The 130,963-nt window shown below is 36.1% G+C and overlaps 1 protein-coding gene across 1 annotated transcript; it reads right to left on the bottom strand.

Annotated features, from left to right (window-relative positions):
* Positions 1-9,645: 9,645 nt before the first annotated feature.
* LOC145672500 (pyrimidodiazepine synthase-like) lies at positions 9,646-109,610 on the bottom strand. The gene is made up of 6 exons (XM_081741665.1): positions 109,443-109,610; positions 54,107-54,212; positions 32,408-32,630; positions 29,926-30,058; positions 26,262-26,377; positions 9,646-12,111 (listed from the first exon to the last, which is right to left on the bottom strand). The coding sequence occupies exons 1-6, from the start codon at positions 109,465-109,467 to the stop codon at positions 11,989-11,991; spliced, it is 726 nt and encodes a 241-aa protein (XP_081597791.1). The 5' UTR covers positions 109,468-109,610; the 3' UTR covers positions 9,646-11,988.
* Positions 109,611-130,963: the final 21,353 nt, after the last annotated feature.

The following is a 130,963-nucleotide window of genomic DNA, read 5'->3' as shown; positions in this document are numbered from 1 at the left end:
TATTAGGAGTTCGTCACCACACTTTAAGTATATGATAAGTTTCGTCTCCTTCGTGTCTAAGCGGTTAGCGTACGCGCCTTTGGCGTGGGAGACCCGGGTTCGATTCCCGGCGGGGGCTCACGTGGTTCTGATTCCACGTTAATCAGTAAGTCCACGTCTCATATAGCCTCGCTGCTGAACGGGACGGTAACCTCAAAATCAACTTAACTCATGATAAGTTTCCCTGGTGATTTCAGTAGTTTAAATCTTATTCAAATATCTCCAAAACTGTATGGTCGTTTGTACCTATATTGTGCATTGTATTGTTTTATAAGTTTGTAACTTAGGTAATAGTGGTCCTATTGAACTTGTATCTTGCAGATATCAAATGAATAGTTCGTTTCAACAAATACGCTGTTTCTTTTTACCTTTCCAATAGTATAAAAGAAACAACAATGAAAATAAAGTCATTGTTTCTATTCACCCCTACCCATGGAGTGAATGGAAACATTAAGAAAAATCAAGGTGAAGAAGAGTGGAGTTGATAAATTAATATGACGTTTACTAAAGTTCATTAGCATATTAAGACCTTTTTTTGGAATAATCTGATACGCGAAATCTTTAACATCACCAGACTTATATACTCATATAGCCAAAAATGTGTTTCTATTCACCCCATTTGACGGTACATAAAATACACATTGACATAATACATTACATAACAAACAAATACTTCCACGATTTAGCAACGAAAACACACAACTACGGAAGAAAACATTGACTGAATTCTCAGACGTAAATGAATTTCACTAACGAGGAAGGTCCCTAAACCGTGAGAGTTGAATTTTGATGAAAATTTGTGACAAGATTCAGTTCGAGTTGCTAAGTAACGTAGTAATAGTCACTCGATGCGCAAATGCTTCGTTCAACTGCTACACCGACGCCATCTTGAAATCCTTTAGGCAATGTCCAAGAATATCCTTTTAGCACAAGAATGAAAAAGCTTTTGATTGATCTGACTTCAGTATTGTAAACCACGGTAGATCATCTATATGTGAGAGTACTTCCAGTGCATGATCGCCATCTTCAAAGGCGCCATATTGAATCGCCGTCAAATATAATAAATAGCAAGGGGGTCATATGGGGTATCAAATAGCACTGGAATTTACTCCTGAATCCATTTCCGTAACCAAAGTTTACATATCTGTTTTCACTTCAGAGTTAAGAGCTCTCTTACCCACAGGAACATATAAAAACTGTGCGAGTTAAACTTGTGTCATGAAACACGGTCGTGCGAACACTTGCATGATTTTAACTAATGCAGTAGTTAATGCAGTACAATAGAAACTATACCAATCAGATCTTGAGACTAGTAAGAGAAATCGTTAATTAAATTGAAATGCCTGTAATGAAAAATGGAATAGCAGCATGCTACAATTATACCTATTTCAAAGTGCAATGGAATAGGCTGAAACACATGCCTAATAGTACTGACAAGCAGAAAATACCAAAAGGGATTGTTCGGATATATATTAGAAAAATGATATAAACTGGTGAATATTCGTTGAACGACCAAAATGGTTCGGATTCCACTATAATCAGTAGGTCCACGTCTCCTTTAGCGTAGCAGGCGTGTGGGACGTTGAATTGTATCAAACCAAAAATCTATTTTAGGCAATTTTACGTGGTCCATTATAGTGTGTTTTCTTCTCCAATCTAAAAACCTTACGCAAAGACCATCATTGTTGCAGAATATTGCATTCTTTTCCAATACTCATACTTGACAACCTATAATTTACCGTGTATATTACGAAGTTAAAATACTTTAATGTATTTATTGACAGTTTCTCTAAATACAATCGATTTATTGCTGCCGCATTGAACAATGAAGGAGTTTTAAATTATCAGTTCACAGCCAATTCTTAGAAGATATACCTGGAAACTTAGAATTAACTTTTCTTTTGTCTGTTCTGCTATTAGTGATAAGAGAATGCATGCACACCTGCTAAGAATATGTGGCAGTAAAGATTATTACAAGATACAATTCCAAGTTGCAATCCATAAAACAAGCCTCTTTCTTGCTTTTCCCTTCGATATTAAATAATTAAATATCTGCATCTTTCCACCTTTAACGATAAAACACTTGCTTATAATAAGGGCAAGACTAGTTTTCATACCAAAACTGTGATGAATAACTTATTGTAGCAGGTGTTCACTTGTTCGGTGTACATGTTATATGGCAGAATATTCATAAAGAAAATGCATTCTGTTGTGTATCATCAATTTTGTGCGTCAGTCCTAAAGGACATGCTTGCATATGCATGGCAGAAATGTGAGTACGTAACAGGAGCAATAGTTGGTTCATTTACAAATGTTCTGAAGACTAGTAGAAAATAGTGTCTGTAGTCATGAAGATTGTGACGAAAGTGCATTTGTCAAGTGTTTGCACTGCTCCATGATGCTGTGCTAATCACTACGTTTTGGATCTCCATCATCACAACTAAAGAGCAAAAGGTTAGTAGGTTAATATTTGCTTATGTGCAATAGTTTATATTATTTTTCTAATATTTTTTCTTTTATTATTTCTATTAATTTTCTAATAACCTCAACACAGATTCTTGTAAAATCATATATGCCGTTGCACCTAACTTATGTTACAGCATTTAAATGCTATGCATAATCGCAACATACACAGACTCATATATGTAGCGCACTTTGAAATAGGTATAATTTGTTACAGTGCTGCTATTCCATTTTTCACTACAGGCATTTCAATTTAATTAACGATATCTCTCACTAGTCTCAAGATCTGATTGGTATAGTGGTTATTGTAGATCAAGTGACTACTACTGCATTAGTTAAAATCATGCAAGTGTTCGCACGACCGCATTTCATAACACAAATTTTACTTGCTCAGTTTTTATATGTTCCTGTGAGCGAGAGAGCTCTTAACTCTGAAGTGAAAACAGATATGTAAACTTTGGTTACGGAAATGGATTCAGGAGTAAATTCCAGTGCTATTTGATGCCCCACATAACCCCCTTGCCGTTTATTATATTTGACGGCGATTCAATATGGCGATTATGCGCTGGAAGTACTCTCACATATAGATGATCTACCGTGGTTTACAATACTGAAGTCAGATCTATCGAAAGCTTTTTCATTTTTGTGCTAAAAGGGTATTCTTGGACATTGCCTACAGGATTTCAAGATGGCGTCGGTGTAGCAGTTGAACGAAGCATTTGCGCATCGAGTGACTATTACTACGTTACTTAGCAACTTGAACTGAATCTTGTCACAAATTTTCATCAAAATTCAACTCTCACGGTTTATGGACCTTCCTCGTAAGTCTTCCGAATGACTAGCGTTCTTGACACATACAAAAAAGTTTTATGTAACAGGGAAAAAAAGGAAATAACCTCACAACACTGATGATGAGTCTTAATGAAAATTATCTCTCTCAGGTAGTCAATAAATGAATATGTGGGAGATCAACGTAAATCAATAAATAAATACTGGTCTCTTCACAATAGTATTCAGGAATTCCATAAACCTACAAGTCGAGTGATAAAATTCCTAACCGTGGCTTTAAATTGTCTAATTTCTTTGACCTGCGACACTACAAACTCTATAATTTATGGTTAGGTTTAGAAAAATATACATTTTTTAATCGGCTTACATTATCCTCATAAGTATCCAACGCTCTCCTTTTTCTTTTTGGATCAAAAGATCCAATATATTTCAGGCAAAAATTTTCTTGTAGACCTTATATCTGGAGAACTACATATAGTGTAGCGAAACCCAATCTATCACGTAACTTAATATGATGTGATTATTCCGTAAAAAATGCGAAAACTCGATTTAGGGGCAGTTCAAAAATTTTGTGGGCCCTGACCCAAAAATGCATCAAAAGATCCAATATATTTCCATTAAAATTTTTTTGTACGCCTTATACCTGGAGACCTACATACAGTGTAGCCAAATCCAAACTATCACTTAACTCAATATGATGTGCTTATTCCGTAAAAAAAATACGAAAACTTGATTTAGAATCCGTTCAAAAATTTTGTGGCCTCTGATCCAAAAAAACTAGTTATTGGCCAAGATCGCAATCTTTTGATTCGATTTTTTTTTAATCATTCCTAGAACTTGTTTAAATGCACTATAAACTTACTTTCTTACTGTAAATATTTATTGTAAGTCAAAGGTCTGTACTTGAAATACAATAAAAGACTAGTAACAACAATAATTGAGGCGTATAGTTTCTAAATCCGCCATCTCCAATTTTCAAAAAAAATGAGCTAAGTAGATTTACTGGTATTCCTTTCCATGCCCTACATGATGGTGAAAAGAGTTGTTTGAAATGTCGCCACCTCCACCCTCAATTACTGCTTTAAAGTTCAGGGTATTCTTCAAAAGCCGCCATCTACACTCAGCAGTGTGTTTCTAAACCCCATCATCTCGATTCTATTCTATTCTATGCTATGAATTGAAGACCGATGTTAATGAAAAAATGTTGCAAGATGTTGTTCAACTCCTAACGAAACACTTCGGGGAGAATTGGCGTGCTAATTCAAACTTAGCCATTTATGTTGATGCTGAAAAGAGACTGACTGCTTCAACAGAATAAAGTGTAGATGAGGATTAGGCTGAATGCCAGTGTTCCGAACATGATTCTGATGAGAACTATATCTGAAAACAGTGTAAAGATCACTTTCAATCCTTTTCTTGTTGGTAAAGGTGGCATTTATTCCGAAGTTCCCATCTTGTTATGTCAGGCTATGTTAGGTTAGGTTAGGTTAGGTCCCAATGGGTTAGATTAGGTTAGTGAGGTGAGGTTAAGTAAGCTTATGTTAGGAGACGATATTTCTAAACGGGCTGGGAACTTCGGAACTTGACCCGTAAGTAGCTAACGTACTATGATTATAGCTTCATTTTTTTACCTTGTTTGTGCACATTATAATGTCACCCAACAAGTTAATATCGTTGTTTAGATTCAGTTTATCTCCATCTACTGTTCTGTTCTGAAATAGTTATCAGAAATTATAATAGTAATGACTTGGAAGCAAATAAACCCCAAAAAACTTAAGTACGTTTGTTTCAAAGTCCTCCATCTCCAAAACTTGTTTTCAAAATCCGCCATCTCCAAACTGCTTTCTGCAATAACCGAAAAATGGGATGAGAGAGATTTTTGTCATTTGGTAGTTATAATGAATGTCCAGAAAGCAGTAAAGTATTTCTAAAAAGAAAATTTTATCTCACATAATCTCTGAGTTATCAGTTTTTCCTGTTTTTCTCGAAACCGTTTATGAAGGAGATGGCGGATTTAGAAACTATACGCCTCAATTATACTCTGTATTCTTAATACACTAATAAAACTAAACAAGTAAATATTATAATTTGGTCTATCTCCATCTATAACCAACACACACAACCATTTTTTATTTGCTCTTTCAAATCTTGAAGTTGATTGATTTTTGAGTTTAACGTCCCTTTCAGCAGCTAAGTTATATGAGACGGGACCTACTGATTAACATGGAATCCGAATCACATGAGCTCTCGCCAGGAATCGAACCCGTCTCCTACGCCTTAAATCTTGAAGTTTCAACACCTTTCGGCGCACCGCAAGCTTCATTATTTAAGGACATTTTTTATTCAGTTTTATCGGACTTGATTCTTTGAGGTGTTCTTTCCATTTTTTGTAGGTACATCTAATTTTGTTAACATTGCCTGAGTAATACGAACTTTCTGAATATTTTTGTGAAATCTCATTGTATTTTCCACTGCCCTCTGAGAAACTAGATTATGTTCATGAAATTTTCTACAAATATGTTTTTATTTACAGACTTCAGTAAAACTAAATTGACGCCTATTTAAGACAGTTTTTAGTCAATACGCAATTGTAAGAAAACTAAATTGTCGCCTGCGGAAACATACCGATTTTTATTATTACAAATTTACCAGTTTTTATTACACAAGTGATTAAAATTTAGCACAACTGAGAGATATCAGCATTGAACAGTGATTATATGCGTAGCTATACTTGATTTATCTTCATTTCTCATTATTTTTCTACTTTTTGTTCCTCACTCTTTCTCTCTTCAAGCGTCCTGACTAATTAATATGCGTTCTAGACGGATGTCTTTTACTACATTCCGTCTGTTACATGATTTTACCAAACTGGAACACTTCGAGAGTTTACGTACTAGATATTGAGTTTTACGAGTATTAAGCACTATCAATGAGTATCGACTGATAACATGAGAGTCATATCTTGTGTACTATTAGTCAAAATTCTGAACATGATGTTCGCGACATGTAACTAGATTTTGTATTACTTATTGTAATTTTCTTTTACTTCAGTTAATTAAACTGTTATTGAAGTTTGAGTTGCCGCATATGATTGCGGATACTAAATCTCAGAATATTAATAAAAGTAATTTTGAATTCAGATTTCTGAACCGAGACACACTGCAGGCTTGAAGGACATCGTACAGAAAGATTATCGTTGCTTTTTCCATCTAAGTGTTAATAGAAAAATACCAATTTCGCTCTACCACTATACATACTTCCGGATGGCTTATACTTAGTAGGTATCTCAGATTTGATTCTCCCTGACAGAGACACTTACGTTAGTTATCTGATGGCTGGTACTTCGGGGCCTGTCAGATGAGAGACTGCATTCTGGATACTTCTAAATCCTCTTTTCAATTCTCCATTAGAAAATTAGTGGAGCAGGTTGCCTTGCTTCTAGAGATATCACTAACTGTCCGGGGAAAAAAAATAAAAAACTCTTTAGATAGAAGACTGGAGTGAAGAGTTTTAACAGGCATGGGTTCGTATCTTGTTCGGTACGCCTTTTTTCTTAAAGTGATTCGGTTCGATTCCTGTTTAGTGCAGCGTTTCTTTAACCAGAGTGGGTTCGGCATATAGTATTAACCGAATTAATCCAACATTATACCTCGTACTAGTTACTTACGAATGATGGTTCGCTCAATGTAAATCTGTGCATGCTGCATATGAAATTCAGGACTTGAACCATTGCACAGTTGTATGATTAATGTCTTCAACTTCGTGATTGAAAAAAGAAATAATTTACGAAAGCACTAACATAAAAAATAAGTACTCAATATTTACCTTTAACACATGTGCAGAAAGATTTCACTCAAAATATATTTGTTGAAATGAGATTTTACTCTGTTTGAATCAAATGCGTAGACGTGGGATAAATTGATATATTTTATTTTTCAAAAGCTTTAACATATTTATGAAATACTTACGTAATCATATTTATGAATATTGAAACTGTTATGTTTACGATAGCCCATATTATAAAAGAAACCAATGCTCAATAACAAAAATATTTTATCGAAGTGCCGGCTTATTTTATTTATTTTTTTGACACGTATATAGCACTTGCATACATTTCACTTTGTCTTTTGCCTTTTTTTATATTTTTATACTTTTACTTCACTAATTCACGCACAAATAACTATTCGGACAATAGGGGAATTCTAGATGATATCCACTTTATAGATTAATATATTGTTACAGCACTATTATTTCCCAGCCGACATAATGAGAATTTTCTTCTATTCGATGTTTTCTCATGACATTATACTCAAACATTCATAAGTTTTTGGTGTTCACTTTGGGATAATTCACATAATCGTTGGATGATTCTATTTGGAAGTTTATTTTATAACATCTGTACTTAATATTTTATCATTACAACGTTGGATTCACATTGTATTATTTAACTAGATATCTGAGAACTCGTTGAAAATCTTCCTACGACACCATTGTTTAGGAGTGAACCACGCTTCTCGCGGACTAGCTTATGTCACCTTTCGTACTCTTACACCAGTACATAATGCTGATTCATATTAAAGTACCAATAAAAATTGTTAATGTCACACTATATGGATATAATCCAATTTAACTACGGTTTTTCACTTATTTAAGAAATTGTCATAACATAAAATCTTCAATTCACTTAAGATGATGATTGATCTTTAGGGATTATTTTCTTACTCTTACGTCACCATACTGTCCTGTTTCGGGTGTGACATGGCAACGCCTACCTGATTCTCTCTGCTGGGTGCTACGAAAAAGAGTGCTGTTAACGAATATTCTGCGCTGCAACTCAAGAGCATCATTTCATACGAGACGAAATCTTGGGGATATAGACACAAAAGAGTTTTATTGGCACGTCCGCAAAATTATTCAACTCTCTCCCAAAAGCACTGAGAGATACCGAAGTGGGTACTTTTAAAAGTAAACTCACATCACTCTTATTAGATAATCCAATATATGATATAGAAGAGTTTTACGAAATTACAAAGCAATTAAAGTGAATAATAGAAGAACTATGAGAGAAATAAATAGACATGTATAGTACGAGTAGTTATCTATTGTATTGTGTTGTGATCGTTATTCTTTGTATTGGAATTACAATTGATATGTATTACAGTTATATCTTTATATATTTTTTCTTTCTTTCTTTTCTGTATCCATATTTGTAAATATTATGTATCCAATTTTTTCCTTTAGTAAATATTGTATATGCATTTTAATCTGTAACTTTAAGATCTGACGATTATAATGCTTTAGATGTCCTCTGAAGTTTCTGCAATAAAGACGATATGAATATGAATATAATAAATGACAAAGTAAGGGGGCCATCCACTTAGCTGAATCCTCTAACCAAAGCTGTGACTCTGAGTTAAAAAAGCTTTTTTCCTTATAACCTACGTTGTTAAAGTGGCTAGATCATCATCGCTCTCAAGGGCCAGTTGCTCTAACGATGTAGTATATGTCTGAGCACACTACTGATTTTTCAGGAAGATATATACATATATTTATATTTACACAAAACCCAATTTGTTGGACTTGTTCTGCAAAATAAATATAATTGCTCATATATATCTATAAAATTAACAAATATAGTCCTGTTTCCACTGAGACAACTTTATTAAGATGTTTACGTTCAATGAAATGCCGACCCTTAGTCTTAGTAAGAGCTTTACGAATTCCAGGAATTTGATTAATTTATCCAACGTTTGCGAAGCTATGCGACTCCAGTAGCTCTAAAGAGCCTTCCAAAGACCTTCAGTATTCGTTAGCATCTATTTACTAACTGTCCTGTCAAGTTCATCTCCCAAGAGCTCAATGGGTAACAAATCCGGTGACTGGTGACTATTCCATTTGTAGGTGATTTAAACATTTCCTTGCATTGCAGATGATTACAGCATAGGTTGGAAGAATGTTTTGGGACGGTAATTGAGTTGTAGTAGAAAGTTACTGGCCCAAATCTGCGTTCCTTATGGAATTCCATGCCTCATTTAACATGTTGTCCATTATTCCATTAATTCGAACTAAATTATAAACTTCGTAGTCAGTAAACTATACCCGAACAGTGACGTTACCTTCTTCGTGCCTTGCTGTAGGTATTACAAAGTTGGAAAGCACCATTCGGGAAGATAATGTGTGAACTTTTAGCATTGGAATGCGAAAAGTTGCAATTTCGATTCGTCAGTTCAGGGTGCCCTCTTCCATTATCCATCCTTTATTTAATTTAGATATGTATACTGGAGAAGAAACATTACTTTACAAGAAACATTATTTCCAATGTGTGTTATAGCGTGCATAATTCAAACCACAAAAGATCTTTTACTGATTCATTTAATTATTTGTTCCTTTTCTAATACTATACATTTACAGAAACTAAAGAAATATTAATATTTCTCATAAATTCAATAAAAACATACGAAATATAGGGCATATTATTTCAGCTAACACACAAATTTGATCACATGGAAACTTATAAAACTTCTAACACATTACATCTTTTGTTCCAAATATATATTTTTCAGCACCAGAAAAAATAAAGCATCTAACTACACTGCATAAAACTGATGTAAAAATATAAAGAATTTATTTTACTTTGGACAAAGCAGCTTACTGGATCTAACATAGTATTTTCTAAAAATATTTACACTGATAAAGCGCTAAGCAAGGATTTGTATTCTAGTTTTATCACTGTCTTCTTTCGAAGACCCTGAGCGTTTATTGTCAAGTCGAATTACGCAACGAAATACAGCCTGATTGTCCTTAACGTTCATTATGCTGAATTATTTCGTAAAATTTATTTAAGACACAAAGGTCCCTGTACATTTTGCGTTTTAGCTCGCCTTGGTCACAAAAACTTACGCTGGAATCTATTAACATTATGCATTTAATACTTTCTGGAATATATTTTTCATACTTAACTCGCTTAAAAAGAAAAGTAATAAAAAGTTATCGAAGAATTATCACAGAATACCAATGAATACACATCTCCGCATATATATCGTATTTATGTGATGTTAAGAACATTACTATTACAAAAGATGCCTTAATTAAGTTATTAGGTTGCCCTATACCAGAATACTTAAAAAAGCTAGTTTTAAATTTCTGTGTTGAAATAACTTACTTTAATTGATAGTATAATATTTGAGAAAATGCCTTTCAAGAGATGTAGCTATGAATGACAAGGAATGTTTTTACGTTTATTACAGAAAATAAACATCCTGTAAGGAACAGTTTCTTTTTCCTTCACCAAATCGAGTAAAGTAAAAAATCATGTAAAAAATTAGTGAAAAATAATGTCATATTTATTATTCTGTTCTAATTAGTTTTACGAGAAAAACATTGTAAACCTTAGTTTTGTATAGCGTTTACTATTTAACTGAAGCGCAATTTGGTCGTGTAAGTTTATTTCTGTATGTTTTGATCACCAAAATGATATAAAACACTTTTGGAAATGTATATTGTAAGAAACGTAAAAAAAAAAAAAAAAAAAAAAAAAAAAAAAAAAAAAAAAACTAACCTTAACCAAGTCTGTCTTCTACGAATGGAAAAATAAAAAAAAAATAAATCTTTTGCACAAATCGTTGTACATTTTTGTTTCACTTACAGATTTGGAAAATACATACAGATAATACATTTGCCATTTTATCAGTTAACATTTTCTTTTATGAATAAACATCAAATTGCAGCTACCAAATTTTTCTTTAAGTAACATGACATTACAAATCATGTGTTCCAAGGATACTTACACATTTTAATTTTCTAAGTACAAAATATTCCATTACTTATTGATAAGCAGTCTTGCATTCAAGGCAATATGATATATTACGTAGTTAACTTTTAATTTTAATAAACAGTTTTTTTGAGCTTGGCTAGCACTAATACAGGAAGAGTATTCTAGAAGAGGTTATATTGAGCGATATAAGGATTTTTTTCTCTCACTGTGAAAAATTTTCAATATTATATTTTTAAATCCTATTCATACAGCCTTTTGAACAATGGAAATAATTAATGTGATCTATTACTTCTACTTGTAACAGTGCTTCAGAAAATAAGATAGTCTATTATCTCAAAAGAAAGTATGGATTAATACTGCATTTTCCAGAAAGTTTTACGGTGTATTATATATATATATATATATATATATATATATATATATATATATATATATATATATATATATATATATATATATATATATATATATATATATATATATATATATTATATATATATATATATATATATATATTTTACTTCAGATGTACTAAAAATCGTTACTCTAAGATTCAATTTATTTCTGATTTTTCCTAAATCATTATCTTCTCACTGTTCAGCCATTCTGATATGTTTTCAATTTCACTACAAAATTCAGAGAAAAGTACAAAGAGCTTAATTTTATGCATATATATGAATAACTTCTACTACTGGCAGTTTTCAGATACATTGTTTTGAAATTTAAAGAGAATGATACTATCCAATCCAACGTGTAAGTGAATACTCTCCCAAATATGTACATACAATTATTGCACTTGAAACTAAAAAGCATACATAACATGAAAAAAAAGAAATAATGAGAACAATAATACATCAAAACACCTTTTTATTATTTTAAAATATTTAAGAACTCAAAGGATTAAGTTTCGTTTGACATTGAGTTCAATCTTCGTCGTATTTGGGCTCACCAGCCAAGTAAGTTTTGTAGAATTTATAGTATGCTTCTGGGGATAAGTAACATTCCTTAACAGCTTTATCTTCTTTCATGGCATTTCTCCATTTCACCTGAAAAAAAAAAAATATTATTATTATTATTATTATTATTATTATTATTATTATTATTATTATAAATAAAATAGATTCATCATTTAGTTTCCTAAGTATAATTTATTTTTAAATATGGTAGAAACACCTGACTACTACAAAGATGAGCAATTACGCGGAAATGTCAACATTCAGCTCAAAAGAATAGAAAATAAAAACCGTAAAACTAATTACAATTATATTGTAGATTGACTATTCTAAATAATTTAATGCTGAATTTTAGCAATACTATTTGACAAACTTGTAATACAATAACACATCCATCCTCATATAAATGTTTCAATTGAACATACGATATATACCTTCAGACATTCTACAACATTTAAATCATCACAGAGCATTAAATTTAAAAAAAAAAAAAAAAAAAAAAAAAAAAAAGTGCACACCTATGATAGACAGTACAATTTGTAGATTTTTATTCTAATTCACGAACTAATTTCCAATACCAATTGAATTATCCCAATTATCTAACCGAATTTCCTGTTACCTTCCATTTACATATTTCTATCAAAACTTAAGAGAAGGAATGAAATGATATACAATGATTGAACAAATAAACGACTGGGACAAGAATCGAACCTGGGCTTTACACTTACCGTGTAAACACGTAACCCACTCCACTCTCTAAAAAGAACGATTCTATCCCACGAAGTCTGTGCTCAGCTACTCAGACTATATGAAATGTAGCATAACTTCTCTTGTGCTTAGACAATCCAATTTCTAAATTACAGAACACCTGTGATTGAATTGTATACCATGAACGGAGTAAATAACCCAGATGTTCTGTAATGAACAGTTTTCTAAGCATAAAAGGAGTTGTGATACAGTGAGTGGCTGAACGCAGACTTCAGGAGTGATCGAATGTATGGTTGTTCAGAGTGTGGACTGGATAGCGTAGAGGTTTATGCATCAGCACGGTAAGACAGTGACTAGTTCGATTTTCGGTAGTCATTATTGTTCCACTCTCTGTATATCATTGAATAGACAAATTCGAGTGATGTAACATCGGTTATTTATTCAATTTATCATTTATAATGCAGAAGAAAAGCTAAAATTGCCATGCGTTTTGATGATTTGAAGCCTATTTGTAACCGGTAATAATCAGCTTCTGAGAAGTTTGTTACATGACTTTCATAAAAATATTATATAAGTAATACTCTAAGTCTAATAAAATTTCTTTTTGGCCATCATAAAGTAGAGTGTACACTCCAAGAAAGAAAATTTTTCAGATTAAATCTGACATATGGCAATAGCATATGTAGGAAAGATTCAAAGAATATTACATCATTTCACAGCTTACAGCTCCTCCTATTTAATTTTTTAAAATTTATTTTTTATTTTTAATTCTTTATAAATTTGACATATTCTTCTCAGAACGTAGTTCTAACTTTACTGATTAAGAAAATTTAATATTTTCCTTTATAATAATAATAATAATAATAATAATAATAATAATAATAATAATAATAATAATAATAATAATAATAATAATAATAATAATAATAAAAACCAGGGAGAAGAGATCTTCCGTACGCCGTACCAGAATTTAAAAAGAAGTTATCGAATTAGTTAAGACATCAACTAATTTATATAGTTATTTATTCATTCATTCATTTTATTTATTAATTTATTAATTTTTAATTCGTTGAGGATATGTTTGATATGATTCAAGTCCCACTGATTCTTTACATCAAGTGTTTCTATGTATTGCATCGGTATGGACAGTTATTTTTGAGCCTGCTGTACCATTTTGTTTTGATTTTATTGAGTAACTCAACATTTAGTGCTGAAAATTTATTTTAGAAATACAGAATCAGGTTGCTTTAGAGTATTTTTATTGGTGAAGGTAAAATCTTTTATCAACCATTCATCCAATCTGCCTGGTTTCTTTCTTTTTAATTTCACTCTTTCTCAAAATTATTGTAAATATGAATAGAGAAAATTAAAAGACCTAACTTTATTAGTTCTAATTTATAGCCACTTGATTATTACATACTTTTCTTACATTTCTTAGTTTCCTGTGAAATATCTATAGACAAACATTATAACTTAAACCCTCAAAATAAGAGAAACCTTAAAAGGAATTAAAAGAGATGTACTTCATTCCAGCTATCTCGATTTGATTTTACTTTCAGTTTAGCGTCCCTTTTGAACAGCTAGGCTATATGAGACGTGGATATACAGCTTAACGTGGGAGATCTGAACCATATGAGCTCCCGCCGGAAATCGAAGCTGGGTCTTCCATTCCAGCTATTTCGAGACTAAATACTTCCACGCTTTCAAAGTCTTGACTGGAAGAGCCATCGCAAAACGACCATTAGGAAGACCTAGGCACAGATGGGAGGACAATATTAAGATGGATCTCGCAGAGATAGGAATACAAAGTAGAAACTGGATTCAATTAGCTAAGGATAGAAGTCAGTGGAGAGCTTTTGTGAACGCGGCATTGAACCTCCGGGTTCCATAGGCCATAGAGTGAGTTATCACCTTGGTAAGAAAATCCCGGGTTCTATTTCTTGCAAATGTATTTGTGATCCAGAATACACGTTAAAAGTGTAGGTTCAAGTCTCTTGTACTTACTGCTGAAAAATGATTGTACTGCAAGCAAAAATACTTCGTTATTCATAAGAGCCAGTTATTTATTGTAAGTGTAATAGAAAAATTGTTATCAAGCTGCAAACATATTAAACACATCAATAGTTCAAAATGAATTACAGGGCTCATAGTGGTCTGGTCTCTTCTAAATAGCTGAAAAGTGACCAAAAGCACATGTAAAAGTGATCAAATTTTCATTAAAAAGTAAACCTTCATCCCAAACTTGGGCATAAATTGAATTTTGCATTTTTTTCCCACCAAAATATCAGGCTGGATCATAGTTGAAATACGTAATGTTTTAGCATGTTAGGATTAAAAATTATTTTACTTAAGTTTGTCAGCTAATATTATATATATATATATATATATATATATATATATATATATATATATATATATATATATATATATATGATTACTTCTGTTTAGAGGTTCATTATTAATACATACTTTGCACGGTTTTATATTTCAACTTTGATCTACATGGGGTAAGGCCAAATTTCTACATTTTCATTATGACCAATAATACAAAATTAAAGTATGTAATTAATATATAGCATCTAGATTACCATTAATGTAATAACATTTTTCTTGTACAACTGGTTTGTTACAAATTTTGTCTTGGTACCACATGATTGGTAAACATCTATTCGGTCACATCTATTCAAGACTTCCTAAGAAATTTTCAAGTTGAAGTAACCGCCACTCATCACTCAGTAAATCCAAGTCAATGTTGAGGGGAAGAACTTTTGCCAGATTTGTAATATACGTGACACACTCAAATTACTTTACATTCTTCGGATGAAGGCAGGCATTTAAGTTCCATGGAAATTTCAAAGGTTTTCACTATCTGTCTATATACTACCACGTAGTGAAACTTTACATTTTTCTTGAAACTAAGCACATCCTTCTTCTTCCAACTGCTTGCTTGCTGCTTCTTTACACTATACTTCAACAGGTAACAGATTTTCCTTACTTACAGCACTTTCATCCAGTTCAAAGATGTAAGAATTTCTTTCTTCACAATTCACAATAACAAAACCTTGGTAACAGTTTGAAGTTTAGAGTACAGAACATGTACAAGGGGCTCCACCTAAAGCCATTTTGTGATATTGTTGAAAAGTTTTGTACTTGAAATGACAAAATTTAACTGCGCTTTGGTTGAAGAGTCTTTCAAAATTTTAGAAACTGACTTGTATTTTCCAGTAGAAATGAGGTTTGATTTCTTTACAGGAAGAAACTTGAAGAAATACTCCTGCAGAGAACTGAGTTCAAGAACTCTTTCACGTGATTTTTCAAGTATAAGCCACTCTCATGTTTGATAAATCAATGTTTAGGCAGTCCTTAGTGAAATCTTCCCACCTTGAGTGCCAACCGTTGGAAAAAAAAAAAAAAAAAAAAAAAAAGTACACATGACAAATCAATGACAAAATCACTCATTTCAATTCCAAATTCTTGGAGTACTTTTTGGAATGCGTTATGAACTGTGTGTGTTACATGTTCCTATATTAAGCAAACTCCTTTGTCCTCATTTATCATTCTGTGAAGCTTTTTATTGGTATTTGGTCCATCACTACCTAACATCAAGAGGTTCTCTTTGGAAAAGTTTGCATTGTCTATTGCTAGATTTGTATGTTTCAAGAGTCCTTCTTCTGTGGTTCTTCTTAGGTAAAATGTCTCCACATGGCCAGTTTCAACACGAAAAATTGACTAACCCCCCTCCTCCCCTAAAGTAACTTTTAGTGAAACTTGGGGGGAAAAGAATAACTTTTAGTGACCAACTTGGAAAAAGTAACTTTTAGCTTTTAAAAAAAAGTGACTCGCTATGAGTCCTGGAATTGCATCATAGGTAGTGTGTGTGTGTGTCTGTCACTGTTAGGTGAAATCAACCGATATACGTACAATCTCCTACTTAAGATTGTATTTGAAAGCAGCTCCTACCTTTGGAATTACATATGAATTAAATTAATATCAAGTCCAGCAAATAAAATTCTTTATTACAAGGTAACGAAGAAAGTATTTGCCGTTTTTTACGTCCCGTTAATTATGCGCTCAGAGAGAGGAAACGAAATGACGCACATGCCTGCTAAACAATCAGGGATTAGTCTGATCATCGACCTTTAGTAATACAGGTACGTTGCGCACACACAAAGTTATAGCTCGTCCAGTGTCGAAGAGAGAGTTTGTTGTTTGATTTTAAGATTGGCTTGTCAGCTGCCGCGTTAAGTCACCTCATATGTCAAACATTTCGGGAAAAATATCGTGAACGAACGCATCACCAGGCACTTCTAGAAATTCCGCTCGGGAAAGTGAGCCTCTCGGATGAACGTCACAGTGGACGACAACGTGTTGGATGACGAGGCCCTGAAAGCAGCCATCGAGGATGACAATGGTCTAACGTGTGATTAGCTTGCAGAAAGATTCCATATTTCCGCTAAAACAGTCAGACTGAACCTGCATGGGATAGGGGAGTCATACAAGTGAAACAAGTGGTTACCCCACATTGTCAGCAGTCAACAAGAATGACGAGTGACACAGCCTGTTTGTCCTCGCTCAGTCGGTACTGGAACATAACCATCTTTTATCGCTTGCTCATTGGTAATGAAAAGTGGGTCCCATATGACACTCAAGAGTACCAAACATTGGTTGTCGGCCCGTGATCCCAAAACCACTTCTGCACCCACGAAAGGTTATGTTAGAATATAAGAATACATAGATAAAAAGTGTTTAAAAAATGTGCACTAGCCGTTCCTAAGGTAATTTGGGCATGAGTATGTGCAAATAGAAAGTGACAAGATTTAACGAAGATATAGATTATGGATGTTATGTAAAATATGATTTAGGATTTGAAGATTACAGGAAGATATGCTAATGATGAGTTATATGTTTTAAGAGATTTGTATGAAACTAGGATAAAGGTACAGATAAAGCATAAACAAGATTCATGTGTAGATTACTGTTGTAGTAAAATAGATACAAACAAGTGATCTAGATACGATATAAAGATTTCCGATTAAGGAATTTAATCTAACAGGTTATACTTTCTGTATGCTGAAATTGTCGGCAAGTGGTGCATTACGAGCTCCTCCCACCAGGTCAGATCAACACTGTTGACCTTTACTCTCAGCAGTTGCAAAGGGTGCACCATGTATTGCAGTAGAAAGAACTGGCATTGGTGAATCGCAAGGGTGTGCTGGTCCTGCACGACAATGCCAAGCCACATGTGGCAAAGAGGACCCGAGATACCCTTCAGTAACTTGGTTGGGAGACATTGCCATGCACCATATTCAATGGACTTCGTACAGACAGATTACCACCTGTATTGCTCTCTGGACGATCACCTCCGTGGGAGATCCTTCACGAATGAAGAAGGAACGTACTCACGGACTTTTCCATCCACGACCGCGAAGTTTTATCACTGGGCGGATCCAGGACCGACTTCTGGGGGAGGGGGTTGTTATACTGCTACTTTTAAGGGCTCCAAACCTTGGGATGACTTTTATATATATAAAATAAGAAAGTCCCCCCGATCCCCCCCCCCCCTGGATCCGCTCCTGCTAGGGTATTGTGCAACTGCAGGAACGTTGGCAAAAGGTGTTGGATGCTGGAGATTACTTCGGAATCTAAAGACAAACACCGTCAACGGTATTGCTCTTTGTTTATCACTGCTCTAGAATTTTTTTTTTTTTTTTTTTTTTTTTTTTTTTTTTTTTTTTTTTTTTTTAAACTTTGTATTACTAACCTGGGTTGGTTTCGGCAATACATCGTTGCCTTCATCAAATCCATTATTAGAGTACAGTAACGTATTAATAAACTCATTACAGTAATAATAATAAACACAAATGAGTAAAGAAAAAATATGCTTTGGTTAGATGTTATTTCTATTTAACACTATTCATTTTTCATATAAAGTAGATCAATAAATCAATCTTTACTAGCAGAATAAAAATTATTATTAGCAACAATAGATATACCTCGTAGAATCATAAAAACTCTATTTTCTCAAATACTGTGCATTAAGAATTTAGCCTAAAGTACTATGTCACATTGTTCAGGTCGATGTGATTATCAAGTGTTTCATCTTTAGACAAAATTAAAGAATTAATTATATTTTTATGATGAGAAGGTTAATGAGAAGATTTTTAATTATATCTCATTAACCATACTGTGTATTATCGTCTTTTGTAGCTATATAATGAAAAGCTACTTCATCCTGTTTCACTATAGCGTACACTTGTTCATGTTTCATTATAGTGTATACTTTATCGTGTTTCATTCCAGTGTATACTTCATTATGTTTCATTACAGGGTATACTTCATTATGTTTCATCTTAATTAGGTGGGATGATTATTGTACAATATCAAATTTTAGTTACACAAAACTTTTTTTTTTTTTCGATTTTCTCGAAGAAAAACATTTAGGCATGAGGATTTACATCTATCTATTATCATTTTCTTCAGATCAAGGACTTCTATCGATTGATTGATAGATCTCATCGTTGGATGATTTTTTTTTTTTTTTCATTTAACGCTACTAATATTGTGAAATTTATAAGTAGTTTGTGTGTCACTGTTGGAATTATGTTTGCCACTGTTAAAAATACATATGTCACTGTTAGAAGTACACTGGCTAACTTACGTAGTATATTATAACGATACTGGTTCTTAATCACATTAATATTGAGCCATTAAAACACATCAATTACCTTTTATACACTTAGTTTAATAAATGTGATGGAGAAGTGTACGTTTTACTTCTACATAAATTTTTAAGATGTCTGCTTAGCTCACTCAATAATTCTATTTATTTTTGTTGTCATGACGACGACATAGAGATTTTTGATTACATAAAAACATTTGAATATTTTTTTTATATATTATTTCTTCTTCTAATAGCCGATTCAGCCTAGTACCTATTTAAAATGCATTATGGCCCAAATTTACAAGTAAATAATAATTTACAAGTGAAAATGTACAGCATACTGCTGTAATATAAGTAGTGATTGCTGAACAAACATGTGTACAACTTTCTCTTGACGAGAAGTGGATTACTTTATATTTTCTTTACTCTTTTTAATCTGGCTTTTTCCCCGATCCATGTTTCTAGCCCATCTTTAGATTTTCTTTTTCGTGCCGCTAAACTGAGGAGGGACATAGTTATTTCCGAATTTTACTTCTTAGACGAACATGTGATCTGAGGTGAGTACTAAGCTTTTTATTTATATAGTTTTTTTTCTAAATATAATCACCACTCGCAATATATAGTAATAAATGAAAAGTCTATTTCAGCATAATAAAAAAAATCTATTATTTGCAAGTGAACGACATACTTTTAGCGCCATAAAAATTCATTTTTCAGTTTTCTCGAAAACTAATCATGAAAATTTCTTTTTTAGTATCTACTTGGTTAATTTGGATGTTGCCTATTGATTAATATTAGTCTCATCTTCGAGTAATATTATAGGTTTAAACAAAATTTAAAGTTTAATAATTATTCATGATTATGAACTATATCTCATTACCGGTAATCATATTGCGTACTGTTGTCCTGGTAGTGTCATAATATAATATAAACTTGGCGAAAGAGTACCTATTGTACAGCACCAATTTTCAACTTTTTAAAAAAAAATCCGAAAACTACGCATAAGGATTATCATCACCAATATCTTTCTGTTCAGCTCAGTAAGAGCTATCTACTGATGTAGGTTTCGTCTTTGAACATTTTTTTCTCCTTAAACGCTAGTGAATTTATATGTATAAAAAAACATATAATTTGAGAAAAGAATCCTGAACCTTTTTTAATAATATTTGCTGAACCTGCGCTGTCTACTCAGCGTATCGTTCCGTTATGACCCTGAATCTCCTTCCCACTGTGCATGTCTCCTTACACAAGTAAAGGATAGCAGACTCACAAAGGAAGTGAACTACTATGTATAGATGTTGGATTGAGTTTGTAGAAAATTTGTAAAAGTAACACGATATCAAGTGAAAAAAATTTTTTTTTTTTCTAATAAATCCATATCCGTCTGAGTACGCCTTATTGCATCTTTTGAATCCTTTGAAGTTGCCAGCATACAATAGGTTTTGCCATTCAGATTTAAGCAAAGCACCTGTACTGTCCGTCAACCCACCATACGTAACCTCTCTACGGGTTGCCTAACACCCTAATTTCGGTCTGCAACAATGTTAATCTTATGGGCTCAAAACGGCCCTTAAATGTTGAATAGAATAGCGACATGGTTACTGAAAATTTGAATGAGAACTGGACAATCTACACAAAATTTGGAATGGACTAGCGAAAACGGCACGTTTCTAGCACTTGTAGTTTTCGAGATCTTATTGTCGAAAGGATTGCGAACAAACATAAACCCAGCATTTTAATATATAGACTAGCTGAACCTGCGTTCTCTACACAGCGTATCATTCACATATGAGCATGAATCTCCTTTTCACTCCTCAACATCTGTACACGTCCCTTTACAGACAAGTGAAAGACGCCTTGATAAATCGGCAAGGAGTATACTATAAAGGGGAGTTTTTTTCGATTTTTTTTTTCAATATTTCGCATCGTTTGCAAGATTTCAGCCTACTTCCGGTTGGAGTTTCGTCATGTATGATCAGTTTTCTTCTTGCATGAAATATGTAATAAGCAAGTACATTACATACACAATTAATTACAATGTCAATTATATGGTGTTCATTGAGCAAAACACTCCAAAAACTAAAGATTTATATTAGCCTGGAGAAATGGTTATCCTTAGTTTTTCATAATCATTTAGCCATGAAATAAACGTCTGGGAGATATACAACCCCTGTATATAACTACGTTTTGTTGGAATGTGTAACTCATAAGATACGATGCTTTAGTTTTTTAAAATTTCAACACTTCCAGTGTACCCCTAAAAAAATGTAATAAAGATAACAGCCACGTTTTTTTTAATATTCAATTAAAATTGGACAATCTACACAAAATTTGGAATCGACCTGCGAAAACGGCACATTTCTAGCACTTGTGGTTTTCGAGATCTCATTGTCGAAAGGATTGGAGACAAACATATAAGCCTAGCATTTTAATATATAGATAGAATGTATAGAATCAATTATTCAAAGGTTCATTTCCGTTCCTCATGAATTTTTTTTTTTTTTTTTTAATTTATTTTCACTTATTATTAGTGTACAATTATTTACCACTAAAAATGATTTGAAAATATGTGAATTTAGTTTATCTGAATCCAGTAAATTATTTCGCATGCTATTACAGTGGATTTAGAAAGTCTCCCGCAGTGGGTTATAGCACAGCAACTGATTGCAATGTGGCATTACCGTATTTATATTGCAGTATATGTCTCTTAAAAGAGTTGAAGGTTAAAGTTTATCCTCATTCAGTGTGTTACATATTACCATAGCATAATATACACCCTCATTTATGTGTGTTAAATATTACCATAACATACACCCTCATTTATGTGTTAGATATTACACTAACATAGTATACACATACACAAAGATAAACGTGATTGTTTCGATACTTTTCTGACAATAACAAGACCTGAACGCACTATACAATCAAGTTTAACATCTCGTTTTATTTAGATAACAGAAGTACTGTCCAAATGTTTAATCATATTCCTATCCTGAGAGTGCTAATGGACATTACTCCTGACTAATAAATGAGCTCCTGAAAGGTTCAACGCTAGAAGACCTTATAGATCTACACTATTATCAATTTCCGATGAATTAAAAGCGGGAACAGAGCGGAATAGAAAAGTACTATCAGAGAAGGAACGGAAGAGAGGAAAAGTAAAGATATATATTGTATAACCTAAATTCTGAAAAACGGGTATTGAATACATGCTTCATTTCCTGACGACATTATTATTATTATTATTATTATTATTATTATTATTATTATTATTATTATTATTATTATTATTATTTTTCAGTCTTTTGCCCCAGGGCTGCTCATTTTTCTAGGATAGTTCTTTTTTCACGGCCTCTTAACATTTCTGAGTAGCTATCCCTTCCTGATGGTTGATGGGGCCAATAACATTAGGAAAACTAGTCTGCATCTCACCTGTTAATGGAGCAGATCAAATATTTCCTGGTGGCTGAACAAGGACACACATCTTGTCTTTTTAAATCACTGAGTAGGGTGTCTACTGAGTTTCAATTTCAAAATTCCAGTATATTTCTCTATATTCAGTACAACTATCAGCAAAATTCTAGTATCTAATACAATGATTTTTTAAAAAGTTTTTAGGAATAATCACACTCTTGATTTCAGGTTCGCAATTGTTTTGCCATAAAATGAATATTTTATTTTTAATAAATTTAGTTAACCTTGATTTCTTTGAAATACAAATGATTAGGTATATATAGCTGCTTACGAAAGCGCTGAAATCTTTACACGCGCTGAAAGCTTTACACAAGCAATGTGCCACATCCATACCAAGCATTAAAACTGGCCCTCAGTTTCCCATCACTGGGCGAACTTTTACTAACTTTACTGACTAGTTTGCAGCCCTGTATACTGTACTTGAAGCAGTGCATATAATATAATGCATCCATTGTTGTTATACGTGAGGTATTGGAAAAAAAAAAAAAAAAAAAAAAAAAAAACAGCATTAGTAGAAAGAGGAAAGATGGTGACTATCAAACCCCAAGAGAGAGGGTGTCACGTCTTAACGCTGGATCATTAGGGAAAATCACAATTTATTATTTCAGTAACTGTACTATATTACGTAAGTATTGTTGTTCTATAAAATACTTTTTTCATGATCTGATGTTCAATTTCAGTACTTTCCTGTGACCGACAACCTCAATTCATGACTTTCATGGCCCGTACACAACCCACTCGAAGGCCTGATACAGTGAGCCAAGAGCATTATTTGTATTATATAACTGAATTATTAAGTTTGTTATAACATATATAAATAATTGTGTATTATTCTATTCTAGTTATAATGCAAGATTACTACCACCATGAACTTTTGGAGTTCAAAATTCCACGGTAAATAAAGAATGATAATATTTGTATATTTTATAATTCTTCTAGTATGTCGATCAAAATTCCAGTATATTTGAAGTATTTCCAGTATCAAAATTAAATTCCAGTATTTCCAGTATCAGTAGACACCCTGCTGAGTGAAGGGTCATGTAGTCTTCTGAATTTTATTCTAGATCCTCTGGCCGAGATAAGAAGCTATTGTTCGTTCTTATTTCCTTTTTCTTGTTTGAATTGTGTTATAGACCTTGTCTTATATGAGCCAGTACAGTGAGTATCTTATTTAATTATCAGGTTATTGTGTTATTTTAGACTGATTTTATTATATAGCATAATGCTTAATGAAGATGTGTCCTGTTTGTGAACTCTCAATATATGATGCAAAAGGCACTTACTTGTTCAGTCAGTTCACAGGAATTTTACTTCAATGTAAAGGATTCAATCGAAGGTAGAAATGTTACTTTGCGTGCTGGTTTTAAATGTGAGAAATGTATCAAAAGAGAAAATGTGAGTACAAAGGTAACTAAGGTTTCTGAGCCTGGAGAGGCGTTTCTATTAGTACACCACTAATACAAATAAAGAACACTGAACATAACACTAATACAAATAAAGAAAATAAAAACAAGAGAGTTAAAAGAAATCGGCAGACAGATTTATAAGAATTTTCCTGGGCTTTACAACAATACAATAGGTTTAAACCCAGATGGTGAAAACAAGAATATGAACAACGAATAAACAGAGGTTGTATCAAAAAATACGAAAAGAATCCGAAATATGCAAATTAATAAGGAAAATAATGAAAATATGAATGATCGTAATGAAAATAAAAATCAACAGAAAGAAATTTAGGTGATGTATTTGATGGTGTTATTCAATAAGTACATTGAAACTATTATTTCTAAAGCACGTAGAAACCTGTGTTTAATCAAATGGATTTATAGGATTTTTACAAGTCTGAAAACTTGTTTAGTATTATATTTTGCAAATGTAAGAAGTCATTTAGAATATTTTTCCAATATGTGGAACAGAAACTCAATATTTTTTTAATAATCTGGAATCGAATCAAAATTTACTTTTTGCCTGGTTAAAATGAAAATTTAAGGAACATGAGTGAAAATCGACCCAGCAAACTAGATTGGCATTAGGTTTATTAAGCTTCGCCAACAGGAGGGAATTATTTGAATTGAGAACTTTACATAACATCTTGGTAAGTAAATTACATTTGTTTCATTTTAAATGTTTATGTTCCAAGAAATAACAAGGAATTTTCGAATTTTTAGATGTGTATCTAAACTGGCAGAAGAACGTATTTGTAAGCGAGTTGAAACTGTCAGTATTTTCGTACAATAAATATCTTCAACAATAATTTACATTATGTTAAGAAACAATATCTTTTATATTATTTACCAGTATAGATCGAATATCTGTATGTTACTGTATGATTCAGCATGTCTTTAGTGTTTTTTTTAAATATGGTATTTGTGTATTCTTTTAGTTTGTTGCTGTACTTGTCATTCTATTACATGTATTTTTATTTATTATGCGTATTTTATGTTCTGCGTAAATTGTAATAGGATTTTATCTGCAATTTCCATATTCAATAAATATTTAAAATTTTATCCACTCCCTAATTATTAGCGTTCCTGTGTCCCTGAACATAAGAATATAAGATGATAGCTTGATTCCATTCATCAAACGAGAAAAGCAGTTACAATATGTCGAAGCCATTATTACTAAAGCTAGAGGGTTCATTCTATTGGCTTAATAGTATAAGTAAATCAAATAAATACAAAAACATCGCTTAAATTAAGAACCTGACCATTTAATAAATTCTATAGACATTTCCGCTTCGATTAGAATTTTATTTATTTATTTTCAATATTTGAAAGCTGAAACAAATGAGATATTAACTTCATTTATCTTTCTGCACTTATGTGATACACCATCATTTATTTTACGAAACAATAATTTGAAATGAATTATTGTTATAAATTGGTTGTTAATCTTGAACTACAAGAGATCTGCAGAATTGAGTTTAGCACTGAATAAGTAACTTGAATAAAAGGGCATGAATTACTAGCCCACCAATTATTTTATCTTGAAATACGTTGACATTGAATCCTGAAATGTGCTACACTGACTCCATAATAAAAGTGAAAGATACAATTTACAATAATAAATATGAACTTCCGTATTCGAAACATTTTAGCGTCTTGTTTACGGATCACGCTCTAGTGTAGAACTCTGACAATAATCTGTACACACCTATTTAAGTTTTGTCAAATTGCAGATTTTAATGAACTTAGAAAACATTCAAGCATGCCATTGTATGTATTGATTTTATCTACACATTCCAACGTAAGACATCAGAAAGAATGGCATGACTCTGCATGATCAACTAGTCAAGCCTGTCAAAGTCCATTAGAGAATTGAATAATGACTGTAATCCCAGCTTCACCAACGGGCCGTAAGTGATGACGATAGGCACATATAAAATTAATTTTTGTCTTACCAAATTAGGAAACCTGTCCTTCGGTGCTTTAAAGTCCTCTCCACCAAACATTGCAGGCAACTTCGATCTCTCACTCCATGGCCAAATCATATAGTCCAACATTCCAGGTTGTTCACCTACGAAATTATTAATTTTTACTCTTAAGAACATTACTTTCCTTACTGTTACCAATAATTTGACTTAATTACAAATATATTTTTCCTTTACATATAATAAATAAAACTATTTTCTAAACAGTAATAGTACCAACGAAATTTCTTTCAAAATGCTTCTACTCTCTTGCAGATATGAGGGCATTCAGAGGTGAAGTGATTCGCCTCCTATGGCTAGAGTCGCGTGTGATCTTACAAAATTTAAAGAAGAGAAGGAAGTATGATCTTCGGTTTGTGCCCATATTGTTTTCTCTAGTTTCGTCTTTTATTGTTTGCATGCATTTATCATAATTGCCTTTAGTCTAAGCTCATAATCATGGCAGACTAAAGTTTTCCTCGTCTGCACGTAGGATTGATTTAAAAGTCTTAGCAAACCTATTTACATCTCACCTACATACGCTTGAAAGAAATAAATGAAAATTTATGTGCAACAGTCATAGTTTTTTTTTTTTTTTAGCAATTTCCAATTATGTTATAGACTGTACATAAAATTATGTGTTCATGCTATTCAAAAATATATTGCCAAGTAATAATATAAAGTTATTTCATATCTACAGAATTCTAATTTATGTACTTAATGTTGCATATTGTCAAACAATACAATTTTTTAAAAAACAGCAACTAAACCAGTGAAAACAGGAAGGTACTTTGAAACAGAGTTAATGTAAAACCAACATCTTCTAGAAGTGCATTAATGAAAATTTACGTCACGAGAACTCCGCCTCACCCCTCCTCTTCAAACCCAGTTCACAATTCATAAGATTTTACGAAACATCACTGTTTGTCGACAAATACAGACTATATTCTGAGTCTTTCTATATTAATTTGACTATACAAATATACCGTCCTTTCTCTATTTACAGAAAATAATTGACACATGTTGAATAGTATTTTTTAAAGTGGTAGTACGGATTTACGTTATTTATTGCATACTTAAAGAGTTTTCGTAAAAAGTATGTCACCGATATTGTGTGATATTTCTCAACAGATAAATCAAAGACTTCACAATGTTGGAAAAAGATCAGTGACTTAAAACCTACAGGAAAACTTCTTAAAGACGTAGTTAACAAGGTAGGATTCAAAGTACCACCCATTACAATAGTAAGCTTTGTTTTCAGTTTCTTACTGAAAATTAACAATTACAGCAATAAATATTACCTAGGTATTAGTTAGAAATAATGTACACGGCGTATCTGGCAAAATTATCAAATTCCAGATTTTTGAAGAAAAAAATTTATGACCTTTCAAAATTGGGAAACTCAACCACTTGCTGAAACTTAACAAGCGATTATTTTATTTGTAAGATATTGAAACAGCTGCGAATAACTTCCTAGAAAATAATAAACACTATTACCAACCACCCATCAGCCACTCCGCACCAACATACCAAGAAAGGTATATTATAGGGAACTTTCGCTACAGTTTTCATCGAATGGAAAAACAAGTAGAAAAGAAAAACTAAAGAACAGAAAATTAAGTTCGAAGCGCCGAGGTGAGCGCCATTCTCAATTGCAAGATCACGTGCTAATGTTACCAGAGTGAATCATGGTGGAAGATAAGCAATACAAGTATGGATGAAGGGGTGATTTGATTTGATTTGAGTTTACCATCCTTTTCAGTAGCGAGGCTATATAAGACGTGAACCTACTGCTTAACCTGGGATCCGAGCCACAAGCTCCCGCCGGGATCAAACCCAGTCTCCCACGCCAAAGGATAGGAACGGGTGAGTCGGTCAAGGTGCAGATCCTTTCAGTATATCACTGTCAAACAAAAAGAGAGTTTTCCTAAAATAATATAATACGGTATTGTGTGTGAGGGCATAGCTAATCAAAAAATTGGACGAATAATTATTGGTCGTCTATTGGTATTTTGAACAAAATTCTCCCGTAAATATCTTCTAAGTGACTAGTTTTCACGTAACAGCCAAGACAGAAACAGTCGAAACTACGTAGTAATGTCTAGGAACTGTCGAAGATTTACTAGGTATGGCTCTTATCTGCTGATCCTACTAACCGTGATCTCTAAGTACTATCTACTGTAATCTTAGATAACTATCACACATCTCCCTTTCTACAGAGAATCAACCAACTTAATCACACAAGTACATTCCCCCTTCTGTACTCCCTACTTCTTCAGATAATTGATAAGAGATTATTTTCCTTGCCTTCAGTTCCTCTAATTTCTGTTCTGCTTCTCTGTCTACAGTGGTTACTCGGTATTCTTACATTGTCTTGTTGTAATGTTCTTTGATTTCCTTCAATCGTGCTATGTATTTTGCACTGACTATTATTGATAAGCTTTAGTCACAAGCTTCATGCACAAAAGTATACGCTGTGCTTCTAAAGAACTTTTTTTTTTTATATTTCCTTTTATTATTTAATTGTTACGTTAGTTTGGTTGCCAGAATATTTCGAAAACAGTGTTGGAAAAAGAATCATTTGTGTGTGTGTGTGATGTGAGTCAGTGCAATAATTTGACACTTCTTGCCTTAGCATAACAAATAAGAACATGTCCTACATTGTTGAATGAGAAAGTATTGTGTCTCACATGGTACAACATATTTTCCTTATTTTTTCCAAGTAAATAGCACGTAAGCTTGTGATTGAGAATTGAATGAGATTATTATAAAAATATATATTTTATGCAAGTTTCGTAACATGAGCAAAATGTCTATTCTTATGTCTACTGTTGTTACAAGAAAAGAAAGTTATTCACAGAAAGAATACAGACAAAAAGTTCAAGTGAAGCAACTAACACAAAATGTATTACTAGTGATAATAATAATGCGTGCGAAAAACTCTTTGAATCGACTTCAAAATTACAGTAATTTTCTGGATAGTAGCTACGTTTTCATCGTATAGGCTGCACAATTACGGTGTACACTCGTGTCCAAAATTGTTCTCGCATTTCTATAAATATGTTGTTGTTGGAATATAATTTGACAACGAATTCGCCCGGTATTTTTTATTATGTTAGTATGTGTATAGTTGGCAGAGACATGTATGTGGCAAATTTCATGTCAAAAGAGCAGTAAATAAGAACAATAAAACTAATATAAAATTTTCTTGTCCATTTAGCAACATCTTGTTTTACTCACTCTAATTTTCGTATTTATAATTCTTTTCCTATGAAATTTACCAGAAATATACATTTCCCGATTATACACACAGTATCAGTATTAAAAATACCCTGCAAAATCATTATCAAATTATATTCTTACAAGAAGACAGTTATAGATATGCGACAATCATTTTGGACATGAGTGTACATACAAGAGTAATTAACATACAATTCTATCTGTAAAACCCTCTCCTGTTAAGTGAAGGTATCATCAATTTTCAATTTTACCTTTTAAAAAAATGCAGATAAGAGTCAGACTTAACTGTCTTATGTATTTTTTATTTCTTTTTTTTTTGGGGGGGGGGGGAGGCAATCTCGGTTTTGCTGACCAGAAGTGTACAATCTTAGCACCTTTTCATTTTTGCCAATCATCAAAATTTGAAGAAAATTACCTCCAAAGAAAGTTGTTCCTCTTGAAGCCAATTCTTTTTCAAAAACATCCAACTCAACAATGATGTCGTTCAAGTAAGACTCAGCAGGACGATTGTCCACCCGTCGAATAGCATTGTTGGTAGCATCGATCACCTGTGAAAGAAAACAACTATGTTAAAATGTACGAATTAAGAGTTTTGCATTGAAGTATCACGCTTGCAGTATAAAATAAGGTGTTTGGTGTGTGTGTGTGCATTGAAGTATCACGTTTGTATTCTATCAGTCTTACAAATTATAAACATACAGTTTATTCATTAATATATTTGTAGACACAATGTTCTCTCACATGTGCAGATATTCCAGAAACTATATGAATGTAGGTTTTTCTGTAATTCTTTTCCAATTCATAACAATTAACTAATAGTCGATCACACTGCACTCGATTCATCTATTACAATTTCAAGTACTTCATCTAACTTTATTATTTTTGCAGAATAGAAGTGTAAAACGAAAACAGCTATATAAATGAGGATAGAATGCATACGCGGTTTGCAGTTATATTACGTTATAATTTATGAGTACCTGTTTTTTCTTCAAGACAAAGCACAATGGCACAATATAGCTATTAAGATATGGAAATCTACAAATTTTAGTGTAACATTAAAACTCCTATAGTTTTAGTATAAAATTTGAAACTACGCAATTTTGCAGTACTAGAATACCTGACTCAGTATCTTGAAACTCAGTGATGCCGAGGTTTCATTACAAAAATCCTTCCAACTTTGTCAAAATTCCCTCAAACTCGAAAAATATCCGCACATTCAGAGTAAAACAAAAACAAGACGTGTCTTATCAAAAGTACCAATGGTGATTTCAGGAGGTGGCCCCGTAGGAAATTCTCCCGGAATCATACCTCCGATTGTGCTTAATGTGGATTACCAGTATTATATATTGTACTACGTTCATCTCCTGTGTATTTAGTCTCTCCCGGATGTGAACACAAACATTTTCTATCAATATGCAAGAAAGAAATTGGACTTCAAGTATTATTGCAGGGGAAAAGAAAAGTTGAGATGGCGATTTCTCCTTTCAAAGTGTGATGCTACGCCAGGTCAAGAATTTGACAAAAAGGAAAACGTAGTAAGTAATATATGTCATTTATCTGTAGTATTTTGTATCCTAACTATTGCTTCCCTTCATTCCGCAAGTCACTGACCGCCACTGACGCTAGACTTATATCACTGAAGAAGTAATTAAGTCAAAAACAAATATTTTTAACACTGTGGGTAACTTATTTCTACCTAAACATAATACAAGATAATAATCAAAGATATAACCTCAAAATGTATCTGTGGAATGAAAATATATAGTTCCTAGTATTTCGACTGTTTACTCGACGCTCATTATCAAGTGAAAGCAGTATTTTTAAGTTGGTAGTTTCTTTTATATACAGTACATAAAGAAATAAATATTGGAATTGAATGTCCTACTTTTCAATGTACTACTAACTAGATTTTAAAACTATTTTGTCAAAAACTACGCATGGGAATTTAACCACAAGCAGGTCGTTTTGTTCAGCTTGTTGTAGCCTATCCAATTAATTATATATATCGGGTGTGCTAGAAATAGCCCCCACGGACAAAAGAGCGCTATTCTTCAGGTCAAAATAAACCGAAAATGCTATAGTTTGGTATACCCTCCGAGGTCTCCTTCATAGCCGCTATGGGGAATCAAAATTTCACTATGTGGCAACGTCGCACATTAACTTTGAACCATTAACATTGCTCCTCAAGTCCATGAAGCAGTTACATCGATTGCTATATTAATAAGTGGTGCTAACGTCAACGTCTTTCGACTTTTAACTGCCATCTGGAAAGACTCGTAACTACTCGATGGATTGGTAGATCTTTTCTGAAGTTCTTTATCTGCAACGTTGTTACATAGTGCAAGTTGTGTCTCCAGACAAGGACCCAAAAGGTATACGATTCTATATTTTTTCGCTTTGAGTTTTAGAACAATGTTCTGTAGTACGTTGACGCCGTTTTTAGAACAGATATATATATAAATTTTGGACAATACTTTAATTAAACAGAAAATAAACTTCAAAAGTTAATAATAATTTTAAGCTATCTCTCATTAATCATATTATGAACTGTCCTCTTGCTAGTGTCATAATACAGAGCTTCATAAAAGGTATATTTCAGTGTTAGTTTTATTTTAGTGGGTAATGTGGTTCTCATACAGCTTTAAATTTTTAGGTTTACAATCAAATTACTTTTTGTGATTTTCTCGAAAACTAAGCACGAGATTTCACTCATTCATATTTTGTTCAGCTCAAAGATATTTATCGACTGGTATGATCCATGTTCAGACAAAGCTTTTCTTTCATTACACGCTAACAATATTGTGAAATTTGTGATTCATAACCACTATATGAACAAAAATAAACAAAAACAAGTCATACATTAAAATGCACTTTCAAATATACTTCAAGTCACATACCTTGTCAAATTGAGCCATAAGCTCTTTGTCTCTCTTTTTACGCTCAGAATCCTTCGAATACATTGGAGGCTCTGGGTACTTTTCATCCAGATAGTCTGAAATATCAAGGCTTTCTGTGGTTATCTTCCCACCGGCTTCTTCCAGCACAGGAACTTTGCCAGCAGAATTCTTTTCAAATAGCCATTCAGGTTTCTCTTTCAAGTTTACATTAACAACATCACATCTGGAAGACAGATAACAAAAGTTTATAGTTAAGAATGAATAATCTCTTTTTTATTGTTACTGAAAAATAATCCTAAAATATCTCTGCGTATTTACTTCGTACTTAACGCTACTCAATGAAATAGTGTGGGTAGTCGTTGTACTCCTCTATTGTCCAAGAATGTGCTAATGTACTCCCCTATTGTTCAAGAATGTGTTGCTGATTTCCCCCATTGACAAAATGTGTTGCTGATTTCCCCCATTGACAAAATGTGTTGCTGATTTCCCCCATTGACAAAATGTGTTGCTGATTTCCCCCATTGACAAAATGTGTTGCTGATTTCCCCCATTGACAAAATGTGTTGCTGATTTCCCCCATTGACAAAATGTGTTGCTGATTTCCCCCATTGACAAAATGTGTTGCTGATTTCCCCCATTGACAAAATGTGTTGCTGATTTCCCCCATTGACAAAATGTGTTGCTGATTTCCCCCATTGACAAAATGTGTTGCTGATTTCCCCCATTGACAAAATGTGTTGCTGATTTCCCCCATTGACAAAATGTGTTGCTGATTTCCCCCATTGACAAAATGTGTTGCTGATTTCCCCCATTGACAAAATGTGTTGCTGATTTCCCCCATTGACAAAATGTGTTGCTGATTTCCCCCATTGACAAAATGTGTTGCTGATTTCCCCCATTGACAAAATGTGTTGCTGATTTCCCCCATTGACAAAATGTGTTGCTGATTTCCCCCATTGACAAAATGTGTTGCTGATTTCCCCCATTGACAAAATGTGTTGCTGATTTCCCCCATTGACAAAATGTGTTGCTGATTTCCCCCATTGACAAAATGTGTTGCTGATTTCCCCCATTGACAAAATGTGTTGCTGATTTCCCCCATTGACAAAATGTGTTGCTGATTTCCCCCATTGACAAAATGTGTTGCTGATTTCCCCCATTGACAAAATGTGTTGCTGATTTCCCCCATTGACAAAATGTGTTGCTGATTTCCCCCATTGACAAAATGTGTTGCTGATTTCCCCCATTGACAAAATGTGTTGCTGATTTCCCCCATTGACAAAAATGTGTTGCTGATTTCCCCCATTGACAAAAATGTGTTGCTGATTTCCCCCATTGACAAAAATGTGTTGCTGATTTCCCCCATTGACAAAAATGTGTTGCTGATTTCCCCCATTGACAAAAATGTGTTGCTGATTTTCCCCATTGACAAAAATGTGTTGCTGATTTCCCCCATTGACAAAAATGTGTTGCTGATTTTCCCCATTGACAAAAATGTGTTGCTGATTTTCCCCATTGACAAAAATGTGTTGCTGATTTTCCCCATTGACAAAAATGTGTTGCTGATTTTCCCCATTGACAAAAATGTGTTGCTGACTTTCCCCATTGACAAAAATGTGTTGCTGATTTCCCCATTGACAAAAATGTGTTGCTGATTTCCCCATTGACAAAAATGTGTTGCTGATTTCCCCATTGACAAAAATGTGTTGCTGATTTCCCCATTGACAAAAATGTGTTGCTGATTTCCCCATTGACAAAAATGTGTTGCTGATTTCCCCATTGACAAAAATGTGTTGCTGATTTCCCCATTGACAAAAATGTGTTGCTGATTTCCCCATTGACAAAAATGTGTTGCTGATTTCCCCATTGACAAAAATGTGTTGCTGATTTCCCCATTGACAAAAATGTGTTGCTGATTTCCCCATTGACAAAAATGTGTTGCTGATTTCCCCATTGACAAAAATGTGTTGCTGATTTCCCCATTGACAAAAATGTGTTGCTGATTTCCCCATTGACAAAATGTGTTGCTGATTTCCCCATTGACAAAAATGTGTTGCTGATTTCCCCATTGACAAAATGTGTTGCTGATTTCCCCATTGACAAAATGTGTTGCTGATTTCCCCATTGACAAAATGTGTTGCTGATTTCCCCATTGACAAAATGTGTTGCTGATTTCCCCATTGACAAAATGTGTTGCTGATTTCCCCACTGACAAAATGTGTTGCTGATTTCCCCACTGACAAAATGTGTTGTGTTCTTCATTGACAAAGAATTCGTTGTCATCGTGTTCTCCATTGGCAAAGAATGCATTGTCATCGTGTTCTCCATCGGCAAAGAATGTGTTGTTGTGTTCTCCACTGGAAAAGAATATGTTCTTGTGTTCCCCGTTAGAGAATGCGTTGTAGTGTTCCCCGATAAGCAAAATTGCGTTTTCTTTCAAACTGCCAAAAATGTGTCTTCCTCATTTCCAAAGAACGTGTTGTTGTTGTTTTCCCCATTTACAAAGAACGTGTTGTTGCTGTCTTTCGCACTGTCAAAGAACGTGTGGTTGCTGTCTTCATTGTCACGAACATGTTTTATCAACAACGTGTGTCATCTTCTCCATTGTCAACAACGTGTTGTTTGTTATTTTCTCCATTGTTAAGAACGTGTTATCTCCTCCATTATCAAGAACGTGTTGTCTTTTGCATTGCCAAGAACGTGTTGTTCTGTTCTATATTGTCAAAACCATGTTTTGTGATCCCCATTGACAAAGTATTGTTGAAATGTTCCCATTAAGAGAAAAATGTGTTTCTCATTAATAAAAAATGTGTTGTTTTATTCCCCGTTTACAAAGAAATACGTCTTCAAGTCAAATACGTTCGTAGTCTTAAGACAACGAACTGGACAAGAATGAAGATAATAAAGAATATGACTATTTTCTTTTTCTTCTTACTTGTGAACGTAAGTAAATGAAACTTTGTATAATTCGTAAATTCGCTACAACAAAGTCATTTACATATGTTTTACTGTGTTTTCATTAATGTTCTTTTCCTTTATTTTGTATCCTGTGTACAGGCAACCAGATTTTTTTTATATGTACTGTACAACGTTGATCTTTATATCCTTTTATAACACTAGTTAACAAATTTAAACTTTTTGTTTATTACATGAGAAAAATCACCTGATCTTAAAGGAACTTTTTGCGCTGAATTCGAATATGCACTCGGTTTCTCTCCATCACGTACAGTTTTCCCGTAACAGGGATTTTCGGGAAATTCCCTCAAAAATTTCCCTTTTTCAGATATTTTATTCCCCTAGCTCCTGTCCCCTTACATATAGTAACATAGAAATTATACCTAAGTATACCTTGATTTATATTTAATAAACCCTAAAAGTTTCGTAAAAATCGCTTTGTTCTTTCTAGAGAAATAAATATATTTGTATGTATACTGTGTGCATTGTTTATTGCACCTGATAGTAATGCTTTCAGATCTCCTGAGTTGGGGTAAAAACGATTTGCTTTATTACTACAAACACAGACATAAAAATGAATATTTACAATAGTCAACAACACACTTGTATTGCTCTGTAAATTAGAAACGTGTATAAAAATAGAATGTACTTCCAACCTATATATTTTTTTAAACGTACAGTATATGTATATCTTAATACATATATATACAATTCTCCAAGTTTTTTCGTTTTGTTCATGAAATGGTTATCAATATTTGTTATCAAATGTAACAGAATGCAAAAGAAAGAAAGAATGGAATACAGACTCATTGTTGACAACAATGAACTAATGCAGTCTGAATTTTTTACTACGGTATCGTTTCCCCCCTCCCCCCGCGCATTTCTTTCTTTCTTTCTTGTGTTCTTGACACCTGGTGAGGGAGTTTTGTACATTTTTATATTGACGTGTGGTTTAACACTACTTCACTTTCAAAGTTGTCTTTGCTGCTAAGAGTGCTTTCATGTTTGATCTTAACGGCATTATACCCAACTAAGACCAGACGTTTAGTTTGTGATCAGTACAATGGCGTCAAAAGGACGGCGTTCGTGTGTTAACTCACTAAATAGTTTTTGTTATGTGTGTGGCCAGTTTGTAGTTAAAGGACAGTGTAGATCCATTACGCCATCGGTGAAACTAGCATATTATATATATTTCGGATGTCGTGTGGGAGATCAGGACAAAACTTGGGCACCCAACATAATTTGTGCGTCGTGCTACGTCACTTTACTTGCATGGGCCAAAGGGAAACTGAGGTTCATGAAATTTGCTGTACCAATGGTGTGGAGAGAACCCACCAACCATCTGGATGATTGTTATTTTTGTCTCACAGTAGTTAAGGGACATTCTAAAAAAAGCAAATACACAATAAGTTATTCCAACGTTAAATCCGCAATTAGACCTATTCCGCACGGGGATGAACTTCCACTTCCCGAGCCCCCTATCAACTGGGAAGAGATATGGCCAAATGACTCTGATGATCATGACCTTGATGAACCATCGACATCAACATGTACATCCAAGGATCCAACGTTCATCCCTGACTGTGTTCGCGAGCCACATTTCATCCGGCAATGTGAACTTAATGACCTAGTCCGTGATTTGCACCTGACAAAACAAGAGGCGGAACTTCTGGGATCAAGGCTCCAGCAGTGGAACTTATTGGATGCAGAAACGAACATATCAGTGTACAGAAAAAGGCATGTTCAATTTTCAAGCTATTTCTCAATGCAAGATAATGTGTGCGTATGTACGGATATAAATGGGTTGATGGCGGAGCTAGGAATTCCTTACGTTCCAGAAGAATGGAGGTTATTTATCGACGCGTCAAAGGTCAGCCTTAAAGCTGTCCTTTTACATAATGGAAATAAAAAACCTTCTATACCACTTGCGCACTCAGTGAAGATTAGGGAATCCTATGACACCATGTCAACTTTGCTAAATCTTATAAATTACAAGGACCATTGTTGGCAAATATGTTGTGATCTCAAGGTAGTTGGTATTTTATTAGGACTGCAGTGCGGTTACACGAAGTACCAATGTTTTTTATGTTTATGGGATAGCCGAGCTGATGACAAACATTATGAAGTGAAGGAATGGGAACCTAGAGTGAATTACGTACCTGGAGAATGCAACGTTAAATACGCTCCTTTGGTAGATCCTAATAAGATATTACTGCCGCCACTTCATATCAAGTTAGGACTTATGAAAAACTTTGTCAAAGCCATGGACACATCTGGTGAAGGTTTCAAGTATTTGCGAGATAAGTTCCCTAACCTGAGTAATGCTAAGATTTCAGCGGGAGTGTTTATTGGTTCCCAAATTAGGAAATTAATGCTTGATGATAGCTTTGACAGCAAGTTAAACAGTGCTGAGCTAGCTGCCTGGACAGCATTTAAGTGTGTTGTGCGCAACTTTCTGGGCAATAACAAAGCTGAGAGTTACACAGAAATCGTACAGGACATGATACAGAAATACAAAGAGTTGGGTTGTAGGATGTCTTTAAAAATCCACTTTTTGCACTCCACCTCAGCTTCTTTCCTGCTAACCTAGGTGCTCTCAGCGACGAACAGGGGGAAAGATTCCACCAAGATATAATGGCAATGGAGAAAAGGTACCAGGGACGATGGGATCCTTCAATGATGGGGGACTATTGTTGGGATCTTGTTAGAGAATGCAACATTTCTTACAAAAGAAGGAAGTAGTGTACGTTTTTGTAACCCAATGGAAGTTTCATATATTGTGATAGTTTTGATTGTCTTTTCATGACCTTTTGGTACATTTGTATTATTGTTTATTGTAAATTGTCACACTTGTAAATTATATTGTATTATATTTTATATATGTGTTTGTGGTAATAAAGCAAAACGTTTTACCTCAACTTAAGAGATCTGAAAGCATTACTATAAGGTGCAATAAACAGTACACACAGTATACATACAAACATATTTATTTCTCTAGAAAGAATAAAGCGATTATTACGAAACTTGGAGGGTTTGTTAAATATGAATCAAAGTATACTTAGGTATAATTTCTATGTTAGTATATGCAAGGGGACAAGATCTTGGGGTGTAAAATAAACGAAAAGGGAATTTTTTTAGGGATTTTCCCGAAAATCCCTGGAAAATCCCTCTGTTACGGGAAAATCGTACGTGATGGAGAAAAACCGAGTGCATATTCGAATTCAGCGCAAAAAGTTCCTTTAAGAACAGGTATTTCCTTTTATGTAACAAAACCTTTGTTAACTAGTGTAATTTAATCATTGAATCAGAGCTCCTACATTTAGTTTCAACTGAGAAAAAGTCTCTTTTATATGCTCTTAGCAATACGTTACATATATATTTTCAACACAATTTAGATTCTTTTAATTCTTTATTTCCACTGGTATTTAGCTGAACTTTTAATTAGTTCATTTTTATATAACCAAAGTAAAAATCTGTAATTATTTGATAGGAACTAATTATATAGCACTATTTAGTAACATTTTAACGTTTTATATTAGGGAAATTACTCGCATTTTTAATCGCCATTACAGTTTTTTTTCTTTCCATTTATATTGTTGTACCGTTATAACAATGTAAGATAAGGCTTTATTTTATTTTTGATTGGTCGAACTATATTACCCCCATATCCTAGCTGTTATGCACCCTTTTCTATCCAATAAAAAAAAAAAAACCTTTCCGATTTTTTTAAAATCTCCATGCCATTCTCTCAAGACCGATTTCGCAGTTTGATCATCCTTGATTCAAGTTTTTGCTAGTTATGCGCTTGATATTCTTTGTGCAATGTGTCTGTGCTATGATGAAAAGACGACTCGTTGAGTGCACAGCGTAGAATTAATTTGTTCAGCAAAACGGAATCAGGAGGTATTACCATGATTTTCTGGACCTTCTTCCTAGACAATCTGTACGATCTACACCAGTGAAAATGTTAACACTTCCGACGACAGCGGTAGAGAGGATTTTTCCTATACGTAGTGATTGTTGATTTACAAACCTCTATAGCGAATATGTACTGGGATTCGAACCAGTAAACTCCAGACTCGAGGGACATCATTGGTCTCAGTTCTACAGCATTAAGTTCAAGATTAGTCAGCGAGTTATTAACTTCGTGTTAAAGTTACTAAACTCAAGGGAGGACATTCAAATTTACTTTCCTTTGTTAGTTATCAGTTCGTAGTTCCTATAGAACACAATTTTCTATTTATTGCCTTCCCTTCTTATGCAACAAGTAAGCTATGGTGAAAAATTTTAGGAACTGTGAAGGCAGGCGACTATATTGATGTTCGAAAGATGGTAAAACCTTTAATGAAAGGTGTTTCGTGTTTAGGAATATACGTTTTCTTTTTCATTACTTGGTGTAATCTTCAGTGTATATTGTTGTATCATTACGTGTATTTAAAGCTCAGAGTTCTAGTTCTGCTTGGTACGATTGTATATTTATACTTAGTTTCACAATTATTTTTGTTTTGATAACTAGCCACTCAACTAACCAAGTTCAGTAAACGCACACATTTGGTAAGTTCTAAAGTAATACAGAAACATTGAAACTTTCAAAAGGCAGCTGTGTGTGTAAAGCAGGGGCGGACTGGGACCGGGTGGGACCTGCCCTCTGCAAAATCACTTAAGATATTGCTTGATTAGTTATTACTAATTCAAAACTCCTTTCTCGTTCATAGTAACCAGTGGCGTAACTAACGGGCAAGTAGTGCCAGCGAAGGGGGGAGACACTAGGGAAAGGGACCCCTGCCCAACCCGTAGCCTTTTGTTGAAAAACCAATAAGATAATTTTATCAAAAATACATGTAAGTCAAAAATATAATCTCGTTCATAATTTATGTATTCAATAATGTGATGTGCAATCAACAACATATAAAGAGCATGGAACTGATTCTCCTACGGTAAGGAAACCGTGTTAGACACGGCGCGTTGTTGGACGCGAATTGTGGCGATAAATAATCGTTACCTGAGCACAGCGGCGATGTCAGAAAACAGGCCTAAAGGCCCAGAAATCGGGCCCCAAAGGGTGTTCATGCCATATTCTCCATGTTTTTTGCTCACTAAAGTAAGTTGCCTAACTATCCTAGCTGAATGTTATACTGTGATGCTGTATGTCAGTAAGGAACAGCGCAATATATTTGATATCGAATAGAAGATACCTGAGGCCAAACATGCGATGCCTGAATTCTTGGGTTTCGAGCCACGGGGCCGATTTCTAACATCACCGCTGTGGTCAGGGGACTCAGTTCTTTCCAACGCCATAACTCACTTTTCCAGCTCCATGTCTAACACTGTTTTCTTACTGTAAAAGAATTTTCATGGAATATTCTCCATGTTCTTATCCAAGAGTAACAAAGACATTACAAAGCTGTGGGAATTAAGAAAACATTAGATTGGGGCAGTTTCTTTATATCGTATATATAAAGTACACGGGAAATACTAAACCCAATGGAAACGCACCACTCCTTTCTTGCAAATTTTTTTTTTAACTTACGATTTCTTAAAAATTTTTTACTTGTCAAAACTCGGATAGAAGGTGGTCTTGATTGCTGATGCTTTTTTTTTTTTTTTTTTTTTTTTTTTTAGTTTGAGTCGATAAAGATAAAGGGGAATAGCAAGATGGAGTTTCTAATTCGATATACCTAACAATATTGCACGAATATTGACGGGGGCCCATTTGGTAATATTGCAAGGGGTTGGGGGCACGCGATCCTAGTTACGCTACTAATAGTAACATTAAAAATAATATAATTTGAATGTGTTATGTGGAATAATTCATCCTAGGGAAACATGGATTACACAAGTCATATGGGTCTTTAATACTAAGAGGCACCTGAAACAAACAGGCCACGAAAAGATATTACAATTAATCGTTGTCGTAACTTGGAACCCGATTAACGAACTTTCTGGTAGTTTTTTTTAACACTTCGTTTCAAAGCGATTAGCAATAAAGCATAATCTCACCTTTCCAATCTCTAGAAAATAAATTTTACAATCATAAAATCACAGTTTTATTATTATTATTATTATTATTATTATTATTATTATTATTATTATTATTATTTATTTATTTATTTATTTATCTTCCAACACAGATGGTTTTCAATACCATCTAAAACCTGGGAACGTAAAAAGAACTGCGCTCATTGTTGTAACCCGAACTTGTTCCTTTTTCTTTTAAAGGTAGAATTGAAAAGTGTTAGAAATGAACTCCATTCTAGCTAAGTAAACATTATTCGGAGTATTCTAGTTCAGTTTCAACACAATTCCATTAGGTCTGCGACCATTGCTAACGGTTAGAACGTACAGTACACAAATAGCTTCATATTTGTGACGCCAAAACTGTAGTAAGTATTATGTTCTATACGCGATACTCTAAGCGTAGAATGGTTTCATTTGGCGGATTTGGTTTTCTTTAAAATGAAAGTGGTGGAATCGAGAAAAGGTACACAATTAACACAAAATCGAAAGAAAGAAAAATCCGGATATCAGAAACGTAAAGAAGCAGAAAATAATGCACCTGTGGCAGCTGGAAGTGATTCAGAGCAGTGAAAACTTTTTTCTACCAATTTCTCAAGCGGTAAAGGTAAGCTTCATATTTTTTTTTATATTTTTTCATTCATTTATTTGAATTTGTGGGATGTGAGAGACAAAAGCAATTTACATCAATAAAAATAACAAGAGGTAGACGTTACCCACGGCCAGTGCAGGATTAATCCGCGTGGAGGCCTTCAAGCTACTCGATAAATCTCCCCTTCCCCCAGAGAAAAATAAAAAGAAGTAGCTAAGGAAAAGTAAAAACAAGATGAAACTTTTCTGTACGCACTCTAGTGGGAAAGCGAAATAATACTTGGCTAGAGATACCATGCACAACTTTTACATTTCGTGGGGGGCGGGGGTTCTCCAGCTAAGGATTCATTTCTAAAAGAGCAGTCCAGGCTCCAGACCAACTCTGTATTCATCAAGGTCCTTAAGCATCATTCTCTGGGAGAGTCCTTGTACTCCCAGTCCGCCTCTAGTGTAAAGGAATTCTGAAATCTTTGAGTTTTACGTCCCACGGTTATGTCGGTTAGGCTAAAGGAGACGGTGATGAGTAATGCAAGAAAGGGTGGAATGAAGAAAGTGGAAGGAAACGGAAGAGCCCCGAGAAAACCCACGCACGCGGTGTTTGTCCACCACAAAGTTCACTTGGCGGGGGTTGGGATCGAACCCGGGACCCCAAGCACCAGACGTGAACGCTCTACCACTGAACCACCGCGGCCCCAAATGTAAAGGAATTCTGTTCGTATATTAGTATAATGCTTGTGCTCAGAATTTCAAAGGTATCATCATCATAGTTTGTAATTCACGACCCAGGTTCGACGAAGTAGTATATTTGCTTACCTTATTCTTTTGAAGGCCTAACTCTATGATTTATCACTGTGTAAAGCAATTTCATGTAAGATGTGTTAGCAGTGTCTTCGTCCATAGAAGTAGTTGTGTATGCATGTACGAATTGTTTTCTCCATAACTGACAGTGCAGCGTACAATGTCTATTTGAAGTTGTGGCATGATAATGAGCTGATATATTTTAGGCTGTGCCAAGTGCTTTATTCAAATATAAATAACTGTTGAAGTTGTTGCACGTAAGTGTTTGGGAAAAGTTTGTTTTCTGCACCAACCTTCCTTTAATTGCTGATGTCGTCAAACACTTTTATTGTAGTTGTATTTTAGGTTTGGATTCACATATCTTTTGAATATACATATTCAGAGTTGATATACGATACTTGTACAAGGTATTGTAACCATCTTAAATATATAAAAAAAGAAAGAAGCCGTAAAACTAATTTTCTAGCTAGAGGTAAAGACAGCGCTTTGATGGTGCAAGGGTCAATGCTGTATGTTCAAGAGAATAAAACCTTTTGTATTCTAAGTTAACTTCAGTACTCACAGGATTATTTGGAACGTATTTTCGGTAAATTTTATAGATTCTTAACCTGGCTAATTGACAGTAAAAGATATGATACGTGACGGGACGTTCCTGTACTACACCTACACAAACAATTCACTCCATTATTATTATTATTATTATTATTATTATTATTATTATTATTATTATTATTATTATTATTATTATTATTATTATTATTATTATTTTACACTAGTGTTACGTAGATTTGCCATCAATGAAAGCTAATTTATTTTTATTTATTTATTTATTTATTATTCACTTTCCATTCGCCCCCAACGAGCTAACTTTTGCATTAAGAGGCAGTACAACAGCATTACGTACACTGATGTCTAAAATGATTGTCGGATATCTACAACTGTCATGCTGTGGAAATATAATTTGATGATTTTGCAGGGTACTTTTAATACTGATACTATGTGTATAATTGGGAAATGTGTATTTGTGATAAATTTCATAGGAAAAGAATTATAAGTACGAAAATTAGAGTGAGTAAAACAAAATGTTGCTAAATGGACAAGAAAGTTTTATTTTCGTTTTACTGTTCTTATTTACTGCTCTTTTGACACGAAATTTGCCACATACATTTCTTTGCCGATTATACATATACTAATATTATACGAAATATCGTGTGAAATCGTTATCAAATTTATTCTTACAACAACATATATATATGCGACAATCAATTTGAACATGACTGTACGTATTCGAACGATAGTAAAACATCACAATAATATGCTTGCCATACATAAAGGAGACAAAGTACAATTGTATATTTATATATATATATATATATATATATATATATATATATATATATATATATATATATATATATATATATATATATATATATATATATATATATAAAGAAACTAAGCAAACAGATATACAAAATACAGAAACACTAACTGAAATACAGAATTAGCTACATATTGTCAATAAGTAGGAAAAACATGAAAAGGATATTTTGCACATACACAGAAAATACTCAGAACAATAGATATTTAGTATACTGTGTAAGATATTGAATTTGAAAATATACAGGATATTTTCCCTATACACAGAAAATACATGAAACATAATAGAAATTTAATATGCCGTACAAGATATTGAATTTGAGTATTTTTTTTCATATACACAGAAAATACACGAAACAATAATAGCAACTTAGAATACTGAGTTGAGTTGATTTTGAGTTTAACGTTCCGTTCAGCAGCGAGGCTATAGGAGACGTGTACCTACTGATTAACGTGGAATCCGAACGACATGAGCTCCCGCCGAGAATACTTAGAATATTGTATAATAAATAGGCTGTTAATGAAAGTTACTTCCTACAAGGTGATACCAAATGTCTCACCAGTGTTGGGTAAGTTACTTGTAAAAATGTAACGCGTTACAAGTTACTTTACTTTCTCTTAAAATGTAACGCGTTAGTAACGCGTTACTTGCCCCCAAAAGTAACTGTTACTTTACTTCAAAAGTAAACTTTTAGGTCCGAAACTTTAAATATGTGGGAAAAAATTATTACGGTACTTCAATTTTCCATACTACTATTACTACCTCTATTATTATTATTATTATTATTATTATTATTATTATTACTATTACTATTATTACTATTATTATTGCACGTTCTGAATCGCTTTTATAAATGCAAGGACAAATTTTTACTTGATATATAAACATTTTCATATAATGTTGTAACATTGATAAAATGCCATACTGCGTTATTCGTAGGGATGGGCACGAGCGAGTTCAAGCGAGTTTTTTTTTTTTTTTTTTAACTCGATTCGACTAGAAACAGAAATCTTTGAGCTCGACCCGAGAACTCCGCTGGAAAAGTTTCCTCCAACTCGACTCGAATTGGGGCAGAGTTTCGAGTCGAGTCGAGCGAAATCCGGTGTGTCGTTTCGAGTACTCTTGAAGTATATTACATAGACAATATAATTATTACTATCAATGACACTACTACTACTACAAATTATTATTATTATTATTATTATTATTATTATTATTATTATTATTATTAATTATAACAACACTGTCTATAAACACAGAAAATAGGCGGTTTGTATTTGAATACAAAAAGCTAGTTGATTGCCAACCTCGGTAGTCGTGAAGTCTAGAGATTGTTGAAGTCAAGGACATTGTTCACTAGCTTCTGAATTTGGGTTGAGGGCCTAGGTTGAGAATTCGGGCTCGAGCCAAACACTGTTAAAACTTATAGGGTATTGGCCAAATATTTTCAAAACTGTTCGTCTCGGGTTTAGAATTGTCAGCAACTCGAGCAGCTCGGCTCACAGCTCATGCACTATCGACCCGAACCGAGAAGTGAGCCGAGCCAACAGCTCACCCAACCGACTCGGCTAGAGCCCTCGGCTCAATTGAGCCGAACCGAGCAGTTGGCTTATCCCAACCAAGCCAGCTCGAGCCGATGGTTCACCCCAAGTGAGCCCGCTCGAGCCATCTTCTCAGTTGAGCCGAGCCGAGCTGAGCTTGTTATAAAAAAATTCTTGTGGTCTCGCTATCGAGACGAGACGAGATGCGAGCAGTGTCCCCTCTCGTGAGCAACACTAAAAGTATTCCATATTACTACTTCGCTTACATTTCTCATGGCTTTCGCTTTCCAGTGTAATCAGGCCATGATTTCAAAACGAGTTAAAACGAACGAGCCATTTATCAAACTCGACTGGACTCGAAACTCGACGCGAAAAACTGAATCGGCGGAACTCGACTAGTGCTCATCCCTATGCGTTAGATAAAAATGGTTGCTTATTATTATTCTGCTAAACTAATTATATGATAGTAATAATGTTATGTAAAATTAAAAATACAGAATATAGAGAAACATTACACTACAACTAATAAAGTGAGAACACATGAACTGAGGGTGAATCAAAACTTGCCAGTAACTCTAAAATCGATACATGATTTTTAAAGCTAGTTTCAAACTCTATAATGAACGGAACTCTAGGATAAGCAAACTGATCTGAAAAGAACTCCAATATTACATACCATCAGCAAACTATTTTCTAGTAATAAAGAAGACTTGCTCATTAGAACACAGTTTATTCATATTAACCTCTTACTGCATATCGTTAATTATGGCACGCTAGTTGTTGATAAATATTTTCCGCCGGGGCATTTCAAACGCTTTACTTTTAAATTCTGTCCACCATCATCCTCAGCTCTTAAGAAAAAAGTAGACCCTATTCTTTCAAATGTTCGAATGATAAAATATTTTCGTTCTCCATCTTTACAAAAACAACACCAATCAAAGTAAAGTAGACTACCGGTATCATTGCACTCCTAGTTCACTCACTGAATGTATTGATTTGGAGCTGTCAAAATCTACCACAAAATCTTCCAGGTTCTTGCAATTAGTACACGTGATTTCCCTTAGGCTGTCCTCATCTTCCAAAAACAGCAAGTGGCACTACGAACTTATCTGTTTCTCTGTGTGTCGGTGACTGTGGGTCACTGACATACGTAGTTCATGCTCCATTGTTTCATTCTGAGAAATTCACTTACAGGAAAGAAACATTTGTTTCCGAAAAAAATATATACATATATTATAGTTACTCATCTAAAATGTAATGCGAAAAAAGTAACGCAAACTAGGTACGTTACTTAAAAATCTGTAACGCGTTACCGTTACAGTTACTTTGGAAAAATGTAACGCGTTACTAGGAAACGTTACTTAAAAAATAACGCGTTACAAGTAACGCGTTACTTGCGTTACGTTACTTCCCAAGACTGGGGTCCCGCCGGGAATACTTAGAATATTGTATAATAAATAGGCTGTTAATGAAAGTTACTTCCTACAAGGTGATACCAAATGTCTCACTTGCGAAAACAAATTATAAAAGTAAATTTTTCTTTAGCTAATGAAAGACACCAAAACAGTAACAAAACTACAGGACAAGATAGGTATACTAATAGTGATTAATTATGTTCTTTCATTTCTATAGAGTACTCTCAGTTGTCAGATTTGTTGTGTTCATTAAAAAAAAAAAAAAAAAAAAAAAAAAAAACTTTATTTTACTAACTTCTTCTAATTTCAATTTTCTTTTTAAATCTGTTAAAAAAAAATAGTTTAAAGTTCCGCTTTACAAACACCTGATTTGTAAGAAGAAGGGACAAATTATACACGTGTTTTATGATGAGTGGGTCTTCCTTTGTAAATTATACTCTTTCTTAACCCTTCTTAAGTGTGGTGAATTTCTGAAACATCTTTAGTGTGGCTAGTCTTAGCGGCAGGTTTTTTTTTTCTATGAATTCTGCCTCGTTATTAGAGCTAAATATGGTTGTCTTATATTACCATCACCTTTATCAATATACAATATAATAGGGTGACCAGACGTACTGATTTTCGCAGTACAGTACTGTTTTTTCAAAGAGCTGTTCTGCGTGTTACGAAGACTCCTAGAAAATAAAGAAATGTCCTTTTTTAAAATGTCGTGAGGCAACTTATTTGCAATATTTTAATCTTTCATTCTTTATTCACATTTTGAATCAGACACTTTTTCTTAATGATAGGCCACTGTGTTTTTCAACACTCTTCAAAAGATCATTTTCATGTTTCATTAAAATTTTCTGCTTCAACATAAGTTTTCTTTCCCATTAAAATGACTCCTTTATACAGGTCATCGAATTGTTTTAAATTGTTTCATCGATCTTGTATTTATCGTTCACAAAAGTACTTGGTGCAATGTTGAATTGCTTCAATACTTTTGTTGAATATTTTTTTTAAAAAAATGAATGATTAAGAAGAACTGAAGGCTAACGTTAAATGAAATAAGAACAAACATAATATTATCGACGTAATAAACTATCATATACTATTATATTTGTGTCCTACTTTTCGGCTTGTCAGAATCTGGTCACCCTAAACTATGATCATTTCAATTATTGACAGTAAAAATACTTTTTGAACTGTAAATCAAAGATTCACCGAAAAACATCAAATTTTGAATAATAGTAGGAGACAAAATAATTGCAATGAAGCTAATATTTTTTTATTATTATTATTTTCTTACATTCCTCTTAAGATCTAAAGTCTTATGATTATAATATTGAAATATTTTTAATTTTCGTTCCACAGAACTGTGAATATTTCAACCAAAAAAAAAAAAAATTACCAAATAGACGTAATATGACCAAGTAGACCGTATACTGACTTCCAGTCGCAACGATAATGAGGAACTCACTGACACATACATGACATTGAAGGACGTTGCGGGAGAGAAAGGTACTAAGAGGTTCCACTCCCACTACCTCTGCGAAAAAATAAATATGAACACGAGCCGGAATCTTGAGACCGTGACACACTTACCGAAGGGTTAAAGTTGTCCACCTAATAATCATATCCATCAGTACAAGGTGGCCAGAAAATACCTTTACAACTGAACTAAATTCGTGTAACAATGTAAGACGTCAAGATAATTAATATTTGAACCTTCCATCCTGATCATTGACATGAGAACAGTGCTCCTCACGTGAACTGCGACGTGATTGCCGCGTAACTGCCATGTGACTGCCTACAGAGGGAGGAGAAAGTCTGCTTTAACTAGTTCATTGTCTCGCCTTTCCGTGTTCGGTGAACAACAATGGCAAACACCAGTGGCTCACTTTGAAAGAGGGCTTAGTGGTAAGTGTGTAGATCCCTTATCCTTGGTCATCTCGAAGTCCGGACCTTACGACACCAGACATTGCCCTGTAAGATATCAAATTACACGCAGGAAGAAGCGGTACGTGAATAATGACGCTCTGTGGACATGTATAATTGAAGCCTTCCAGGTTGTGACACCGCATGTCCTAAAACGGGATGAGTAAGATGACAGGCGTATCAAGTTGTGCAGAGATAATGGAGGTGCACATACGGAAGTTTTGGACACACAGTGCTGGTGTAGAGAGACTTTCTGGTCACCCTATACATTTAGCAAAATTACCTTTGATTAATATGTAAACATTTTTCTTGTTTCAATTTCATCGTAGCACTCATGGAATCAAGCAGTCCCCAAACTGAAAGCAAAACTCACCTACATAGTTGAACTGGCGCCATGAGGAAGTTTTGCCATCGCATATACTTTCATGCGATATTTTTATTATTTAATTAAACTAGTTGCGCCCGAGCCTTCGGTCTGCTATACACTATGTGAAAATTTTGTTTAATAAAGCTCTAATTGTTAACATGTAACTTTATTTAAAAAATTAAAAAAAAAAAAATAGTTTGCCCATCAACTAACACACGGTTACACATATATATCGATAATCAAACATAAGAGTGAAAGATTGAACTGGGTGCGTTATTCTGCAAAGGTCTTTTTGCACCAGTCATTATCTAAAATTCAGTAATAAGTCTGCCATGAAAGAAAATAGAGAGATCTATAAGATAGTAACAGTGGGATATTATCTACTTTTCATGGGGCTACGCGGCAAGGGTTAAAGAAGGTCCAAGTTAGCACGAAAGATGAAGTCAGATATTAGTCGGGATTGTCAATTGAAGTAGAAACTAAAAATGCGTATACTAGCAATAGACAGGAGACAAACACCTAGGAGGAAGCATGAAATGAGTTATAAACACTCGGACAATTACGATGTAGGTAGGCCATGGTGGTGACGAAGAAACAAAGTTTAGAGATCGTTCGGTGATCACCTCCGAGCAGTGTTGGTAAGTGCTGGTAGAGTAAAGTCAGCTCGAAGTTGAGCATAATGAGGATCATCCACAAGCAGATGCTGAATACTTTGTCCAGCTCCACAGGTCGCACAGAATAGTAAGTCTTCGCCACGCCGAATGCGAAGTCAAGTTAGAATTCGTTCTTCCAGTCGAGAAGATCTTGATTTGGTAGTCCAGACATCAAGTGCAGGTTTGAGTACACCGGCAGCAAGCTGAGGCCGGTGCTTGACTGCAGAGAGAATCTGTGTGAACCGCTGGAGAAGGTCAAGAGGATAGCTGAAGTTTTAAGGAGAGAGCAGGAGAGTGATAAGTGTTAAAAATTCTAAGGATCTTACGGACAGACTGGACAACATGGGACATATGAAGAGTAGAACGCTGTTTAGCATTGAGCTGAAAGCAATGCTCCCGAGCTAGAAGAGGAAATATATATATATATTGAAAGCACTGACAGGAAATGGGAGAAAAGAAAATACATGGTTGGGGTGCAGAAAAGCTCAAAGAAGCCTTGAAGACCATATGGAGGAACAGTTTCTGTGTTATAGGAGAGAGATTAGCAAGGATCAAGGAGGGCCTGAGTATAGGATCGAGAATGAGTCCGGCATTGGCGGAGATAGTGATGAACAGGTGGGAAAAGAAAGCCAAAAGGAAAGGAGGGGACAACGGACAAGCTTATGTTTTTCAACAGGTATGCCGATGATTGCTTCGGGATATGGAAAGGCACTCAGACAACTTACCAAATTTGTGAAGGAATAGAAGATCAAGAGGAGGGCATAAAACTGGAATTGGAAATAGAAGCTGAAGGGGCTATTGTGTTTCCAGACGTGAAAATAAGTAGGGAGGAGTCAAGTTGGTCACAGAATGGTTCCAGAAGTGTGCATTAGGGAACTTCTGTCATAAAAGGAGCGATATTGATCGATCAACAAAGAGAAATTTCATAGAAAATATGGAGGAGAGGATCATGTGGATTAGTAGTGATAGAAGGAAGGCAGAGAAAGGCAAATTTCACAACCAACTGGAGACCAACGGATATTGTAAAAGAAAGTTAAGGATAAAAAGGAAAGAAGAAAGGATCAGAACAGTAAGAAGGAGTATAAGAAGATGGAGGGGAGGAAAATAAGCCATGGTGGGGAATAGAAAGTATAGAAGATACTGAGATAATCAAGAGAGCTCTAAAGGAAATCGGGAACGTTTAAACATACAGGAAAGCGAGTAGGAGACTATTGGAAGTGTTACGCATGAAGAAAAAGAAGAAAGAAGAGAAGAAAGAAACCCGTGAGGAGCTGGTGGAAAGAAGAAGAGTGGTTTACAAGATAAGGTGCAGTGATTGTAATAGTTGTTATATTGGTGAAACGGGGGGAAAAGACTAAAAGAACGGTTAAAACACCACCAAGATGATGAGATTTAAAAATAGCATTTTTTTTCTTTCCAATAAGTGAGGAACATGGGGCATAATATTAATTGGTGCGAGATTGAAGTGTTAGCACGGGAATAAAGGACATTAATAAGAAACTGGAAGGAGGCCAGATTCATTAAGAAAGAGAAAAACTGTTATGAATTGGAATGCAGGACTTAAAATTGACGAACAGTGGCGCAAGTTATTGGAAAGACTTAATTTGTAGTTTAGTTTCCCCACTGGACCAGGGAGGGAAATGGATCTGCGGTGTTTAGTTTCATTTTTGTCAACTTTTGTTATGATTGGCTGAATCTGTTGTGATCAGCCAATCATGGTTCAGATCCACTTTCTGGGATTTTGTTATATATTTAGACGCAAGTGTGTCTTGTTTTTACAGTGTGTGATGAAGCCAATATATTAAGTTAGTTGGTGAAACTGTCACTATTATTTTTATAAATATACCTTACTTTACTCAGTGATTTGTATTTTTAGTATAAGTTATTCAATATAGCAAAGCTAGTATGAATCAGTTACGTAATTTTAAACCATAAGTGCGTGTGTGTAAAAAAAATCCAACAGAATCAGCATCTTTTGAACCAGGAATAAATACTGCTGTAAGAGTGAGTGAAACTTTTTGAAATTCGTGAGAGCTGGTGGTTGGCTTTTAGAGGTGGGCTACATTATTACGTCCTTGTTTCAGTAACGAACAGCTAAGCATATTCTTTTCATTATCTTCATTATCAATTTTTAAATAATTAAACGAACAACACAATTTAATCTGCAATTAAAAATCAAATCCTTCAATTTATAGTCCAGAAGGTACAACGTCGTTGGCTTCCCGCGCTTGGACCTGCTTGTCACTGGGGGTGTGGTAAGAGGGTAGCCAATCACCACCAACCGTCTACTGAGCTCAGCGTACCACGAGTAACCAAGCTGGCCATTCCCCATAAACATCATTACAACTTTTCGCGGGAAGCCAACGACGTTATATCTTCCGTACTATAACGTCCAACAATTATTCCCTTTGAGCTAAGGGAAACGGATGATTATGGCAAGTGATTGACTATGAAAGAATCGATGGAATGAGAATGTGAGAACAGGAGTATCCCGAGAAAACCCATGGACACGATGTTGTCCACCACAAACTAACTTGGTCGGGGATCGAACCAGGGACCCCACGCGCCAGAGGTAAGCGCTCTACCACTGAGCCACCGCACCCCGACTTAACCTGCAATGAAATAGTCACAATATTTTTTCTGTATTAATATTCAAATATTAATGCTCAAATCTAAATATAGTTACAGTTCTTGTTCTATTTTGAAATAATAACCTGAGTCGTTAGAAGTTTTAAATCGGCAAATTGTCTGCACGCTTATGATCTATTGGCGCCACTCATGCACGCAGGATGTAGGGACATTATTAGAGGATTGTTTACTATTAGAAATTTGCGTGATGCACAGACATTATTATTATTATATTATTATTATTATTATTATTATTATTATATTATTATTATTATTATTATTATTATTATTATTATTATTATTATTATTATTATTATTATTATTATTATTACGAAGGACGTTCCGAAAGTAAGTTTCATCATTTCTTTCGAATGAGACAATGGTACATCCGGTGAAACAATCACGATAAGAAACTACATCTGTTGCTGGTTCAACGACGGAAGAGGTATCCGCGGAAGTGAAATGACATGCACAGAGCGCCCAAGAAGAGAAAGCAGCAGCCCGAGGTTTTTCGAGTACAAATCACGATGGCAGACAGACGTGTATGCTGACAACGTGGTCACCAATGGAAATCCCTGCTGTTAAGCAATATGAATGGGCTCGTAGGACTAGTGTGTCCATCATCCATGACCAGCCATAGACCGTGTACGGTGAAGAGGTCATGTTTCCACAAACGGTTGGTCGCTGCTCTGATGACCCTGTCTACAGCCCAGATCTTGCCCCATCCGACTTTCACCTGTTTACTGCATTGAAACTTTCACTCTCGGAACGTCAACTTCCACAACAATGCTGAGGTGGAGCAGGATGTTCGACAATTCCTTGTATCGCAAGGCACCGAGTTTTACCAGAGTGGTTTCTTTAACCTGATTGCACGCTACGACAAATGTCTCATTGTCGGTGGCGATTATGTGAAAAAAAAAAGTGCAAGATATATAGTTCGCATGCCATAGTGTATCTGTTTGGCAATAAAGTTTCCGTGTGAAAAAAATGACGAAACTTATTTTCAGGATGTTCCTCGTATTTTATATTAGGGTCTATTATTAAGTGAGATGTTGCCGGTAACAGTTTCTCAGTCTGCCATCATTTCAGAGATGTTAGTTAAAATTATTTTATGAACTGAAAATTCTTATTGATATACTTAGGAAGTTCCAGTCATAGTCCTCGAATAATTAATGGATGATTATTCGAGGTTTTCGAGATTCTTACTACAGTTAAACTGCAAATAAGTTCATTGAGAGTTATATCAGCTGTCAATCAGTTATCAGTCGGCTGCTTAGAAAATCCCAAGAAAAGCTGAATGTTCTATTCAATTGTTAATTATCTTCATCCTGTATCATGCAGTAACAACGTGGGATTGAATTATAGACATTTACGTAACTTATTTTTCTATTATTATTTTCGAGATTTTAAAATAGATAAATAAAATGATAAAGCTACTTACGGTATATTTTTAGCTGCTACAATTAATCTTGGTCTTTGAGCATAAGGGCAATACAACATGCTGTACAGTCTTAGTTTTCCATCCTCCAAGGGTGGACAAGAAGAACCTTTAAAGAAGAAAATCTTATTTCTATATTGTAATTATTTCACTTAAGTTTTTAAAATACTTTTAGTACAATTTACAACATAAAAATATATCAATCCTTTGAATACCTTATCCTTTTGACGAATTTTTACCCAAATAGGAGTCTCCTTGTAATGTTCGAGCTATTCCCTCCTTATATGACGTGTAGCTAGGAAAAAACTTAAATCCTATGGTAATCATTTCGTATAATAGGAACATTATTCCTCTCAAAGTAATCCCCTGCAAAACCCTATACAGTTCATAACATCCGTCCCTTTTCTTTTCACAGCTTCTATTGTCTCAAATCTGGTTCCTTTCAGTGTTGACTTTTCCTTGCGAAAAAAAAAGTCGCAAGGCGCAAAATCTGGTGAATATGATCTAACATTGGAAGTCTATGTTTGGCCAAAAATGTCTTCACTGACAGTGCCGTGTGAAGAGGAGCATTGTCTTCGTGGAAAATCCATGAATTGCTTTGGCCACATATCAGGTCGTAGACTTCTTACTCGCTCCAGAAAAGTTGTCAGCACATTAAGGTAAAGCTCATGCATCGACTTACTCACGCTCTCGTTGTACGCCAACAGCAAAATCAATCATCTGTTTTTTTTAAATCTTATACGAAATGCATAAACCCTTTCCTTCTGTGTGTCTTATTTTCGTCATATAAATTTTAGTGGCAATTTGATTTTTCCCGATAGTTGTGGGAAAGGTAAAGTAGTTCAAACTAAATTACAGATATACCTTGGAGTAGCAGAAAACCTATTCGATGAATTAGATGGAACTCACGAAGCATTAATGTATTTAAATTTCGTTGTTACCCCATCCATCTACATGCTATGGCAGAGTTCAGTGCTTAGCCTTTCCTGTTTCCTACATTATTTTTCCAACCCTTTCGTGTGATCATACCTTGCTGCGAAAGCTTGGCACGTTTTTTATTACTGAAGTTCATGTGTCCTCTAAAATGCTTATATGGGTATCTTTCTCTGTCTTATTTTATCTCACACACACAATTTTGTTGACGTTAGGTTTCTATTCATTTATCAATATCCAAACACCCCCCAGCAAAAGAAATACAACTGGAAATTCTCGGGAAACCCCTGGTGATAATGGTAGGGAGAAGACGCGCTACTTGTTGGTCATAATTTTTAACAATTGTGTCCAACATAACATTTAGATATCTAACTGTGAGATCTAACTAATAGTAAAAGTTCTTTTCTTGTTTGAGTGTGTGTGAAGGGAATGTTGTGCTTTCCTAACCAGGCCATGATATTTTCTTTTCTGGTGTTTGTTGTCGGTGTCTTAGTTTGACAGATCGGATAATGACATGGTCCGTAACTACTATGGAGTTAGGAGCGAGATCCGGAACTAATTTCTTCTCAAATCATTTTTTGAATACTATCCCATTCATTTTAGTATCATGGTCCGTAGATGTCTTTTTTGATCCCGCCCTGAAGATAAATTACAATTAGAAAGAAACCTTGAATTTGCAGAGTCTATATGACAAACAATACAACGGTCTCCTCTTCCTACAGACATTTCAAGGCCGCCTGTGCCGTTACTCATTTACCAACATTATTTTGTAGTATGGTTGTGATTAACCGAGGTTTCATCCAGATAGAAAACATTCGACGTTTCCTCTTTCTTCATGACATGAATCTTTCTAAGGAATTCCGCCCTCGCTATGTCTGCCCTTTCCATCAAGCATTTTCTGTATTTAAACTCAATCTTCTTTATTATTTGAAGCACGGGCCACTTACTGCCATTAAATTTAAGATAGCCTTTCATTTTCTTTACTAATTTTAATACTATAGGAAATTCACTCTTTCTAGTTATCCATGTTGTTTACCGGATGCCAGATAGTATGCGTTCACTGTAACGCGTTGTCCATATACTGTAATGACTGCACAATCCTCAGAAATGTACCAATCTGACTACAACGAACTTTTCGGATTAGATAGTGTGTTAATAATCTACAGTTTCATGTCTGCAGAAGCCTGAAATGACATTTTCTAACTCCGCAGCTACCGCTGAACAGGGTCATAGAAGCACTTCTTCAGCAGTTCATATGTGATTTACATTACAGGTGATCTTAGGTAATCTTGTTTACGGACGAAACTATCATTGAGGAGTCCTTGAACATATGCTACATCACCCACAGAAAGCTAAAACATTGCTCCCAGAACGCAACACATCCCGTTGCTGTAATGGTGTGGTATGGGTTCCATATTTCATGGAGTCACGACGCCCCACTTCTGGAAATCAGAGAGAAAATACACTGAGCTCTTAGTCTGATGTTCCGAGATTAAAGTTGGTTGGATTGGTGTTTATAGAGTTCCTTTCAGCAGCGAAGCTATATAAGACGTGGATCTACAACTTAACGTGGAATCCGAACCGCATGAGCTCCCGACAGGAATCGAATTCGGGTCTCCCGCGCTGAACACAAATGTACGTTAACCATAGAGCCATAAAGGAGCTCTTCTGACACTGAAGTATAACTTTTTAGCCCTCTTTACCAATACCCAGTACCCACTGGGTCAGGGTCGGCGCTAGTAATTTTGCCGCCCTGGGCGGTACTTTCACATGCCGCCCCTTTAATTCGCAAACCTTATTTTGCCAGGAGACATTCAAGTGCCATGAAAAAGTAAGATGCCTCATTTAAAAACATGTATGAAATGGAAAAAAAAAAAATGAACTACCTCTCCCGAATGCTTACGTAATATTTAAACGACTCTATACATGACACAATATTCAGTATGCTCGTTTTCGCTGTACAGGGGTAGTTGGGGTAAGTGGGGAAAGGCTCGTTTCCACGCGGGGCTAGGGGGGCCGGCCCCCCTAAAATTTGCTGGCCCCCTAAAATTTTCACAGTAGGCTTGCAAATGAACTATAATATGGTGATAAAGTATAATATGATTGGGTCGGGCCCCCCTAACTTCTACCGCCTCCCCCCCTAAATTTTTGAGCTGGCTACGGGCCTGAGTGGGGACCCGTTTTACAATGTTCAACTTGCAACTACTGTACCAGTAATACTTTTCGGATTATCAAACTGAAAGTATGGTCATATTAACTATGGTTTGTATACTTGATAAGCATAGGGTCCATTTGGAAGCAATGTAAATACTTGTTCCACAATAACATGTTTATTAAAAATCAGTTACTATTCCCACTTACCCCGCTTTCCGGGGTAAGTGAGGACTACCCTGTTCCCTCCTGTATGTTAACACGGGGAATAAAGAAGGGAAATTGGGGGCAGAGTACCTGTTGTCTACTACTGATAGGTCCAAGTTTCACATTTCTGCTGCAGTTCTAGCCAGAGATACAACATTTTGAAAATGGTACTGTGGCAAATGTAGAAAAAACAAAGAATGTCAATATTTCAAAAATGTTTTATTTTGTTCAGAAAACTCTTATATTAGAAATATTTGCTGGACATCATTTACTTATCCCAGAAACATTAAAATAATGAAAAATATGTGATTACAGCTTGCCCTGAGGCTTGATATTTGGTACGGGGCAAGTGGCGACAAATAAAATAAGCTTTAGTCTAGTACATATTTTATATATATATATATATATATATATATATATATATATATATATATATATAAAGAGCTCCTGATGAGGTACGTCTCTGGACTAAAGATCAACCAAATACTGAATACTAGAATCTACTAGAATACTAGAATAACAAATCTACTGGTGCCTAACAGTTCTAAAAATGGATAAATAAGAATAAATGTAGGCTACACCTTGAAGCCTATGTAGATTGATAACTATTAACTATTACTGGGAATTATAAGGCATCTAATACAAATCCACTTATAGTTTATAGGGTACAAATAGAGTCTACACAAAACATTGACTGCATGAACTAAATTTGTAGTCTACAGTTTTGCCTTAAAGAAACGATAGTGTTTATCAATATCAGCTACAATAGAGAACTTAATTATGAAAGGCATAATTACGAAAGGCACACTGTCAAACTTAACAGGACCATAGAAAATAGCCTTTTTGTGTACAATATCTACATCTTCTCGAAGCGGAAAACGAGATTGCATGCCAATTCGTTCAAGGAACTTCATTTCATACACATTTTCGCTGACTTTGATTCTGCCAATAGACCAATTTTTCACGTAATCAGGTGCCTAATACTAACTTCTCTCTAAGCCACGTACTGTAAGCCAGACAATGCACTGTCTTCATTATCTTCGATATATTATCGGAAATACCTCGGTCTGTGTCCGTGTACCTTTACCCTACAGGTAAAAAATTTGTGTCCCCACGTACCCCACTGTAAAAAGTGTACATATACTGACACGCACCCCACGCACCTCAATTGTACATATACTGACAAACATAACACAATACATTCAATTTTTATAAGTACCTTATCATCTCTTCTTAACCGTACAATGTTTTCCCCGGGTGCGTCTCTAACAATTATCTTAGGATAGCCCAACGCTTCAAGATCTACGAAAGTTGATCGGATGCTAAAACATGGACCCATTTTCGGCATAGGAGTATTCTTTTATACTCTTCATATTAGATAAAACCACTCTACCAGACGAATGGCACTATGTTTACACTTCAAATTGGGAGGAGCTATTTTCATATTTTTACCAGATTTTTGTAAACGTGCCTGTCCCCACTTACCCCAGCTATACAGCATCTGTGATATACAACAGCGCATACAGAATTAAAAAAAAAAAAAAAAAAATAGTCACGACTAAGAATATTAATTTTTAATCTTATTTTATATCAAAAGGTATTTCCAATAGAGTATGGAGCATGAAGATAATATAGTGAATCAGATATTACGACAAAACTAAGTGATTAGCCTAAGCCTTATAATGTGCTAAAACACAATAGAGATACATAAATTTAACATACCTTAATTGAAAGAAACTTTTTTTGCTTTGATATAAGCAAATTCTTTTATTATATTCGCGTAGTCCAATATTTCAGCCAGTTCGTGTCCTGTTGATATCATCGCTAGGCCACTCAAGCGTGTTTCAGATATGGAAGAACGTAGGTAGTTTTTAATAAGCTTAAGTTTCGAAAAACTTTCTCCACCTGCCATTGTTAGCGGTAAGGTTAACAAAATCCTAAGTGCAACATTGACATGGGGAGTAAAGTCGTATTCCTTAATTAATTAAAGCCTCTTTTGGTGAACTTATATAGCTTTAGGCTTAATTATAGCAGATAACACTTTCAAATCGTTTTTCAAACCACTGGAGTCAATATCTTTTGGTTCTTCGTGTGTTAAAGTGATGGAAAATTAAGTACACTTTTCAGACAAAGGTTCAGATAACATATCTTTAAGAGTACTTATATCGTAAAGAAACTCGAAATACTCGCTGTGATGTTTAAGTTGCTCAAACCTTCACCTTAAAGTTAACAAAATCATGTTTAGAACTTTGTAATAAAAATCGATCTTGTATCTTGCTTGTGAATCTTCAAAAGCTTCATCCTCTGCCTTGTGCTGACACTGTCTCTCCTTTCGACTTCGAGCTTACACTATATTATATATCCGTGGATCATCCATATCTAATGCTGATGCCAACTCCATCGCATCAACTACGTAAGATTGAAACTCTGCATCATTTCTGCTCCTCTCAAAGTACTCAGATATATTTTCAAGAAAACCGACTGCATCGAACACACGAGAATCAATATTTTGGAGACTTTTGCTTACTATGTTTACGTGGAGTAAAAAGTCATACCAGATAACGAGTGAGCAAAGGAAAGGAAAGGCTAGAACAGCCTGTCTCAAGTGGGAGTGTACCTTTTGCGTTCTTGAAGTGGAGTGTTGCTGAATAGGGAAAGATATAAAAGACATCTTGATAATCCTATCCACCCTTGAAAATCTTATGTACGCCGCTGCAAGGGAAATATTGAACGAGAACCTGTTGCTTTTGGCTTCATAATTGAAATAAGAGGGAATTCTCTGAATTTGCTAAGTGAGTATTTTCCTGAATGTGGGTGAAGTAAGTTCAATTAAATTCTCAGGTGAACACAGTTTTATTTTTCATGTGGGCCTATTATGAAGCATTATATTTCGATAGTATTCTTTTCCGTTTCAAATTTTGCCGCCCATTAGACTTGCCGCCCTGGGCGATGGCACGGCTCGACCCCCCCCCTCGCGCCGGCCCTGCACTGGGTCTTCCAACACGACTCTGCTCCAGCCCACAAGGCAAGGTCAACCTATGGTTCGAACAAAAAAAAAAAAAAAAAAAATCCGACTTGCTCACGTCGGACAAACGCCAACTGGCAGCCCCAACCCTTACCCTTGATCCACGACTTTTACAATATCTAATAAAAAGCACACTCTTAATTACAAATTCTTGTCATGCTATGTTGTCATAGTGGTCAAGTGCTTGGGAGACAGATCCCAAAAGCTTAATTAGAATAAAGAACAAACGGAACATCACTGTCATTTGGAAACAAAAGACACTGGATATGAGGAATGATCGAAAAGGTTACAAAGCCAATTATGGCTTGTGTGTTAGACATAGCTTAAAGATGATAGAGGGCCTCAACAATAGTCTTCGATGTAATAACAGTTTTTGTTCAACCGCTTATCACAACGGCACAAAGTTTTCTATACCATTTGCATAGAAACCCATGTTGAGTTGTTGTAGCCACCGTGAGGTGGCTGTTTTGACATAATCACATGCCAGTCATTATTTGCTTTAGAACGAGAGAAGGGTAAAAGTCACTGGAGCTAGGTCAGGGCTGTAGAAGAGGTGCTCTAGTCGCTCCTAGTGTAACGTCAGTGGTTGAAGTACTGAATCTACCACTGTGTCCAGGGTTGACAATATTGGTCCGTCTTTCTTTGAAGACACGACACCACTTCCGTACATGTTGCTTTGAAATTTAGTCCTCCCCATCATCTCTACAATCTGCCTATGAATATCAGCAGGTGTAGGGGAAGGTAGTCGAATTCTGCGCGGCGGATAATTCTGCGCACACGTGTTTCTTGAACTTGGAGATCCTTTACGACAGATTGGTTGCTGCTGCTACGAAAGAACCATTACTAGTAACTAACATTAAAGGAGGGAAGGCATCATATGTCAAATGTTTAGGCTATAAGTTGCCATTGAATTATTTCTTTCTTGTTGATGTTAAATTTTCTTGAAACAAATTAAGAGCTACGTTCTATACTTTATATATTTCTAGGTAGTTACTTTTATGTTCCATTTATATTGTAGAATGGACATTATAATCATGACAATTCGTAGTGCTAATCGATATTTAATGTCATTTTCGTGTTTTTTTGTTAAATGGCGGAGTGGGGTTATTCTGCGCAAAATCGATGGGATATTCTGCGCAGTGCGCAGAATTGCACCTCAAGAGTGTATGTTAATGACAAGCGTACGTAATAGATTCGCAAAATATCGTCACTCATTACAGATGCCGAAAAGAAGAGAAAGAACAACTACGGGAGGTAGTTATGCAGGGGAACAACTAAGAGAAGTTGTCAGTGCTGTTAAAAGCGGGTGTGCGAATCGAGAAGTTGGAAGATTGTACGGAACAGAAGGATATGCTATTCGTCTAGGCATGAAAACTGGAAATACGGTGCTGTCTCGGAAGGAAATAACTTTTCTCGCGAGAACAAGAACGCGAATTGGTGGACTATGTGATTATCGTTGCAAATTTATTTTTTGGTATCTTACCTACAGACCATTCGCGTTTGGCATACGAATTTCTGAAGCAAATCGAATTGCTCATAGTTTTGATGAAAATACCGAAGTTACTAGTATGGACTAGTTAAAACTGTTTCTTTAAAGAAATCTACAATAAGCCTAATGAAACCTAAGGGAGTAAGTTTGAATAGGATAAAGGGATTCAATGAATAAGCCGTGACACTATTCTTCAATAACTTGGAAACAGTAATAAAAAAAAGCACCATTTGCCCCTAAGTAGAATTTTCAATGTGGACGAAAAGGGTATTTCGAACGTATAGAATACGCTCTGTTTTTACGCTCATTATTTCAATGCACTCAAAAATATTTTTTTTTTTCAGTTATAAAACAAGTAGACAATAAAGTACATAGTAAAAATTGTAGCCCCCCTTGTTCTTTTTCTGAACTCACTCCTTCCAGTGTTTCCGTTCCGAGGGGACACTTAGTATTCTGGGAGTCACTGCTTGCACTATTCTATTTATTATTACATTATAGACGTGTTATATTGGTCTCCTCCGGGAGCAGTGCCCCCCAAAAACATGCCTGGAGGAACCACTGACTCAATCTAGATATATATCTAAATATGTTATTTGTTATGAAAATGTTTTCTTGCTTGAAACATATATTCGCTTCGCGCAGAATTATACCATATTACGCGCAGTATTACCCACCTAGTTGGGTAATTCTGCGCAAATGTATAGTTTAGGTTTTTTGTCTATTGTCGAGTACTGATGTGAGCTTTTATTCAAACTTCGTCTTTATCTTGTCTACTACATAGCAAACAATGGCTGTGCAAATTTATTTCGTTATGCTTACAAAAACGGAGAAATAACGATTTTCCCTTAAGTGCGCAGAATTCGACCACTTTCCCCTAGTGCTTTTGGCCCACAGGAACCACGGACCCCACTTCTATTCTTCAATTTTCCAGAGGACTCATTTTTAATGTCTGCTTCTCGGGTATGCTATTAATCTACAAAATAATTTTCGTTAAGTTACAGTGAGTAACATAAAAATTTTATGCTTTGTAACATTTTCTTCGATCATCCCTCCTAACCATGGGCAGAGTTATGGGTGGGCATGGGGCATTGGCCCCCCACTAACAAAAAATAGAAATGCCACCTATAAGATTGCCACCTACCAAGACCTCCGAGACTTCTGGAAAGGTCTGCCCCCTGCAGACAATTCCTAGCGCCGCCTATGCTCGTAACTTGCGATACAAAATCCGTATCACCAAAGTGTAAGAAAAACTATAATATTACCTAACACATTTTATAGTACTGCCTACGTAAACGTTTAGTGGGCCATTCTTTAATGTACGTATACTTCATAGAAACAAATTTAGCTTGTCTAGCTCCTGGTTTAAGAAAAACTGCTATTTTTACTGTTTTGAGATCTGTTTTACCATCTACAGGTATTTTTCATTCTTGTAGATTAACCTTTTACTATGAATGTCTACAAGTTGTCCTTGTATTGTGAGATAGTTATGTTAAATACAGTACCTCCTTATTGTAACATTGTAGCTTTTTATATTTTTTTAAAATAAACTCCACGTTGAAAACACTCATTTTTACTTCAATTTTATTTTTACTACTTCTATACAAAAAAGGATCTGTTATCTTATTAAAAAAAAAAAAAAAAAAAAAAGACTGACTTTCGAACAGTCACTACAGTTTGTAATTGAAAATGATTCGACAAAATTCGCTCTTCCTCAGACGTTAATAAAATTCATGCGGCTAAAAGTTATGTAACACCAAAATATTACAACGTTTTTTTTTTGTTTTTTTTTATCTTATCAATAACGTAATATTCAACACTTGACTAGGATAACATTGATATGCTTGGCTTGTCTGACCGTTAACGAAGTGTTCAAGAGATTTTGCCAACTCATTCAATTGAGCTTCACACTAATATACTTCTATTAATTGCTTACAACTGCAACTGATTACAACTGCAATGTCACGCCACTACTACACTAAATGAATATGCATTTTTAGGAGTGACAAAATTTTCATTCCGAGAGTAAATACATTGAGCGAAAAACAGAAATTCTGTAAGATAGTGGCGTATTTACTTTGAAGGAGGGGGTTAGACTCTTTGGGCTTATGTGAATTATTCTACTCCGAATTAATTTTGTACAGTTCAAAATTTGTTCTATACAAATTCACATTATCTGTTTGCACTGAAGTTTTGTACATGGTTAGCACTTGGCTCGGACAGATTTTATCACGTCATTTTCATTAATGTGCGTATCTTAAGGGAGAAATAATGTTTAAATGCTTGACAAACTAACAACTGCACCGCTTGAAATGAATTTTTAAACATAGTTATTTGGTCAAGCTGGATGGGTATTTCAGTTTTAATAATAATAATAATAATAATAATAATAATAATAATAATAATAATAATAATAATAATAATAATAATAATAATAATAATAATCAAAAATGTTTTAACTCAATTATTAAACGTTTGTCCGCGATGGTACTTTTAGTTTATTACTCTTCAAGTAATTTACAAAAGCAGTGAAAAAAAAAAAAACTTTAAATACTTCAAATCTCAATTGTGATTAATTAATGAATTCTTTACCTATATGAAAAAAAAAACTGCTATATAATTCTGTCTTCAAATTCGTTTCCAAATACTGGGGTCATTTACCTTACACAAATTATCGTACAAGTTCACGCATTGTCAAATATAATGAGGAAACTATATTCGTGATACACATACTTCACTTTCACCGTAAGTGCAAGACTTCCATGACCTCAGCACTAGTCAAAAATCAAAACTACTTCGCTTTCCTAAGTCGGGAGTAGTTACAACCAAAATCTCAAAAACATTCAACATTTTGAAAAATCTTACCATTAAAAAAAAAAAAGAAAAAACACACACAAAAGAATACAATCTACTAAGCTTCTAATTAACCACCATCTATAAATCTAAGGTATGCACTCATTTCATCTTTGTCAATGTCTAGTCATGAGTCAGTACTTGGAAAGTTTCAACAAGCACAAATAAACATAAAATTACACGCATTAAAATCATTCCTCCAAAACTCTTCCCCATAAACAGAAGGTTCATTAATATGAGTGTTCAAATTATCAATGTCAATTTCAAAAAAGAAAAGTATTACTATGACTACGATACCTCTTGCGGACGTCCCACTCTGTGTTAATAATACAACTACAGTAATAATAATAATAATAATAATAATAATAATAATAATATAATAATAATAATAATAATAAGGTAATTTCTACTTCTAACATACTGCAAGAATTTTATTAAAGATCCTCCTGGCAACAACCACAAGAGAGAAGAGTGTATATGCCCTCTAGAAGCTCATGCCTGGGATTCAATGTGGCCAGCCTTGGAAATCTTATTTGGATATTATATTGTTATTGTATAATAATAAGTTTAACAATTATTTCTATGCGAATTACGCTCCACGAACTCCTATAGTGTCTAGGCAATTTGCCGATCCAATAGCATTTAGAACCTCTCCTTATCTAGACAGAACACATCTCAAAAAGTCACCCTTTTAACTAGGCCTACATTACACCATCGTAATGTTAGTAGCATTAATGAGAATCTAGGATTCGTCAAATATTAATAATGAACTATTAGGCCGAATATGAGTTAACGTAGGAGAAAACGTATACAGCTACCGTATGTTGGACAGGAATTTTTTGAATTACAAATATACTGCCGTCAAAATATAGCATCAAGTCCTCGTCGATACAATCTGTACCGGTGCATATCAGATTGCCGAAAAAGTCATGACGCATTTTTTTTTTTTAACATGTATTTTATGACAAATACATTTCAATCAATTATATACGAAGGGATATCGTAAAGTTTTAATATCACCAGGAAGTTATTACGATATGATCATGAAATGTTGTTAGTGTTACGTTTGGCTCTTATGTGCATGATGTTAAGGAAATTAGCTACTAATGATTGTTATTCTTTTTTTACAGGGTGTGTCAAAAGTGACCAAAATGCAAGATGGATATAAGATTGAGGCTCGCAATGTGATCAAGTTCCTGCATCCGAAGGGTAATAATGCCAGACAAACTCACGACGAGATGAAGGCTGTGTATGACTGTCCTTCTTATGACACCATTGTCAAGTGGAAAAGGAAATACCAAATATTCATATGTTCCTCACACACGACCTAAGACCTGGATGACCATCCCTGACGAACGATGCGGCCACTGTGAAGAAAGTGGAATATTTAATCCTCGAAGTCAGAATTCCAAAGGATTATGAATTAGATCGGCCTCAGTTATGGTAGTGCGCGGAAAATTATCCATGACGAACTTCATATGTCTAAGGCATTTGCGCACTGGGCTCCTCGTTTGTTGACACCTTTTCAGAAGTAAGCACGGTGTGACCTTTCCCAACAGATGTTGACGCTGTTCGAAGAAAACTACGAGGACTTTTTCGGATGTCTTCAGTGCCGGATTTACGTATAAGCTAAACAAGCTATAGCTTAGGGCCCCACTATCTTGGGGTCCCAAGAATTTTAAAGAAAACACTGGTTGTAATGTCATTTCCAAAATGAAATGAAATCTGAGTTTTACGTCACACGCTTATGCCGGTGAGGCTAAAAGAGACTGATGATGAGTAATGAAATGGTGGAATGAAGGAAGTGGGAGGAAACGAGAGAACCCCGAGGAAACCCACGCAAACGACGTTTGTCCACCACAAAGTTCACTTGGCGGGGCTGGGACGCGGGAACCCAAGCACCAGAGGTGAACGCTCTACCACTGAGCCACGGCGGCCCCCATGTTATTTCCAAATAAGAAAAAGCAAATAAGATAAAACGCACATACAACAACAGTGTTCTGTACTGTTATGTATTAGGCTCTTATGAAGGAAGTAATGGTGCCCTGTTTCCCAACCCGCTTGCAACTGGACCTCTGTTGCCCAGCCCCGCTTATAATGGGGCCCTCGTTTCCCAACCCTTCTTGTAATGGGACCCCTGTTTCCCAGCTTTGCTTGTAACGGGGACCCCATTACACTTAGCTACTTTAATAAGACTTGACAGTATAAGTGATATGGTATTTTGTACTTGTATGCTGATAGAACCCTAGTGCTACCCTTTCGCGTACTCTTTGGAATTCGACAAGAAACTGAGTCTGGTAACAGCGGATGCATAATAATAAAACAAGAAACGACAAGTTGGCGAAATAATAGTAAAACAAAGGAATTACAGCCCTAAGCAGCAATAATTTTTATATCGCAAACGTAAGTATGGAAAGTAATGTGCAGTAGTATATTTATAACATTCAGAATGGCTAACCTTGGCACTAATCTTCATAGTGATCTATAGAGTGCCAATAATGGATCACTAAAGGAAAGAATAGGAGCACGAATCAGTGATTTGATCCATTCATTCTATGCATAGGCCTATGAGTCGTTCGTTTGTATAAAAGTAACCAAGAAAATTCGTCGCTTTTTTTGGAGGTCTGTGTTATATTAGCCCTCACACCGAGAATTGAATGCGAATGGAGATAAGGCGAAGGTCAGTAGTTGGTGTGGGTATATCCAATATACTACCTGGTTGTGACAGTGCAGTTACACCTTGAACTTGCGTAAGGACAGAGTGCGTAAGGACCTCCATAGAGCGTCATAATGGCGTGTATGCTGTACGAGTTCAAACTGGAGTCAAGAGTCGCTGCAGCGGGGAAAAAGATATGCCAGGCCTTTGGTGAAGGTGTCCTGACTACGCGGGCAGAGCAGCGGGGGTTTAACAAGTTTAAGGACGGTGATGAAAGACGAAGACGCACCACGTGCCCGAAGACCACCACGTGGCAGATCTAAAATGAAGATCTTCAGGCAGCAATTGAGGCGAACAGTGGCCAGACACACTTTGATGCTAGTAGTCTACTGGTCCACGCTTAGTTGCATGCATGCAGAGCATGCCCGCGACCGTTCAGTCTATTTGATGGACGGGTACCACTCACATGTATCGCACCCCGCCCGTAGTTCCTCAATACGCTATTGAATGCTCGTGCACATGGTGCCGTCAGAATTTGTCCCTTAATTCTGACTCGCCTAAGCGATGTAACCCCCATTCTCTGAGGGAGTGGGATACGCCCACTACGCGGCCAGACCGAAATCCTGAGTGTCTACCAATTGGCCTACTGGTTGAGGCAGACTGCTAGCGAGTCAATCCTACCATGCTCTGCAGGCATGGCGCCCGAGCGTTATAAGGCAAGCTCACCTCCCGCCCGTGTTCACCGTTACCCAGATTCCTGGAATTGGATCCCACAAGCTACCGAATCCCACGGTAGCTACCACAGTGCCCGGTAGAGTCCAACCCAAATCCGAGGCCCCAGGCAATGCCCGAGGGAGTAGCCAGACAGTGGAAAAACCATTCGGCAGCACCTCCATCAACTTGGGAAGCACTACAAGTTGGATCGATGGGTCCCACATGATTCGATTCGGAGCCAGAAATCAACGCGAGCAGACACCTGTGTTTTTTTGCTGTCTCGTCTGAGAAAGAAGTCATTTCTGGACAGGGTGTCGACATGTGATGAGGAATGGGTCATGTACGGAGCTCCACGGCGCCGTTATCATTGGTTAGCATCCCATGAACCGATTCCAAAACAGCTAAAACCAGCACTGCACTACAAGGTCCTCCTATGTGTTTGGTGGACTGCTTGCGGCATCGTACATCGTGAACTGCTACCAGCTGATCAGAACATCAATGGAACTGTGTACTGTCAGCAGTTGAGCCGTGTTCAAGAAAACCGCAAAACTCTGGAGCCAACACTTCTGAATCGCCCGGGACACCATTCTACGCCTTGGACGCCACTTCAAATCCCTAGTAGATGTGCACAATGCACTTTATACCTTCTTCGCTTCACGGCTCAACAAGTTCTACCGCGATGGAATCCATCGCCTTCCAGAACGTTGACAGAAGGTTGTCGATGCTGACGGGGACTATTTTTGATCTTCCAGGTACGTCTTAGGTGACATATTGATGTTCGAAAGTGGTGAGTGAAAAAGCGACAGAACTTTCTTGGTTACCTTTATATTATATATAATTAACAGTATTTTATGTATTGTTACGTTCATAACTGCCCAAGTGAATTCAGCTTGTGTAAGTTAGTATGCACCAGTCTGAATGCATTAGACTGTCGGCATAGTTACTACATAGTAAGGCAAGGTACCATCTTTTCACGTCGCAGTTAAAAGCTACGTACATTTGTAGGTCTTATACTAATTTTATTGCAACAGTTACGTTTTTCAACGATATTTTTATGATTTTTGCCAGAGGGGACGGGCCGGAGGGGCTTAAGCCCTCACTGAGTGACACTAATAATTTAAGCCATTACTTATATATTTTTGAAAGTTTATAGTAAACTCACGATATACCTATTACAATCTGCGTTCTGGCTGCTCCCCTCAGTTTTCACCTCCTAGATTCGCCTCTGTTTCCAGTGAATTTGCGTCGTATGTGTAATCTTCGAGGGTTGCATTCCATTTTTGAGTTACTCTAGTAACCTGGCCTGGAAAAAGCTCATATGACTCCTTGAGAGCGGAGTTGAGCTTCAGGCAGTATTTTCCAATCCTGGATGATATTCAGACTTTATCTACACTGGATTCCTGGAAACGTTTCAAACTTTACCAAACTGAATAGACTGATGCAGCCTCCACATATAGAAGCATGGAATGGAGCGTTGATCACAATTAGGCAAAAGGAAACAATAGCGGGAAGGTTCTTCATTGGAACGAAATTAAACTACCACTAATTTCAAGTTTTTCTGTAATATCTTCAAAACAGTAAGTTACGTTATCGATATTTTATATCTATCTATCTATCTAACAATTTAGGGCCCATTACCTTCAATAGCTTAAGGCTCCATCAAACCTAAATCCGGCACTGGATGTCTGGTAACCGTGGATAAAACGTAAATATACCAGTATGATCCGGAGACTAAAAGTATGAGCATGCAGTGGAAGCATGCCGATTCCCTTCTCCCAAAAAGGCAAAGATGCAAAAGTAACGGGAAAAAGTCATGCTGTCCGTTTATTATTATTATTATTATTATTATTATTATTATTATTATTATTATTATTCTCCTGGAGTAATTCTCACAGATTACCTTGCAAAAGGACAAACCGTCACTGGACAGATCACACTTTCGGGACCACGAATGTTTAACGCACCACATTGTTGTATACGATACACTTCTCATCACCAGTTATCAATCGCATCAAAAAAGGATAGTTTTTCTCACATTTAATGAGCATGTTGGATATGTTTATTCGTGCCGTTAAATGAACTTGAGTTTGCTTATACCAAACGTGCATCCATAGGGATTAACATCTTCACAAATACCAACTTTCAGAATACATGGCAAAAGGAAAAAGTTTTTACTAGTTCAGTGAACACAAATTCAACACGCTAGAAAAAAATGTTAAATAACATCTGTATGTATATCCCATGATTTTCGCGCAAATATCGAAAATTGTTGATAAACCTCAAACTTGATTTTTTTTTTTTTTTTTTTTTTAATTGCGGCCGTACGCCACCATGGATATCAATGGAAGTTTTCTGTATTGTTTCCCGATCTGAACATGTGTATCAAAAAAAAGAAAGAAAGAAAAGAAAAATGGATCCAAATTAGTTTTACTGATTACTTTTGTACTTTTTTTTTCCACCCAATTTGCCTGTTCTATAGTAACAGTATCACTGTACTTTGTGCTATTCGAGGGATTGATCATTTCGAATTCCCATACTTCGACAGTTATTATGCTTGTACGAATATTTATTTCCCATAAACTCGAAACAATCTAAATATACCTTAGTACGTAAAACTTAGCTTTATGCATGCATGACTCTAGTTGAATGATAAAGTATTTCACGTTTACACGTTTAAACTTTTCTTTTTCCATTATCACAAAATTTTGATAAAACTTTTCTTTGCTTTGTATATGTGTTAGCGATCAGCCTATAACTTTTAGTTTACGAGAGATATACTTATTCGAGGAAATCAGTTTAATCTGAGCAATGCGTGTAATTCGACTTGTGGCATGTTTGCTCAGATCATAAATATGAGCGAGAATTAACAACAAGCAAATCTCGTTATCTCATCGCACTCTGTTATCACGACAGGTAAACATGACCACAAAAGTTCCGCATATAATTGAAGTTCGTCACGAATATGCTATTAATAGCAACGGATACACATACACACACACTCACTAGAATTATATTTTACAGTTAAGAGAATGGGTATTGGAATTAAAGGGATATGGAAAGAACTGGGATGAAGTTGCTTCCTCTGAACATTTTGAACGCAGAGCAGGGCATAAATTTTCCATTTCAATTACCAATATGAGTGTGTGTGAAAAAATTGTAATAATAAAACGTGGTATTTTTCATGCTGTAGCCAAGAAATTTTCATTAAGGACAGCTTTTCAACACGGGAAGCACAACTCCCTTACATAAAAGTATTTTCAACTATGTTACGCAGGAATTTGTGGCCTACTAGCTAATGGGTGTGCTTCTTGTGACAGTCGTCCCGGGTTCGAGTTCCTGTCTATATTGAAACAGTAGTTGACCATTGAACAGATGGGTGTAGCATATATTTTTTTTTCTTACTATGGGTAAGTCACAAGGGTATCACAAGGGTAAGTCATAAGTATTGCAATATTTACACAACCCAAACAGTAAGCGCGCCTATACGCAGTGATCGACCGTAAATACGAGGTCAAATTGGCACAAGAGGTAGTGTGGCAAGCGGATTACAGAATTTAACACAGAGGCCGCCACTCCGTCAGTGACTGCTTCATTCAGCTTTTAGTGTAAGTGACAATGAGTTCTCAATAACTTCTAAATACGTAAACCAGGGGCGGATCCAGGACCGACTTCTGGGGAGGCGGTGGGTTGTCATACTGCTACTTTTAAGGGTTCCAAACTTTGGGATGGGTTTTATTTATATATATAAAATAAGAAAGTTTCCTCTTCTGGGGGGGCGATCGCCCCCCCTTGGATCCGCCTCTGACGTAAACTGTTACTCTGTGAGTTCGAATTCGAGCATAACATCGCGATAGAAGCTCAAAACATTTGTCATGCGAAAGGAAAAGTGTAGTCAAACACAGCACAGCTACTTGTTGGTTCCAGAAATTTCGTGCAGATTGTGAAAATGTTACAAATTAGCCAAGGTCCGGCCCACCCAAGGTAGAATCTTAAGTCATACGACACTATTGAGGAAAAATTCATCTGCCAGCACACTACAATTGTAAAACCAAATCATGTTCCAGTACACTGTATTGTGTCACCATCACGAACTCCGGGAACTCATCAGCTGCCACTTGTGCCACACGAGCTGACAGCTCAAATTTAAAAACTTAAATTCCGCCTTTATTTCTGAACTTTCTACTAGTATTCCCTACGAAACAAAGATCGAAACGTTTAATCGTATTGCTTATATATGGTCAATTTGCGAATCGTCCCCAATTACAATAGTTTGCAAAAAGTTGAATGAAATATATCAGTTTCAAAGAATTTTAATACTTTTCTGGAACATTGTTGCAAACACATGTAGTTACCTTTTTTGAAGGGGGGTTCATTTGCAGCATTTCTTACAGGTCTGTACATAACAGTATAAGCAAATAACTTTTAAATATGAATAGATATTCAGTTTTTATGAATATGACTACATTCAGCTACGTGCTTCAAGCTACATTTGCATGCATGATGTATTGTACTGGTTTGGTTCACTTCCTTATAATAAAGTGAACACACAGCTGGCAGTGACTATGTTTATAGAATCTTCATTACGAAGGCTAACATGTGCATGAAACACAAATGTGATGTATGTTTTCTTAATTACTAATTCTTATAACATGTGTCCCGTTGTGTGAAAGACGTAAGACTAAACAACTGTTTCTAATAGCTTAAATATCGCAGATCGTTGTATAGTATAATACAGTTCGTTTTTAACAAAGTATACATTAATATTTTTATATAAACTTTTTTTTTTCTCCAAAATAGTCAAGTGGACTTTCAGTTTTAGTGTTAAAATCTATATTCACTAAGGTGAACGTTAATATAAACAGTGTTTCTTCCAGACATGTATTTTGGACGGCAATGCTCCCCGGAGCTCTAAGGGTGCCTCTTCCTCGAAGAAAACAAATAATGTGTATCTTCTAATATAAATAAAATAAAGAGTTTGTTTGTGTGTTTGTCTGTGTGCGGCCTGGGGACCAAACGAGTAGACTAAGAGCTACCAAAATGTGGTCACGGGTACCTTGGTCTAGGCCCCAGATCAAGACGAAGCGTTCTTTTCAAATTTCGATCCCGGGGGTCTCAGGGGGCGTTTACCGGGACATGTAGAAAATGACCGATATTAGTGTCGAATTCATAGTTTTCGCAGTCGCTGAGATCAATGGTGAAACTCCGATCGCATTAGATTATAACTTCCAAATTCACCTCATTCGACTGTGGGCCGGGAGTCACCAGGGGGGAGGGTTACCGACACATGTAAAAATAGCCCAAAATGACCGATGTTAGTATCAAATCCATAGTTTTCGCGGTTGCTGAAATGAATGATGATACTCCCACAGGCGTTGACTTCCAAATACAACCTCCATGGGCATATTCAGCTAGTATAAAACAATAGTACCGTGTGAAAGTAATATCTGTCCCTCCAAATGCTAAGTAGGCCTATGTGCCCTCCGGAACATTTTTTTCTGAAACATTGAATATGAACGATTAACAGAGCCATCATACGTAGATTCGCGGGGCCTGAAGACCCAACCATGTAGGTGAAAATTTATCATTCACCATAAATTATTTTCAGTCAACTTATTTTCATCAGTGATAATTATATGAATGCACTTCGCGATATTACTCGTATACACTCTTAAAAATATTAATAAATCATTAAATTATTCGATTTCCAATAAATTCGAACAATTGTAAGTTATTCCAGTAAATTACTCGAAAAGTTATTGGTTATTCTAATAAATTATCTACTCAGTTATTCTATTTTTTACCAAATTATTCAATTTTTGTGTTTAATTAGGTTCGATAAATTATTTACAGTAAATTATTATTATTATTATTAAATAAAATATTTAATTTGTACTTGTTTCTCCAAAAAATATTCGAACAATATTCATTTTTGTACCAAGTCAATTACTTGTTACTCCAATAAATAAAGTCATTCCAAAAACAAAATATTCAATTTGTACTTGTTTCTGCAAATTACTCTAACAATATTAGTTTTGTAACAAGTTAATTACTTGCTATTCCAATATATAAACTATTATTAGTCATTCCAATAAAATATTCAATTTGTACTTTTCTCCAACAAATTATTCAAACAATGTTACTTTTTGTAACAAGTCAATTAACAATTAGGCGTTATTCAAACAATTGGAAGGTCCTGTGCCAGGCCGGTAGCCAGCTCAAAATTGTAGGGGGGGGTCCAGCTAAAGTTAGGGGGGGTCTGATCCAAGCACATTATAGTTCATCACCACATAGTTCATTTGCAAGCCTACCGTGAAAATTTTAGGGGGGGCAGCGAAAATTTAGGGGGGCCGCCCCCTAGACCCTCCTGGATACGGGCCTGTCCAGTGCTAAATTATTTTCGTAAAAGGGTGATTTTAAATGAACCTAACATGTTACTTTTGTGTGTTCTAATTATTTACAGTTATTAGCACGTTTTTTCATGTAATGAAACATGCACGTAAAAGCAATGTTCTTTCACCATAAAATGTACAAAACCGAACTTAAAACTTCTTCTGTGGACTCTTCCTTCATTCAACATCCGTTACATATAAATTATTTTCTCTGTTTAAACGCAACGAATGTTGAAAGAATTTATAGTTCCAAATATTCGACTTTTACCAGCATTACTTCCAATCTGCAAGAGATGGAAGCCACATAAATTAAGTTTTAGGGGCACCATTTGGGACAAGTGTTACATTCCCACGGAAACTGCTTAAATTAAAACCATACACGCGGAGAAAGCCCCATCCCACCTCTACCATCTCCTGTTTTATGTCTGGATAAGATATCTTTCCTAGAAGAAAGTCGGAAGTGGCAGTAGCATATTATATAAGACTTTATGGGAATGAGGGATATATGTATATAATGATGCTGGTATACAAATTTACTTTGTATATGAGGCTAAGAAACTCTTGACAAATAAAACAATAAGTGTCCAGCAGATGCATATAACCGCAGCATTCAACTTTTCATGACACCCTTTTTTTCCTGCCAGTTCCTCATGAGTCTTTAAAAAATTATGACGTCATTTCCTATCTTTCAATGAAGAAAAAGAGAACATTGGATGCGCCATTACTATCTTTACTTTTTTTTTTTTTTTAACAATGATGAACATCAATCCAAACAGAGACGAGCCCATCTTTCTCTGTCGACATCCACACGTCTAAATAGTGATGTCAGAACTTGAGCATTGCACACTCACAACTGCACAGTCAGCATTGCTAACTCCAAACGAAGTTAGCACAACTATACAAGGCACTTTGTTAAGCTATTACCACAGTTGATAAATGAAAAGAAGTTTCCATATTTTATGTCTTGTTATCTGAGTAAGCTTACAGACGTTTCGTTTTATACGCAGAATCTTCGCAAACATTTTATAAAAAGAAGTTAAACTTTATGGGCATGCCTATTTGAAACATTTGTTTTGCTACTTTGCATAAGTTCGCAACGGAATACTGAGAAAGCTGAATAAACATATCTTGCATTTCTACAGAAACTTAAGCAATAATTCACGAATTCCTATTGCACAGTTCAAGTTCTGGGATAGAAATAAGGCCACCACGCTAGAGACCTGCACGGGCCGAATTTTTCGGCCCGAGCCCAATTCAGCCCGAACGTACCTAGGCCCGGCCCAGCCGAAAAGTTTTGGAGATTTTCGGCCCGAGCCCGGCCCGATAAGTTTTTTTAAAATTCTTGGACCAAGCCCGGCCCGGGCCCGATAAATTTTAAAAGTTTTTGGCCCGACCCCGACCCGATAAATTTAAAAAATTAGCTCGAGCCCCAATATTTCTAAAAATTTAGTACTAAATTTGACCTGATCTCAGAAACATTTTCTAAACTCTGGTTCACAACCTGACGCTTGCCACCCGAATGGTACCATTGCCTCCTAGAACTTTGCCTGTCATCGAGAGAACAAAACTCCATTTCCTGTAACAAAAATCTAAGTTAATTGAGTTTTAGCATAAAGTGAAGATGGCAGTATTGTTTAGCGACAGGCAAACCATTCCCACCCCTTCTTGTTATATTTTGAGTTCAGTGAAGGTCAAGGTCAGAGCTCAATTTACCGCATAATGCCTGCAATCCTCTATAGTGAAAGTGGAGCCGCTAAGCAACACAAACTGTAAATAGCTATTGCATTCTTTGTAACATTTTTCACGGACACACTTCAACATTTGGCTTTATTTCAATTATCGTTTAACGAAAGTCAATAATTATTAAAGAACTGCAATTCATTGGCCCCAGCCCAGCCCGACCTGAAGAGAAATCAGTGTCGGCCCGCCCAAGCCCGGCCCGGCCCGGCCCAAAGAAATAACAGAGTCGGCCCGCCCAAGCCCGGACCGTGCAGGTCTACACCATACATCAGTGAGCGCACTATCTCATTTGTCTCAGTTTTCGAGTATTGCCCACAAGACAAATATGATTTTTATGGGTCTTCACTACAGTGAAATTAAACTACCGCTAATTTTAGAGTTTTTCTGTAATATCTTCAAAACAAATAAAAATATTCGAAAAACAGAAACGTAGTGAACTAGATAATACGCTTTTGCATGTAATACTTTTATCACAATTCACCTTGTTTTTGATATGCCGCTATTTACAAAACCCGCAAAAAAAAAAAAAAAAACCGCTAAATCTATTTACAGTTGCAAATCGAAAGCAGATAGATGAGTTGTGATAACGGTATCACATGCAAAATCGTATTGTCTAGTTCACTATGTTTCTGCTTTTCGAATATTTTTATTTGATTTGAAGATATTACAGAAAAACTCTAAAATTAGCGGTAGTTTAATTTCGCTGTAGAGAAGATCCTTAATCTCGTATTGTAAAACTGAGTTTTTTTTTTTAATTTTATCTAGAAGTCATTAGAAACCTGCCGCGTCACAAGAAGTCCATGTATGTTGTAATGAAACATCTAAAACCATATTTAATACTGGAAGTGTTTCTTCCAGACATGTTTTTGGGAGGCACTGCCCCCGGGGCTCTGAGTGCCCCCTGGAGGATACCAAAATAAGTCTGTAACGTAATAATAAATAGAATAATAGCGTGTGAAAATAATATGTACCCTTCCGAATACTAAATACGCCCCCCGGCACAGTTTTTCTGAAAGAAACTGATTATTGGGAATATTATGTAATGAATTGTGTATCTTTAAAACGTTGATAACAGTTATTTATTATGTTCGTACAATCACTATCAATTTACACTTTTCATCCTATGAAACACTGAAGAGAGTTTGAGATCCAAGACTTCTGTAAACAAATAGTACTGCTCGCGGGACTCGTGAAATCTCTCGTCTTGTCTAGTCTTGAATTTAGGAAGGTACTTCTCGCCTAGCTTCCGAGACAAATTTTTTGACTCGTGAATGAAACTATCGTCGCGGCCGTCTATCATTGAATTTAGAATGTTATCTTCTAGTTCTTTCCTTCTTGCTTGATCCTCGAAATGCCATATTTTCTCAACCGTGACCCAGTGGCGGATCCAGGACGGACTTCTGGGGCACGGGGATTGTAATACTTCTACTTAGAGCTACTTTTAGCAGCTCCAAACTCTGGGATAGGTTTTATTTATATATAAAATAAAAAAGTTTCCTCCTCTTCTGGAGGGGGGCGATCACCCCGATCGTTCCCCCCATGGATCCACCCCTGCCGTACTCTTCCCTGTCCTTAGCTATTCATATATATTTTTGCTAGTATTTTCTCGCTGGTTTTTCGTTCTTCGTTCTTCTCCACACCGACATTACGAGTAGTCTACTATCAGTGTTGAATTCAGGCTGAGCCCTTGCTTTTTTGTGTTTATTTTTTTCGGAAATAAAAGTCTTAAAAGCAGTGTGTTTTATTTTTTAGAGAAAATTATTATTATTATTATTATTATTATTATTATTATTATTATTATTATTATTATTATTATTATTATTATTATTATTTGCTCAACCTAATTGTTCTAATTAACAAACCGCGTTCTTGAGTAAAGTCGAAGTAAAAAATAAATAAACTTGGAAATTACATACAGACGCACACAAAGCTTTACAACGTTAGTTAGGGAAAAATTGCAGTATGTTGGTTATTGCAACCGACCAGAAAACAAGTCGTAAGTCTTGTTGCGAGAAATTCCTGCTGCTCTATTGCAATCTAGAACAGAGCCCGCCCTTAAAATTTTATTGCTCCACCCCCCCCCCCCCCCTCTTGTACAAAAATCTGAATTCAACATTGACTAAGTTTACTATAGCTTTCTATAGTTAGCAATCCATGGGAAGACTCAAGTTGTAGTTCGATCTCCTTCGTGGCTGTATACTTAGCATACGTGTCTTTGGCGCGGAAAACTCGGTTCGATTTCAGGTGGGAGCTCATAATTAAACTGTAAGTTCCTATCTTCTATAGCCTCGATGCTGATCTCTAATCTAAAAATAAAGTTGCATTTCAGTTTTCACATATCAAACAAAATTATCTGTGAATAACTTTCGACAAACAAGACAGTATTAAAACTTCCTCATGCGCGTGCAAAGTAAAGAAATGTTATATTGCCTGGAACGAGAGGAATTTTTGTTACTTTATACCTTACAAATATTTTCAACCTGGAAATAACATAGGATCAGGATGTTAAAGTACGAACTCAATTTCAGAAACAGTCACGCAAAAGGAACAAAGAGCTACACGAAGCCCAGAGGCCATATGCAACGTAATACTAAAATGAAAGGGACAACACAATACAGCGAGACTCGAATTGTGGCGCTCTTAATAGACACGACGAATAACTTTACAAGATTTCCCACATCTATTCATAGCACAGTTTGGAAGTATAATAACTATAATAAAATATTACTATGATGCTAATAATAATAATTAATTAATTAATTATTTTTTAAAAATCTTTCCTCCTTCTTGTTCCCCACTTCAAACATTGACTGAGTAACTAACCACAATACTATTACAATATTAAAATTGCAATTTAGTGTTGTCTACGAGACGCGATCTTGGGGTAGTAATAATCTAGACAAGATGTCAAAGTGCTATCTTTTCTAGAAAAGCAAATACACGGTGCTACAGAATAAGTGGGAAAATAAGACCGGAGGTATTTCCTTTAAGTCAATAGATGAAATAGGTTTGGTATAAAGGAGGTGAAAAGTTTATCATTTTGCTCGCTAGATGATTCTGACGATCAGAACCATGAACGAGATATGTGGAAGGGTTCTGCGGGGGTAGGGTTGCCAAACGTCCCAGTTTTCAATGAAAGAATTAACTGTCCCGATAAAGGCTTTTGGGACGCCTGTTTGTGCCAATTTTCGTTCTTCAGATTGAAAACAATTCAACCTGCAAGAACTAGTATGTCTCATAAAAACGGAAGGTTTTCGGAAGATTTGTGTAGCCAATTTTACTAAAACAAAGATTTTGAAAATCACATCCATTCTTTCGTTCCATGTGTTGTTTAGCTTCCAGAGATGAAAGAAAAGGATTTAAAGAAAAAAAAAAGTCAAGAAAGGGTATATGTTAATTTCTTGAATATCACTTTCAATAGAAAACAGTGTCTTTTTTCCCCCGTGAAGGGCTTTATCTACTAATTTTTCTATGTACTTTAGTCTGCAGCGCAGAATTGCTTCTACTGCTCTCAGTCGCTGCATGTTAACCGCATTTAAACTATTTCATCTTGTCTGCCATCTTCTGAGGCACGACTTCACAATCAAGAGTTTTATCCAGTCCTCTGGGTATATCATACATACCTTTGCAAGTGAACTGAATTTCTTTGTCGCTGTACAGTGAAACGTTCTTGTTTCACATATGCTGGTGTTTGGTGTATGAAGTGTTTTCATTATGCCCAAGCGCAAGTCTTCTTTTCAGGAGAAATAATCAGTGGAATAGTCATTTATAAAACTAGGAAAAAGTTACCATGAAGTGGAGTGTATAATGTGTATTGTTACATTAATATAGAGCATGGGTGAAGAGCAGATATCAAAGACCGCATAGCGTGCGAAAAGCATAAATGAAACATGTGTTCTGCTAGCACTTCAAAAAGATTGCACAATTATTATTCCCAAATCTTCCGAACACGAAAAAATAGTAGAAGCTGCTGAATGTGCTTGCATATGTAATTTAAATCGATGGATTGCTCCAATAAATTAAACTAAAAATTTTTAGTGATTCCAAAACAAACATTGCTTTAGGGAGAACTCAAGCAACAACAGGCCGGTAGCCAGTCCAAAAATGTAGGGGGGGCCTGGCTGAAGTTAGGGGGGACCCGACCCGAAAATATTATAGATCATCATATTATAGTTCATTTGCAAGCCTACCGTGAAAATTTTAGGGGGGCCCGCAAAAATTTAGGAGGGCCCGGCCCCCCTAGACCCCCCTGGATACGGGCCTGAGCAACAACGTATAATTGTGAATTTAGCTTACATTAACTTTTTCTTGCTAAATATTAAATTTGTATTTCTTTTAGGATAGTGTTTCTCACTCAGGTGATGATGCAACAAAGAAAAAAGTCTCTCTTCAACCATAAATTGAGGGTATGTCGTAATTGGCGCAATATTTAGGGCCTGTTAAACGCAACAAATCGAAATACGGAATAAGGAACGCCACGCAGCTCTTCTTACGTTACCTTTTAAATTTTTTATACATCTCTTGTGGCCTCCTTTCTGTTAACTGTGCATAGAATGAACTGGAAAATTGTGAGTACTAACCTGAAAAAGACAGGTATTTAATTGATTCTGACCAAATGAGTAGGGACCCTGATCTCATATAGGCTAAGATTAGTGTTCCGGTTTTTCGTTTACAAAATCTGGCAACCCTATACGCATGACAAGACGAATGCATAACTTTGCTGGACTATATTGCATTGGAGGCGAAGAGAACCATGTGGTAGATACATGGTGGGATTCATGTTCATTTCTCTATAGAGGTAAGTGACGTCCTAGTGTGAACTTCCGTAATAGGCAGATTAGATGTTCTTACCCAGCTATGTGGCCACCTCACTTGCCTGAATTAAATCCCTTCGACTATTATCAGTGAGGACATATGAAAAAAACTGAATGAGACAAGTTCCTGACCTACCTATCTTACATGAACGCAATCAAGCTGCGTTTACACATGCCCAGTATTTTGGCTTGTATGTGAGACTCCATAAAATGTCTGTCTCTGGCTGTCTCTCCAGACCGATGGTTAACATTTCGAATATCTACTGTAGTAATACTCTGTGTTCCATTAAATGGTACCAATACTATTCTTGTACTTTCCTTGCCCTCCCTTACCGTTCAAAGTCCCAACATTTTCAGAGCCATCTAGCGGGCAAACAACTTTTTACCTATTTTTTTTAGGAACTTATCTATTGGCCGCAACGTATCACTTCCTGCCTTACTTACCACTTATTCTGAGATACCCTGTAATATTTCTGTTGAAGGATCTCTTTCTCATCTGGTTCTCGTCTTGTTAAATCTTACGAGACCGACCATGAAAACGGCCCATATGAGGTTGCCACTTACTTAATCCTCAGATGTGTGATTACTAATTAAGATATCGGGAAGATTTTTTTTATGACAAATATGGTTGGACCATAGTGTATCCTGATGTTATTTCTTCCCCTGTCAAATTTTCTCTCTCAAATTTGAGTCCAAAGTAAAAAATTCATGAATTTTCGAATTTCCATTCTCTTTCTTCCTTATAGCTTCCTTCATTTTAGAGAGACCTATACCTAATTGTTGGGACCAATTGGACCATCCTACGACCAGTGTTGCCAACTACGGAAACTAACATTTCCCTATTTTGGGGTAGAAAAATTAGACATTATCGAAATTTATGTTTATAAATCCGTACCTATAAGTACGAACGCAAATCAACTTCCGCCAGTCGAATATCAGTCCTTACTGAACGATAGCAAGTACAAATTGTAACAATTGGGTAATTACAGGGCGCACGAAAAAATTTAATTTAGGTTCTAAACTTTTTTTTTCTTTACTTTTCTGTTTACCATAATTATTTTTTTAACTACAAGCTTCGTTTCTTAGATATTAACATGATACTTGTAAGATATATTAGTGGTGTACGAATGTTTAAGATAGTCTGCGTCTGCATGATAGCAGTGTTTCCAGCCACAGAAAATTTTTATTCCCTATTTCACGGGGAAAATTCGGAAAAAATCACTTTTTCCACCTCTTGTTAGCTACATTTTCCCTCTTGTTGCTTACATTGGGAAAAAATTACCAGTATCTGAAAGCCTCTTTGGCCTACACAACGCACCATGGAAAGTTTTACTTGGATTAACTAGAGGAAGTGCAGCTAAGATTTACAGTAGACCTTATTCTCTAAGTGGAAAGATAATTGTGATTTTTTAAAAGTAAAATGAAATATTATTTTTAAATTGACATGCTTAGTTTATTATATATCGTCACGATATTTGTAGTATATATTAGTGAGATACTAAAGTTTGTTTTAAGAATTTGCGTATCAGGTAGCAGGGTTTCCAGCCACGGAAAATTTCAATTCCCGATCTTAGGTGAGAATTTCGGAAAATATCCCACTTTTGCTTCTATAATCTCCCTCTTGTTGGCTACATTGGAACAAACGTTGAAGAATTTTCTCCATTTGTACAGTTACTTAAATTCAATGTTTAATCTCGTTTACCAGTACCTGAAAGCCTCGTCTTTGGACTACACAGCGCACCATAAGTTTCAACAGGACAATTAGGGAAGCTAAAGATCCTAAATAACTGTTGATTTTTGCTTGAGACGGAAAGAGTATCAAAATTTTGTATGATTAGATTTTTTTTTTTTTTTTTTTTTTGTATGCCAGCCAACGACTTTAGGTTTTCACTGTGCGTTGTCGACACACCAAAGAATCTTTTAAGGTGACTTGGACCCACGTGGTAACAGTCATGCCAGCTCCAAAAAATCTTAAAATTCGATTCGGATTTTGTGAATTTTTACCCCTACATTTCCCTTCATAATTTCAGTCTCGTTGGGAACAGTGCAATCAAATTTACGTCGTAAAATTGCCACATCATTCTAATATTATATATATATATATATATATATATATATATATATATATATATATATATATATATATATATATATATATATATATATATATATATATATATATATATATATATCAACCATACCAATCGAGTAAAAATAACCTGAGTTATACTTCATTAACTGAAAGTCTACGAAAGCGCCAAGAAAGTTACCCTGTCTCGTAAGGTACTGTATAAGAAAAATGTATTTCATTTCGTCTCCTGGTGGCCAATATAATATTTTAATTAATACTGCACAATGGCTAAGCGCTTTTTCTCTCAAAAAAAAAACTATAGATCCTAATATACGTTCCCATATATCTTCCTTACCCAATTGAATTCCAGTCACATTCTCAGTGTCAAGGCCATTGAATAAACGTGATGACATTGAGGAAGCCACCTGGTCAGCCAGTTCTATTGTGTTGCGAGACCTGCTATTTACGTAGTATGAAAAACCAGACTCCTTACTCTCAGGTATTCCAACCAATTTCATTCGGTCTTTTCCCCTAGACAAAGGGTCATGGATGATATTGAAATAGTAAAGTAAAAATGCTGTTTTAAAATAATAATTTGCACTAAATGTTCCATCTTCCTTCAGCTCTTTTCGAAGCTTATCTTACTTTAGAAATGGGCGAAGGTCAGGGCTATTTCTGTTGCTGTGAATCTTAATCTATAGACTTCCCACGCCAAGAAACTCTTAAAACTTCACAGTTTTGAAGAATTACACATAAGAGGCAACGGCATTAACCCTCGCACTACCAACGGGGGTACTTTGTGCCCACCACAGTTTTATTTATTTATTTATTTATTTATTATTTATTTATTTATTTATTTATTTATTTATTTATTTATTTTGTAATTACTCCTCTTATCATTTCTTTAAAATTGTAAGAAAATATATTATTGCTCAGCATGTTTAGCTAAAGAGAATATCTTACAGTGGTTCAAACTGAACGTTCCTGTGTCTTATAAAATTTATTATTTCAAGTTGGTGGGCACGAAGTATCCTCTTCCGTTGATAGGAAATGTGACTGACGTTTAGAAGTATCACTCCTAGATGGCAGCCTAATAAATTATCCTGTGTACCGTTCACGTCAGTCTCTGTAGATTGTTGTCAGTTTCTAATTTGTTTCTTTTGCAAGATATATTTAATCTTAACAGGTGGGCACAAAATGACCCCCCTTCCCCTTGGTAGTCCGCGTTACAAAATATACCTAGGTAGTGCGAGGGTTAATATTTTCCCTAACATTTCTGGATTCCCGAACCCTCCTATGCATACGTCCATCTATCTATCTATCGACAAATATAGCGAGAAACTGTTTTCTGATTTGAATTCAGTGCCCCAACAATAAGTACCATCTTTATCTTTTCTATTCCACTCGGAAATGATTTTTAATGCTAATCGCAGTAGAATGAAAAAGATAAAATATCGAGAAGCATTTTTTTATGGGTTCAAAATCAAGAATATACTCTTCTTCACCTTTATTACTAAAACAAAAAATAAATCTGAGTTTAACGTTCCGTGATTATGCCCTTTAGGCCAAGGGAGACTATGATTATAATGATGGAAGAATTGGCGGAATGAGAAAGTGGGAGGAAACGGGACTACCCCGAGAAAACCCACGGGCTGACAACCCATCACAAAGTTACTTGGCCGGGGATTGAACCAGGGACCTCATGCACCAGACGTAAGTGTACTACCCAGGCCGGCAGTCAGCCCAAAAATATAGGAAGGGACCGGAAGAAGTTAGGGGGGCCCGATCCAAACAGAGTTCATCACCATATTATAGTTCATTTGCAAGCCTTCCGTGAAAATTTTAGGGGGGCGGTCCCCCCCTAGATCCCCCTTGGATACGGGGATGGTTCTACCACTGAAAACCAGAAGTAATTGAAATCCACTTCCGAAATATCCGATTTCAATGTTGATCCTCACTAATTGTTCCCCTCAAGCTTTATTAAGAATATCTAAACATTTTGCCACCTCGTACTCTTAAATGTTTTGCAGTTCACATAATATAGGAATTATCGTAACGGACAGACAGAAATGTTTCTTTGTCATTATATACGATATATCAAAAGTCTGGGACCTTAGGCCAATTCAGTTATAAGTAAAGATACGAAAAATAGAAAAGAGGAAAATTGTTGGAAATAGGTAGTTTTCGAACCAAAAACGTGATATTTTAACGACCACAAAAAAGGTTGAGAAGCGAGATATTTCATAAACTGTTTTAACTCAAAATTGCTTTTTTAGTTTTACTATACAATATAGTTGTTCCCAGTTTCTATCTGCAATAATAATAATAATAATAATAATAATAATAATAATAATAATAATAATAATAATAATAATAATAATAATAATAATAATAATAATAATAATAATAATAATAATAAAGGGGAAACACGTCTTTCAGCGATGAAAATGTTCGCCTCCAATGACAAAAAAAAAAAAAAAAAATTGTCATGTAAATTCTCTTACGAATGGGTTGCTTGGAATTCTTCCTGTGTTCTTGCACACTTTAATTCCAACATTTCCTCCATTATATTTCATCTGCGATCGCCTGGAACAATTACTTGCACGTGTGGTTACGTCTCACAATATTAATGATTTAGTATGTGAGCGCCACTGGGAAACCAAACTCTCTCACAAATTGCATGTCAGCAACAGGGCTTAAAGTGTAACGAATTGGGAGCATCAAAGCCAGAAAAATTGCCTCGGTTGTGGATATGCTGACAACACATCACCCATCTGGCTGACAAGAGTTGTTCGTGGGCTGATCCACAGTACCAAATTGAACTCTGTAATTAGTACGTTGCCACGACAGCGAGATATAGTATGTTTAACCTGCTCTGTGTAGGAAACTATTATAGTATCCAGAAAGAATTAAATATTACAATTTCTGGTTTAACAGTAACCTAAAGTTGTAACAATGACAATGTTAAGTCGCAAGATTGCAGTGAGTTATTATGTATTATAATAGGTTGGATTTTTGTCGAGGTACTTGTACAATTTCAGGCGGCGGCCAGGAGGAAACGCTTTATCTCCGTTCATGCTCAGCATGGATTATCAGAATTTCACCAGGAACATTTATTCTTCCCTCAAGTATCAAAATCCGCTCCTTCCCTTCCTACTTATGCGGAAAAAATATTTCGAAACCATCACTTCTCTCGCATCCTCAAATATTACTGCAGAAACTTCACAATCGGAACCACATAAACCTAAGAAAAACAGAACCATAGAATGTCCCTTTCATGGACGACTGGCAACGAGCATGCTTTGTATACGCATGGATTGGGGTTCGATATCTGGCCGGGATGCTATCCTCTGATACAAATCCGATTAATCAGTGGCGTACGAAAGGGAGGGTTCGGAGTTTTAATTCTTCGTGAGCAAGATATGGAAAAATAAACTCTTCTACGAGACAGTAAAGAGGATCATGCGATGCCCTGTCCTTTATTTGCTACTGTCTAAATGACAGAACTAGGAAATGTTACAATTTTAAACGGGTTATGGATATCTACGGCTAACGGGTTATGGATATCTACGGCTAACGGGTTATGGATATCTACGGCTAACGGGTTATGGATATCTACGGCTAACGGGTTATGGATATCTACGGCTAACGGGTTATGGATATCTACGACAAAGGGGTTATGGATATCAACGGTCACCGCTACCCGTGAAGATGTTAATAGACTGACTCCATTAACGCACTCGGCCAAGATAATCCCTTCAGCTCCCTATTGAATAAAAACAGTTTGGAAATTCGCTTTCGCTGAAAATTGTGTGGAGTAACGGACGGGCTTAGTAACAATACGATATCGTAAGTCTCATTGTGTGATTCTAATCAACATTTACTAATTAAAATACATATATAAAAAATGACGCGTGTATTCAAATTATATGAAACTGAGTGCGTCAACCCCGTGACGAAATTCTGTGTACGCTACTGAAAATAATGGTTTGGACCCTACTTTAAGCAGTACGTCCCGCCTTTTACAGCCTTGGAACTGGAAACAATCAATCCGGCCATAATCAGCAATAGACATAAAAAAGAAAAATTTGCAATGGTATTCAATTGTTTACCTTCCATTTTCAAATTCAAATAGCTGCCGGTCTAATTAAATGAGCTCTGTCCTTCAGTTATGTATTTTAGCCTAAAGAAGACTCATGGTCAATGTGAAGCAAGTGGTGGTGATTGAAAGATTTTTTTTAAAAAAATTGCAGTCACCATAACAGGGAAACGGAACAACAAGAGAATCCCCGAATTGCTCACATGTCCTCATAATAACCTTGGATCGAACTGGGAATCAATATGGACCAGTGGACCAAAGCAACAGACGCCGCCCTTCCTCCTTCCTGTCTCCTAAGAACAGGGATCAAATAATCCAGATGCTCAAACTGGTAATTCAGGGACACAGATGCTCAGGTTTCAATCTATTTTAAGATCATTAAATTAGCGCAAAGCAGTGTAGAAAACAACTCATGAAAGTGTAGGCCTACAGTTCACCGGAATTCGAGTCTGATGAGCGCGAGAACTAGCAATTGAGAGGCTCATTGAGGATAAGGGAGCCTACCTCAGCGCCTGAAAATCGAGGATTGCGAGTGAGCCCGAGACGCAAAATAGTAGTGTTACCCGCGAGGCGAGGCGAGACGAGACGAGACGGGACGGGACGAGACGAGACAAGAAATGAGGTTTCATTTTCTTGTGTCGTATATTGCTGTAGAACTCTCGTCTTGATTCTGGAAGAACTTCCATGTGGTAGAAGTTTCTTTTCGTCTCGTCTCGAATTTTTCCTCGAGTTCCTTTATAAATTTATGTACAAAAACTTATGGGGTTATGTTTAGCAGAAGGGGTCAAGCAGTACAAAAAAAAAACACACACACACACAAAATTTACAGAAGAAATGGATGATGCAAGTACTTAGACCCAACATAATTAATTCTAATCTAACCTAACCTATGCTTACCTGAACTAACCTAATATTAGTAGAAATAAGTGAACTTAATATATATTTATCCTGGACTCCTAGTCTAACAAACTAACCCAATGTAAACCGAAATTGTAACATTTTTTAGAAAATTGCTGGACCCCTTCTGCTAAACATAAGCCAATTTATGTTCTAATTTTTTTTAAATTTCATCTAGAAATTATCTGAATCCTTCCGCGTCACAAGAAGTCCATAAACGGTGTGATACAACATTTAAACCATATTTACCGTTATTACTGGAGTATATTGTGTAATGAGTAAGCTTTAATCGTTGATAAATGCTCTTCATTGTGCTCGTACAATCACTCCGGCAATTTAGAATACTACTCATCACATAACCCTAAAATAGTCTTTGATTACCCTGATGAACCACTCCCTATATTAATAATGGAAGTCCAAATCGTTCCCACAATGCAACAAACGTGACTCTGCGACACTACCGGCTAGAGTTGTAACTAATTGCATCGTCTGCTACTGGCAGTAGCTAAGGGTATCATTGGCTAATTCTATCAGACTCACGCTCTCTGAATGATTTGATTCGTTCTTGCTTTTAGTAGTTCGTGGTACCCAACTTCCTTGAGTGGCGGCGCCACAGTCTCCATAGTCTCAGTGGGAAGAGCAGCTGAAACCTCTTATACTATATAATTACTTACGAAAATAGTATTTAATATCTGAGACTTCGATGAACTAGTGGTACCCAAGGGACTGGAGAAATTTCTCGTCTTTATTTTGTGATAGAAATCAAATTAAACCCACACTCTCTATGCCCCCACTAATGGTCTTATATGTATGAAGACAAGTGTTACTTAACTACCTTTATTTGCAAGGTAAATCTCTATAATAGGGTGACTAGATTCTGACAAGCGAAACTTAGGACACACGTATAATAATAGTATGCTAGTTTACTGCGTTGGTAACACGTATGCCCTTATTTCATTTAACGTTAACCTAAGTTGATCTCCCGTTCATTCCACCATTTCATTCATCTCTCATCATCACCGTCTCCTTTAGCCTAGCCGGCATAGGCGTGGGACGTAAAACTCAGATTTCATTTCATTTCATTTTTGTTAAAAAGAAAAGAACTGAACAAAAGTATTCCAGAAATTCAACAATTCCAAATGTTTCGATGAATGACAGATTTATTTTATGAACGTAGTGAAACTTCATGCTGTGCTAAAGATTTTTTTAAAATCGATTTTCCGAGCGTGGTATTATTTCAAGGAAAGAGAAAATTTAGACCGGCACGACGGAACTTCTACTTAACTCGGTTATCATCAGTCATAAGTTGAAAAAAACTTTTCTTACCTTGCCAATATCTCAACAAGCCCTTCTCAGTGAAAACAAGGTACTGTAAAAAACTGGTTTGTTGATTGTTGTTCTTCCCTAATCTTTTGAGAAGTGTTATAAAACTCTGCAGTTCATCACTCACGAAAAGAGTGCCTGTGATTCAAAATGTGGATAAAGAATGAAACATTAAGATGTTGCAAATAAGTTAATTCGGGACATTTAGCAGGACATTTTTTTTTTTAAGGATATTTCTCGATTTTCTAAGAGTCTTCGCAACACGCAGGACAGCTCTCTGGGAAACAGTACTGTACTGCGAAAATTAGTACGTCTGGTCAAACTAGTCTATAAAAATATAACCTGAAAGAAATTACATAGTTCATAAATCACAAACAATAACATAATCTAATCGAAATCACACAATCAACCTTCATCGTAACTAGGGATGCGCACAAGACGAGTCGAGACAGGATTTTCCTGACAAAATTCGAGTCGAGAGACGGCTCTTCCAATAGTGAAATATACATTTTTCGAGTCGAGACATCACTTTTACAGCACATTTTCGAGACGAGACGGCCACAAATCTTGTCTCGTGCGCATTGGGAAGTTGTTACGACTCGTAACAACTTCCCAACTTCAAATCAAATGGTACTAACTCTTCAAGTTACCCATTCTTACATTTTTGAAAGGTATTTCTCGTCTCGCGGGGTTTGCCATCTTCGGGGTTTGCGTCAACGCAACACAAAATTTGAGTTTTAGTTTGGGATGTTCGATATCACATACTAATTTTACGACATGACGTTATTGACGAAAGCTTAAAATCATCTATATTCCGTAATTTTTTTAATGACTCACCGCCAAAGTACTTAACGCAAATTTTGCGTTGCCTTGCGGTCTTAGCAAGGGTGTCTACTAAGATTCCTAAATGAAATTTCATTACTTTTTCGTGACCTTTTCTTTCCCAAACCAAAAAATTTAGTAACACTCTCAAAAGCGAATTTGGATTGCGAACTGGGCTAAATTTTAATGCATGCAATAGAAGCGTGCTTTGCTTGCTATTTCGTAGCGTCTAAAGTCGACCATAGACATTTTTGGTGGTGAATTTTGATGTTTTATAGAACAAAATTTTCCAGTCTATACTTATATTTGTACATATAAAAAAAATCGTGACCCAAAGCTAAATTTAGTGACTTTTTCTTAACTTTCATGGCCGTTTTCTGATTTCGTGACTTTTTCATGACTTTCATGACCGATAGACACCTTGTAGCAGACCCTGATACGGAATAAAGTCTCTGTTTGGACGTCATTTAAACCATACCACGTGACTAGTTTTATGTTAAACGCCACCACAAAATAAAGTTGCTGAATGCTGTATTCTTCTTGCCACCTCCTTTCCACCCCCCCCTAAAAAAACGAATTAAAATGCTTTCAAATAAACGAACTATTGTACAGAAAACCAATACGTTATGTGTATGTTCTTAACATACTTTACACACGAGGATTGAAATATCACTTTTACACGGACTTTAATTACCAACTATTCCAGACCAATATTTGTATAATCAGTATTTCCACTTAAATTATTATATTTTCTGCTAGAATAAACTTGTCTATCACAATTAGTTTGACTGAACATGAATGAGATAACAGCTGCCGTAGCGTATACATTTTATATTGACATTTCCATTCTAGAAATTTCGAATTATTTTACATTCATTAGTCATTTAACCAATACGGTATTTTTATGTAATCATCTCCATAGATTTACCAATAGAACACCGTACGTAATACTGTTAAGTACAGTGTCCAAAAATAATAGACGAGAAATTTAGTGCACGAAAAGCTTCAGTGCTGATTGCGAGATTCATTTACCTCTCGTTGCTTCAGCTTTACTGAAAGAACGGACCCTAAAAAATATCTATGCTCTCTTGATACAGAAACAAGCCCACAGTCAAGGAATGAGCGCTCGAGCATTGACCTATTTCTTCATATGTATATGCTGGACCAGTGGCGTATTTAGGGGGTGGCTTCCGGGCTTAAGCCCCCCCCCGAAATCTTGCTTAGTATAGTAAATTAAATGAAATATCTTTCAGAAGTTTAACATTTCCAGGCAAAGCCCCCCCCCGAAAGTTAGCAAAGCCCCTCCCGAAACAAAATCGTAAATACGCCACTGTGCTGGACACTAATGAAAAATAAATACAATTTTAGAAATTATATGTTACACGTAGTTAGCTCTCTTAAAATTGTATACTATCTCGCTAAAGTTAGCTTCTGCTTATAGAAGTGGTTCCCAACATACTTTTTATGTAATGATACACATTAATGAACGTCCACATCACAACACATTTTATTTTATTAATGAGTTATTTTAGGCGCGGATCCAAAGGAGGGATTATAGGGGCTATAGCCCTCCTTGACGCTCAGGTGTACCCTGGATAAAATGGAAAATGAAATGAAATCTGTAGTTTAACGTACCATGGTTATGCCAATTAGGCTAAAGGAGACGGTGATAATGAGAAATGAGTGAAATGAAGAAAGTGTGAAGAAACGGAAAAACCCCGAGAAAACCCACGAGCACGGTGTTTGTCCACCACAAAGTCCACACGGCGCGAGCTGGGATCGGACCAGGGACCCCAAGCACCGGAGGTGAACGCTCTACCACTGAGCCACCGCGGGCCTTCAGAAATAACTGCCAAATTTTGAATTTTTTTCTTCTTTTTTTCTCTCTTTGATGGTCAAATTCATATGCTTAACCACAATTGGGAAGTTCATTATTACATTGTTTTACATGTTACAAATTCTAAGATTGTTTCAGTGAAAACAATTTTCAAATAGCTTCAACACCTCCAGAGATCTAAAGGTTTCAGTACTTTAAGTCGATGGCGGACTTAGGTGTTTTTTGCACAAAACCCCCTTTCGAATGGCTCCTACAGCAGTCCCCTTTGAGCACGAGCTGTAAAATTTGACAGGTGTGCTATGTTTGGATACTACAACATTGGTACAAAATCTGAAGAAAATCTAAAATACATGAGCCATCTTGATTTGTTGATTTCCCATCAAAATGTGTGTATTCGCAATGTGCCTGTGTATTGGTCTCTTGCCCATTGAATATTTTATTTATATATATATATATATATATATATATATATATATATATTATATATATATATATATTTATCCCGATACCGATGGAACGACCATACATTGGCGATTTACATTCCATCAGGCGACCTGGTCGATCAGGCGACACTATATGGTCGTCCAGTGGGAAACCGTGTTAGACGGTCTCCTCTCACCACCACTAGTGCGTAGAAATCAACTTTGAAAATTGACGTTGGTGGTCCCAACGGTGCTGAGATAACTTTTTCTTGTATAACTGTAGTTCAGGGTTTCATCGGCAGGTGCGCGACAGTCGTGAACGTATAGCTTGTCGAGCGTATAGTTCTATATACATCAAGGCGCGTTGGACCACCGGAAATTCTCATTTCGCAGTTGGCAGCTGTGCTCACCATTGGCTTGTGCATGCACTTTGTTCTGTTTGCAGATAGAGAGATTTATCACGGTTTCGGAAGCTAGAAGAAACAACATGAATGAAGGAATCAAACAATGATTTAAAAATAACAAAAAAACTGACAGAATATTTTATATAGTAATATACAAGACGATAAGAAAAAAGTTACAATGTTTTTTAGCTTGTACATAGAATACATGTGACTATCTACAAATAATTATTATAATACGTTGTTTCAACTATTATCATACATATTAATCGTGTGGGATGTTAAATACTTTTACAAGCAGTATTGGGCGTCTTTGGGCCACTTTCACATAATAAAAGCCGAAAGTTACTGGCAGAAGTTTAAAAATGTTTTATATCCATTTATAAGAAAATTGTCAATCGTTTTATACTAGTTTCCTTAAACCTCGGATCAGTTTCCAGCAGAGCCATAGCAAGAAGGGGCGCGCTGGGCGGTCGTCCCAGGCGCTGATGGGTAAAAAGCGCCGAACGAGCAAAAAGAAAGAAAAAGTGCTAGAAATGATTTAAAAAGTATTGACGCCCTATTAAATCAATGTTGTTGTCGGTTTTGATACAATTTGATACAACTGTAACACTCCGACTTTGATAAAATTTGGCATTTAGATACCACACATAAAATACACGAATACGTGTTTTTTTTCTTCTTTTATAATTTTCTGTAGAGGAGAAACAATTATTGGGGACCAAAGCCCATATCCAATATTTCGGAAGTTGACGCCCGAACGCAGTATGAAGTGGACCGAAGTGAATGAAATTGTACACAGATATTGTACCTAGTAGATGTAAAATGAGGGAATACTTGTTTCGTATTTTCCTGAAACAAAGAAATAAATGGGTGGGGCAAAGATCCTTCCAAATATTTGATTACGAAATATGAAAAGTGCTTATGAGTATACTTTCGAAGTGCCTAAATTACATAGAGAACGCAACGAAAGTATGTTAAGAAACGATACACAAAAATAAGCTAACCCGTGTTTTGTAGTTTGTACGGAAAAACTGTGTGGATGTCAAGGCCCTCTCCTAAAAAAAAGTACATAATAAAGCAGAAGCGCAGGAAGAAGTGGACCGAAGCGAATGAAATTATACATAGATCTTGTATATGTAAAATAAGGCAATACGTGTTTCGCAAGTAGCTAGGGGGCGCTAACTTCAGTCTTTGAACTTGAACTTTTGAGGGCAGAAACACGAAACACTCGAAATTCACTGTATTGATTGCTACTTTTAGGTCATCAATCTATTGCTAAAATTTCACTATTTTCACACTAGTTTTTTTTTTCTACATATAGCGTATTTTATAGTATTTCGGGGTGCGCCTTTAACCCTTACAGTGTTTTTCCCATAAATAAAAGCATGTGCCGATTTATTTGCTGTTTACTGTTCGATGTGCTAATTTGAAACAAATCAGTACGGGACGCTTGGGAAACACGAATTGCTTTATTTTACATATACAATATCTACACACAATTTCATTCGGTTCGGTCCACTCCTTCTTGCGCTTCTGCTGTAATATTTACTTTCTTCGGAGGGGCCTTGGCCCAACACTGTTTTTCCGCAGAAACTAAAAACATGTGTTCTTTTTTTTTTTTTTTTTTTTTTTTTTTTGCCTATTGTCCTTACACGAAATGTTGTAGTAATTCTCCTTATCCTTTAGGCACTTCTAATATATACTTATTCGCACTTTTGATATTTTGTAATCAAAGGTTTGGAAAGGTCTGTGCCCCACCCACCTATTTTATGTTTTTTTTTTTATTTTTATTTTTTTAAGAAAATACGAAATACGTATTTCTTCGTTTTAATTCTACGGTATCTATGCATAATTTCATTTACTTCGGTCCACTTCTTCTTTCTTTTCGAGCGCCAACTTTCAAAATTCCGGGTTGGGGCTTCTGCACCCTAAAACTGTTTTTCCGTAAAAAGAAAATACGTATTCATTTATTTCATGTGTAATATCTACCTGCCAAATTTGATCAAAATCGGAGTTGGGAATTGTTACATGTACTTAAAGAAAGTTATTGCTGTATATGATTTTTAATAACGATGTGATATATATAAGGTGCTAAGTAATGATATACTCAAGAGCGTTTTCAAAATCAGAAACAGTCAAAGTCTGAGTCTAAAATACGTTGGTGGTGATGAGTTTGCTTACTTAATCATGCTTTCCTACCCAATGGGATTAATATTTCTTGAGAATGAAGATACAAAAATGAAAGGAGTGAAGAGACACGAGAGAACATGCAAGTTGCTGTTTGCGCGGGAATATTAAAAATATAAGTAAACAAGAGGAACAATAACACTTTCGAACTTCAAGCAGTTGTAAAAAAGGAGTCAGCGAATTTTCTCTTTTCCAAAGACTGATCACTACCAGTGTATTTTTTTTATTCCTTTGATAGACTATATGAAATGCTTCCAATTGAAGAAATTTGTTGGAATGATTTCTCCATCAACCACTTGTATCGCCAGGATATTTTCTTTTGTGCATACGTATCTAGTTTTGTGGTTTTTCTATCAGCACACATACGAAACGTATACACATATATAATATATATGTGTGTGTACGTGTATTAGTGTATTTTTAATATGTTAATTAATAATAAGCAACCTTAAATTCAGAACTTCTATTGATTAAGAGATTAAGTAATTACTATTATTTCAAAATGTTGTAGCGAACTATATTTTGGATTTGAAATACAACATTAAACATATTCTTTAGCTCCATAGATCAATATTGAGAAATTCGCAAAGAAGGCTCCTTCTAAATGCCCATTACATTTCACAAAATATTTTTTTTTTTATCGTAAAAGAATTGAAATTAAAATCCCATTTGCCTACAGAATAAAATCACAAAAGTTTACAATTATTACTGGAAATTCTATAATTCATTTCGAACATTTTAAAAGCACATAGTTTCTACTGTACTGAAATATCATTTCTTACCGATAGTATGAAATATTGCAAATAGTTGTACTGTAAGTTTCCATAACTGTTCTCCAAATAGATTTGTATAGAACCAAAGGGAGTTTTGTCATGTTTAACAAAAATTCCAAAATAAACCTCTTGAAAGCAGCTCTTATTTGTAAAAGAATACATAGTGATCGCTTTTGGCTGTTGTAATGCTCTTTTAAGCAGCTTAATAAAAATTCATTGTAGCATAATAACAAAAGCTGCTTTTCTTATGTAAAAAAAAAAAAGAAGAAGAAAGCTTGGTAAGGTGTCTGTACTGGGTGCCAAATTCTGCTTCACCCCGGGCGCCGAAATCTCTAGTTAGGGCTCTGGTTGACGGTTTTTTTTTAAATAAAAAGTTCGAACGGAGTGCCTACAAAACGGAATACCGAGCTCATTCATGGTGTATTGCATGTTTTAACAATGAGAATGGCAAATAACTTTAAAACGTCGGCACAATCAAACCCTTAAATGAGATATGAACTTCCTTTTCTGAACATTTGTAATCTCTAGGTTGAAATTGGTAAGGGTAATTTTAATTTTTTATTGTTGGGTAAAGACAGGAAGATGGTGCTGATATATTTACTGGTACAGTCAACTGCTTTCGAGCTTCTTTAAAAGTACGAGTAATTTCATGTGTTTAGGAACAACTCTTCCCCATTGTTCAATCACTTATTTTCCTTCTTAATTATCTTTTTGTTTTTGGCTGGGGTTAAAATAATTGAAGTAAATGATGTAAGATGTTCTCAAAATAATTTAGTGCAAACATTACAACATAATTATTGGTCAAATAATTAAGTTCTATTACTGACGGTTTTATTCAAAGTAACATAATATTTCATACTGTGTGTAAATTGAAGAAACTTTTTCTAATAAGAAAGTAATTTATCAATACTTGTATTTTCACTTCCAGTATGTCTTTGTGATAATGTTTGTGACATTTTACATGTTACAAGCTTTGCTTACTTAATATACATTAATATCATCACTGAGCAAATCAGAATGTTTTAATTTAGAAAATGGAACATTCACATGGGTCAGTGGGTCAAGATTTGTGAGCGGGTCAGTGGGTCGTGGTCAGCAGAACGTGACCCACTGCTACCTACCAATCACCGTGACCCACTCTGACTCACCGACACACTCAGACCGACTGACTCACTCTATTCAGTCCATAGTAGACAGCATCTTCTGAACACTGGTGAATGTGCCTGTGTTTCACTTTCAAGGCATCCATTTTATTCATTTTTCATTTTTTTCTGTTTACTTATCTGAGATGAGTATATCTATGTGAAAAAAAGAACTTCAGGTATTTTAGTTATTGATATTTGTAACTGTTGTAACAACAATAGGACTTACTACCTGGCTTTCGAGATACAGCCTGTGAGTTTTTAGAGAAGCTAACTCCTGAAAAAAAATACATTTTTGAATCAACTGTAATACATGAATTATTACATAAAAGCGAATGTAACTAAGTGTGAGTGATGATCACGGACAAATGGCAAAGCCAAATGAAATGAATTTTGGTAGATAGTTAGACCCTAATCTCAACTGGGATGTTATCATATCGCTTTTATTATAATACATGTACTAAAGGGGGAGAGGAGGTCCAAGTTTTTACGAAAAATTGAGTATCTCACAAGTCGTTCAACTTAGGGAGTGAAATTCAGTATATTAACCCTTTATTAAAAATAAACAGAACGTGTTCTAGCAGTTTTTTAAATTTCTCTTCTATGGAGGAGACTTTCTATATATGGGAAATTGGTAGGGGATTGATCTGTAAAACTAATCAAAAACGATCGATATTAGTTGAGAAAAAAGTAAGATACAATTATTAATTGAGACACAAAAAATAGTCTCAATTAATTAGAAAGCAGTGGTATCATATATCCACTACTTTCTAATATAATAATTTTTGAATCTTATGTTTATTATATGGATCCTTCACAGCACAAGGCACGCCGTGGAAGCTATAAGGTTGCGAGAAAATTTGTACTTCAAGTTTAATTACATGTAAGTCTTAAGTTTTCACTGTATACTTAAATATATGGAAAACTTTACATCTTTATTCACATTTACTTTGGTCCACTATACCTTGATTTGAGATTTTCAAATTTCATCCCATTTTCCACTGAAAAGTATCTGTAATTCAGCAAGGAAATAATTATATATAATATTTCAAATTCATCGTAATTTTACCCATGACAAACACTTTACCATTTTATATTGTAAAGGTCAGATCCACCTTATTGTAACAGAGCGGTGCTTGAGCGATTAACCGTAGAAATTCAAACTCCGATTAGTGATAATTTCACAGCATTGTTTAATTGCAAGTGTAAACTCTTTAGTCAGTGGACAGGAGGACGTGGATCATGGGTTAAAGTTGATTACGATGGGTTTTGATGGGTAGTGGGTCAGAGTGCGTCACGTTGGGAAGTGGGACATATTGGGTCACGGTTTGTTGAAGTGGGTCATGCTGGATGGTGGATCACAGTGAGTCATAGTCATGATGGGCGGTGGGTCAATATTTCATTGACATACATCATCTGAACAGTGATCAGAAATAACGAATTGAAGCAAGCATCATTCCTACTGATCACTGTTCAGACATTTTCTCCTTTATATATTTTCCTTGGAACAACGTAAACATGATAGTCTAAATTAATACTTGAAGGCTTTGAAGGTTGCCATCACCTTTTCAAGCTTGACGCATTATAAGAAAAGTAACAATGCACTGTAGTGCCTTTCTTTGCTAAACAAACGCATTCTTAATTAGATGCGTAACCGTGGTCTCAATTAATGCGGATAATCAACACTATTGCATTGCTGTCACTACTGGAAGTAAGATTTCTTTATAGATTAATTGGTATTTTAGACTTCAAGACTTTTACTTGCCTCCTGATGTGACACTCGTCAATGGGCACGTAAGGTTGTAATGAAAAATGAGACTGAATTAAATTGTTCATTACGAAGTAACAGCCTGAAAAAGGTTTGATTTAAAGAGGGTGAGTGTCAAGAAAAAAAAAGTAGATTTTGTTGCGGAGGATGATAGGTAAATATAAAAGTTCGTAGTAAAGCTATACGTATAAGGGTAAAATTTTTAAGGGATGACAATAGTTTCAAGAAGCAAAGAAATATGAAGTTTGTTTACAGGGTGTCCAAAAAGTCCCGTATCATAGATGAGAGCACATTTGTTCAATGTGCCCTCTGTTGAATTCTACCCATGTTTTGAAGTGGAATGGTAAAGAATGAAAATAGGGGGGGAGGCAATTTGGGCAAATTGCTTCCCTTATATATCCTTTGTTTTCGTGCAAGATGAGCCCTGTCGGGAATCTATACGCTGAATTACAACATAGATTAACCGTACTCCCAGAAAGCGTAGTTCGTCGAACTCAAAGTAAGACTCGGGCTCCTTGACGATCAATACAGTTTGGCTGAAACCTAGTGTTCAAGTAGTTTAGTATGAGCAAGACGTAGTGTGCTAGGGCACCAACTTGCATGAACCATGCTTTCTTTATATGTTTTACTAACAAAGTGCAATATTCTTATCCATGTTCAAGAAATGACCATCTTATCCTCCTGTCCTACCTTCGTTTTCAAATACCGTATTTACGCAATCCTAAAACGCACATTTTTAATTATTTTTCAGCCCCAAAATTGAGGTGTGTCTTACATTCGAGTTTGCAAGTTTAGGCCTACATTTTGCACTGTCAGTAAGGCCCAATTTACAGCAGAAAACGATTGAGTTTTGACGGAGATAGCTAATCTCATTAGTCATGATTCTGTGAAAAATGTGTACTAGGAATACCCACATTTTGCGAAAAATGGGAAATTGTTTTATCCGGAAATTGGAAACAAAATGGAAGACGAAAAATTTTCATTGTGTTTTCACATGTTTATTTATCTTTTTCATTCTTAAAAGTCAATGCCGAATAGTTTTTTTTTTTTTTTTTTTTTTGTCACATTTGAGGACGTTTTAGACTTGCGTAAATACGGTATCTAAAATGTTCTGCAACCCGCTTTAATTAAAACCTACGCTTGAAACTGCTAAACTTTTATTCTTATGATCTTTTAGTTGAGATGCATATTCAACAATTTTTCCTATAGCCACGGACTTTCACCCCAACGAAACTATGTTGGGAACCTCGGAATTACTTAATATATACTGAAGTGAACATAATGTTTAAAATTGTAAAAATTTTGTTCTCACACATTTTCACCGCAAATTCAGTTTTACCAATTTATTGTATATTACAGCACTTTTGAAGTATTCTGTAGATATATAAATGAAAGTCAACGCTTTACTTTTACATAACAGAAAATTACATTTGAAGAATAAAACGCCATACAGTTTACCTCAGTTGCATATTCACCCATTTGAAGGAAGGTAAACGTTTTATTTTCAAAGAACTGATCACTGTTTGAAACTGAAAGAAATGTTTTCAAACCTCAGATGTTATTTCACTTAACCCATTTCAGGAATTATGCAGAAATTTTAAAGTAACATGTATACAGGGTGTATCAGATCACACCGTCCCAGGCTTTTTCTCGGCTCGTAGTGCCCGTATACACTTCAAACAACAAATGGTGATGCTTTCATATTTGGTTCTTCAACTAAGCAAACTAGCTTCAGGTATTCTTATTATGATAATGCCATTAAGCGATCAGCTAACTGCTTCACATGACATTTGATACATAGATTTGGTGTCTCAAATACTTCTCTGCAACACAGACTGTCACAGCGAAAGCAAGGAATGAAATTACCTGTTGCGCGTAAGTTAGGATTTGAGAAAATACTTTCCCTGATATGTATGGAAAAGAGCTGAAATGCCATGTGAAACAGTTAGCTGATCGTTTAATGTCATTCCCACGGTAAGAATAAATGAAGATAGTTTGACTTAGCTGAAGAACTAAATATCAATGACAGGTTCAACAAAGATAAACAGAGTGCTGTGAAAGGTTTTTATACGAGTTTAAGACGTGACTTCCCAATTTATTTGTTAGAACACCTGTGTCTACAAGTATATTTAAATCTTTGAGTTTTATTTCCCACGCTTATGCCGGCTAGGCTAATGGAGACGGCAATGATGAGAAATGAATGAAATGGTGGAATCAAGAAAGTGGGAGAAAACGGAAGAACCTGGAAGAAACCCACACACACGGTGTTTGTCCACCACAAAGGTCACTTGGCGGAGCTGTGAACGAACCAAGAACTCTATGCAGCAGAGGTGAACGCTCTACCACTGAGAAACCGCGACCTGTAAGTATATCGTGAACAAGTTTCAATAAGGAACAATTTGCAAAGTTCTATACAAATTAGTGCACACTGATGAAGAAATGTTCTTTTCCACCATCACGAATACTGAACGCTCATGAGATTGGTTTATCGTGTGTTCATATTAATTCCAAAGTGATATGTGAAAAACGGAAACGAGTTCTGGGCAAGTTGACATCGGGCTAGGGTTGCCTGACTTCCCGGTTTTCAATGAAAGAATTAACTGTCCCGCAAAAGGCTTTCAGCACGCCTGTTTTCGCTTTTCAGATTGAGAAAAATCAACCTGCAAAAACTAGTATTTCTTACCTGAAAACGGAAGGTAGTATTTCTGACTCAAATGATGACGCAACAAAGAAAAGAATATCTCTTCAATCATATATGGGAGAGTGTGTCGTAATTGGCGCAATATTTAGGGCCTGTTAAACACAAAAGCTCGGAATTCGGAAAAAGGGTCACCAGGCAACTCTCCCGTTACCTCTCCACATTTTTGTATACATCCTTTGTGGGGCTTCATTTGTGCTAACTGTTTATAGAAAGAATGAACTGGAAAATTGTAAGTAGCTAGTAATCTGAAAAGACTGGTATAATAGATTCTTACCAAATGACTATGAACCGTGATCTTAATAGCTATATAGCGTGAGATTGGTGTCCGGGTGTTTCGCTTACAAAATCTGGCAATCCTACGTCGGGCGAAAGAGGTCGGAATATAACATTGATATTCTGCGTGAGTGCTACTGGTCAGTTTGTACTACCCCTCTTCATAGTCATATTTCCGCGCCAGAAGAAGAGTGAGGGACTGTTTGTTGATGCTCCACCTGAGAGTATTGCTGTAGCACAAAGTACTGATTGGATAACGACTGATATTTTTTTAACTTTGTTGCAACACTTTGTAAAATTCTGTCATCATTCCCCTCACATCCCAGTTCTGCTAATTGTTGATGGACATGGCAGCCATAAAGTACTGAAAGTGATTAAATATGCGAGGGATCACAGGATTCACTGCTCAGTACTCCTCCACATATCACTCACAAGACTCAACTCACTGATAGGTGTTTTATGAAACCATTTCAAGACACATACAATGATGTTTGTTCACTGTGGATGCGCAAGAATGCTGGAGTAAAGACATCCGAATACGATGTAGCGCATCTTGTTCCAGGGGCACACCAAAAAGTATGTCACATGGACGTAGCTCTCAACCGATTTGCCTTCACCAGAATATATTCACTGAACCCTCAGATATTCACTGACACTGACTATCATTCACGAGTATCTGATCGGCACTTTGTGTGCAAAGGATTGGGCACGTCCATCCTCACCACAACAAACGCCTGGAGATCAGGTGACATGTTCAGGATAAACGGTCTCCCGACATCCTTGATGCAGTCTTTATGGTTCCCCAAATCTCAACAGGACGATTAGCTAGGGATGCTACTATGAGACACATAATGATTTGAAGGACTCTGCACAATAACACGTTAAATCCTTATCATGTTCGTCTGCACCAAAAACTCCGAGAACAAGATTTCCATGACCATCTGGAGTCAATTACTAAGCGACAGGAACCCATGTTTCACCACAACATTCTGTGTACGGATGAGGTGACCTTCAAGATTAATGTAGGTCAACGTACACAACGCTCACTACTAGTCCAGCGAGAATGCTCACTGGGTACGTGAAGTTGACAATCAACATATCTGGAGTCTAAATGTCTGACGTGGTATAGTGGGAGGCCAAATTGGTCCTTATTTCTTCGAAGGTACTTTAACAGAAGTAGGATAGGCTAATTATTTGTCAGATGTTCTTTGTGAGCGCTTGGAAGAGGTCTCATTAGCAACTCGTGAAATAATGTGATTACAAGACGGTTACTCTGCTCATTTTGCAACAGTTGCCGGACAAACTGTTGCTAATTTATTTCTAAACAGGTGGATCGGAAGAGGAGGCCGTTTCCTGGTCAGCTCGTTCTCCGGACCTGACTCCTCTCGATTTTTCTTTTGGGTACGTGTCAAGGAGATGGTTTAGCAAGAGCGTCCTACTACAAGGGAAGACATAATGAACAAGATCTATAATGTCTGCCATGGCCTAAGAGGAAATGAAGTTTTAAGAGCAATCTACAATGTCCCGGTGTGCATTCGAATGTGCATCGCACGTGCTGGACGATCCTTTGAACATTTATTGTGTTTTATTTTTTTTTTTGGGGGGGGGAGTACGATATTTTGGTGAGAATGTTCAGAACTTGCAGTTCATGTTATTTATTTTATTTATTATCTTCAGTTTGTTTATTTCTATTATTCTTGAACAATTGTTTGTGCAATGAGTTCCGAAAAGTGATTTATTAAAATGTTTACATAAGTTAAGAAGACTAAGAGAGTGTCAGTGATTTCGTAAGTTTGATTTTTTTGGAGCGTAGTTATTGGACTTTACACCCAAATTTCTTTCATACGTAGTTTAAAACCAAAGAGCGTTTTTCTCTGTTTCTCTGTTTTAAATTGGTTCAGATTCCGAAATTTAAACTAGTACTGTCCTGTAATATTGTTTTCTTTTGTTGATAAGTAGACGAGATATGCCCTAACGTTTGATACTAAATGCTATAAAGCGTTTTCAACAACTATTTAATAGAACATGTGCTATCTGATATTCTTTTGGAGTCATTACCAACTAAAACTGTTGTTCTTAGTTGTAATTCAACAGCAAATAATACATAGATGTCAAACCGGAAAGTTTAACGGAAAATGTTCCTGTAAAAGTTGTTTCCTTTTCAATAATACTTCCAAATAAATCGAAATTAGTACCACTCTCCATTTAAAATTTTGGAGTTCATTCCCCGCAGAAGTATTCTCGCTACGCCACTGAATATGAAAGAATCACAGTTTGATTCTTCACTTACGATTTGGCATTCATTTGTTTGTTTGTTTGTTTGTTTGTTTGAAGTGTCTACCTGCACTACGAAGTACGAACCTAAAAAAAAAATGCGTGAGACGGGTGGTCTGATAGCAATTCAACAACAAATAACACACATAGATGCCAAACCGTAGAATTTAATGAAAAATGTTTCCTGCAAAATTGCTTGTTTTCAATAATACTTCCAAAGAAATCGAAACTGAAGAAAAATTTCCATATAAATTTTTCGAAGTTGATCCCCCGTGGAAATATTCCCGCTACTCCACTGGATACGGAAGCACTACTATATGATTCTTCACATACGATTTGATAGTTCATTTTTTGTTTGAAGTGTCTACGTGCACTACGAGGCGAGAAAAGTGCCTGGGACGGGTGGTCTGATACTCCTTGTATATAGTAAAAAGCTGGAGGAACAGAATAAAGAGCTCGTCGCTCCATCAGATAAATACATACATATCTGCTACCATAACTAGAGGTGCGTAAGCATCTATACACAGCTTCGCCGGAAGTCTGCTTCATTGTAAGGCTAATTCGACGCCCAAGCAAACGTTGGTACTTCTGCTTGAATGGGCGCAGAAATTGCCTGAAACTGTACGCAAAAAAGCATCTATACTGGACTCCGAAGAGGTACTTGAGTGAATTGTCTCCAGAAGAACGCCACTTTGGGAACAGGCAGAAATACGTCAATTTTGAAGAAAAAAAGTTGACTACGGTGTCATCCTCAATGTCTAGAGACGATATATCCAAAAACAAATTTCTATACTCCAGCCGTTCTACCGGTTGCAAAAAGGATACGTTTTATAACGGTCTCTATATTGGTAGAGGGATTTAAATATATATATATATATATATATATATATATATATATATATATATATATATATATATATATATATATATATATATATATATATATATATATATATATATATATATATAGTGAAACCTCTACTAACGGACACCTCTCATAACGGACATATTTTTTAATCCCCAAACACTGTAATAGGAAAAAACCATGTTGACAAACCTCTCTAAAGCGGACACTCTCTAGTACGGACACGGACAGTCTTTTCTGTCTCTTATAGGTATTATTTACCTCCATATTACGGACCCTTTCTCTAGAAACAAGTTGAAAAGCACAGAAAAAATACATTTTCAGAAATGCATACATGTATCACCAAGGAAGCACTGTAATAACATTTTTCCTCGTCAGCTGGCTGTTCAGAAACTCAGATCAAGCGTCTTTGTTTAACAACACCCTCATATCCTTTGCTTGCATTCCACTCCCACTCAACCTGTTTTAGAATCAAAAGTGATTGACAGTTGCCTGCCATTTGGGATGACACGTCATTCTACTGTTCCGCTGGAATCAAGCAGAAGACATGTTTGGTAATTTTTGTCCGCGTATTTGCATATTGTCTTAGTGCCTCTATTTGTAGACGGAAATCTTTTTAAGTCATTCTGCATCGAATAAGCAATAAGGTGTAAGTTGTTGAGAGCTTTCGAAATGCCACGAGAAGCGCTAATGTTAAAATCGAATTGATTGAATTTTCGAAGAATACTGAGGTATGCGAAGGATAGCTGAAAATTTTTGTATCGGTAAAACACAAGCACCTGAGATAATACAAAACCAAGACAAGTTAATAAAGTTGTGGTGTGGAAATGACAATGAAAATAGTGTCTCATTGCTTTGAACAAAGTTGGTGTGCAAGTGAATGTTTTTATAGAGTGCGGAATAAAAAAAATTCCTGTGTTAGGGTCGATGCTAAAAGCTAAGAATTTGGAGGTAGCATCAGAAATTAATGTTTCAGATTTCAAGGTCTCGAACGAGGGGTTAGAGAAGTTTCGGATTAGACACAAAATTTCTTTCAAAGCGATTTGTGGAGAATCCGCAGATGTCGACATGCCCACAGTCATAGGACGGTTTGATAAATTACCTTCAATAGTTTGTAATTACATATCACCTTATTTACTAATTTACGTAAGAAAATATCGAAACCTCTCTAAGACGGACACCTCTCTATAGCGGACAATTTTTGATTCCCCACGGCTGTCCGCTTTAGAGAGGTTTCACTATATATATATATATATATATATATATATATATATATATATATATATATATATATATATATATATATATATATATATATTGCTGGCGTCTCTGGTGGCCATTGATTGCCACTGCAGTTATTCCTAACTTCCTAAACCAGGGATAGCTATCCTTCTTAAGTAGTTTCCCCAATTGTGAAAATATTCGAGCTCATCGAGAATTGAACCTGAGGCTGCACGCACCTTAACGACTCGACTACACGTTTGTAAGTTTAATATTTTTTAAGAAAATCATTGTATTCTTCAAGCTCTGATTCTTGACTGCCGTAACGGGAAGTGAAAATGCATATATTTATTCATCATAAAGTGCGAAACCCAGAAAAGTGTTAAACGAGGTTTATCGAAGCTTGAATTTCCTACACTGATTCCTTTGCAGACAAGGAAGAAGGAATCCTCCCACGAAGGTCACAGCAAGCCTGATTAACAACTTTTGGTAATGGGGAAGAGGGATCTTCAAAGAAAAGATCTAAGGTTAATTTACATTGAAATATGGTCAATAAAACTTTTTTTTTTTTTTTTTTTTTTTTTTTTTTTTTTTTTTAAGGTATTAGTAGGTTTATCATACGTGAACATTTATGCAGACATGTCCGCATTTTGAGAGTAAAAATTTCGTTTGCATACAGGTTATAGTTAAGGAGCCGTACTTCCCATTTAGGGAAGGACGAGAAACGCCATACTTTCAGGAATTATTCATTGACTATCTAGGATGTTAAAAAGTAGGTAATAGACTGAATTCTTGCCCTTGTACATAGGGTGTTTAGGTAGTGCAACAGTGAGATGTATCCTCGTGCACGGGAGATGAGAAGTAGCTGTTCTTAACTATTACCTGCATACATTTTCCAAACTTAGTGTCACACCGGTTTGTGAAATATCGTCATATTTAAATCATTAAATCTAGGCACACTGTGGTTCTCTCTTATAATGTGTTTGTATAGGGCTACATAGACGACCGCACCATGGGTGCTACTACACTTATATTAACTCCAGTCTCTATTTTTCTTACAATTCATTCGGTTTTGAATATCCAAAATGTTAATTGAATAATTCACATACAGTACATGCACTCATATACATTTACATGTCATCACACATTTCCTTGAATGCATGAATGTTTACAGGTAATACATTTTTACGATCCTTCTTTGACTGTATTCAGTAGGGCCTAAATAAGGCCGTATCCGCTTACATTGATCCACTAACTACAGGACGGGGCGTACGCGTACATAACCAAATTCACGGATTACGCTGGTTAAGCAACAGCCTCCGCTCCTATAATAGTACCAGCAGCGTCGAATCTAGAATATTTATGGCGCTCTGATACATAAATTGTTTTCAGTGAGGATCTTCGTTAAATTTCTCTCTCATAGACGAAGTCTTTCTTCCGCATACAATACTTCAATCTCTAGCTCAAAAAGAATAGGTAATGAAAAAAATTCCTAAGATAAGAATGCGAGAAAACTGAACCCAGAGAAAACCCACGACCACCATGTAATCCAATAAAAGTTCAGACAGTCTAAGATCAAAGCCACGGCCGCTTATTGGAAATAAATGCTCTACAGTGTCGACGCTAGCTTTGCTTTCTTGGGAGGGGGAAAGCGGAGGGCCAGAGTCGTTTGGAGCTTTTTTTTTGTATACTGAAAATAGTATATTACTAGTACCATTACATGTTAGGGGACAAATGATAACGGGAGTGCCCGCCCCCTTATACCCTCTCTGGCGTCGCCACTGCTGCTCTACCACTAATAGCTGTATCTTGAGTTCTGATAAATATGAATATTAGATTGGATTTGAGTTTAGGTGCCCCTTTCAGCAGTAAGGCTATATGAAACTTGCACCTACAACTTAACATATGATCCGAACAACATGGGCTCTCAATGGGAATCGACTTTAGAGGCTGACGTCCCCATTAAACCTGTCAATCGTTGGGAATAGAATCCAGGTCTTCTACCCAAAGGCGCCCACGGAGCTCATTAGGAAAGTTGGGCACTTAATATACGTAGAGCAAGTAATGCACAACCATTAATTTTAAGGGTATGACTTTGATTATACACGTATTGCTGTGCATATGTTGACAAGAAATTGAATAAGACCACTTACACCATTTACACAGATTGTAAACCTCCCCACCTCGTAATATTCGAAACTTTCTTACACCTACACGGTGCTAATCACTGAAATAAAATTATATCTGGTTAATTCTAATTGTGGGGGGCGGGGGCATTCAAACCATGAAGATAATTAAAAACGTAATGTAACCTAACCTAACCTAACCCAAAATGATTTTTGGTCTTCAGGTTAGATGGGACAGATGATTGACCCTTAAGTAGTAGTGCGAGGTGTACACAGACCCACAAACAGGTAAATTTTGTTGCTAGCCAGAAGTCCTGATTAAAAAATATAAAATGTCTCAAAACGAGTACAAAAAATCTAATTTTGGCGAATACTTTTAAAAACATGTCTAGAATTATGCTTACATTGTTTTAATTATTTAAAAAAAATATTGTATAAAAATAATAATTTGGGGATCTATTGGACCCCCGCGCGAGTATTGCTGTCACAAAAAAGGGGCGAGTGAATGACTCGAAAATAACTGGTAGAATGAGGGAGTGGGAGGAAACTGGGGGAAACCCCAGGACACGGCTATCACAAACTCACAGCCTGGGATCCACCTGGGACTCCTAGCACCAGAGACTACTAGTACTAGTGGTACTAGTACTAGTGAGTCATGATACAAATTACTTAAAAAATAATTTTCACTAAAGTTTAAAAAAATAAGAATAAAAAAGTTAAAAGTGGGAAGATGGCTATTTTTAGTTAAATATTTCTGTAGTTATTTTAGTATCGATGAACTGCAAAAATTTCAGTATTTCTAACTTTATGGACACACTGTATATTAACCCAAAAAATACCGTCTGAAATCTAATTAATAGTACTAAAATCATCTTGATTGAAGCAACAATATTAACTATTTCTTTAATAAAATAACCATTCGAAGGGTATGCAATGTTAAATTTCTTACATTTTTTTCCTTCTAAAAAGGTATGGAACATTCAGTTATTCCAATTTGGTTAAAGATAAACTTATATTATTATTCATCAAAAACAACAAAGGTCAAATATTCATCCACCTTTAGAAAATTACATATGAAATAATTATTTAAAAAACGCCGGTTTCACTATGAAGTCAAGTGGTATTTAGCTAACACAACAGAAGAAAAGATTTAAAATATTACTTACCTTTAGCGAGATGTTTCGTACTCATCGTTTTAAATTGACAATTAACTCGATTCTCTAAACAAAAAATTAATCTGACAGATGAGAACAGCAACCGGCAACCACTGATCAAGACGCTCCCACAACTGCGTTCTTTCTGCTCTGCTCTCTGTTGTCTGCCTGGTGAAGCATTTTCTGCTGTCAACCTGCTCCCCTGTTTCGACGACGCAAAGATTGCCAGGCGTACACAAAGAAAAATGCCATTTCTAATAATTGTTAACGAAAATGTATGTTTGTCTTTTCTTGCTTAAAATACGATTCCCAGCTGATAATTCATTGCTATTCCCCATTGTTTCCTGTTTAATATAGGAAATAAATGGCAGAAGGATTTTCTTTTTAAATGTAGTCGTGTAGTTTCAAACTCAAACCAGAAAGATACAGAATCTAGCTTGATACAGGACATGTACACTTCAGCAGGCCCGTATCCACGGAAAGGGGAGCTAGGGGGGCCGTGCCCCCCTAAATTTTTGCGCCCCACTAAAATTTTCACGGTAGGCTTGCAAATGAACTATAATATGGCGATGAACTATAATATTTTTTGGATCGGGCCTCCCCTAACTTCAGCCCCCCCCCCTGCATCTTTGGGCTCCTGATGTAAAGTAAGTTTGTTAGCGGACAACATAGTGACTATGGGTTTCCTTAAAAACTATTTCGTTCGTTTATTCTATGTTAAATGTTCCAGTTCTTCCATCATTAAGCATTTCTATTTATTATCCACATAAACGTGTTTGTGGAGGGAAGAAGCTACCCCATCAAGAAGCAATATTCAAAGAAAAGTTTCGAGTTTCCTCGTGGTAATATGGTTAACGTACGCATCTTTGGCGCGGAATACCCAAGTTCGTTTCACGGCGAGAGCTTACGTTCAGATTGCAAGTTAAGCTGTAGGTGGGTATCTCATATAGGCTCAATGCTGAACGGAACACTAAACTGCAATCAACCAACCTAGGTACTACATAAGTATACAGAAGATTTTTAATTTAATTACTTACGTTTTTATCATTTGCATTTCAAATTTCACTCGTCTCTGAAACAAGACGAAAAATTGCATTTTTAAAATTCGACACAAAATGAGATACATTACAATTCTCGTCTCCTTTCCGAGACGAGACAAAAAATTCACGGCTCTCGTGGACAACTCTGTATTATATCTCAAACAGTTTTAGCGTTACACAATCCATAGCACAGAAACTCTAAATTAATATAGTGATTGCACAAACATAATGAAGAGTATTTATCATCGTTTAAAGATATACAAGTCATTACATAATACACTCTAATAACAAAGATAGTTTAAGTGGCACATCGTATTCTTGAAGGACTTCACGTGACGTAAAAGGATTGTAATAACTTCCAGATTAAATCAAGAAAAAATCAGGGCATAAATTTTGTACATGAATTTCCAAAACGAGACGAGAGAAATTTCGATACGAGACGCAAAAGAATTATTCAAAAATGGATACGAGACGAGACGGAAAAGAATTGTTCAAAAATAGATACGAGACGAGTTGAAAACGAATTGTTCAAAATAGATGTGAGATAAGACGAAAAATGTTCAAAAATAGATAGGAAGAAACGATATTTAAGAAAAAAATAATTGTTCAAAAATAAATACGAGACAAGACAAAAAAGAGTTGTTCAAAAATAGATGCAAGACGAAACAAAAAAGAATTGTTCAAAAACAGATACGAAACAAGATATAAGAAAATGTTCAAAAATAGATATGAGACGAGAAGAAAAAGAATTGTTCCAAAACAGATACGAGACAAAAACAGGATTGTTCAAAAATAGATACGAGACGTGGTGAAAAAGAGTTGTTTAAAAATAGATACGAGACGACACAAAAATGAATTGTTCAAAAATAGATACCTGATAAGATGAAAAAGAATTGTTTAATAGTTGATACAAGACGAGATAAAAAAAATAATTGTTTAGAAGTATATACAAGATGAATCGAAAAAGAATTGTTCGAAAATAGATATGAGACGAAAAAGAATTGTTCAAAAATAAATACTAGACGAGACGAAATCACCTTATTTCTCATCTTGTCTCGTGGCCAACGCTATGAAATATATAAATTCTGCTAATATATCTTAATTACATTCACCTCTTTCACTTCGTATCACGACCCTCAGGTTGAGAAACCCCGAGCTAGAGCAATGTGAAATAAATTCTGATAAAGATGAGTCGTGAAGTGTCAATACATACCACCAGTGTTCTAAAAGGGAGGGAGGCTCTTCCCTTAAGGAATTCGACGTATACACAGAGGTTCCTTGCTATTTCCAACCTAACATCTTATGTTAGATCGCTCTACCATACCAACCGGCATAGCTTAGTATTATTCCTAAATTTCGGAAATATTTTGAAAAATGTAAAAATGGGTTAGACAAACCAGTAATACCGCGATGAGCACATTTTAAAAAGATGAGTGCTCAAATAGCTGTTGCCAAAAAAGTCTTATTGATTTCACGAAAATACTCTTGGCAAATGGAAGCACGGAGACCGTGATTAACTTCTATTTCCGCCATTAAATTCGATAGCACTGTAAAGGGGACCGCGTTAATTACCCTGCTACTATAGGGGAGTCTGTCTGGCGTAGATATAGTGAATGATTACTAAAATCAAAAGTTTTAAAACAATGATTTCTAATCTATTCTTAGATATTGTAATTGTTGTCTGTAGTCTGGCGTGGCATCGTAGTAGGAAAGTTTTATTTGTTTGTTCATTTATATGAACAAACATTGCCCTTCCTCCCTGTTTTCTTTTTTTTTTTTTTTTTCAAACTAGAACGATCTCCACAGTTTTTAGAACTCAAAGGTATGCTATGCAAAGATGTGGCATGCATTATAGAGCAACTCTGTTCCTTTTATTATTATTATTATTATTATTATTATTATTATTATTATTATTATTATTATTATTATTATTATTATTATTATTATTATTATTTTAGAGTAATAAGAATAAAAACGATAAGAGGGAGCAAAAAACTGTTTTCTTTTCATACGAAATCAGTGTTTCAAAAATAGGATCGATCTCCCTGCTGAAATCGGAAATGGTAGTTTTCACCATTTCCGATTTCAATATTGGATTTCCATAGAGCAGGCGTGCACTCAGAAATTCTAGTTGGGTGTTGTCCAAGCTTTGAGTAGGGGATCCAGTAATACAAGCAACTACATCTATGTAGTATTGAATGAGCATTATTCTGCATTCGAAAAGGCGGTAAGTAATTGTAAAATACTTCCATTGACATTTTGAAAAGAAAGAAAAAAAGTGATAGAACTGTATTGCTTTCATAAGCGAAAGAGTACAGATGAAAGGCAAGATCAAATGTTTATGCTACATCAATCATTTTAACCCTACCCTGTTAAACCCCCGCAGGGGCGGATCCAGGATGGGCTTCTGGGGGGCAGTGGGTTGTAATACTGCTACTGAGATCTACTTTTAAGAGTTTCAAACTCTCTCTCTATATATATATATAAAATAAAAAAGTTTCCTCTTCTGGGGGTCGATCACCCTGATCGCCCCCCCCCTCCTGGATCCGCCATTGAACATCCGTTCATGTTACCCTGTTAAACAAGTATAGTTTTATTGAGAAAGTACAAATGTATGTTAACTTTGGAAGTTTTTTGGGGAGAGTCCAGATCCGGTGGACCCGCCGTGAATGAGCCCCTGCAATAGAGTAAAAACGGCAAGAAATACCAAAAAATGGTTTGTAATATGTATGATTCAATCTCCCAAGAATATAGACTTCCACGTCGTCTTTAAAGCATTCCATAAAACCACAAGTTATATACTAAACAATTGTTAGATCCCCCAACATCTCACAGACCCATCATAGATTCTCACCCTCTGAGACGAAATCCACTTCTTATCTTACTCATAACCACGGGACGTAAAACTTAAAGATTTCATTTTATTTTATTTTACTCATTTCGATCGAAAGATTTAGGATTTTATGTTTTCTGAGCTGTCGGCATCTATGGTCATGTTATTCCGTCATGTTTGAGGAATGACGTCTCTCGGTGAACACACTAGCCAACGAAAAGGAAGGAAGAAAGGATTGGGGAAGGAAGGAAGCGGGCTGGAATCTCTATGTTAGGTAAGATCCCGGTATTTCCGTGGTGTGAATGAGGAAAAACCAGGAAAATCTCATTCAGGATGCACGACCTGACAAAGATTTTTACACTTTTTCGGCTGAGTCTCTTCACCAGGAATCGAATCCGGGTTCCTTCGAGCGAAAGAGTAACTTACTTTAATATTACCTACTGTTTGAAAAAGTGTATCCTTATTATAAGAAGGAAAAAAGTCTCAGATTGTGAGTACTGCTAATTCCTAAAAGTTAACGCTTCTGTCACGCACGCTGTCTATACCCAGGCAACACGTACGTGTACGACACATGTGCACTATCCACGCATAAGCCGTACATTTGCACATGTGCATTTGTGTGGATGATGAACACATACATAACCCGTGCATAAGCCGTACACGTGAATTTGCGTGGATGAAGCACACATACATAACCCGTGTATGTGCACGTGTGCATTTACATGGGTTATGCACAGGTACATAACCAGTGACTAAGTCGTGCATGTGAACATGTGCATTTGCATGGATAAAGTACACATTTACATAACCCGTGCCTAAGCCGTTACATACACATGTGCATTTGCGTGGATGAAGCACAAGTACAGAACCCGTGCTTAAAGCCGCTATGTGCACATGTGCATTTGCATGGATGAAGTACACATTTATATAACCCGTGCTGTAGTCGTTATATACACATATGCATTTGTGTGGATGCAGCGCACGTACGTAACCCGTGCTTAAGCCGTTATGTACACATGTGCATTTGCGTGGATGCAGCGCACGTACAGAACCCGTACTTAAGCCGTTATGTGCACATGTGCATTTGCATGGATGAAGCACACACTTATATAAAACGTGCTTAAGCCGTTATGTTTACATGTGCATTTGCATGGATACAGCGCACGTACGTAACCCATGCTTGAGCCGTTATGTGCACATGTGCATTTGCATGGATGAAGCACACATTTATATAACCCGTGCTGTAGCCGTTATGTATACATGTGCTATTGCGTGGATGCAGCGCAGGTACATAACCCATGCTTGAGCCGTGCATGTGCACATGTGCATTTGCGTGGATGAAGCACATTTAAATTACCGGTGCTTAAGCCGTTGTGTGCACATGGGTATTTGCACGGCTACTGCACGTGTGTATGAGACGTCCATAATACCGTGCAAGTGTATACTTTTACTTTCATTCTTTTACTCTCATTCTCATCAACAGAAAGTAACCTCCATTTTTAGTAGGTGTCGTTTTTCCTCCAGGCGGTGTTATAGAGACTTTTCGACGAATAACAGCTGAATGATTGTAAAAACTCCATAACGTCCACTGAGCTAGGATACAAGATAAACAGGTGGCAGCATTGTACTGATGTAACTACAGTCAGGCAGTTCATAGGTTTACAAAATTATTTTCATGACCGATTAAAGCAGAATATGTTGCGTTATTTGTTACTTGGCAAACATGTCAAAGATACTACCTAAAGCTTTGCTCGTTGCAAATAATAAACTCCAAACCTAAATTCTCACTGACAATTATTAGTTACTTGTTATATACTTTGAAGGAGATGTCTTTGCAGTCATCGTTCACATATTACAGACCTCACCAGTGATATAGCAGAACCGGCCACATGTGACGATTTATACCAGACTGTAGATCGCATTACATCCGCAATCCAGGAAGCCAGCAACTTGTATATTCCAACAACGAAATCTGTTCCATATCAGCCTAAACTTCCGCCACACTATCTCTCCATGATCAAACGTTCACGTCAGCTCTATCGAGAATATCTCCACACTCGCAACCCAGAAGCACTCCGACATCACAAACAACTTCAACGTACAGTACACAATTACATCAAAGCATATAAACTCCGGTGCTGGGTAAAGACATGCAACACCCTGTCTGAAACATCGCATCCTACTAAATTCTGGTCCCGCTTCAATGCGCTTTGTGGAAAATTCTCTAGTACACCCTACCCCATTTTATTGGATGATACACCTGTTAGTACCGATAGCGATAAAGCAAATGCCTTTGCAGATCACCTACAAGTTATCTTCACACCGCCATTTGAGAAAACGCCTCACCCTGCAGACAGACTCAGTACTTCATCACCAGAACTACAACCCAATCCTACTCATGTTTTACCTCCTAATACTGCTGTTTCCGCCCCAATCACCACTCACGAAATCTCTCAAGTTCTCAATAATAAACGAAATACTGCACCTGGCTTAGATAACGTGACGTATCGCCATATCAAGGAATGCCCTATTTCACTATTACTACTTCTTGCGAATATCTATACATTCATATTGCGAACTGGCTTCTTTCCTTTAGCTTGGAAAACATCTAAGACCCTAATGTTTCCCAAACCACATAAGCCTCCTCAGGATGTTGCGTCTTATAGGCCTATACAACTTACATCCACATTCAGTAAGATCTTGGAACGTATCCTAGTTAAACGATTACATATTTTCATTTCAGATCACGGCCTACTTCCAGTCACACAAGCAGGTTTCCGTCCAGCTTTCTCTATAAATGATCAACTACTTCGACTCACAACGCTCATTACTCAACACTATAATTCAGCAAATCCTTCCTGTTTAGTTTTATTTGACTTGGAGAAAGCATTCGATAAAGTCTGGCACCATGGGCTCATATACAAACTTCTGCAATTTCAGCTCCCTATCTCCTACATTCGCCTCATTTACCATTTCATCACGAATCGTATCACCTATATCTCAGTACGAGGCAGTTTGTCACATCCGATCTTTCTGTTCTCTGGAGTACCATAAGGGTTAGCCTTGTCTCCTTTACTATACCTTCTATATGTAGCAGATATGCCCCGACTGCCAGATCAGGTCCATCTCTTCCAATATGCGGATGATACGGCCCTTCTCGCACTTGGAACAAGTATCCAGCAGCTCAACATTAAGTTACAGACTGCTATTAATCACTTTCACACTTGGTGCACTCTTTGGCGGCTTACTATCAACGCAGCTAAAACCCAAGCCATCATATTCCTACCACCCAAAAGAACTTCCAAAGTCCGCAGAAATCCACGCAATCTCTCTCTGCACGTTGATGGGGTGCCTATTCAAATCAGTAATACTGTCACATATCTGGGAATTACCTATGATCACCACCTTACTTGGTCCCAACACCTGAAAGTCATTACTACAAAAGCCTATAATAGACTCAATCTATTGAAACGATTGACTGGTACCACCTGGGGCCTTAAAGCACACACCATCCTAAATACCTACAAGGTATTTTTACGACCTGTCCTTACTTATGGATTTACTGCTTGGATAGCTGCACCCACTAAGTTCTACAGTAAACTTTTAATTCTAGAACGCCATGCTTTCCGTATAGCGTTCCGCATTAAGTTGCCTAGTCCTACACAGGATTTATACCGCAAAATCACTTTTCCGACTTTACAATATTACCTAGAAAAGCTGCGGCTAACATTTATCACCAAACGCTTCGAAACACGACATCCTTTATTACAGGACACAATGCGTTATTTAGCACTTCATCCAACATTTCACCGTTATTATCATCCTCCACTTTTGCTCCTCTTCACATTATATCATTATACTCTACCACCGGTAGACCCTGCTTTACTTATAATCACAGATTACGTCATTCATGAACATCTTCCTCTCATTCACCCATCATTTCCAGCACAGTGATTACCATTATTTACTAACAAGGGCCTCATTCGTCTTCATCATTGCCTAGAGTAGCCCCTAGGCTGAAGATAACCTCATCTGTCTAATTAATATTATCCACGTGTTGTCCTGTGTAAGCACCTCACCACATCTTTCACTCCCATTGCTATACTTGTACATATCATGAATTCTATACCTAATCATCATTCCCATTATGTTATCGATTATTTGTTTAAAATATACTGTATGTTTATTTTCCTTGTGTATATACCTGCACCTAATGTTAAGGATTAATGTTCGTTAAGTCTCCACCTCCAAAATTACTTACTTATTTATGTAAACGTTGTTGCTAATAAAGTATAAAATCACTTAGCCCATCTAACATATTCTTTCCGTAATTAACTATCATGTCTCGTTCCTAAAAGAGGGCGTAACCCTCTGAAAGGCAGCTAGCCCGTCAGGCTAGCCTCTTAAAAAAAATTTGCAGTCGCATTCTTAGATCGATACTGAAATCGATCTCATCAGCTATTGACGTACCATACGTCTGAAAGCTGTCTTTTGTGTATACCTTCCTATTCCTCATCCCGGGTACTCTGTCGTTTCTTCTCAAGAGAACTTTGACGTCAGACTGATCCAGCCAAGGGCGTCTGGTTCTACTGTAAAGGCAACGGGAGCTACTCAACCTAGACTACTATCCAAACGGGTAGTCTAACCTTGTTCAAATTATCATCTCATCATCATACAGTTAGGTTCACACTGCTTTGGGTACGGCCTTCGGGCCAGAAATCAGTATCATGTCCCACGATACTTCACGAGACTTAGGGTATCATCAAGGTCTACCTATGGTTCTAGCTGCCCCTTCTGCTACTGCTTCAGGAGCAAAACGAAAAGGTGCCAACAATCCGAGTACGAGTCGTGACACCAGTCCTGCTAGGTAGTTAATCGGGAAACCCTATACTGACCATCAAAAGTCACCGCCATCAAAGAAAATCCATCAAGGCGACTTATCAGATACAGCTAGTGAATCAGGTCTTGTAATGGACCTCGAAAATTTTCCCGAATTAACAGAGACCACTCGTCCACAAACCTATCAGTTTCTACTTACCAACTTTGATCCAAAGTACTCGCAGGCACACCATCTGTACAAGCAGCTAGTTAAATACATGCCACGCGCCAACATCACTCAAATCATACCTACACGTAACGGGACTATCTTACGGACTCCCGACGCAAACTTTCGAACTACCCTGCTCAATAAACATGGATTCGAAATCTTTGGGAAAGGCACTACACTGACTAGGCTCGCAGAAAAACCGCTAAAACAACGGCCCCCACCACGTAAAGAGCCTTTGCTGTCAGTGGTTATCCGAGGCGTAGATACTGATATTACTGACCAAGAAGTCACTGACGAACTTACATTCGAAGGCTATACCATAACCAAATGCATTCGTATTCGTAACAACAACGGCTTAACATATATGGTGAGAGTGCTTACACACTCTCAAGAGACCATCGACGATCTTCTGTCAAATGGGGCATACATATATCGTAAACGCCATAGAGTCGAACCTTCTAGATCTCAGCCACCACTATCCTTACGCTGTGAAAGATGCCAAAAATATAATGCTCACTCTACTGACAAATGTCCGAACCAGCCAATCTGTGGGTACTGCTCCGGACCACACAATACGAGACAATGTCAAAACCTTGCTCAACGTCCGACCTGTTCAACCTGCCATGAGCAACATCCAGCATTCAGTTACAAGTGCAAGCAGCGACCTCCTCCGGAACCGACCAAACCTGAAATGACTGTTCCTTTGCAGCATCACACCAAGTCCATTCCGTCTTCTTCTATACCTACTGACAAACACCAGGCCGTCACTATTGAACAACTCCTTGCTTTCATCACACTCACACTTCAAAATATTCATCCTTTTCACCGCCCTCACATCCTACAACAACTGCAATACTCAACACGTGCAATCTTTCATATGAACTTCCATGCTACTTACAGCGGACATAAAGTATACTTTCATGTCAGTCCACTTGAAACCGAAGTCTAATTCCATCTTCCTTCTCTTACGAATCATCATGGCATTATCCTTTATATTTGTTAATATCAGTTCTCTCATCCAGCACAAACCACTCTTCGCACTTCTACTGCAAGAACGCCGCACTTCAGGATTTCTTCTCAATGAGACTCGCCTTACACCTCGAAGCTCCTGCAAAATATCTGGATATTCCGTCACAAGAAAAGACAGTAATATGCCAGCTAGACGTGCTAACGGCGGAGTTGCAATAGGTTTTCCCCCTTCTATACCGTGTCGTCATTACGAACTTCCACAGCACAATCTTCCAGAGTACCTAATAACAACCCTCTACTTCAAAAACTTATATATCACGCTTGCTACAATTTACGTTCGACCTGGTCATATTATTCCGTTAGATTTCTTCCAGTATATTTCAAATAACTTCCCATATTATATCATAATGGCCGACATCAATATCCATAGCAGAACACCTCAACAGCGACAGAATTTTCTCAACTTCCTTACAACTCACACCACTGGTACTTTTCATCAGCTACCTAAGCACACCCGGCCATCATCTCAAACCACACCTGATGTTGTAATTACTTCTACAAACTTATTATCTTCCTGTACCGTTGAAGTGCTGGATCCAATAGGAAGTGATCACCTGCCAATCAAGCTTACCATCAACCGCTCGCATCCTAATACCTCTAACCACAAAAGTTTAACACGCAAATCTCTTAACTATAACAAAGCAGACTGGATCGGATATCGAAATTTCCTAACTGCAAAACTCTCTAACATTCCCGAACCAACATCAGAAGACGACATGTATAACTCTATTAATCTCCTAACCAGTACAATCAATCAGGCCTCCAATAACTTCATTCCTACATCCAGTTCAAATCCATACAGTCCCAAATTACCTCCGCACTACCTTCCGCTCATACGTAGATCTCGTCAGTTCTACCGAGACTACGAGCGTACGGGAAACCGAGAATCATTAGTTCACCACCGATACATGCAACGCATCGTCACCAATTACATCACAACATATAAACATCGGCAGCGGGTTAAAACTTGTAATACGCTAGCTGATACTTCTCATCCAACGCAGTACTGGAAAAGGTTCAATCAACTCAGCGGCAAACGTAGTATCACCACATATCCTATTCTTCTTCATAATCAACCGCTTCAAACTGATACTGACAAGGCAATGCTTTCGCTACTTATCTGCAGGATATATTCACACCGCCTTTAACACATCCTAATCCTCGACATCCCGTCGATCGAATTGATTTTCAATCTTCACACCTCCAGCCCGCACTCAGCCACACATTGGGTCATACCCAAGAACTTACAACACCTATCACAGTCGATAACATTCTAACTGTCACCAAACGAAAACGCAACAGTGCACCTGGCATGGACAATATCTCTTACCGGCATATTAAAGAGGCCCCTTACTGTGTCCTTCATTTCCTGGCTATACTCTTCACATACATACTCCGCACAGGTTTCTTTCCTATCACATGGAAAATGTCCAAAACTTTAATGTTTCCGAAACCTAACAAACCTACCAATCTTGTTTCTTCCTACCGCCCCATTCAGTTAACCAGTACACTCAGCAAAATCTTCGAACGAATTCTAGTTACTCGCCTTCACACTTACTGCACAGATCATCGCCTGTTACCTCTTTATCAAGCCGGATTCCGCCCTCAATTCAGCATAAATGATCAGCTACTTCGCCTTGTCAACCATATTTACAATCAATTTCTCTCCACGAAACCTTCTTGTCTCGTTCTCTTCGACTTAGAGAAAGCCTTTGATACTGTTTGGCACCACGGCCTGGTCTACAAACTTACTAAATATAATCTTCCTCTCACCTACATACGATTTATATTCAATTTTATCACTGGACGCATAACCTACATCTCCATTAACAATTCATTATCTCATCCAGTATTTTTACATTCAGGCGTTCCACAGGGATCTGCTTTGTCTCCGCTTCTTTATCTTCTCTATGTGGCAGATATTCCACCTCTTCCAGCAACTGTCAGCACTTTTCAATGTGCGGATGACACTGCATTTCTGGCACTTGGCAAAACCATACAGCACATCAACAAACATCTTCAGGAAGCTATCGATCTATTCACCTCCTGGTGTTCCAAATGGCGACTTAAAATCAACGCCGACAAAACTCAAGCAATTGTTTTTGTGCCTCCTGGCAAACGCACTAGGGTTCATCGCAACCCAACTTTGCTGAATGTTTCCGTTCAAGGAACACGAATCCACACTTCAAACACAGCCAAATATCTAGGACTTCTCTTGGACAAACATCTCACCTGGAGACCTCACTTAAAATCTATTTTGACCAAAGCCTATAATCGAATTAATCTACTCCGTCGATTGACTGGCACAAACTGGGGTCTCAACGCCTCTACAGTTCTCACTACATATAAAGTCTTTCTCCGACCAGTACTGACTTACGGATTCACAGCCTGGATACCTGCAGCACCTTTCTTTTATAAAAAGCTACAAATCTTAGAACGTCATGCCTTCAGAATCGCTTACCGAATATCCTTACCTAGCCCCACTGCCGATCTCTATAGTCGCATTACTTTTCCCACACTTCTTTCCCACATAGAACATCTTCGGTTAAAATATATCACTCATCGACTGACAATGAACCACCCTCTACTCATGGACACAGTATATACTGCAGCCGACTTCGTTACTCTCACACCATTACGCCCCACCCCTCTATCTCTGCTTTTCACCCTTTATCGATACACTGTCCCTCCGAATCATCCCGACATTCCTCTTCTCGATGCATTTCATCTCGATATTCATTCACATTTCATCTTTCCATCACATCATCCACAGTAATCCTACTGTACTAACAGGGCACCAACTGTCTTACATTAATGCCCCGCGTAGCCCCGGGGCGAGAAGATAACCTCACTTGTTCTTCTAACCTCACCTATGTGTTGTGATGTGTATTGCACGTACTCATTACTTTCATACCACATAATCATTTCATATCTACCTTATGCTAATGTTTATGATCACAAGATCATAAAATCCAATGACCATTAAATGTTAATAAATAAATAAATAAATGGATAAATATCACTTATCCCAACAACAGTAGTCCATATTCCATTTTCCTTATTACCTCTTCCCGAGTCGAGGGCGTAACCCTTGGGTGGGGCTAGCTTCAGGCTAGCAAAAAAAAAAAGCTTTGCAGTTATACAAGGGCCTCCTTCGTCTTCATCAGTTCCTGAATCGCCCCAGGAACAGAAGATAACTTCATTCGTCTGAACTAACATAACCTTGTGATGTGACGTCCAAAGCACTGCATTTCATCCATTCATTACAGTTGTTCATTATATTACTGCAGCCCTGAACTTTCTTTTCCTCTCATATTTTGTGTTTATGTAATAATAACTGACAATATTCTCTTCTAACCATTAACCTATTAGTGTTTGTGTTATATATATATATTTTTTTTCTCTCCTGGAATCATTTCAATCCATGTATGTTTCATATTAATGTGATGAATAAAGAAATAATAAACCTGGCAACCCTTAGACCACCTACATTTCCATAGAGACACTTGATCTACAGTACAACACTTACCCGAAGAAAGGGCACAACCCTTTCTCTTCTGATCATGAAAGCTTGGAGGCCTTATTCCACATAAAAAAAGTTCACAGAATAAATAAATATTACTCATCTAGTAAGCATCGAGCTCCTTTGTGGAGGAAAGCCCCTTGGGTTGACATTAATCGTGCCCTGTCTCTAATTCCATGGGACATTCTTGAAGTGGGTTCTGTCAATGAAGCCCTGGACTTCCTCAATGATATTGTACATGCAGCATGTGAAGACTTTGTTCCTAAAAAGAAATGTAAGTCTAGTAGGTACCCTCCATGGTTTGACTCGGAGGCGCGATCCGTTTTAAAAAAACAAAAAACTGTCATGGTCACTGTGGAAGCAACATCCAAATGAGAATACATATAAGAAATTTTCTGAGATAAGACGTTACTCAAAACAGTTGCTTAAAATAAAATATGAAAACTATATTGCCAGTATAACATCTGATATTTCTACAAATCCAAACAGATTTTGGTCCCTCATAAATTCAGGAAGAAGTGCTTCCCGCATTCCTGAAGAAATTTTTCACGACTCGATTGCAGCAACTGGTGAAAATAGAGTTCATATTTTTAGTGATTATTTCTACAAGAATTTTTGTGTTCAGACTACTCCTACGCCGCTTCCCCCTGTTCAGCAAGTTTGTTCACACTCGTTGTCTTCACTCAGTACTTCTCCTGATGAGGTAAGGCATCATCTTTCTTCTTTACCTTTGAATCGTTCTCCTGGTCCTGACAATATCAGTTCAATCTTCTTACGTAATACTACAGAATCTCTGGCCAACCCTTTATCACGATTTTTAAATAGATGCTTTAGTGAAGGTGTTTTTCCTAGATCGTGGAAACAGGCTAATATTGTACCTATTTTGAAATCTGGCAGCGCGAACAATGTTTCATCATACAGACCCATTTCTCTCTTGCCCATCCTTTCTGTGGTGTGCGAGAAAATAATCAAAGATAGATTGCATAAGTTTGTTTCACCCTACTTAGATCCTGCTCAACATGGCTTTCTTCCTGGCAGTTCTACTATCACAAATTTATCTTTATTACTTTCGGAAGCAGTTAAATCTCTGTCCAATAATACACAACTTGATGTAATTTATCTAGACCTAACTAAAGCTTTTGATCGCATTGACACTAAGCTTCTTCTTCATAAACTAGCACATAGATTTAATATTCACGGCAACTTCTTCTCATTGTTACGAGACTATCTCACCGAACGTGAACAACGTGTTGTTCTCTCTGGATCTGCTTCGAATTTTGTTCCTGTTCTCTCTGGTGTTCCGCAGGGTAGTATTCTAGGCCCACTTCTTTTCCTTCTCTTCATAGATGATCTCCCGTCTTATCTTAAGTTATCTGATACCAAAATTCTTCTCTTTGCTGACGACTGCAAATTATTTCGGGAAATTAGGACAGCTCAAGATGTGATTGAACTGCAAAGAAACCTCTCCGATCTTCTGGACTGGTGTAGCATGTGGAATCTAAAAGTAAATCCCTTAAAATCTTCTACCATTACATTTTCATTAAAGAAAAACAAAATCCCTTCTACCTACTTCATTGGAGATGATCCTATTGCTAAGGTCTCATCTCAGAAGGATCTCGGGGTTGTGTTCGACGAAAGACTTCTGTTTGCTGATCACATTGCTGCCATGACCAAGAGTGCTATGCGATTATTAGGTCTCCTGTACAGGTTTACTGAGATTAGGGATATTACAGCCTTAAGTATATTCTATAAAACGTTCATTTCAACCAAAATAGAGTACTGTTCCACCATTTGGAGTATGGCTAGCGTATCAACTCTCTCTCGCATTGACTCAGTTCTAAATTTCTTTCTTGCCATTGTCAGGAAAAGAATACCTTCTGTACGCTGTTTAAGTAAACCTGAATTGTTGACTGTTCTTGGCATCCGTACACCTTCATCTCGTCGCATGCTATTTGATATGATGTTTCTTCATAGAATTCTAAATGGGAAACTTAGAACTGAAGAACTAATCTCTAAATTTAATATTCGGGTACCTGCAAGAAGAACTAGAAATAGTGAACTACTTCATTGCAACACGCCTCGATTATCAATTATTCAGCGTTCTTTGTTCTATAGACTGGCTTCTGCATTTAACTCCATTGCTTCTGACGTGGATATTTTTAAACCTAAGAATGTTTTCCGACAGGAAATTATTGCTACACTTATGGAACCTTAGTTTTATTTCAATTTGTTATTGCTACACTTATGGACCTTTATATAGCTTTTTGTTTATACTTGTTATTGTTAATTTTATATTCTATGTTATATAGTTTCAGTGTAAAATGGCTGCCTTGCTGTATCTGGAACTTTGGCAAATAAATAAATAAATAAATAAATAAACGGGACGACGAACAAAAAAAAAAATTGCAGTTATAGATGGTGTTACTGCGTAAGACACCAAATATATAAACTCCTTTTTTCGTTGCATCTCGAATTTGCTTTTACATCACCTCTGTACTACGAGGAAATCACCTGTGCAGTACATGTAAATCATCTGGGTACTGCTTCAAATCACCTCTATCGTACATGTAAATCATCTGGGTACTGCGTGTAAACCACCTCTGTCCTACATGTAAATCACCTGTGTGTTACGTGTAAATCATCTCTGTCCTACATGTAAATCATCTGGGTACTGCGTGTAAATCACCTATGTGCTACGTGTAAATCACCTCTGTCCTACATGTAAATCACCTGGGTACTGCGTGTAAATCACCTGTGTGTTGCGTGTAAATCATATCTGTCCTACATGTAAATCACCTGGTTACTACGTGTAAATCACCTGTGTGCTACATGTAAATCACCTGTGTACAACGTGTAAATCACCGCTGTCCTACATGTAAATCACCTGTGAACTACATGTAAATCGAATACGTGCTATTTGTAAATCACCTGCGCGGTAGGTGTAAATCACTTGTGCATGACGTGTACGTGTGCATTGCACATGTTCTGTGCACGTGAAGATGTTGAATAGAACCTGGCATGTATATGTGCATCACATGTACAGGCGTGCATTTATACAGATGATGCACATGTTGCATCCGTGCAATTGTACATGTATTATACGGATATTGTACGTGCATTGTGCTGTCTGGGTATTTGCCTGGCGTTAATAGATGGCGCTAGCGTGCAATTTCCAGATTTAAAATTGTTGTGACTACTTGCAACCCTGTATTGTTTGAATTGAATTATTTCAAAATGGACAGAGATTATGTTTAATACGTACCAACGTGCTTTGCTGTTAATTATTAAAATTAAATGGAAATAATTACAACTTTTAATTAAGAACAATCTTAACCTATAGCGCACAGTGAACCGAAGATTTTGGTGAGGAGAATGAGAACTAGTTTCTTTCCTATTTAAAAATTCAGTATAAAATTCACATAAATAGTATTTATATAAATACAAATGAAAGTGACTATGTTTGTAACTTAATAACTCTTGAACCATCCAACCGATCTCGATCAAATTTTCAACATAGATGAGGTTCGGGCCTGGGATGGTTATTATCATTTTCCTTTGACGTGCAAGTTAGGGGAGAAGAAGGGGGATATATAAATAAACGAATATGACCGACATTAGTCTCGAATCCATAGTTTTAGGGATCACTGAGATGATCAGTGACTCTTCCGATGCCCTTTAAACTCAAATTCAACCCAAAATAGTAATATTTAATTTTTATTTATATACATTTCTTATTATTTTCTGACTTTTCAGTATATCTTCTTTCTATCTATCGATTATTTTTTTAAACCAGCAAAATATGTAATTGACGCTAGTACATGATAAAAACATTTTAACTCTTACAGGATAAACAACATTATACTAATTATATAGAATAGTTCAGTGTTCAACGCGCCCAGCATAAGTGTCGTAAATTCAGTGCTCCTGTTCTATGAGGGAAAAATGAAATCTTTAAGTTTTACGTCCCACGGTTATGCCGTTTAGGCTAAAGGAGACGGTGATCATGAGAGATGAGTGAAATGGTGGAATGAAGAAAGTGGGAGGAAACGGGAGAACCCTGAGAAAACCCACGAACATGGTGTTTGTCCACCACAAAGTCCACACGGCACGAGCTGGTATCGAACCAGGGACCCCAAGCACCGGAGGTGAACGCTCTACCACTGAGCCACCGCGCCCCCCTGTTCTATGAGGATCTGCAACTTTCCATAGGCCTATGTAGGTCTAAGAGGAGGGTTGCCCATGAGATGAGAAATATAATTTACATGACAAGACATAGCTCTCCACATCTTTTTTCCGAGAGGAGTCTTAACTTTCACATCATTCAGAGACGACACAGCCTCAAACTCTGCTCTCGTAGGTAACATGACAGAATCTGGCCCTCGATGTCCGATAGTTTCTTCCGGTAAGTTTGAGTCTATTTCACTAATTATAATGAAACCTTATTTGATTTGCTCAAACCTCGCAACAACTATATAACTACAGTATATACGATCTTAAGAAACCTGAAAGTTCATCTCCGCAGAAACAAAAACCAATATATTGGACTTTCTCCTGTGCAAAACCAATTCATTCAGGTTTGTTGTTACCCACTTCCCTAAGAAATTGTCTTATCTATCCTCCCATTTCTTCCGAGGCTACCCAACTTTTTCTTGTCCTTTGGGTTCCTGATTATAACTTAACTAGCAAATGTGGCCCCGCGTGACGTAATCATGAACGCTGTCACATTTTGGTGCAAGCAGTCCTGGGTTTGATTCCCGATAAGGACATTTGGTCGAAAAGTAGTAACAGGATTTTTTAAGGTTAGCCCTGCTCAGTCAGGTTTTCCCTGGGTTTCTCTCATTCACATGGGTTAAATGGGTTTTATGGTGGACATATACCACGTGCTTGGATTTTCTCAAAGTTATTCCGTTTCCTTCCATTTTCTTCCTCCACCACTTCTTTCATTATCATCATCTTCACAGTCTTTCTTAGCCTCAGAGCAATATCGTAGCAAGAGAGCCGATCCTAGGGAGCCGGAGGCCTGGACCCCCCAATGCTCATGTGGGCCCCATGTATTTTATGAATATTTTTATACGCATTTTATTGTTATATGTATTTTTTATATATAAAAATACTATATTTGGCATAATTTGAATTCAATTTGTCTTAAAATTCTCATATATGGCTTCTTGGACCCTTGTCCCTCCAAATACATCTGGATGTCCCTCCCCCCCCAAGTTACAGAGAAATCGGCAAAAAAAAAATGCAAACATTTATTAAAATTTAGTGAATCATAATTTTCATTCGCTTTTTCGCTTTTAGCAAAAATAAATAAAAATAAAGAAATAAGATAAAATAAAGCGGTTTAAATCCTATAGCATTGTATATTTTACATTTGAAATAACTATAATTTTTCTCGGTGATTCTTTGTATCCAAGCGAACAATGCCAATCCTTTATCGCTAGTTAGTTCGAGTTCAATCCCGAAGGAATAAAAACTCGAACAATAATTCAAATCCTACTTCCGAAAAAAAAAAAAAAAAAAAACTGAACAGTAATTCAGATCAAACTTTGATCACTAAGTCGCGTCTCGTATAATCTCAATGCCACAAAAAGAAATGAAAATTCTAACTAATGCAATTTGTACTGGAGTGAAATTTTTAAAAGAAAAAGAATAATATTGGTAATTACAATATACCTGGCAACCCTTGAGTGCGATCGAAGTCGCGGTACAGACTAAAGCAACCGCAGCGCCAAAACGTTTGCAGTATCAAGTACGCTAACTACAACAAAATACCGGTATGGACTACCACTCTCGATTTCGGTTGTTTAACGGGGGTTGGAGGGGTTTAAAGTTTACCTGCTGAATTATGGACGCTCACTTGCCTGTGTAATTGAGCGGAAGCATTTTAATTCAAGCGCAATTGACCTTGGGAGTCAAACAATGTAGATAACTCAAGAGATAGCAGATTGACAATCGTGTTGTTCACACAAAGTAAACAAATAGAGGCAACAATGAAGTAAATACGTTTTTACATTCAAAATATTGTAAACTTTTCCGTTTTCCATATCTTATGAAGTATCAAGACGTAGATGAATTATGTTAGATTGTGTTAGACGTAGATGATCTTTTTTTAAATTTATTACCATACAGGCTTATGCTCAGGAAGTTACAAAGAATACTTCTAACTTTTCCCCTACACAGGAAAATGTATAACATTGAACGAAAGAAGCTACATAAAACAGGAATTGTAACATTGGTTCCTCTTATTTTCCATGTTGCTTAAAATTATCATACACATGTCCCGATTGTTTCCTCCGTTATTTTTTCTCCTCGTCATTCAAAACTTGCAAACTTCGTTGCGAGTTGAATGGATAAATCAGGTCCACAACCAGCCACAAAGATTTTTTTTTGGGGGGGGGGATGTTAGGGGGAAAAATCATTAAAATTTCTCTTACTCATATCTAAATTGTGTTATTTGTGTTGAGGTCTGGAGAGGCCACGAAAAGTTTAGGGGGGCCGCGCCCCCCTTAGCCCCACTCTTTTTGCGGGCCTGGGGTAAATTGTTACTAATTGCCATGAGTTTCTTGTCATTCAGTTGAAAAGTTTCAGAAAAATGTTCCAATTTCTCTCTGAAAATATGGCAGCCTTAATGTTGCTAGATTTGAATAGCCAAATTTCATTGTTACAAACTCACAGGTCCCTTTCCCCTTTGACAATGTGAAAATAAATAAATAAATAAACTTTATGGATACATTAGTAATTCACATCCATAATGCTTCAGGTTTAAACTCTGAGCTAGGCAACTTGATTATTTTTTGTTATTTCCCTCAATAACAGTAGCAAGTTCTGGAATAGTTACTTCTCCTCAACATAATGTTTATTAAAGAAGATCAACAAAATAAATCATTTGTCATTAGATGGGAATTTACGAGATTAACTCCATCATCATGTACACATTTAAGAAATAGGCAACCATGAATAATTTTGTAGTAGCAGATTGTATAGCTATACACAAAACAGACGGTAGTATTTAGTACTTCAATGTAAAAGAAAACAATGAGCAACTTATTTTCAGGTCACGTAATTATTTTGGTTAAAAAAAAAAAAGTATTTCGGAAAATGGGAAGTCTAAAATGTTAACTATGTGACAAATACTATTTTTTAACTTATTTCTATTGCTAATAGGATGTTTATTTAATCTATCATTAACAGTTTTCCAATTTTCATTTCTTGATTTAAGACAGAAAGGAGGTCACTCCGTCCGCACACACACACTCACACATTGTGTTGGCTTCGAGATGAGAATTTTTCGTCTCGTCTCGAAAACAAGTGAGATTCGAGACGAGAAATAATCTCATCTCATTTTCGAGACGAAGATCTATGCGAGACGAGAAATTTCTTTACTTTCGTAGTCAATGGACAACTCTAATGTACCCAGTCTTAGATCTCAAACACTGTTTTAGTGTCACATAATTCACACTAAAAATCTAAAAACCTACAAATTGATAAAGTGATTGCACGAACACAATGCAGAGAATTCAGCAACGTTAAAGATACTCAAGTCATTACACAATATTTCTCAATAATGAATATGGTTTAAATCAGCCATGTGCAACCGCCGGTCCAGGCCCAATGAATAGGGTAATGGCAGTAAATATCGAACGCCTCCTAAATATCGAACACCTTGCTCATTTCGTTAAAAAAAATATAAGGATACCGAAAACGTTGCGCACTATCTGAAATTTGTGAACACTCCCTTCCAAACCTTGGCTTATGAAAATCGATAGATCGATACGTTTAAATATTAGCGAACGCGGGAAAGTTTCCTAGTCTGTGGTTTTGGTAGGAGATTAGAGAAATCCTATGTTTTTTGTAAAGTGCAGCACCGCATTAATAATCTTTTTTTCCCCAGTGTGATGGTGTCATCATAAAGTATCCTTTTAATGATACGATGTGTTAATATCAATATTTGTTATAATTTTTTTTTTCAGCTATCATCTTATTTGACGCGAAAAGAAAATAGGTCTAGTGTTCAATATTCGAGACCCATTTCGTAATATCGACATGTCGTTCGATAAA

This window comes from Thermobia domestica, chromosome 2 (genome assembly GCF_964235325.1).
Source record: "Thermobia domestica chromosome 2, izTheDome1.hap1.1, whole genome shotgun sequence".
Taxonomy (NCBI): Eukaryota; Metazoa; Arthropoda; class Insecta; order Zygentoma; family Lepismatidae; genus Thermobia; species Thermobia domestica.
Note: the sequence above shows the minus strand (reverse complement) of the source record. Positions and strands in the feature narration are given on the sequence as shown.

What these genes read in the sequence shown, in the direction of transcription:
- LOC145672500 (XM_081741665.1), bottom strand. Translation starts at nt 109,467, where the DNA reads ATGAGTACGAAACATCTCGCTAAAG. An exon ending in GTAGCAGCTAAAAATATACC is followed by an intron (nt 32,631 to 54,106) that starts GTAAGTAGCTTT and finishes TCTGTCTTCCAG; the next exon opens with ATGTGATGTTGTTAATGTAA. An exon ending in TTATGGCTCAATTTGACAAG is followed by an intron (nt 30,059 to 32,407) that starts GTATGTGACTTG and finishes TTTCTTTCACAG; the next exon opens with GTGATCGATGCTACCAACAA.